Source organism: Arachis ipaensis, chromosome B5 (genome assembly GCF_059453495.1).
Source record: "Arachis ipaensis isolate K30076 ecotype BB chromosome B5, ASM5945349v1, whole genome shotgun sequence".
NCBI lineage: Eukaryota > Viridiplantae > Streptophyta > Magnoliopsida > Fabales > Fabaceae > Arachis > Arachis ipaensis.
In genome coordinates, this window is record NC_142440.1 from 15,080,157 (window position 1) to 15,224,335 (window position 144,179).

Sequence of the window (144,179 nt, forward strand, 5' to 3'; positions counted from 1 at the left end):
CTATGAGTTTGTGTGTTTTTCTGTGATTTCAGGTATTTTCTGGCTGAAATTGAGGGACTTGAGCAGAAATCAGATTCAGAGGTTGAAAAAGGACTGCTGATGCTGTTGGATTCTGACCTCCCTGCACTCAAAGTGGATTTTCTGGAGCTACAGAACTCGAAATGGCGCGCTTCCAATTGCGTTGGAAAGTAGACATCCAGGGATTTCCAGCAATATATAATAGTCCATACTTTGGCCAAGAATTGACGACGTAAACTGACGTTCAACGCCAGCTTTCTACCCAAATCTGGCGTCCAGCGCCAGAAAAGGATCCAAAACCAGAGTTGAACGCCCAAACTGGCACAAAAACTGGCGTTCAACTCCACAAATGGCCTCTGCACGTGCAACACTTAAGCTCAGCCCAAACACACACCAAGTGGGCCCCGGAAGTGGATTTATACATCAAATACTTACTCATGTAAACCCTAGTAGCTAGTTTATTATAAATAGGACCTCTTACTATTGTATTTGACATCCTGGATTGTATTTTGATCCTGTGATCACGTTTTGGGGGCTGGCCATCTCGGCCATGCCTGGACCTTTCACTTATGTATTCTCAACGGTAGAGTTTCTACACTCCATAGATTAAGGTGTGGAGCTCTGCTGTTCCTCAAAGATTAATGCCAAGTACTACTGTTTTCTATTCAATTCTTCTTATTTCGCTTCTAAGATATCCATTCGCACCCAAGAACGTGATGAAGGTGATGATTATGTGTGACGCTCATCATCCTTCACCCTTATGAACGCGTGCCTGACAAACACTTCTGTTCTACATGAATTAAGCTAGAATGAATATCTCTTAGATCTCTTAACCGGAATCTTCGTGGCGTAAGCTAGAATGATGGCGGCATTCAAGAGAATCCGAAAAGTCTAAACCTTGTCTGTGGTATTCCGAGTAGGATTCAATGATTGAATGACTGTGACGAGCTTCAAACTCGCGAATGTTGGGCGTTAGTGACAGACGTAAAAGGAGGGTGAATCCTATTCCAGCATGATCGGGAACCGACAGATGAATAGCCGTGCCGTGACAGGGTGCGTGAGCATATTATTCACTGAGAGGAGGGGATGTAGCCACTGACAACGGTGATGCCCTTGCATAAAGCCAGCCATGGAAAGGAGTAAGACTGATTGGATGAAGATAGCAGGAAAGCAGAGGTTCAAAGGAACGAAAGCATCTCCATTCGCTTATCTGAAATTCCTACCAATGAATTACATAAGTATTTCTATCCCTATTTTATTATATTAAATTCAAAAACACCATTATCACTTTATATCTGCCTGACTGAGATTTACAAGGTGACCATAGCTTGCTTCATACCAACAATCTCCGTGGGATTCGACCCTTACTCACGTAAGGTATTACTTGGACGACCCAGTGCACTTGCTGGTTAGTTGTATCGAAGTTGTGACAAATTATGAATGTGTAATCACGATTACGCGTACCAAGTTGCTCACGTACCAGGAATAGTTTGAGCCTGGACATCACAATTTCGTGCACCAAGTTTTTGGCGCCGTTGCCGGGGATTGTTTGAGTTTGGACAAACTAACGGTTCATCTTGTTGCTCAGATTAGGTAATTTTCTTTTTATTTTATTTTCAAAAATATTTCTAAAATTTTCTCATCTGTTTTCGAAAAAAATAAAAAATGTTTTCAAAAAAAATTTTTTTTTTATTCAGAATTTTTAAGAATGAATTCCAGTGTTTCATGAAGCATTTGAAGCATGGCTGGCTGTAAAGCCATGTCTAATTCTTTTGGATAGAGCATGTTAGGCTTGTCATGTCTGAATTACACTCATATTTTGATTAAAGCTTGGCTGGCTATTAAGCCATGCCTGACCCTTTGATTGGAGCTTTAAGACTAACATGGCAAGATTCTTGGAATTCATATTAAAAATTTTGGAATCTTTATTTTCTTTTTCAAAAGAATTTTTCGAAAAATATAAAATAAAAATCCAAAAAAATTAGAAAATCATAAAAATAAAAAATATTTTTGTGTTTCTTGTTTGAGTCTTGAGTCATATCATAAGTTTGGTGTCACTTGCATATGCATCTTGCATTTTTCGAAAATTCTCATGCATTCATGGTGTTCTTCATGATCTTCAAGTTGTTCTTGGTAAGTCTTCTTGTTTGATCTTGATGATTTTTTGTTTTGTGTCTTTTCATGTTTTTCATATGCATTCTTGAATTCTTAGTGTCTAAGCATTAAAGAATTCTAAGTTTGGTGTCTTGCATGTTTTCTTTGCATTAAAAATTTTTCAAAATTATGTTCTTGATGTTCATCTTGACATTCAAAGTGTTCTTGGTGTTCATCTTGACACTCATATCATTCATGCATGCATTCATTGTTTTGATCTAAAAATTTCATGCATTGCATCATTTTTAGTGTTTTTCTCTCTCATCATAAAAATTCAAAAATCAAAAAAATATCTTTCCATTTTTCTCTCATCAAATTCGAAAATTTGAGTTGACCTTTTCAAAAATTTTTAAAATCAAGTTGTTTCTTATGAGTCAAATCAAATTTTCAATTTGAAAATCTTATCTTTTTCAAAATCTTTTTCAAAAATCAAATCTTTTTCAAAATTCTTAGTTATTTTCGAAAATTCCAAAAATATTTTTCAAAAATCTTTTTCTTATTTTTATACCAAATTTTCGAAAATAACATAATCAATTAATGTTTTGATTCAAAAATTTGAAGTTTGTTACTTGCTTGTTAAGAAAGATTCAAACTTTGAGTTCTAGAATCATATCTTGTGATTTCTTGTGAATCAAGTCATTAATTGAGATTTTAAAAATCAAATCTTTTTCAAAATTAGTTTCTAAAATATCTTCTTATCTTATCTTTTTCAAAAATATCTTTTCAAAATATCTTTTCTAACTTCCTAACTTCTTATCTTTTCAAAAATTTGTTTCAACTAACTAACTAACTTTTTGTTTGTTTCTTAACTTTTTCAAAACTACCTAACTAACTCTCTCTCTCTAATTTTCGAAAATATCTCCCCTCTTTTTCAAAAATTTCTTTTTAATTAACTAATTATTTTTATTTTTTATTTTTGATTTCAAAAATTTTCGAAAATTACTAACATTTTTCAAAAACCATTTTCAAAAATCACTAACTCCTTTTCAAAAATAAATTTCGAAAATTCCCTCCTTCTCTCTCATCTTATTCTATTTATTTATTCATCTACTAACATCTCTCCCTCACATCATCACCAAATTCGAACCCCCTCTTCTATCTGTGTTCGAATTTCTTCCTCTTTTCTTCTACTCACATAAGGGAACCTCTATACTGTGGTAAAGAGAATCTCTATTATTATTATTATTATTTTTCTGTGCCCTCTTCTTTGTCATATGAGCAGGAGCAAGGATAAGAACATTCTTGTGGAAGCAGATCCAGAACCTGAAAGGACTTTGAAGAGAAAATTAAGAGAAGCTAAAATACAACAATCCAGAGATAACCTTTCAGAAATTTTCGAACAGGCAGAGGAGATGGCAGCCGAAAATAATAATAATGTAAGGAAGATGCTTGGTGACTTTACTGCACCTAATTCCAATTTACATGGAAGAAGCATCTCCATTCCTGCCATTGGAGCAAACAATTTTGAGCTGAAACCTCAATTAGTTTCTCTAATGCAGCAGAACTGCAAGTTTCATGGACTTCCATCTGAAGATCCTTTTCAGTTCTTAACTGAATTCTTGCAGATATGTGATACTATTAAGACTAATGGAGTAGATCCTGAAGTCTACAAGCTCATGCTTTTCCCTTTTGCTGTAAGAGACAGAGCTAGATTATGGTTGGATTCTCAACCCAAAGACAGCCTGAACTCTTGGGATAAGCTGGTCACGGCTTGCTTAGCCAAGTACTTTCCTCCTCAAAAGCTGAGCAAGCTTAGAGCTGATGTTCAAACCTTCAGACAGAAAGAAGGTGAATCCCTCTATGAAGCTTGGGAAAGATACAAACAGTTGACCAAAAAGTGTCCTTCTGACATGCTTTCAGAATGGACCATCCTGGATATATTCTATGATGGTTTATCTGAGCTATCAAAGATGTCATTGGATACTTCTGCAGGTGGATCCATTCACCTAAAGAAAACGCCTGCAGAAGCTCAAGAACTCATTGACATGGTTGCTAATAACCAGTTCATGTACACTTCTGAAAGGAATCCTGTGAGTAATGGGACGCCTATGAAGAAGGGAATTATTGAAGTTGATACTCTGAATGCCATATTGGCTCAGAATAAAATATTGACTCAGCAAGTCAATATGATCTCTCAGAGTCTGCATGGAATGCAAGCTGTATCCAACAGTACTCAAGAGGCATCTTCTGAAGAAGAAGCTTATGATCCTGAGAACCCTGCAATAACAGAGGTAAATTATTTAGGTGAACCTTATGGAAACACCTATAACTCATCATGGAGAAATCATCCGAATTTCTCATGGAAGGATCAAAAGCCTCAACAAGGCTTTAATAATGGTGGAAGAAACAGGTTTAGCAATAGCAAACCTTGTCCATCATCCACTCAGCAACAGACAGAGAACTCTGAACAAAATGCTTCTAATTTAGCAAATCTAGTCTCTGATCTATCTAAGGCCACTGTAAGTTTCATGAATGAAACAAGGTCTTCCATTAGAAATTTGGAAGCACAAGTGGGCCAGCTGAGTAAAAGGATCACTGAAATCCCTCCTAGTACTCTCCCAAGCAATACAGAAGAGAATCCAAAAGGAGAGTGCAAGGCCATTGACATAAGCGCCATGGCCGAACCTGTGAGGAGAGGAGAGGACGTGAATCCCAAGGAGGAAGACCTCCTGGGACGTCCAGTGATCAATAAGGAGCTTCCCTCTGAGGAACCAAAGGAATCTGAGACTCATCTAGAGACCATAGAGATTCCATTGAACCTCCTTATGCCCTTCATGAGCTCTGATGAGTATTCCTCTTCTGAAGAGAATGAGGATGTTACTGAAGAGCAAACTGCCAAGTTTCTTGGTGCAATCATGAAGCTGAATGCCAAATTATTTGGCATTGATACTTGGGAAGTTGAACCTCCCTTGTTCATCAATGAACTAAGTAATCTGGATCAACTGACATTGCCTCAGAAGAGACAGGATCCTGGAAAGTTCATAATACCCTGTACCATAGGCACCATGATCTTTAAGGCTCTGTGTGACCTTGGTTCAGGAATAAACCTCATGCCCCTCTCTGTAATAGAGAAACTGGGAATCTATGGGGTGCAAGCTGCTAAAATCTCACTAGAGATGGCAGACAGCTCAAGAAAACAGGCTTATGGACAAGTAGAAGATGTATTAGTAAAGGTTGAGGGCCTTTACATACCTACTGATTTCATAGTCCTGGATACTGGAAAGGAAGAGGATGAATCCATCATCCTGGGAAGACCTTTCCTGGCCACAGCAAGAGCTGTGATTGATGTTGACAGAGGTGAAATATTCCTTCAATGGAATGAGAACTCCCTTGTGTTTAAAACTCAAGGATCTCCCTCTGCAACCATGGAGAGGAAGCAGAAAAAGCTTCTCTCCAAGCAGAGTCAACCTGAGCCCCCACAGTCAAACTCTAAGTTTGGTGTTGGGAGGCCACAACCAAACTCTAAGTTTGGTGTTGAACTCCCATATCCAAACTCTAAGTTTGGTGTTGGAGAGTCTCAACAAAGCTCTGCACATCTGTGAGGCTCCATGAGAGCCCACTGTCAAGCTATTGACATTAAAGAAGCGCTTGTTGGGAGGCAACCCAATGTTTATTTATCTAACTATATTTTTCTTAGTTATGTGTCTTTATAGGTTCATGATCATGAGGAGTCACAAAATAAATATAAAAATTGAAAACGGAATCAAAAACAGCAGAAGAAAAATCACACCCTGGAGGAGCATCTGTCTGGCGTTCAAACGCCAGAACAGAGCATAGTTCTGGCGCTGAACGCCCAGAATGGGAGCAACCTGGCGCTGAACGCCCAGAACAAGCATGGTTCTGGCGTTCAACGCCAGAAATGGCAGCAAAGGGGCGTTGAACGCCCAAAATGGGCACCAACCTGGCGCTGAACGCCCAGAGTTGTGTGCAAGGGCATTTTACATGCCTAAATTGGTGCAGGGATGTAAATGCCTTGACACCTCAGGATCTGTGGACCCCACAGGATCATCTCAGGATCTGTGGACCCCACAGGATCCCCACCTACCTCATCATCTCTCTTTCCATTCATGATCATCCCTTCTTTTTTTTCTATTTACCACTCACATCCATACACCCACTACCTTCAAAAATTCAACATCTCTCTCCCACCCAATCCCACCCATATGGCCGAATACACACTCCCACCCATCTCCTCCATATCTTCTTCTTATTCTTCTATTCTTTCTTCTTTTGCTCGAGGGCGAGCAACATTCTAAGTTTGGTGTGGTAAAAGCATAGCTTTTTTGTTTTTTCCATAACCATTGATGGCACCTAAGGCCAGAGAAACCTCTAGAAAGAGGAAAGGGAAGACAAAAGCTTCCATCAAGGGTCTATAGCTCAGTGGTAGAACATTTGACTGCAAATCAAGAGATCCCTGAGATACCTCAAGGGATACATTTTCTTCCACACAATTATTGGAAGCAACTAAGGGTGGAACATCAAGAGCACTCCATCATCCTTCATGAAATCAGAGAAAATCTAAAAGCACTGAAGGAGGAGCAACAAAGGCAAGGAAGAGACATAGAAGAGCTCAAGGACATCATTGATTCCTCAAGAAGAAAATGCCACCATCACTAAGGTGGATTCATTCCTTGTTCTTAATTCTTCTGCTTTTCGTTTTCTATGTTATGTGCTTATCTATGTTTGTGTCTTCATTACATGATCATTAGTAGTTAGTAACTATGTCTTAAAGATATGAATGTCCTATGAATCCATCACCTCTCTTAAATGAAAAATGTTTTAATTCAAAAGAACAAGAAGTACATGAGTTTCGAATTTATCCTTGAACTTAGCTTAATTATATTGATGTGGTGACAATGCTTCTTGTTTTCTGAATGAATGCTTGAACAGTGCATATGTCTTTTGAAGTTGTTGTTTAAGAATGTTAAATATGTTGGCTCTTGAAAGAATGATGACTAGGAGACATGTTATTTGATAATCTGAAAAATCATAAAAATGATTCTTGAAGCAAGAAAAAGCAGCAAAGAACAAAGCTTGCAGAAAAAAAAATATAATAGGCGAAAAAAAAATAGAAAGAAAAAGAAAAAGCAAGCAGAAAAAGCCAAAGCTCTTAAAACCAAGAGGCAAGAGCAAAAAGCCAATAACCCTTAAAACCAAAAGGCAAGGGTAAATAAAAAGGATCCCAAGGGTTCGAGCATCAGTGGATAGGAGGGCCTAAAGGAATAAAATCCTGGTCTAAGCGGCTAAACCAAGCTGTCCCTAACCATGTGCTTGTGGCGTGTAGGTGTCAAGTGAAAAATTGAGACTGAGCGGTTAAAGTCAAGGTCCAAAGCAAAAAAAAAGAGTGTGCTTAAGAACCCTGGACACCTCTAATTGGGGACTTTAGCAAAGCTGAGTCACAATCTGAAAAGGTTCACCCAATTATGCGTCTGTGGCATTTATGTATCCGGTGGTAATACTGGAAAACAAAATGCTTAGGGCCACGGCCAAGACTCATAAAGAAGCTGTGTTCAAGAATCATCATATTGAACTAAGAGAGTCAATAACACTATTCGAAATCTGAAGTTCCTATAGATGCCAATCATTCTGAACCTCAATGGATAAAGTGAGATGCCAAAACTATTCAAGAGGCAAAAAGCTATAAGTCCCGCTCATATGATTGAAGCTCTGTTTCATTGATAGTTTGGAATTTATAGTATATTCTATTCTTTTTATCCTATTTTGATTTTCAGTTGCTTGGGGACAAGCAACAATTTAAGTTTGGTGTTGTGATGAGCGGATAATTTATACGCTTTTTGACATTATTTTTAGTATGTTTTTAGTAGGATCTAGTTACTTTTAAGGGATGTTTTTAATATATTTTGTGTTAAATTCACATTTCTGGACTTTACTATGAGTTTGTGTGTTTTTCTGTGATTTCAGGTATTTTCTGGCTGAAATTGAGGGACTTGAGCAGAAATCAGATTCAGAGGTTGAAAAAGGACTGCTGATGCTGTTGGATTCTGACCTCCCTGCACTCAAAGTGGATTTTCTAGAGCTACAGAACTCGAAATGGCGCGCTTCCAATTGTGTTGGAAAGTAGACATCCAGGGATTTCCAGCAATATATAATAGTCCATACTTTGGCCAAGAATTGATGACGTAAACTGACGTTCAACGCCAGCTTTCTACCCAAATCTGGCGTCCAGCGCCAGAAAAGGATCCAAAACCAAAGTTGAACGCCCAAACTGGCACAAAAACTGGCGTTCAACTCCACAAATGGCCTCTTCACGTGCAACACTTAAGCTCAGCCCAAACACACACCAAGTGGGCCCCGGAAGTGGATTTATACATCAAATACTTACTCATGTAAACCCTAGTAGCTAGTTTATTATAAATAGGACCTCTTACTATTGTATTTGACATCCTGGATTATATTTTGATCCTGTGATCACGTTTTAGGGGCTGACCATCTCGGCCATTCCTGGACCTTTCACTTATGTATTCTCAACGGTAGAGTTTCTACACTCCATAGATTAAGGTGTGGAGCTCTGCTGTTCCTCAAAGATTAATGCCAAGTACTACTGTTTTCTATTCAATTCTTCTTATTTCGCTTCTAAGATATCCATTCACACCCAAGAACGTGATGAAGGTGATGATTATGTGTGACGCTCATCATCCTTCACCCTTATGAACGCGTGCCTGACAAACACTTCTGTTCTACATGAATTAAGCTAGAATGAATATCTCTTAGATCTCTTAACCGGAATCTTCGTGGCGTAAGCTAGAATGATGGCGGCATTCAAGAGAATCCGAAAAGTCTAAACCAGGAATAGTTTGAGCCTGGACATCCCCATTTGATTTTTGAAAAAGATTTGAAAAGATCAATTTTTGAAATTAGAATATTGACTTGACTAAAAAAATATGATTTTGAAAATCTTTGACTAAATTAATGCAAAATTTCGAAATTTATGAGTAAAATAAGGAAAGGATATTTTTTTTATTTTTGAATTTTAATGCGGGAAGAGAAAAACAACAAAATGATACTAAACTTAGAAATTTTAGATCAAAACACAGAGAACAAACAAGAAAACTTTGAATGTCAAGATGAACACCAAGAACACTTTGAAGATCAAGATGAACACCAAGAACAAATTTTTGAAAAATTTTTTAAGTAAATAAAAGCACAAAAACACCAAACTTAAAATTTTTAGAAAATAAAGCACAAATTTTCGAAAAATTAAAAGAAAACACAAAAAAGACACCAAACTTAGAAATTTTAAAAATCAAGAAAGAACTAAAGAAATGCAATTTCGAAAAATTAAAAGAAAATAAAAGCATGCAATTTGACACCAGACTTAAAATATAAAACTAAACGCAAATAAAAGACTCTAAACCAACAAAAATAAAATATTCCTAATCTAAGTAACAAGGTAAACCGTCAGTTATCCAAACTCGAACAATCCCCGGCAACGGCGCTAAAAACTTGGTGCACGAAATTCCAATCACACTTTTGTAATTCCGCACCACTAACCAGCAAGTGCACTGGGTCGTCCAAGTAATACCTTACGTGAGTAAGGGTCGATCCCACGGAGATTGTCGGCTTGAAGCAAGCTATGGTTATCTCATAACTCTTAGTCAGGATATCAATAACTCTGAGATTTAATTGTAAAAAGTAAAAGAACATGAAATAAATACTTGTTTTGCAGTAATGGAGAACAGGTTGAGGTTTTGGAGATGCTCCATCTTCTGAATCTCTGCTTTCCTACTGTCTTCTTCTTCTAGCACGCAAGGCTCCTTCCATGGCAAGCTGTATGTTGGGTTTCACCGTTGTCAATGGCTACCTCCCGTCCTCTCAGTGAAAATGTTCAACACGCTCTGTCACAGCACGGCTAATCATCTGTCGGTTCTCGATCATGTCGGAATAGAATCCAGTGATTCTTTTGCGTCTGTCACTAACGCCCAACACTTACGAGTTTGAAGCTCGTCACAGTCATTCAATCCTTGAATCCTACTCAGAATACCACAGACAAGGTTTAGACCTTCCGGATTCTCAAGAATGGCCGCCAATGGATTCTAGCTTATACCACGAGGATTCTGATTAAGGAATCCAAGAGATACACACTCAATCGAAGGTAGAACGGAGGTGGTTGTTAGGAACACGTTCATAGGTGAGAATGGTGATGAGTGTCACGGATCATCACATTCATCAGGTTGAAGAACAAGTGGTATCTTGGAATAGAACAAACATGATTGAATGGGAAAAACAGTAGTAATTGCATTAATTCATCAAGACACAGCAGAGCTCCTCACCCCCAACCATGGGGTTTAGAGACTCATGCCGTAGAAGATACAAAATGAAACGTGTAGTGTGTCATGAGGTCCAATATGAATCACTGAAAGTAGTATTTATAGTAAACTAGTGACCTAGGGTTACAGAAAATGAGTAAGCTAGGGTGTTTATTGTAAAATTCCACTTCCGGGGCCCACTTGGTGTGTGATTGGGCTGAGCATTGAAGCTTTCATGTGTAGAGACATTTCTTGGAGTTAAACGCCAGCTTTTATGCCAGTTTGGGCGTTTAACTCCAGCTTTTGTGCCAGTTCTGGAGTTAAACGCCAGAATTCTTGAGCTGACTTGGAACGCCTATTTGGGCCATCAAATCTCAGGTAAAGTATAGACTATTATATATTGCTAGAAAGCCCAGGATGTCTACTTTCCAACGCAATTGAAAGCGCCTCAATTGGGCTTCTGTAGCTCCAGAAAATCCACTTCGAGTGCAGGAAGGTCAGAATCCAACAGCATCTGCAGTCCTTTTTCAGCCTCTGAATCAGATTTTTGCTCAGGTCCCTCAATTTCAGCCAGAAAATACCTGAAGTCATAGAAAAATACACAAACTCATAGTAAAGCCCAGAAAAGTGATTTTTATTTAAAAACTAATAAAAACATAATAAAAACTAACTAAAATGTACTAAAAACATACTAAAAACAATGCCAAAAAGCGTATAAATTATCCGCTCATCAGTAGTCACCACCAATAAACATGATAGGGCAAACTACTTAGAAAGATTATGTAAAATTATTAGGTGACCGACTATGTTGATTAACATAGATCTGCCTCTGATGACATATGCTTAAGGTTTCCTTCGAATATAGCTGGTTTCCTCCTTCTGATGACATTTGGCTTCCTTCGAAGTTTTCTGGTGTGTGGATCCTTCTAGAGTCACCCTTTTTTTCGTCTTCACATTTACTGGACTAAGAAAACCATAAAAAAGATAAAACCCACACCACATCGGACATTCAACCCTGAGCAGATCAAAGCCCAACTACAATAAATTACCAAATATTGAATCATTAATAAAAAAGATACATTAACAAGAAAAACATGAGGTAATGGTTTTCTTTCTCATTTATTAGGCCGGATTTCTTTTTTTTACAGTATGTTTAAATACGAAAAACAATTCTCATTTTTCCAAATTTCAAAATTTAATAAAAAAAATTAGTTCTCCAATGAATAGTGTTTTATAAATCGTAGTTTAAAAAAAAATTTGTTTACCGAATATTAAAGCCCAACAAAAAAAATGTTTGTTCCCCAGATGAATAAACCCATTCTGGCAATTTTCAAAAAAAAAAAAAATAGAGGCTATTCTGCCATTTGATCTTAACAAAAATAAAAAGCTTTCCAGCTAGTTACGATTCACAATGCTAATTATAAACGTACGACAACTCACATCATTGGCTAATGCGAATCTGATTCAGTTATGATCCAAATTTGTCTTCAAAATATACATACCAAAAAAGTAAATATAATTGTTCAACAAACAACTAACACATAATTCAGTTTCATACATCCTAAAACAAAGGGAAAAGTTCTATCATGATAGATGGACAAACATGTCAAACACAGGCGCATTACGCCTTCAGTTCCTCATCGTAAGGCAACCTATCTGCATCGAACCTGGATGATCGTCACTGGCTCAGTGGATATCACCTCGAAGATCTCCACACTACCTGGTTTAAAGTTGCACAATGAAGCAAAGTTCTCCCATCCTCCAGAAATAACGCCGAAGCTTCCATCCCTTTTTCCACTGTACCTTATATATGTAGCTTCAACCTCTATGTAGCCGTGTGTAAGGATGATAGGGTGCCTCTGACCAGTGAAGTGACTAAGATGAGGGACATTCGGCTGATTTTAACACAAGATATTTCAGTTATTATCAGATAATTTAATGCTTCTTCAGTTAAAATTATTTTAAAGAACAGGTTGCAACAGTAACGCTTACCAACAATCGCGACGACATCATGCGAGCAGTAAGGTCCATCACAAAAAAGGGCCACTTGGTTTTTACCTTAGCGGCAACGGCTCTAGCACTGGCTGAAGGAGGGATGTTGATACATTTTGCAATTTGATAGTCACCAGTCCTTACATATGGTGGTTCTTCAGGATCACGGAGTTGGTATGAATTCTCAATGCCACCAAAATAAAAAATCCGGACTTGAAAATTGGAGTTTCCTTTGTGTGTGAAATAGAGCATGGAGTCCAGATTGATTTTGTACATCTGGTAGAACTCCTGCCAGCCACGAGTCAATGCAATTTTGCCACTTTGGAGTTGCGACCAAAAGCATCGAAAGGGGTTATTCCTTCCCCAGGCACAACCAGGTCCAGGTACGGGGTACGGTTTGGGAGCTCATCCAGAGTTATATGTAATGACTGTCACATATAGGTCAAGTTCCATCAAAACATGGATGGCATCGCACAAACTAAAAATTCAAAGGTCCGTAGTCAAGGATTGTGATTTACCAGTTTGAACATTGATGGCCTTATTACTGGCTTTAGAAACCTCAACTTGTAGTTCTGTGTGGTACCCTGATCCATCGGTAGCTTTCTCTTACCCTTGTCCTTCGAAGACGTCATCTATGGCGACTGTAACACAGAGTTCATGTTGAAAAACGAACTAAATCACAGTTCATGTAAACAAACTCATACAAATGACACTTACGATTCAAAATTTATAGACATGCATATTTTTGGTATTGAAAAGAAAGCGGTTCAATTTTTTCATAAACAGTGCAACTTCATTTTGTTGAAACAGTTGAATGGCGTGAACTATAGAATCTTTAACAGAATAATCTTAAGCAAACCTAATAGCATAAAATCCTTTTCAGGTGAACAAATGAGTAACCCAAATCAGTCACCATTCATTTAAAAAAAATTAAACTGGCTGATATTGATTTTACTACGATTAAAGTTTTATTACATGGACATTGCATGGAAATGATGATAATAACCGATCGCTATCAGGAGAAGAGGTAGCATAGAGTTTTACCTTGGTCGAGATTTTCGCGGAAAAGAAGTTCTTGGAGTCGAAACCTTCTTCAGCAAAGTGTGTTAGCTTGGGGTTACAAGGAGGAGTTTTTTACGAAGGAAGATGGAAAGTGAAAAGTGAAGGATACTTAAGTTGCACGCTTTTGAAGGAAAAAAAATTAAATTTAAAACGATGTATTAAAACGCGGCGTTTTAAAACAAAAAAAACTGAAATTTTAAATGAGCTATTAAAACGTGGCGTTTTTGATAATCTTCAACAAATATTCCGTTCTATCCCAATAACTCCCCGTAAGTCTCCCTCCATCAATGCCCGTGATTTACAAAAAACTCAAAAAAAATTTAATTTTCCTTCCAAAAAAAATAAATTCCTAGAAAAATGAAATTATTCAGTGTTTGCTATTAACCCAACTAATGTTAGTAAAGTTGTTAAAGCACAATATATAACTTAAATAAAAATTTTGAATTAATTTGATTAATGGGTTTCTACGTAACTACTAGTATTTCATTTGAAAATTAAATTCTTCAACATTTGTTTCTAGCGCAATTAATGCTAAATTAAATTATACCCGGTTGAATGTTGAAACAAACTTTTTTTATTTATTAATATTTAAATTAAAATTTTGACGTCATTTGATTACTTGGTATGTTTTATTATTTTTTTAATGACTATAACTACGAATTTTGATAACTTTTTTGTGTTTAAATTTAAATTCTTCAATTTTAGTTATTAACGTAATTAAAACTAAAAAAATTTTTCCTGGTATAAGCAAACTTTACTGGGTAAATTAAAATTTTGAAATCATTTGATTACTTGTTTTCTAGATATCAAATAGTATATAACAAATAAACTACTTTGCAATTCAAATCAGATTTAAAAATAAATTAGTTATAAGTTATAACATTTTCTTTATCAACAACGTGTATGAGCAAGGGATAATAATTTTGAAAACATTAGTGATTCAATTAAAGGAAATCTCTGCACATTTATAAACGAGACATTTCTAAAACATTTTGATAATCAATTAAAGGGGACTTTACGTTTTTGAAACATTAGGATAACACAAAGAATTGGCTAACAATAACTACCTACTACCACTGATTAGACGTTTGGATTAATTTCACATTAAAAAGTTTAATAAATTCTCAACTAACATAGTAACATAGCAAAAAAGAAAAAAGTTAAACTCATTAATCAACTATTCTTCGTCTGTAACACTTCCTTGGCATCTCCCTCCCTTCAACCACATCCATCTTCGCAGTAATTAAACAAGAATGGAACATGTTTTTCGGTAAGCATCTTCTTCAATCTTCTACTACCTCTTTCGATAACAGCTGTATCTGTAAAGAATTAAACCGATCATATTTACATAACTGCATGCAGAGAACCAGTAAATAAAGAGTCACGTAATGTTTGGCTATATATCATCCCTTCTTTTAGGTTTCACTCCCCTGTTTTTCATTTCTCATTGTTTCTTCATGTTGGTTAGGTATGTTAATGCATTAAGGAACATACAACAATCGTACAACCAGTTTTATGTCTTCGGGCTCTTCGCAACGATGTACGTTAATCCACAACTTCTCCTTGTTTTGTTGTTATGCTTCTGTTAAAAAACCTTTGGAACACTAACTTGCCATGTTTTTGTCTTGTTTCGCCACAGGATGATATTGAATTCCCACCTAATATCGTGAATCTATTCAAGTGGTACAGTACCATGGATCTTTATCTAATAGACACTCAAGACAATTGCCTCCACATAACGCCCAAGAGAGACGGCGACATGTTCTGGATTAAGGGAGCTGATTTAGGGAGGATACGACGCATGTATAGACGATCTTCTTTGCTGAGTGTGGAGCTTAGGTACGTTGGCTGGGGAGTATTCTACATGATCGTCAGGGACATCAATCAGAAAGAGGAACCTCCCTGTGTCGTTGACGAAATGTATGCGTCGAAGGTTTTGCCTGAACAAATTATACATCGCTTGTCGTCGGTGTGCGGTGCTTACTTCAACAAAGAAGCCCAACTAAGAGTCTACCACACCGAGATGTTCCTTAGGAATCACCGCCGGAGCCAACAACAGCATCATGCGGATACTCAGCAGTCAGGGTTAGCAACATCTTACCACTGCTATCTGCTCTAATTTCTCACGTTTTCTATTTTTATGCCTAAATTTTTTGAACTATACTACAGTGTTAACAAGAGGCAATAAGGTGGGGGGCTGACGCAAGTCCTAGTAAGCGGCAGCGACCTACAACCTTTCCTGACTCATCCGTCAACCAGGGGTCAACCTAGCAGATTTATGCAGAGCTTTAAAAGTTCCAGTGTATTGTAATTAATCAAAATGTTATTCTGAATGTGTTATTTTGTCTGTGATGTGCTGTGTTTGATATATGGTGAACATTTGTGATCTTTTTTGGTTTGTATATATGGCGCATATATCCTTCTTTCTATTGTATTACGTCTACATTTGGTTATAGGTAGTGTATCGACCTAATAGTGCTTGCTACTGAATGCACATATCACACGTGAATAATAATCTATGGGAAACATATTCGATTAGGTTAAGTATTTAACAAAAAAAAAGGCATGTTAACTGTTAAACAATAAGCTTGGCCATGACAAGAATTTTAGAGTTTTAGTTATTCTTCGTGTGCAAGAATTGTTTGTGGCCGTAACATCATTCTCACAATGTTGTAACCGTCATGAATGTTGGATTTATTTGATTTCTTCACTTTGTTATTTGTTAATTTGGGCACTCAACCGGTTTTGGGTTTTAAAAAAAAGAGGAAAATGAAACGTAATGGAATTCCAAACAAGTACATTGTGAATGGCCCATTTAAATTTCGATTGGATTTTTTGGTCATAGTGTATAATCCTTTATGGTTCAGAAAGATTCTATTTTTTACTAACAACATCTTTAGGGCCCGTTAAAAAAATTACAAATTTATACACAACCAGGCAGTGACATACACCAGGCTGATTTCAAACTGTCACACTAAAAAAGGTGATATTCAACGTGTATAGTTCCAAAAAACATTCCTGGTTGCCCCCTATGTTAGTCCCAAGAAGTTCAACTACATCATAAAATCTTATCTTTAGGAGTTGAATGGTGAAGGACTCCAAACGACATGAACTTAATTACTGGTCATAGGATTTCTGATTTCCAATTTAAACTTCATGACAACAGCCGAATAAGGAACCAGAATGAGTAAGATTTTAGGAACAAAATCCGGTAACATATAATGGAACGATAGTTTAAATTGGAATTAATAAAACGAACATTTGTGCTTTCGTGCTATATCGCATGGTGTTTTAATTCCATCTAACGTATAAATCAGCTCCCTTAACATTCTGGTGTAACTAAATTAATTTGAAAAAACGACACTAACCTTGATCGTGTTTTGTAGACTAGTCCACACAGCGATAATGTGTTCCTGTCCACCATTTGATCCAACTTTTCATGTCTTGTATGTTATGATGAACAACATTTTTGTCTCCCATGATAATACGCAGGATTGAGGCGTCGTTGAAAAGAACGAAAGCAAAATCACCGGAGTCTTTGTCCCTCCGAGGCATGACTGTCACCCTTTGAACCACATGACCAAACAAGTTGCAGAAAAACTCAGCAATTCCATCCGAAGTGGGCATAGACTCTCGACCGAAGCATACGGTCAGTGTCTTTGGACGTTCCGCGTCGTCCAGCTCCTTGCAGATGTACTTATGCTTTCCCTTTTCTTGCTCAGTTTGCCTTCCTCCTTGTTGCATATGCATTTGTCGGCCATTGTTAAGTCTACTCAATTCCTCTGGTGCAACTGATATGCCTTCGTCCTGTGTGTTGAAACCCAATAATCTTGCAGGATTCCTCTGATACTCCAACCACACGGCATCCATTGTTACGTCGCCTAGAATTCTAGAGCAAATATTTGAGAGGGTATCAGGAATTATGGTTAGGAGGACGGATCTCATCCTATGAACCTGGTATAAGGTGAGCTCAGTTTTCAACGCGTGTCCGAAGGTTTCTAGTTTTATGGATTTGTCCAGAAACCCTGAGAACTCGGGAGATAGTAGGCATTGCAAACAGATGACACAATCCTCGGCAAGACTGTTCATAACTAGCCTTCCTTTTTTATGGCAATTTGCATAATACCGCTCATACCCATGGTCTCCATTGAAAGTAGAAATGAGATGACCATCAAGGACTGTGTAACTTCACGGTTAAGGACTTGTGTCAGCATCCTGAATGCAGTTCGATCGATTTCATGGAACATTTCCAAACATTCGAATGCCATGCTTGAGGGCTTCCTTCTAGTATCCATGTTGTATGGGGAAGAATTTGTAAGCATATAGTTTGTAATTTTTGTGCTTAGTCCACCCACTCGTAGCCTCCTTCTTGTAAGCATGCAACATGGTATCCACTTTATTGCACCATGTTGTTGCTCGTAGTCCTAGACTAACCATCACCTACCTTGGAATATTAATTAATGGCCTTAATTACGTGGTATATGGTATTATGGATACCACTAGGTGCGGTTTAGAGTTTCTTCTTGATAATAGAACATGCAATACCTTTATCTAATACGGAGAAATTGAAGTTAAATTGGGTAAACCTCCCCGTATTTTATGAATCATGCCAAATTATTTAGCTTAAGCAACTTTATACCAACACTGAGTTTTAGTGTTATCGATGTGTTCGGCTATGGTTTTCGGTTCAATGCGTACGGTTCAATGTATACGGTTTAGTGACTAGGTTTACTACGTTTTAGTTTGAATGATTTCGTGCTTATGGTTTACGGTTTGGTAGTTTCCGGTTCAATACATACGGTTCAATGTGTACGGTTTAGTGACTAGGTTCACTACATTTTAGTTTGAATAATTTCGTGCCTATGGTTTACAGTTTGGTAGTTTCTGGTTCAATGCGTATGGTTCAATGTGAACGGTTTAGTGACTAAGTTCACTACGTTTTATGGTGAATATGTTTTCGTGCATATGGTTTATGGTTTGACGGTTTCCAGATCAATACGTACGGCTCAATGTGTACGGTTTAGTGACTAGGTTCCCTACGTTTTAGTTTGAATGATTTTGTGCCTATGGTTTACGGTTTGGTAGTTTCTGGTTCAATACGTACGGTTCAATATGTACGGTTTAGTGATTAGGTTCACTACGTTTTAGTTTGAATGATTTTGTGCCTATGGTTTACAGTTTGGCAGTTTTTGGTTCAATGCGTACGGTTCAATGTGTACGGTTTAGTGACTAGGTTCACAACGTTTTAGTTTGAATGATTTCGTGCCTATGGTTTACGGTTTGGTAGTTTTCGGTTTAATGCGTACGGTTCAATGTGTACGGTTTAGTGACTAGGTTTACTACGTTTTAGTTTGAATGATTTCGTGCCTATGGTTTACCATTTGGCAGTTTCTGGTTCAATGCGTACGGTTCAATGTGTACGGTTTAGTGAATAGGTTCACTACGTTTTAGTTTGAATGATTTCGTGCGTATGATTTACGGTTTGGCAGTTTCCGGTTCAATGCGTACAGTTCTATGTGTACAGTTTAGTGACTAGGTTCACAACGTTTTAGTTTGAATGATTTTGTGCCTATGGTTTACGGTTTGGTAGTTTCTGGTTCAATGCGTACGGTTCAATGTGTATGGTTTAGTGACTAAGTTCACTACATTTTAGTTTGAACGATTTCGTGCCTATGGTTTACGGTTTGGTAGTTTCCGGTTCAATGTGTAGGTTCAATGTGTATGATTTAGTGACTAGGTTCACTACGTTTTAATTTGAATGATTTCGTGCCTATGGTTTACGATTTGGCAGTTTTCGGTTCAATACGTACGGTTCCATGTGTACGGTTTAGTGACTAGGTTCACAACATTTTAGTTTGAATGATTTCGTGCCTATGGTTTACGGTTTGGTAGTTTTCGGTTTAATGCGTACGGTTCAATGTGTACGGTTTAGTGACTAGGTTTACTACGTCTTAGTTTGAATGATTTCGTGCCTATGGTTTACCATTTGGCAGTTTCTGGTTCAATGCGTACGGTTCAATGCGTACGGTTTAGTGAATAGGTTCACTACGTTTTAGTTTGAATGATTTCGTGCGTATGATTTATGGTTTGGCAGTTTCCGGTTCAATGCGTACAGTTCTATGTGTACAGTTTAGTGACTAGGTTCACAACGTTTTAGTTTGAATGATTTTGTGCCTATGGTTTACGGTTTGGTAGTTTCTGGTTCAATGCATACGGTTCAATGTGTATGGTTTAGTGACTAAGTTCACTACATTTTAGTTTGAACGATTTCGTGCCTATGGTTTACGGTTTGGTAGTTTCCGGTTCAATGTGTAGGTTCAATGTGTAGGTTCAATGTGTATGATTTAGTGACTAGGTTCACTACGTTTTAATTTGAATGATTTCGTGCCTATGGTTTACGATTTGGCAGTTTTCGGTTCAATACGTACGGTTCCATGTGTACGGTTTAGTGACTAGGTTCACAACGTTTTAGTTTGAATGATTTCGTGCCTATGGTTTACGGTTTGGTAGTTTTCGGTTCAATACGTACGGTTTAGTGTGTACGGTTTAATGACTAGGTTCATTACATTTTAAATTGAATGTTTTCGTGCATATGGTTTATGGTTTGGCAGTTTTCGGTTCAATGCGTAGGTTCAATGTGTACGGTTTAGTGACTAGATTCACTACGTTTTAGATTTAATGATTTCGTTCCTATGGTTAACGATTTGGTAGTTTTCGGTTCAATGTGTACGGTTTAGTGACTAGGTTCACTACAGTTTAGTTTGAATGATTTCGTGCCTATGGTTTACGGTTTGGTAGTTTCCGGTTTAATACGTACGGTTCAATGTGTACGGTTTAGTGACTAGGTTCACTACGTTTTAGTTTGAATGATTTCGTGCCTATAGTTTACTGTTTGGTAGTTTCTAGTTCAATGCGTACGGTTCAATGTGTACGGTTTAGTGACTAGGTTTACTACGTTTTAGTTTGAATGATTTCGTGCCTTTGGTTTACGGTTTGGTAGTTTCCAGTTCTATGCGTACGGTTCAATGTGTACAATTTCGTGACTAGGTTCACTACGTTTTAGTTTGAATGATTTCGTGCCTATGGTTTACGGTTTGGTAGTTTTCGGTTCAATGCGTGCGGTTCAATTTGTACGGTTTAGTGACTAGGTTCACTACGTTTTAGATTGAATGTTTTCTTGCATATGGTTTATGGTTTGGCAGTTTCTGGTTCAATGCGTATGGTTCAATGTGTACGGTTTAGTGACTAGGTTTACTACGTTTTAGGTTGAATGTTTTCTTGCATATGGTTTATGGTTTGGCAGTTTCCGGTTCAATGCATACGGTTCAATGTGTACGGTTTAGTGACTAGGTTCACTACGTTTTAGTTTGAATAATTTCGTGCCTATGGTTTATAGTTTGGCAGTTTTCGGTTCAATACGTACGGTTCAATGTGTACGGTTTAGTGACTAGGTTCACAACGTTTTAGTTTGAAATGATTTCGTGGGTATGGTTTAGTGAGTTGGCAGTTTCCGGTTCAATTTCTACGGTTTAGGATTCACGGACTAGTGACTAGGTTTTAGATTGAATGGTTTTGTGCCTATGGTTTACGGTTTGGTGGTTTCCGGTTCAATGCGTACGGTTCAATGTGTACGATTTAGTGACTAGGTTCACTACGTTTTAGATTGAATGATTTCGTGCCTATGGTTTACGGTTTGGTAGTTTTCGGTTCAATGCGTATGGTTCAATATGTACGGTTTAGTGACTAGGTTCACTACGTTTTAGTTTGAATGATTTCGTGCCTATGGTTTACGGTTTGGTGGTTTTCGGTTCAATGTGTATGTTTCAATGTGTACGGTTTAGTGACTAGGTTCACTACGTTTTAGTTTGAATGATTTCGTGCCTATGATTTACGATTTGGTAGTTTCCGGTTCAATGCCTACGGTTCAATGTGTACGGTTTAGTGACTAGATTTTCTATGTTTTAGTTTGAATGATTTCGTGCCTATGGTTTACGGTTTGGTAGTTTTCAGTTCAATGCGTACGGTTTAATATGTACGGTTTAGTGACTAGGTTCACTACGTTTTAGTTTGAATGATTTCATGCCTATGGTTTACGGTTTGGTAGTTTCCAGTTCAATGCGTACGGTTCAATATGTACGGTTTAGTGACTAGGTTCACTACGTTTTAGTTTGAATGATTTCGTGCCTATGGTTTACGGTTTGGTAGTTTTCGGTTTAATGCGTACGGTTCAATGTGTACGGTTTAGTTACTAGGTTCACTACGTTTTAGTTTGAATGATTTCGTGCCTATGGTTTATGATTTGGCAGTTTCTGGTTCAATGCGTACGGTTCAATGTGTACGGTTTAGTGAATAGGTTCACTACGTTTTAGTTTGAATGATTTCGTGCGTATGATTTACGGTTTGGCAGTTTTCGGTTCAATGTGTACAGTTCTATGTGTACGGTTTAGTGACTAGGTTCACAACGTTTTAGTTTGAATGATTTCGTGCCTATGGTTTACGGTTTGGTAGTTTCTGGTTCAATGCGTACGGTTCAATGTGTATGGTTTAGTGACTAGGTTCACTACGTTTTAGTTTGAACGATTTTGTGCCTATGGTTTACGGTTTGGTAGTTTCCGGTTCAATGTGTAGGTTCAATGTGTACGATTTAGTGACTAGGTTCACTACGTTTTAATTTGAATGATTTCGTGCCTATGGTTTACGGTTTGGCAGTTTTCGGTTCAATACGTACGGTTCCATGTGTACGGTTTAGTGACTAGGTTCACAACGTTTTAGTTTGAATGATTTCGTGCCTATGGTTTACGGTTTGGTTGTTTCCGGTTCAATACGTACGGTTCAGTGTGTACGGTTTAATGACTAGGTTCATTACATTTTAAATTGAATTTCGTGCATATGGTTTATGGTTTGGCAGTTTTCGGTTCAATGCGTAGGTTCAATGTGTACGGTTTAGTGACTAGATTCACTACGTTTTAGATTTAATGATTTTGTGCCTATGGTTAACGATTTGGTAGTTTTCGGTTCAATGTGTACGGTTTAGTGAGTAGGTTCACAACATTTTAGTTTGAATGATTTCGTGCCTATGGTTTACGGTTTGGTAGTTTCCGGTTTAATACGTACGTTTCAATGTGTACGGTTTAGTGACTAGGTTCACTACGTTTTAGTTTGAATGATTTCGTGCCTATGGTTTACTGTTTGGTAGTTTCTAGTTCAATGCGTACGGTTCAATGTGTACGGTTTAGTGACTAGGTTCACTACGTTTTAGTTTGAATGATTTCGTGCCTTTGGTTTACGGTTTGGTAGTTTCCAGTTCTATGCGTACGGTTCAATGTGTACGATTTAGTGACTAGGTTCACTACGTTTTAGTTTGAATGATTTCGTGTCTATGGTTTACGGTTTGGTAGTTTCCGGTTCAATGCGTGCAGTTCAATTTGTACGGTTTAGTGACTAGGTTCACTACGTTTTAGATTGAATGTTTTCTTGCATATGGTTTATGGTTTGGCAGTTTCTGGTTCAATGCGTACGGTTCAATGTGTACGGTTTAGTGACTAGGTTTACTACATTTTAGGTTGAATGTTTTCTTGCATATGGTTTATGGTTTGGCAGTTTCCGGTTCAATGCATACGGTTCAATGTGTACGGTTTGGTGACTAGGTTCACTACGTTTTAGTTTGAATAATTTCGTGCCTATGGTTTACAGTTTGGCAGTTTCTGGTTCAATGCGTACGGTTCAATGTGTACGGTTTAGTGACTAGGTTCACAACGCTTTAGTTTGAAATGATTTCGTGGGTATGGTTTAGTGAGTTGGCGGTTTCCGGTTCAATTTCTACGGTTTAGGATTCACGGACTAGTGACTAGGTTTTAGATTGAATGGTTTTGTGCCTATGGTTTACGGTTTGGTGGTTTCCGGTTCAATGCGTACGGTTCAATGTGTACGGTTTAGTGACTAGGTTCACTACATTTTAGATTGAATGATTTCGTGCCTATGGTTTACGGTTTGGTAGTTTTCGGTTCAATGCGTATGGTTCAATGTGTACGGTTTAGTGACTAGGTTCACTACGTTTTAGTTTGAATGATTTCGTGGCTATGGTTTACGGTTTGGTGGTTTCCGGTTCAATGCGTATGGTTCAATGTGTACGGTTTAGTGACTAGGTTCACTACGTTTTAGTTTGAATGATTTCGTGCCTATGATTTACGATTTGGTAGTTTCTGGTTCAATGCCTACGGTTCAATGTGTACGGTTTAGTGACTAGGTTTTCTATGTTTTAGTTTGAATGATTTCGTGCCTATGGTTTACGGTTTGGTAGTTTTCAGTTCAATGCGTACGGTTTAATATGTACGGTTTAGTGAATAGGTTCACTACGTTTTAGTTTGAATGATTTCGTGCCTATGGTTTACGATTTGGTAGTTTCCGGTTCAATGCGTACGGTTCAATATGTACGGTTTAGTGACTAGGTTCACTACATTTTAGTTTGAATGATTTTGTGCCTATGGTTTACGGTTTGGTAGTTTTCGGTTCAATGCGTACAGTTCAATGTGTACGGTTTAGTGACTAGGTTCACTATGTTTTAGTTTGAATGATTTCGTGCCTATGGTTTACGGTTTGGTAGTTTCCAGTTCAATGCGTACGGTTCAATGTGTACGGTTTAGTGACTAGGTTCACTACGTTTTAGTTTGAATGATTTCGTGCCTATGGTTTATGGTTTGGTAATTTCCGGTTCAATGTGTAGGTTCAATGTGTACGATTTAGTGACTAGGTTCACTACGTTTTAGTTTGAATAATTTCGTGCCTATGGTTTACGGTTTGGTAGTTTCCGGTTCAATACATACGGTTCAATGTGTATGGTTTAGTGACTTGGTTCACTACGTTTTAGATTGAATGATTTCGTGCCTATGGTTTACGGTTTGGTAGTTTCCGGTTCAATGCGTATGGTTTAGTGACTAGGTTCACTACGTTTTAGTTTGAATGATTTCGTGGCTATGGTTTACGGTTTGGCAGTTTTCGGTTCAATGCGTACTGTTCAACGTGTACGGTTTAGTGACTAGGTTCACAACATTTTAGTTTGAAATGATTTCGTGGGTATGGTTTAGTGAGTTGGCGGTTTCTGGTTCAATTTGTACGGTTTAGGGTTCACGGACTAGTGACTAGGTTTTAGATTGAATGGTTTCGTGCCTATGGTTTACGGTTTGGTGGTTTTCGGCTCAATCTGTACGGTTTAGTGACTAGGTTTTAGAGTGAATGGTTTCGTTCGTATGGTTTTTGGTGTGGCGGTTTCCGGTTCAATGTGTACGGTTTATTGACTAGGTTTTAGAGTGAATGGTTTCGTTCGTAAGGTTTTCGGTTTGGCAGTTTCCGGTTCAATGTGTACTAATAGTTTTTTTTTTAATTTCGTATTTTTTTCCTTCATGGAAGGAAGTGATTTGCGATGAGGGATGGGAAGGTGAGTCTCCTATGAATTAACTATGTAGGTGACGACCAAAAAGTGGAATGCACAAAAGTCATTACGCAATAAATTAGCTGCTGAGTGTCCATGACAAAAGGAAAATTAAAGAAAGAAGAGTGTGGGAGACAGGTAATGTAATACACATAGTTAATGAAAAGGAATATAACTCATAGGAATTGAGAAAAAAATATACCCTTTTCTCGAGTTATTGACCTAGTACGTGTATAAGTTTTTCAAACTAACCTTTTCGAGTGTTTAGCCGTCTCATTAAAGTCTGTTGTGGACTAAATCTTTGACCGGTTGTGTGATAATGAGAGATAGCAACAAAGACAATTATGTTATGAGTATAGTATTATGAGAATTAAGTCAATTAATTGATTCATGGAGACAAGCATTAATTACGAAAATTAAAAGAAATCCTTTAGTAACTAACTGGCTTTACGAAAATATAGTCAGTTACTAGAAAAATTTAGATTTGACTACAAGAATGTAAATCAAGTAATGTATTGAGCTGGACAACTTCAATTAGTTCCAATAGATAGAGACTTCGAGTCATAAAAAAAAGATGCAGCCTTATCTGTTACCAATAAGAAAATAGAGTTTTAAATAAATTAATCTGTTGCAAAACGTATGTAACCTCCCTCATATATTAGAGGTCTAATACCAAATATCAATCAGCTGTCAGAACTCATCTGAATAGTAGGGACAACCTTCCATGTTTGTTATTCTTTTAAGAAATTGTGCTTGGTAGTGGAGTGCAACTCATTAACTGTACATGTTGCAATATTTTTCTTTTTTTTAAAAAAATTTCAAACAGCTAAAACACCCAATGACTGCTAGAGGAAAGCGACGCTCAATACAAAAAATAGAAATGGGAGACGACGAAGCCAAAAAGGAACAAAATTGAAAAATCTCAAGAAAAGTCGTCGATAAGTCATAGAACTGTCATCCAGGTTAGAATTAAGTTATATTTCAACAATTTGTGAGTGTACTTTTAAATCAATTCCGAATATATTTTATTCATATTTTATGTTTTGTTTTTCATAGTCTCCGCGGAAGCACCATGAATGACCAGCGACTACATATAAATTTTAATGGTGGAGCCGGTAAAGAAATTGGCGAGGACTTGGGTAAAGCAACAGTACTAGAAGGGTCCCTAAAAGATGTGGTAACGCAAATGTCGACGATGATGAATACACTTTCAAACCTGATTGCTTCCCAGACCAAAACGTGTTATCCCGTGTTTGGAACAATGCCACAGACTATTAATCTTCGGAATGGTCCGTCCGATAACTTCAACCATACAGTAATGCCTGTGATCATGAGCGGATTCAGCATGCCATCGGGTACTCTTGAGAGAAATCTAGATTCAACCAAGAAGATTAGATCCAACATGTCCAGTATTCATCAAGCCGCGGATTCAATTTCGCATAAAAATACAAACTGTTGTTCAATGTCTCCGAAGTGTGAACAAAAAACGCCAGTTGATTATGTTATTCGCCGCAATTTGTTCAGTGATGATGGTACTGGAAAGAAGACAGATACAGAACCAGTTATACCAAGTAGCTTAAACAAGGCGGTATATGTTAGCTATTTCAACCCGGCTGACAGAAAGTTGCCACTAACGAAGGAATCCGCAAAGATACCTGCGGTGGGTTATCTACTGTTAAGGAATTGTTAATTATTTGTTGTTCTAATTATTAATAACTAACGCGTAACTTTTCATTTTATCAGTGGATGCTTGTTCTGTTCCGTCCCCCAGCTGATATGGCATTGTGCAAGGACGAAGTTTCAGTCGTGACCTACGTATTTGGTTCAAATCTAGAGGACGAAGAATTTAATTCGGAGGTAATCTCATAGACAAACTTGTGGCACGCTAATAGGAGAGTCATGTATACTCTACTGCCAAACAAACCATTAGTAAACGAGGTATGGATTGTTAAGTCATGAGCATTTGTTACTTTCATAAATGAAATTTCAAACATCTAAAATAGTTCTATTAATGGAATATCTGTATATATTTTTTTTTTGTTCATCAAACAACGAACGATAAAGCAGATCATAAACCTGACATCAAGCATGCTCATGTGTGATGCACGCAAGGACACCACGTTTCCCTGCTTGTGGTTTTTACCCACTACATTTTCGGTGAGTCAAAAAACATTTAACAGATTGTCCATCGCATGGTTTCCATTGATGTTATACATGTTCCCCTAAACTGAAATTTCAGCAATTTGCCCTTAATTGGACTCACTCGCCAAAGACTTTGAAATGCTATTACGCTGAGGAATACATGGGAGAGTTTGAATCGTTATGCAAGGTAAGTTTCTACTTTACGTATCACAGTATATGTTAATGTCAGTAAAGAATACTTATTCCAATATAACTTTTTTGTGTATTTTTTGTTAGATTTTTGTTCCAATGAATGAGGATAACATGCACTGGTACCTGCTTGTAATTGACATTGAAAAAAGACACCTGATATTACTAGATTCTAAACCATGCGTCTCGAGGATAAACAGGCGCCGTCGTTGTGCCAAGCTAATGGTAGTGTTTTAAAATTTATAAGACTCAGAAATAGCACCTTCTAAATTACTTGAACACGCAGTGGAATTGACACATGAAATAAATTTTACTATGATTATAGGCACTGTTTATTAAGGAGATACTTGATGACTCAACCTTCTATGCTAACCACACAACACACAGACCAGTAATTTCGGAATATCCTATAATACACCCTGCAGAGATTGGCGAGCAAAATGATGACTCGTAAGAAACTGTAAAAATTGTCGTTGTAAGTTGAATTCTAAATTACACTCAGACATCAATGATGTTGCTAACATGTGAAGAAAATTTTTGCTTTTGCACAACTTCAAGAGACCGCTAAGATATTTATTGATGTTGTTATTGTGCTATACACTGATTTTCCTTCCACCATTACTTAAGGATGATAAATTTTTTTACAGTACCATTCCATCTGCTATGATCATGTACCCTAAGAAATTAAGTTGGGTATATACTATAACAAACTTTTTTTTAATATGGAAGGAATGATTGTGGAGTTTGAGTGACAACCTGGATGAGAGAGTGCCAATGGAGGAATAACTATAATATTAAGGTAATTATACAATAAGTTTCCTTTCATGGTTTCTTATATTCTCTTAAAATGTTAATCTAATGTATGCTGACATTCTGACTTTTTTTTTTTTTTTGCGCTTAGGTAAATGAAAGCAAAGATTGCGGCTGGCTATTGATCTGGTCATGAATCCGTTCAATTTGAAATACCAGAAAGTCCTTCAGGCAGCAAAAACATACTACAATGAAATATATAAAAAGGAAGAGCGATTGATTCAGGGGATAGGAAATATGCTCTGAGTTATTTATACCCAAGTCATTGAAATAACTGTGTTAATTGCTTAGACTTTTAATTCTTTAATGCTTGCAACAACTTATTATGATTATGTTATTCGCCATACTTTACGCTAATTATGAATTTAGGTTTTATATTGCGCATATTGATTGAGAAAAAACTACTGAGTCATAATAAAATCGAACTAGTTTGCCCAAACCCTTTTTAAAAAAACCAAAAAAATTTTTACCTGATATTATGATATTTATATATTAATTAATGGGATATTTTAGTCCATTTTATAATGGAATACCGCATCTTGCTATGTTAATGAGAAAATCGTTTGAATTACTTCTGATATTTTGTAAATCAATTAACTAAAAATGATTTCAATAACTTAACTAACTATAAACACAAGATTATACTTATTATAATGTTTTTTTATTCTCCTTTGTGTAACTTTGGTTATCTTTAATATGTGTATTCATTTAGTGATACGAAGACCAACGAAGGGTTATTAAACTTCATTTACATTTTCCAAAAAAGAGGAATACCGTTCAAAGAGAGTTTAGTGTATGTATTTATTATTCAGTTTTCATTTTCGAAAAGGTTTGATAACTAATGGCGTTTGAATCCAAATGGATGGCTTCAAGATATTTATTTAACCCTCCTATACAACCGGTACGACGTTTGGTTTAACTCCCTTTAAAAGTTAATCTTGAGTTCCTCTAAAACTCATTTGATAACAATATTTTAAACTCTCTTCTAAATCACTCACCGCGCCTATTACCTGCAGCAACTACTAACAACTTGTAGCAAACAAAGATGGAGCCACAATTCCGGTAAGCATCTAACTGTTATCTGCTTTTTCATCATGTTTTCTTTCCACACACATGACCGTCTGTCTTTGCATGGATTGTGTTTTACAACTTTTATGATTTTACAATTTTTTGGTTGTGTGATTGCATGGTTTGTTCTTATTAACGTTGCTGCCTATTCAATTTTTGGTTCGGGTTGGCTAGTTACGTGAATGCATTTACGAACGTAAGAAGATGCCCTGACCAGACTTTCGTGTTAAACCTATTTGCAGCAGATGTAAGTTTATGGCCAATGCCACAGACGTTTCTTCTTTTTCTTTTCTGTATCTAAACTTTTTGCAACATCAGTGTGACATGTAATTTTGTTTCTGTGACTATAGGAAGATATACAATTTCCACCACACATTGTATGGAACTTCTCTTTCTTCACAACCACTGATCTCTACTTCATAGACAGACAAGACACTGTCTCCATATCAACCCAAAGAGACAGGGTGATAAGTACTCGATCAAAGCATCGGACATAGGGAGGATAAGATCGCTCTATCGACCAACTCTGTTGCTTATTGTGGAACTGAGTTACGTAAGTTGGGGGATCATCTACATGCTTGCATGGGACCATACTCATGCGGAGGAAAAGCCCAGAGCGGTTGACAACATATACGCGGCCACCATGTTGCCTGACCAAATCATTCATTGGCTGGCAGACCGATGCAAGGTACACTTCAACAAGGAAGAACAGCTGGCTGCGTTCGAGACCGAAAGGTTATTACGCCTGCAGCGTCGGAGGCAACAAGGTTCACCACTGCGTTCCCAGGAGTCAAGATAACAATAATTCGTTTAGTTAGGAAATTATATTCACAGTCTTTTATATTAATTTCTGTATAATAAATTTTCCAAAAATATTACAGGATCAACCGCCATCAACAGGGGGGAGGGGCAGTGGCAAGACCTAGTAGGAGGTATCGAAGAACCGCGTCGTCTGACTCTTCCGACTCGTCTGTGAACCAAAGAACACCATACTCGTAGGACAGAACATGGCAACGTTATTAGTTTTTGCTTTTATGGTGCACTTATCTTTTGTAATATTTTTCGGTGGCCATGTGTATATGTACATATTTACTTTTGTGGACATCTTCGAGTAGTATTCTGTATAATAACTTTGATTTTCTTAATGTAAATTATCCTGTTGGAAATTGTTATTTTGTCAATATATATGTGGGTCATATATACTGCATAATTTATTGGTTTTATTTTTTATTAACTGTCACACAATTCTACCTCTTGTAGAATTTTTTTACTCCAGTAATTATTTTGGTAACAAAAGATTTTTCATGTGGAATACTTAGATTGTTGTTTTTATGTAGCTACATAGATGAGGGTGTGGCAGTGGTAACATCCTAATTAGTGATTGAAAATACTTTATGAAGAATCTGCGGAAATGATTAAATTGGGAGTGAGATGGTGTTCTTAGAAACATAAAACTTAGAAAGATAATGTAAATACACATGTAGAACACATGGATTTGGTTAGCAACTATTTCCATTCTAGAAGGAAAAATTGGAGGCTGCTTCTAATTTCAAACTAAATTAACAAAAAGTCAGAGAAAACTTAAACTAGTATGTTGGAACTCTCACATAATTTATTTGCAAGCATAGCCAAAACTTTGGTAGACGAGACAAGTTTAATGGTACACAATACCTAGTTCAAACTGGTTACAATTAACACTGGTAAACACAATATTCTGTTATATCAATTCTCATTGGATGCAACATCTCACACAATTAATAAGTTAGAGAAAGTATAAGTTCATTACTTGATAAGCAAACAAGAGACTTCAACTAAACAAAGACTACAGCATAAACCTACCCAAAACCAAGACTACCAAACGTTCCTCTAGAAAAATGACTAAATGCAAACTAATTTATCTTCCGTTGCCGGTTATACCTGATGAACTTCTGCAAGAAATCTTTCTGTGAAGTAGTGCCAAAGTTGTAGGGAGATGTATGTGCTTGAATAAATTCTGGAACCGACACCTACGCCAACCGGAGACATGCATAGAACACATACGAAGGCAGAAAGTGTTAGATCAACATGTCTTATTTCATGTTGGATACTCACTACTGTTAATGGGTTCGGATTCACTATATATAGTGAATGCTGCTTCAGGAGAAGAAGTGCATGTTCAACAACCTTTCGGAGTTAGCATTCATGGTTGGTTTTGTATTGTGGGAGTGTCAAACGGGAACATATGTTTCAAGTTCTCCCGTGGACAAGACGACACAAGACTTTTGGTATGGAATCCAACAACACAACGCTCTAGAGAAATTTTCGACCCCCACAGGGACCACGGTAGATCATATTTCCCAGTATATGGTTTCGGTCATGTCCCAAACACATATGCATACACCATCATACATATGTGCAAAAGGGACATAGCTGATGCCTACGTTTTTTTCTCTAGATATTGTTCAAGGCGTTCTACATGGTTTCACTGTGTTGATTATCTCCTTGGTGTGGAAAAAATTGACCCTAATTCTATTTTTCTTAATGATCATGCATATTGGATTACTGGTACAGGAGATAGTTATGCTACACCCAAGTCTGTTTTATGTTACATTGTTGAAGATGAATCTTTTAGTGAGGTTTCTATTCCAGTAGGTGCAATATATACCGTTCACAATTTAGTAACCCACAAGGACAAGGTTGCACTCCTCGCTCAGACACACAATGAATTTGGTTATGTCGCATCAATTTGGCACTTGAATCAGGACACCGATGGAAACAAAATATTAGAGCAACATTGCAGGTTTGCGAGTCGAAGCATCAGAGAAAATCTAATACTATTCATGGACGATAACCTAATTTTGTTGGTTAACAATTTGAAGGAAAGAGAGTTACTCGTCAGTTATAGGTACAGAGAGCTTCTGTTGACGGAATATGACATTGAACATGGCACTAGAAATCTATTGGTGAGGAGAGCATGGCGAGACCCAGGAATGCCACACCCGATCATAGTTAGGTCTACACTCAAGTATTTTGCAGGGTTGTTTCCTGTCTAGAAATAATTGACATTTAGATCTACTCCGACTAAATGTTATGTGGAACTTTGTTGAACATCTATGTTTAGTATTCGGTTGATGTTCTTTATGTTTTTTTTTTTTGTTTTAAAAAACCCCAGTTAATTGTTATGCTGTTGGTTAATGCTAATATTTTTTTATTTCAGATTATCTTACTTGTGTATGTTTTACTTTGGTTTGAAAAGCCCAAAATTAAGAGAAATGGTTGCATAACAACTTCATTCTATCTAATTCGATGTGTCATGTAGTGTTCCTCATATATAGGAGATTTATAATGGTGTTATTCTATTTCTAACCATCTTAGTATAGAGATTATGTGACTAATCAGTTAACCTACTAACAATTTTACGAGAATATTCAATCAAAATATCCTATTCCAAAAAAAGATTGAGCAAGGTAAGGGTAGACAGACACATGAATGGAATAAATAGTTACCTGGAAAAAGTTGTTTTGCCTTAAAATTCCGGAGAAACTTGGGCTTAATCGGTTTCAAGCCACTTGCTGCATTAATCCTCAGCTGAATTATCTACTAATTATTTTTGTGGCTGGCCCAATTTGATTGCTAGTCCACTTTACTTTTAGAGAGACTTGAACTATGAAAAAATAAAAGTTTTTCCAGGTTAGTTGACCGAGCCCAATCCCAAGTATGTCAGAAAGACTAAATATTCAGTTATTTAAACTAACTAACATCGGAAAAAAATATCGATGACATTTGATCATCTACTATGTTAAACCTTAATACCTAACCAGAACTCAACCGGGATGATCGTTAATCGACACATGCATACAAAATTTGACCTATAATTTGACCAAAAATACGACCTATCAGGAGTACAATTGTAAAGGATTCAGCAGTAATGGCAAGCTACGATTTTTTGAAAAATCAGATCTTTCATTTGGAGCATTATACATCATCTGCAAAGGGATAAAGATGATGAGTCTACAACTTCAATACCTGATGAGCTGAAGCCTTTGAAATCCATTACGTTTACAGACATGCTAGCTTAGTTAAAGCATCATAGCTGGTCTCCGTTGCTTTACCCCAGTCTATGACATACACAAGATAATCTACAATGGAAAATAAAAAATCATCAAAGTTACAAAACCTGAGAGTTAATAAAAAAATAGCATTCCACTTTTTGCTGAACAATTGATGTATATTAGAACAAAGTAGTGGCCTTTCATCATGGTCAGATAAACTACAAGTGATAAGATTTACTTAGGTTCAATGGAATAGTGATTTGAAAACCTATGCAGGAAAATTTCTGAAAGGAAAGCAATTAAACTTGACTAACACGTTGCAATTCACTAATTTTTCCAAGCCTAACATAACATTCTACTTGAGTTCAGCTTCTTCATTCTCTCATTTGTTGAAATTTATGCTGCACACTAGTATATAAGAAGAAAAACAGATCTTGTCAATTATCTATTGTGGTAGCTGCATGATTTGTCATGGAAGTCACCAAATCATCAGTCTATATTGTCATGCCCTTCTCCTTCCTACTCTTACAGAATTGCCGAAGATTTAGTTATAACATGACTGCAATCTTAAGCATTCATGTCACTAATAAAAAGGTTGTTATTTTCTGGTATTCGGACTGACTTACTACAACATATTAGCCTTCATATGCTACTGAACTTAGTAGGGAAATTTGATAACTAACTCACAAAAACAAATACCATAAAACATATACGTATGTATAGGTAAAACATAATCAACTTCCAACCATGTTGCCCATATAAAAAAAAGTCATCGACACTTTTTCATTTAAAAGATTCAAGCAATTGTGTGTCTACATTCTAGTATAAAAATTCAGAAAGAATGCAATTATTCTTAAGTTTCTGAACCTAATAGAGGTGCTTCAGGTTCTGGTTTTCATCTAATCGTTTGACTTTGTTGATGAAGCCTCCATCTCTCTTGCAGCTGCTTCTCTAGTCTTCTTCCTCAACTCTGCTTGTATACTTTTCTTGTTCAGCAGCTTCTCTAGGTTTAGTATTCTTTCCTCTATATGTGCTATCAAGTTATCCATTCCCAAATGTTCTTCAACATGATTCTGCTTCCCATCACCCGATCCCCTTGTAGCCTCCCCCGCTCTGACCCTTACAATGTGGTCATCAACCCAGAGAAAGAATTTGCAGTGTGCTTCTGTCACCTATATCAAATAGAACACAATGAATGTATGGTGGTACAAAACACTCCAATTCAATCTAATACACATATGTGAATGTAATTAATTCCTAAAGGCTAAATATTAAAAATTCTTTCAAATTTTAAAGCCATTTTTATATCAGATCAGGTTCCATGTGAATTCATGTCAAAATCAACATTTTTAATCTAGGTACATCTATTTTCAAGAAATCAACTTTTTCCCAGTTCTCAATCATTCTTCATAATTAACCAGCACCGATATCAAATCATATACAATATCAACCCAATTTAACAGCATATCGCTTGCAAAATCAAATCATTTTCATAACCAATAGGCATGCCATTCTAAACAACTAAAAATCACATCTACAACAACTTGAGCTAGGAAAAAATAACCAAATTCTATATTCTAAACCTCCATTCAAAAAATTCAAAATTTAGCCAATTTTAGCATAAACTTAGTGATCATACATGAAGAATTGGGTGCTTACCTTTAACAATGGGCATCCAAAAATTAGCCTATTCGGGTTGCTGTCTGTCTTTGACATGTAACAGATAGCATATTTTCCGCAGAAGCATTTTGGGGCAACACCATCTGTTACATCCGCAGGTTGCAGTGAACTTGAACTTGCATATCCAGCTATCAGTTCCTATTGTCCGCTAGCTTCGCCTCTGCCTCGTCTCGTGTTTGAGGAGCATGCATCACTGGCCATCAATCTAATTAACATTAAACACCACCATGAATAACTATTATCAACTATTGCATTCAAAATTGAAACAATCTGCTTCGATCAATGGTGATTAAATTATTACGATCAAATGGAAGATCTAATTCATTATTGTTTTTGTTTTTTATTATTAATAAACATAATAAATGAATGATAAAATAATAATTTATAAAATAAAAAATAATTTTTATAATTAGATAAAATATATGGGGTTAACTTGTAATTAAAATTAGAAACGGACTATTTAACAGTTATTAAAAAACTTAAAAAACATGTTTTATTATGAGACTATTTAATGGTTCAAATGTTTTGAGACCATCGAATTCAGTGCCGAGTTACTATATTTGGCATCCAAATTAAGTTAATTATAATTTTAAGAGTTACTTTGAGTCCAACTTTAAAGAAGAATGTTAGAGGACTATTAGGATTCATTGTTTTTGGCCATCAGTTAGCTATCATTGTTTAAAAGTATGAGATAAAATATGTTGTTGAATTACTAAACTAAAAAAATTAGACTAAAAGAATTGAATTAATGGCTAAATGATGGCCAAAAAAATAATTCTAATAGTCTTCTAACATTTTTTTACCACAAATTTTAAGGATCAAATTGAATATTAACTCCAAAATACATATTAAAAATAAGTTAAACAATATATATATATATATATATATATATGAAAAATATTATTTATACATTAAAATTATATATATTAAGCCAGGTTATAAAAAAAAAAATAAGAACACTAATGATCTAAAAAGTAAAAATTATTTGATATTCTTAATTAAATTAAATTAGATTGAGTATTCATAAGCAATCATTTTTTAAATATATAAATAACATTTTTTAGAATTTCAAATATAGTTCCTTTTAATTATATTTGATTACTTCTTTTGAAATTTTTTTAACCAAAATAATTTTAATATTTATTTTACCAAAAATTTTATATAATATTTTAAATCAACCAATAAATCAATTTCATCATATATTTGTGTATATTTATAATTAGTTATCATATGTTTATATATATTTAATAATTTTATGTTATATATTTTAATTGTATTCTATATAAACTGTTAGCTGATTGACTTTTTTTTATACATATAATATAGTTGACTTTTTATTTAGATACTCATAAAAATATTTGATAAATGAACAAGCAAATAAATTTACTCTAAATAAAGTCAATTTCACTTTTAATATACATGTTTTAAAAAATCGCGTTTAATATAAAGAGGGCTGCTACACATACAAGTATTTTTGGTATATAATTTCATATAAGTTAGCTCAAATCCAATAAAAATAATTTTTAATTTAGATTGCGTGTAAACACACACGTCCTTAACTCTTAAATAGCGTAAACGGTTCTTTTTCCTCAATCAAAACCGCAACGCTCAAAATTCAAACAAATATCAAAATCTCTTAAAATCGTCGCGAAAAGTGAAGGAAGTTATGAAGCTAAATTCGAAAAGAATTATGAGAAAATGAAATGAGAATATGAAGAAGAAGAAGCAGCAGAAATGAAGAGAAAGAAGAGGAAGAATTTTGAATTATGTAGAACTTATCAGCATACATACACCAAAAATTCTTAAACAATACACTTAAATATCTTTGTATTACACCGAAATTTTCTTCTTCTTCTTCTTCTTCTTCTTCTTCTTTAGTTGAATGAATGTAATTTCATCATCTTTCAAATAATTTTGTAGCATTATGTGTTTCTTCTTCTTTTTTGTTTGAATTTTTTTCTTGTTAAAAGAGTAAAACAAGAAGAAACTTGAGAAGGTAAAACAAAAAGAAAAAGATGAATAAGAAAAAAAAGAAGAAGAAGATGGTGATGATGATGAAAAAAGAAGAAGAAGCAACAGAAGATGAGGAGGAAGAGAAAGAGTTTTGAATTATGCAGAACTTATCAGTACAAAAACACCAAAAATTCTTAAACAACATACTTAAATATCTTCGTGTTACACCAAAATTTGCTGCAAATATAGAAAAATGTTTCTTCTAATACTGCATTTTTTTCCTTCTTCTTCTTTTTTTCTTATTTCTTTCTTTCTTTTAGTTGAATGAATGTAAGTTCATTCTCTTCCAAATAATTTTGTAGCATTATGTGTTTCTTCTTCTTCTTTGTTTGATTTTTTTGTTTTTATTATTGTTAAGAGAGTAAAACAAGAAAAAACTTGAGAAGATAAAACAAGAAAAAAAAGATGAATAAGAAAAAGAAGAAGATGATGATGATGATGAAAAAGAAGAAGAAGCAGCATAAGATGAGGAGAAGGGAGAATAAGAGTTTGAATTATGCAGAACTTATCAGCACACATACATTCAAAATTCTTAAACAATACACTTAAATATTCTCGTGTTACACCAAAATTTACTACAAATACAGAAAAATATTTTCTTTAATGCATAACTCTTACATTACATTCAATTCAAACCATCAACGATGAACAACAATTTCACAAACAAAAACAACATTATTCACCTACAGAATCATAAGCTACTAACGAAAATATTAACTAAAATCGAATCACACCTCAATCACTTGATTGGATTCAAAACAATAATCAACTTTGTTTTGATTCAATATAATTGACAATCTGAACTTGAATTATTCATTATCTTCAACAACGAGATAACTGTTCAAAACTGATTTTAGAGCTTGACTTCAAAAACGTGGAGAACGAACGAAGAGAAACATAGAGAATGCAGAAATAGAAAAGAACGTAAATCGAAAACGTTGAAAAAATTTAAAAACGAAAACGAAATCCTTTTGAAAAAGGCAATTATATATTTGCGTGTTAATTGAAAAATTAGTTAGATAGTGACGCATGAGGTGAATTAGGTTAAAGAGACTTGTATGCACTTATATAGAATAATGACTTATATATATGTGGAGAATATTTATAATATAAATATGTCTAAATACACATTATTGGATTTCTACTCATACAAAGAAAAAAAAAACTGTTTTTATTTTTATATTTTTTTAGCAGTCTCGTTTTTTTTTTTTAACTCCTCCAGCAACTGCATATAATAATATAGTGGAGGATATGTGGATATCGAGTGGTGAATGGTGGCCGATTGGTAGTTGTCGGCCTAATTCGAAGTAAAATTTTAGCCAATTTCATCCCAATAAGCATTTGTCCAATAAAGCTGTATTTGTTTATTGGATAGGACATTTCGATAAGAATACTGAGATATAAAATTGTATTTGACAGATGAGATATAGATAGAAATATTGTGTTCAAAAATATTAAATTAGTGTATTTTATATCCATTCTAACAGAAGACACTAATAAGAGACACAACTTATTTTTTATTTTTTTATTATTTTTATTAATTTTTTATAATTATATTTTTTATTATTATATTTTTTTCCTCAAGTTTTATGAATAAAAAAAATGAAAATAAATTATATTTTCATCATTTGTTATATTTTATCACTAAACAAAATATAAAAATACTAAATTTTGTGTCTCTGTCTTTTATGTCTTGCTCTCCGTGTCTTGTCTTGTATTGACCTGTTCTGTGTCGTTGGAAATTTTTTTTTTGTTGTGTTGACTATTAAACTTTTAAACTTCTTTAATTGTCGTATTTGTGTTATATGATTTCAATGTTATGACTTTGTAAAATAGTATGACAAATTTTTATTTAAATTGATTAAAAAAACTGAACAACCGAACCAAATAAAACTGATTTCAATTGGTTAGATTTGATTCGGATGGTTTCGATAAAAAAAAACAAACCAAACCGAACCAAACCGCACCGCAAACACCCCTATTGACCAGACGATGAATACAACAGATGGGCTGAGCTCGCGGAAGAAGAGAGTAGGGGTTGGAGACTTAGGGGCAGTGGCTACACAGACGGACAGCGGCAATGGCTCGACAGACAGACGGCGACAATGGCTCGACAGACAAACGGCGGTAGTAGCTCGAAGAGAAGCTAGAGTTGAAAAAGGGGGAGTGATTCAGACTTCAAAGCTCTGGACTTCTGGTCGAGTGAGTGAGAGTGAAGTAAAATGAAACAAACTAAAATGACGTCGTTTCTTCAAACTGGCCGGTTCTTAGTTTGGTCTAACCGGTCGGTTCTTAGCCGATCCAGCAGTTTTCTACCAATTTTTTTATCAACAATTTTATATGCCTAATTAGACCGTTAATATCATTGGTTCATAGTTGGACTGATCTGGTTAGCCGATTCAATCCAGTTTTTAAAACCATGAGAATTATACACTGCTAACTATATCTATCTTTCCAGAAGCTTATGCAAAAGTTTTGAATAGGCTTCAGTCTGATCATTGCCCTATTCTGGTGCGTTGTAAAGGTCGTCCTCAGCCTAAAGGGAATCGACCTTTCCATTTTGTTGCTGCTTGGGCTACTCATCCAGGGTATAGGGATATTGTGAATCAGTCATGGTGGTCTGGTAATAAAGAGATTCATGGCAAGCTTTCGGAAGTACAAAAGAATTCACTAGAGTTTAACTCGAAGGTATTTGGTAATATTTTTGTTAAGAAATGTGAATTACAGCAGCAGATTAATTATTTACAAAAACGTTTGGAAGTGGTGGATAGCATTTATTTGCGTCAGAAAGAGCAACAGTTGCTTGATGATTATAATAATACTCTAGTGCAAGAAGAGCTCCTATGGTTCCAAAAGTCCAGAGAGCAATGGGTAAGGTTCGGGGATAGAAATACAAGATTCTTTCATATTCAAACTCTTGTGCGAAGGAAGCATAATAAAATTTATGGCCTTTTTCCCAAGGATGGAGTGTGGAAACTGATCAAGAGGTTCTGAGTCAAGAAGCAGAGTCTTTCTATAAAAGCTTATTCTGTCATTTGGATGATGTTGATTTGGGTTGCCTTGGTGATGTGCCTCTTCCTTCTCTGAATGAGGAAGCTTGCAATAATCTTACAGTACCAGTTACTATGGAGGAAGTCAGAACAGCTGTTTTTCACATGAACTCCTTTTTCATTGGTCTTGATGTTTGGAAGATGGTGAAGCAGGCATTCTCTGGTGTTACTCTTGATCCGAGAATGATGGAGACTTTACTGGTTCTTATTCTAAAGGTTGAATCACCAGTATCTATGAAAGATTTCAGGCTAATTAGTCTTTGTAATATAGTTTACAAGATCATCACGAAGGTCCTTGTTAATAGGCTCCGTCCTCATCTTGCGAAGATTGTTGGCCCGCTTCAAGGAGGATTTATTCCGGGACGAAGAACCCCTGACAACATCATTATTGCTCAAGAAGTCCTCCACTTTATGAAGAAGACTAAATCAAAGAAAGGCACACTGGCGTTTAAGATTGATCTAGAGAAAGCTTATGACAGAGTTGACTGGAGGTTTTTAGCTCATACCCTTAAGAGCTTTGGTTTTCCTATTCCTACAATTAATTTGATTATGAATTGTGTCACTGCTTCCTCCTTATCTATTCTTTGGAATGGGAATCGTCTGAATGGCTTTACTCATAGCCGGGGTCTTAGACAAGGAGACCCTATGTCACCCTATCTTTTTGTGTTGTGTATGGAGCGATTGGCATGCTTTATTAGTCATCAGGTTGATTTGGGCTTGTGGGAGCCGGTTGCTGTTTCTAGAGGGGGACCAAGGATATCCCACTTAATGTTTGCGGATGACTTGCTTCTATTCTGTAAAGCTACAAAGAAACAAGTGCAAAATGTGATGTTGGTTTTAGAGACTTTTTGCAAAGCATCTGGGATGAAGATTAATGTGGAGAAGTCTAAAGCGCTTTGCTCCAAGAATGTCTATGCAACAAGGAAAGAGGTTTTCACTGGGGTATCCTCTATCAGATTTGTCTAGGACTTGGGCAAGTATCTTGGGGTTACCCTTAGCCATTCTAGGGTGACCCGTTCAACTTTCAATGGTGTCTTGGATAAGATTCGAAGTAGACTAGCAAGCTGGAAAGAGAGTTTACTTAATCGGGCTGGTAGACTCTGCTTGGTTAATTCTGTTGCAGCTGCGATTCCCACATACTAGATGCAGGTCTCTATTTTTTCCAAAGGAATCATTAGTAAATTGGAGTCTATGATGAGGAATTTTCTTTGGAAAGGACAAGTTGATAGAAGATGATTGAATCTTGTTAGTTGGAAGGTACTGGTTACTCCAAAAAAAAATTATGGAGAGTTGGAGATTAGAGATCCTTATTGTGTGAATATTGTTCTTCTTGGGAAGCTAATTTGGACTTTTTTTCAGCAGCCAAACAAGTTATGGGTCCAATTGTTGGATGTCAAATACCGATCATCTCTATATAACTGTTTTAGTTGTCCTAAAAACAAGGGCTCTCCCATTTGGAGGAGTCTCTGCAAGGCTTGAGAAGTGTTGAAGGATGGGTTTGCTTGGTGTATTGGGGATTTGAACCAGAATTTTTGGTTTTCTAACTGGAGGAGAGAAGGACGGTTATCTAATGAGATGGATTATGTTCACATTTCTGAGTCGAATCTCCAGATACAGGATATTTGGTCGGTTGGTAGGTGGCATTTGGATACTCTTTATTCTCCTTTATCTCAAAATCTGAAAGGTAATATTCTCTCTTACAATCCAGATGTGTAAGCAGGTCCGGAAGTGGGTTGGTATTGGTTTGGGTCTGCTGCAAAAGTCTATGACTCACGCAATGGTTACTTGTGGTTGTGTAAGAAGCTTTTTGGTTAGAAGGAGCGGGAGAATTGGTTTTGGCTTTAGCGTCAGCTTGTTCCGGAAAAGCATAAGTTTTTGGTTTGGTTGTGTCTTAAGGAGGCTCTTCCTACTGCAAATTTTCGCTTTAGAAGAGGGATGTTGTCATCAGATAGGTGCCCAAGATGTCTTTCTAACCAGGAATCGGTTTTACATTGTATTCGGGATTGCCCAAAAGCTCAGCTTGTATGACACAGGTTGGATATTTCCTGTCATCCATTGGATTTGAAGAACTGGTTCTTGTATCATAGCAGAGAGCATCCGTTCAAGTTCTTTTCGAGACTTTGGTGGATATGGAGAGTAAGGAATAATGACATCTTTAATCCTCATGAAACTTGGCCTTCGGAAAAAAGTGATTTGTCTGGCATTAACTTCAGAAAAGGAGCTTAGGAATATTTTTGAATTACAACGTATATCCCTTCTCTCTACTCTAAATGGTTTTTGGAATCCTCCATCCATTGGTACTTTCAAGATTAATTGTGATGCTAGTTATCTTGGTTCGGGTGATAGTGTTGGTTTTGCTTGTGTTATTAGAGATTGTAATGGGAGTTGGCAAAGGGGGTGTTTAGGAATGATTGAGAGTAATAGTATTCTTCAAGGGGAATTGTTTGCTATTTAGAGAGGATATCTCTTAGTTTGGGATGTGGGTCAAGGAGATGTTATTTGTGAGATGGATTGTGTAGAAGCATTTAATCTTGTTACTTATCACCAAGATAGTTTTGGGTTTATTGATCCATTGGTGCTCAAAATAAGAGATATCATGCATTGGAATTAGTGTGTTGACTTTCGTTTGATTATGAGAGATGCAAATACGGTGGCAGATACTATGGCAAAGATGGCGATGAGTTAAATCTCAATTTGGCCCCTGAAATTTAGCCCGATGCTCAGAATGACCCCCACAATTTCGTTGGCCCTAATTAGAACCCCAAATTTGTAATTGTGGCTCCAACTTGCCCCTGCGATCATATCCGTCACCAGAATGCTGATTTGATGCAATTGCATGACACAGTGGACACTACTTAAACGACGTCGCATTGGTTTCGCGCCCAAACCCTTTGGAAACCACGTCGTTTCAGTTTTTTGTGGGTTAAAACTCTTTCTTTCCACTACAATGATCATAAGTTGCCAAATATCAAGAAAACTCTTACACTACGTGGTTTTCAAAGGGTTTGCGCGTGAAATCAATGCGCCGTCGTTTAAGTAGTGTCCATCATGTCATGCAATTGCGCTAGATCAGCATTTCGGTGACGGAGATGATCGCAGGGGCAAGTTGGAGCCACAATTATAAATTTGAGAGTCTAATTGGGGCCAACGAAATTGTGGGGGTCATTCTGAGAATCAGGCCAAATTTTAAAGGCCAAATTGAAATTTAACTCGATGGCGATGAAATACAACTTTCTCATGCGAAACTTCTTTCATCTTGAGAGGAGTTTAAGAATAATCTTAAAAGGAATTATTTTTCTGTTTAAAAAGATCTTTTATTTAATTTTTTTAGTTTATTTCGGTCACTACAAAATATCAGCTAGCTGTTATAATTGACAACATGACAATGATTGTGCAATATCAGCAATTTGTTTACTAACTCACGTAAAAAATAAACTAAAAAATTTATATCTAGTTCAAAATTTAATATAAGGGGTCAAATTAGTGTAATTAGAATCTCAACGCGAAATCCAATACGGAGGAACACTAAAATTGTAGTCCCTTCTGTTACTTCAAGAAAGACAGTCCATGTGAGGAGGGACTTTACTCGTCTAATAAAATTTCAACATGTGGCAAATTTTAAAAAAATAAAAATATATATTATGTATATATTAATAAGTTAGACGTTCCCATAAAATAAAAAAAATAAGTTATACGTTACATATATATATTAACGTTGATGATATATATTATACTTTACATATATATTAATAAAAATGGAAAGGACCGTTGCATATGTATTATATATAATACATATATTAATAAAAATATATGATTGTTATTATATCATTGTTATTATTAATAAATTAATATTTTTATAATAATAAATTATTTTTTAATTTATAAATTTTAATAATATTATTATAAAAATAATATTTATATTAATTTTAATTATTTTTATTAATTAATTAAATAAGATCATAATAAAAACTAAGTTTAATTTATTTTAATACAAAAATATTTTAAAATTTTATTTATTTATAATTAAAAAATTAATATAAAATTATTTTTTATAATAAGTAGATCATAAATAAAGGATAAAATGAGTTTTTTTTAGAAAATAAAAATAACTATTTTGTTTAAGTACTAATTTTACTGGAAAAAGAAAGAAGAAAAAAAGCGGATTAATTTTTTTATATATTAAAAAAAATTTGGTGTAATACTCAATTATTAGATTTTATGTTATTTTTTAAAATTATAGAAATAGTATAGTACACCTTCTTGTATTGTATGTATTGTATATAATATACAATACAAGAAGACGTATTGTCAATACAAAAAAAACGTATTATACTGTTCTCACAATTTTAAAAAATACCATAAAATCTAATAGTTAATTATTACACCAAAATTATACCAATACCTAAAAAAATAAAAGGAAAAGCGGCAGTGGCAGAGCATTTTTAAAATAAATAGTAGAGAAATAAATAATAAAATAATAATAAGGCGAATGTCGTCTTAAGCTAGCTAACAGCCCATATTTATTGCTTAAATGGTTAATAGAAAAAGAAGGATAGCCCATGCCACCGCCAATCAATTCCATCCTCCGTCAACCACCTCCGCCACTCCCACTCATGTCGTCTCTCACGACGCGCCACGTGGCAGTCATCGGAGCTGGTGCCGCCGGCCTAATTGCCGCTCGCGAGCTCCGACGAGAAGGGCACCACGTGGTGGTGTTCGAGCGAGGCGAGCAAGTTGGCGGGACCTGGGTGTACACTCCGGAGAGCGAATCGGACCCGCTAGGCGTGGACCCGAAGCGCAGGGTGGTGCACTCGAGCCTGTACGATTCGCTCCGAACGAACCTGCCTCGGGAGTGCATGGGGGTTCGGGATTACCCGTTCGAGAGGAGAGAGGGGAAAGACAGGGACCCGAGAAGGTTCCCGGGTCACAGGGAGGTGCTGATGTACCTGCAGGATTTCGCTGCCGATTTCGGGATCGGAGAAGTTGTGAGGCTGCAGACGGAGGTGGTGATCGCTGGGTTGGGAGAGGAAGGGAAGTGGAGGGTGAGATCCAGGCCGTCCAATCACAACAGAATGAGATCTGATGATTGCGATTGTGTGGATGAGATTTACGACGCCGTTGTTGTTTGCAATGGCCACTACGTTCAGCCTCGCATCGCTGACAATATCCCTGGTTTGTTTTCTGTTTTTAGTTACTGTCCCCACCTTCTTTCCTTGTTTTTATATGCGCCTTTCACTTTTCAATAATTATTAAAGTATTTATTTAAAACAATTTTAAATTTTAATAATTTTATTTCTTGATTTATGATTTGTGTCAAGTTTAGAACTTAGGAGGGATTTGTCTATTATTTCTTTTTTCTTTGGTACATTATTATTTATTTCTTTTCTCGAATTCGCGAAATAATAATGCTTTTTCTAGGGCCTACATGATTTGTAATGGCTAATGTCAAATCTGCCCTGGGAAAGTACGGGCTATACTCCAAGAGTTGGCCCAAAACCAAACTGTGACAAAATAGTTATTAGATTGCTCCGGTTCAGGTCATTACCAAAAACAAAATATTCTTAGATTGCCCCTCTTTTGGACTCTTTTTAAAGAAAAAACAAATTTCATACATACACGTTAATTTGTGAAGGAAAATTATATCTCCTTTAGCTATTCAAGCTACCGCGAAAATCTTGAGGGCGGAAACGTCAATCCCAGTAATTGATAATTAACAAGAGAATGAGATGAAATTCATTATTTATGCTCGTGTTTTGTTTCGTTCCATGTTTTAATTTAAAATCTTTGCAGGGATTACTGCATGGCGAGGGAAGCAAATGCACAGCCACAATTATAGGACACCTGAGCCTTTTCAAGATCAAGTATGTGCCTGCAAAAGCATTTTTTGGCCTGTATTATACTGCTAATACTCTCTAGCTCCATTAAAATATCATATGTTGTTGCTCTACGTTTGATATTTTTTAGCGTATCTGGTTTTTCCATTTCAACTCGGGCAGGTGATTGTTCTAATAGGTGGTGCAGCAAGTGCTGTCGATATCTCTCGAGACATCGCTACCGTTGCTAAAGAAGTTCACATTGTAGATAGGTCACTCAACGAAAATGCAATTGGCAAGCTACCCGGCCATGATAACATGTGGCTTCATTCTATGGTAAAACTTATCATCCATGGTGAGAATTGGATGGCTATTATGATTACTAGTATCCATCATTTTATTTGACAACTTTTCTCTTGAATGGTTTATCTTACGCGCTGGTATGCAGATTGACAGTGTTCATCAAGATGGCCGTGTGATTTTCAAAGATGGAGACACAGTCGGTGCGGAAATCATAGTACATTGCACAGGGTATTCTCAGCGTACTCCATTCAGTTTTATTCAAGACCCTACAAATACAATTGAAGAGAACTGAATAATTGTTGATGATTGATGACTATTTTTGTTCGTTTATCAGGTACAAGTATGATTTCCCATTCCTTGAAACAAACGGGGAAGTGAGTGTAGATGAAAACCGTGTAGGACCATTGTACAAGCATGTTTTTCCACCGGCATTGGCCCCATGGCTTTCATTTGTTGGGTTGCCTTGGAAGGTTGTTCCCTTCCCCATGTTCGAACTGCAGACCAAATGGATAGCAGGAGCTTTGTCAAATCGCCTTGCACTTCCTTCCAAAGAAGAAATGACTCAAGATACTGAAGCATTCTACTCTTCACTTGAAGCTTCTGGCACTCCTAAGCGTTACACTCATAATATGGCCAATTACCAGGTGCTTCCTAAAGTTAAAACTTAAAAGTGATGAATCTTTTTTAGCTTGTCTTATGACTGTGGTTATCTAAAATCATATACTCCCTTCCCCAATTCATAGTAACTGTTGTTTGTTTTACTTTCTGCTGCACTCGTATCCAGTTCTATTTTAATGATAATGATTAAATACATCGAAACGAAAATATTCTGAACCAGAAAGAATATATATCAACAATACTTATATTGTGTGTTTGGGATTATATATGGTGATGACAGTGGGACTACGATAACTGGATTGCTGATCAGTGTGGGATTCCTGGTATTGAAGAATGGAGGGTGGAAATGTACAAGTTTGCATCTAAGAACAAGAGGCTGCGACCTGAGTCATACCGTGACGAATGGGATGATGATGAATTGGTTCTGGAAGCTCAACGAGATTTTTCTAAGTATTTGAACTGAATGACAAGTCAACTGAGAAGTCTCAAGCTCAGCTATATTGCCATCTGCTCTGATCTCAATGCCGAGTTATACAATTACAACAAAGTTGAGTAAATTAGCACTTGAAAGTAATAAGTTAGTCATACACGAAAAAATAAATAGTTGTTTCATTCACTAATAAAATTGATTATGTTCAGATTACTTGTTTCTATAAATGTTTTCTTTTCAGTTGATGGTAATTCGCTTTGGCACTTGGCAGTGCTTCAATCACGACTGAATTCGTTGAAACAAGTACAGGGTTTTTGTCAACCCTAAATTTAACACTCCAGTTATATATGGATGTATTAGCTCTAAATAATTTAGTTATTGTACTTTGGAGCCATACCGGTCCAAATTCAAAACCAATCAACTACAAAAAATACTGTTGTGCGAAGACAACAAATAAGACTTCCTTTTCAATTTTTCTCATATGAGTTCCTCCTAGCTTTCTTAATTGATCCTTCTTTTGTGTAGAGACTGCTATATTTCTCCAGTATCCTCTCTTTCTCTTTGATGTAAGTCCAACATCTCGTATACATTTGCTACTTTCTGAATAATGGTTTTATCTCGAGGTTTACGATCAAAAACTTCAAATCCCTTGAAAAACTCTTGATGAAAGAACACAAAATTATAATGCAAATGTTAATGCGTCAATCCGAAATAAAATATCAATGACGGTCCAATGACACTGTGTTTTATCGATTTTTAGCAAATCGAGAGTAGTTCGATATCTAATGGTTTAGAATTGAAACCTACTCCTTTGTGAGTACCAGTTTTTTAAAGTGCATCAAAGGTTCTTTCGATCAAACAAAATAACCTTTGAAAATAAATTGACTGGAATTGAAATGAATTGCATTGAATTTAAATAAAACGGTATAAAATGCCTTCGATTAGATCAAAGGACTTTTAAATTTGAAAGTAAGATACTGAAACTTAAAATTAAACAAGAAAGATAAAAGTTTTCCTGAAAAGTAAATTTGCAGATAAAATAAAGATTACAAGAAACATAAATGGAATTTAAAGATGTGGAAGGAACTCTACAGAAAAGTAACTCGAACGTAAACTTAGAAAGTCGCAGGAATATGAGTGTGCTTGAGTGTTTTCTGAAGCAAAGTTTCAACCCTTTTTTCATCTATCTTTTATCTATTTATAAAAGTCTTTGACCAATCAGATTCAAGAGTAACTTCCATGCGTATTAGTTTTCGAGTAACCGTTCCCGCTCTTTCTGTACAATCGTGTGTAACCGCAAAAAATCAGCTTCAAATAACCTTCATTCCTCAACTGAGTACATCGACTGGCTCCTGTTTTTCGTTCTTCGACTAATCTTTCTCAATACAACCTTCATTCTTTGAAATAGAAATCCATTACATTTCGAATTTGGTATGTTTCGAAACAAAATATTTTCGATCAATAAACTGCCCCTTAGAATTAATGTGTTTTTTCAATATCTTTAAAGAATGAAACACTTAATCCTATCTAATTTAACTTCGCCACTATAATTAATAAATTCGTTTTAAATGAAACCTACTAATTTTCATTTATTTGTGTCCACTACGGCACGTTCCCCACTACACATCGTTTTTCTCTCTCCCACTTCACCTTCTCAAAGAAGTTTCTAATTTCAAATTTTGAAAAACGAAATACGAAACAACAATGCCCCTCCTTTATTTTCACTTAATAAAATTTCACCGTTACTCAACGTCAACCTTTCATCTCCTTAAATGTCACCTTTCTTTTCAAAAACTTTTTACCACCTGTTTCTGAATTATTCTGTGCAAATTCTCCCTTTATAATCAAATCAATCATTAGAAATTTTTTTACACTCCCATCAATGGCTTCTTCTTCTGTTCCAAAAACTTTATCTACTAAAGACAAAGGCAAACACACCGCAACCGAAGCCTTTGAACAACCTGACTTGCAGATATTAAATCGATTCAATGATATTATCATTGAAGATCCCAAGAGTTTGTCTACTGACAAAAGGATTCTCATCTCTTTCACTGCCGAAGATAAGACTTGCTATTTTGTTGGCCCCTTACAGACTCTGGAGCACACCAAAAAGAATGTCCATTTCTTTCCAAATGCCAAAGAAGAAGATTTGCTCATCAAATAGGACCTTTTCATTGCTCTCTTCATCGATCACAAGAAATCCTTCAGAAACAACCTTAAAATCATTTCCCGAAATGCCAACTTTCTTGCCTGGTATCAACACCTTGAATCAGCAAAAGGTAATGTTTAGAGAGCACAGGGCATCCATGACCTTCTTCGTCTCTCTCACATCACACCCACCACACATCGCTGGATGATTGGGACTGCACTGTGTTTCTGGAACAAGACCACCAACAATTTTCACCTCCTTTGTAGAATGGTGGAGCCCACACTGTTTGATGTTGCCGCCATTACTGGTCTCCCGGTAAACTATCCCGAGGCAACATTCTACACAAAACCAACTAAATCCTATAAGATAGTTCAAAAGAACTCTTACAGTGATTTTATTAATTACCACATGGGTTATGGAAATGATCCTGTGACTGATGAGGAAAGTGTAGCTTTTTTATACTACTGGTTAAATGCTATTATTTTTTGTTCGAGGAGTATTCAAATGCAAAAATTATTCCTCCCATTGGCTGCCTTACTCGATGAAGATCACAAATTTAACTTGGCCAAGTTAGTTTTGGAAAATTTGTTTGATGAACTGGGGCACTTGGTTGACTATCTCCGAAATAGATCTTCGATCAGTCTAGGTGATCCCCTCTGGCTTTTACAAATCTGGCTAAATGCCGTTTTTGAAAAATTTATAAAACAAGATGGGGGCAACACTTCGAAAAAATAGCACATCAAAGACTTTTGATTAGTCCCATTTCAGCCAAACTTTAAGGATGCCACTTCGACCAAAGACCTTTTTTTGGGTTGTATTCTCACTACTCCATTCATGCAAAAGCTTTCAGAATGAAGAACTGACATTTAACCCCTTCTTACGTTGAGGTTGTAAACTGGCTTGGTTCGAACGTCTCCTTTTTCCTACTAACGATGAAGACAACGATGTAGCCAATGCGACTTGAGCAAATTTCCTTGCTATTCAGGTATTTCCAATAGGAATATCTCAATACAAGAAAGAGCAATTTAAAGTAACCCTCCATGCTCCTCGTTATGTCGCAAGACAAATGGGTTTCTCCCAAGCTCTTGCATCACCTGTTCCTCGGAAAGACAGTGCTCTTTGTCATTTCGAATTCAAATCGAGGAAAGATATCAAAAAATGTCTCGATGTCAACCATACACATCGAGGCAACTATTCTCATTTGTCTTATGTTTGTAGTGCCTTCGTCACTAAATCTTTCATTGAGTGGTGGAACAATTATTATTCTCGATACAATCGTACCTTGGATAAAATCAAAGAATTTGCGATTAAAACTCTCCAAGTGGCTGAGGCCTCACCCAAAAAAGCTCCGAAAAGGAAAATCAAAGCTTCTGTACAACCCAAACAACCACGACAAAAGATTCAAAAAACTTCGACCAAAACCTCCAAACCTGTAAAGGTAAACACTTAGTTGACTCTTCCTATCAAACTTTTATCATCATATATATCTTAACAAACTTTGTATTCAATTGTTCAATCTTTAATTCAGAAGCAATCATCAAGTGAAAGCACTTCTAATGAGAGTTAACAACCATCCCAATCGAATATTTTTTTCTCATCCTCCGATAGTTCTGATTCAGATGACTTCTCAGAGACTTCTTCATTCCCACATCTCCAACCTAGAAAATCTGCCCAGGTAAAACTATTCACCAATTTAAACTTGTTCTAATCGATTTTGAATTCTTTTACTTACAAATACTTCTATCATGACAAAAGCTGGGAGGGATGCTCAATCCATTCCTTCCTCACCGATTTCACAAATCGATAAAAAAAAGGACATCAACACGGATCAAGATCTCAAGAACCTCACTCCTTGGTTCAAGCAATCATTATTATGGCCAACCCTATCCAAATTATTCCACCATTGATCATTGAAAAACAAAACCTGGTGGATATGAGCCAAGAAAAATCTCCTCAAGTTGTGAACAATTCCACTCCTTCTTCTCCCATTAATGCTAACCTTATTATCAACTTCTCGATTTCACAAACCCTCAACTCACCTATTCGAGAAACTAGAGAAGCCATACCTTCTCCTCAACATCCTTCAAGTCCAAGAGAACCAACCAAACCATCTTCTTCACAAGTCCCTAAACTTTAAAGAAATTCCAGCCACTAAATCTGATCTTCCAGATACTAAATTGGCTAAACTTGTAGTTGTTTTGACCAAAATCACCCAAGAAGAAGAAATTCCTATTTCAAGTCCGATCAAAGAGAATTTGGCAGCTCCAACTCTCCCTGCAAATCTTATCTCTACACTCTCGAACAAATAATCTCTGTTCTTAGGCTACTAACCCATACTGTTAATGAGTGGGTTGCACAATCCGATTTAAATAGCCTTTTATTTAACATTCTAAGTTCTTCCCTTTAATTCCAGGTTCCACCTCAATTCTCCTCGATAGTGAGAATATTCATGAGGGTTTCCAAAAATCTCTCCATCTCTCAAGACAGATTAAACAAAGCAAAAGAAAGAGTGATCAAAATCGAAATGGAGCCTAAAAAAGTTGGTGTTGTCCACCAGTCAATACAAAAATCATACAAAGAATTCGATCTGAGGGTTGCCCAAGCTGCCAGCACCCAAACTTATTTTGACAATCGAGAAGAACTCAAAAAAGAACTTGCAAGAATTCAACAAAGGAAAGCTGAGTTAGCAGAGCCTTATGCTATGGCACAGCAAAAGAAACACAAACTTTTCATAGACCTTTGCAAGGTGGAAAACAAACAAGAAGAAATCAGAAGAAGATATGACAGAGCGCAAAACAAAGAACACGGCGAAGTTGAAATTTATTATGCCCACTATAACATCCTTGCTTCTAACACCTCATGATCGTACTAAAAGTTCAGGCGTTACTTACCTCTAATTCTTTAATTTGATACTATATTTATTTAATATTGAGCCTTCGCGAATATGAACCAAATCTTTAATTATGAAAGCAAAAATTCTTTACTTTAAAATCACATAGTCACATAGATACATATTCACATAATAATAAATACATAGACTTATCCAAAACTTCTTAATATACAGGTCCTGCCCCTCTAAAATTTAAAATGACAAATGACGAGGGGTAAAATAAAATCTAAAACTAAATCAAATATAGAGAATGAAAACATATATATACATAAAGCTCCGTAGTTCAATCATGGCTTCGTGCCAAAACTTCCTGATGAACCTGTCACTGAAAAGAAATTCTGAAGGGGAGTGAGAACTTCGTCCTCAAAAGAGTTCTCAGTAGAGGGTTTAAGAATTTTTATAAGAAGATACGTTTAAAGAGAAGAATTAATTCCAAGGCAGTGATTATTGTTTGTCCTATGAATCTTTTAAAAACCAACGACTAACCATCCAAAACCTTTTTAAAGAAATAATATTTAATTTTTTTTAGAAATCTAAAACCTTTCTTTTCTTATAAGAAAAATCTTAATTAGTTTCCTAAACTGTATGAATGACCAACCTGCTCCAAGCATAGGTTCATTAAGTCTATGCTAAACTAGCTTGATTTTTCATATTTTACTAAACCAATCACAGCCCCCACCTCAAGCAACTCAACCAAATCAGCAATCAAATCATCACATCAGGAAAATAACCCTCAGCTTCACCACCACCAGCATGAGGGATCTCTCAGTTGCACACACATACAATACAAACAAGAAAAACATAGATAGGATGCTAATACAGGAAGTAGGTCAAATAGCAGATAAGCATAGTTAAACAGATAGGCAAACCAAAACAATGCACACCTAAACAAAACATACAAATGCATATGATGTATGCCTGTCTTATGGCTAATGAGCTCATTTGTCGGTTATACAGCCAACCCAACATGTCCTAGTAGCTAACCATTGGACAATCCCTCTGTGCGCGCATCCCCAAACTCAAAAATAATATCCATGGAGTCAAACTCCAAGCTCAATAATATAATATTCCATGGAATCAAACTCCAAACTCAAATATAATATTCCATGAGAAAAATCCCAAGCTTAATATATATATACATTCCCATGGGGGAACCCAGGGAGTTAAAGTGTCCGATTACATCTTGCGACAGAGAGTCAACAATTAGTCTCAATTTTGCAAGTCTCATTTACTTTTAGTCTATTTTCATCATCAATTCATATCTCATTGAAATATCAAATTCATCATTCCTCATTATCACACCTACCATTTGGTTCATCAATAATTTAAACGTAAAATATAATTCATTCTTTTCTAAATAAATCAAACTTAAAACATATAATCTTTAAAACCAAATCTTTCTAAATAATCAATTAAAACGAATCTTTCAGATTTTCATAAAATTTTTTGCAGCATCTCCTCTAAAACTCGGATTCTGCCACCCTTCTCGGGTTCCATCCAAACATTATTCAAACCCTTCTCAACCATTTCCAAACAGTAAATCATTTCTAGTAATCAAACTGTTTCCAATATTAAATTCTTTTCAAATTTGATTTAAACCAAATTTCAATATAAATTTTTTTCTAATACCAAATTATTTTCAGAATTAAACTAAATTTTAATATTAAATCTTTTCAAAAGTCAATTCATTTTCAATAACAAAACCTTTCCAAATCTCAAGAAAACCAATTCGGCAACTGCCAATTTAACAAAATCAATAACTCAGAATATTCAACTTTATCAAACAGTCAATAACCCAACTAGTCAAACAATCACAATTATCCAGAGCAACTCAGTTCAATCCATAAGACTCTTATAATCACCAAAATATATTTTTGCATCAAGATCGATTTATAACAATTCTCGAAAATAAAATGAGTCTAAGGAAAGCACCCCTACCTCGATTAACCGAACTCAGAAATCAAACACGACAAACCCACTTATTCCAAATTAACAGCAACAGCGGCAATGGCATGAGAACCAGCCAGAAAAAGCAGAAACACAACGGCAATACTAAAATAGAGATATATTTACTGATGAAATTAGAACTTGGTAGAGATAAACAAAATTGGAATAAAACAAAGGTAAAAGCATGGTAGATTCAGGAATTACAGAATTGAGACCAAGACAAGAAAGATGGTGATGCTAGTGGCTCTGATAGCGGTAGAGGCTCCGACAGCTACGAGAACCAGGAACAGAGGTATAACTGAGTAAGCCTCCCCTCCAAAAGCAGCACCAACTCCAACAAAGCTTGACGGTGGTAGCGGCTAACTTCAGTGCTAGCGACGCCGAGCAGAACGGCGACAGTGACTAAGGGTACGAACAGTGGCACTGGAACAACGGCGATGGAACCCTCACATCGGTGGTCGTGGATCAGTGGCAACGGTGGCGTGGAACACAGCTCCTCCTCTTCTCGATGGCGACCCTGACTCTTGCGTTCGTTCTCTCTCTCTCTGCTGGCCCCTCGACGGCGACGACTCTAGGGGAGATAACGAGTATGGACGGCAGCGATGAGGCGTGGGTCGATAGCAGCGATGGCGGACAACCCCCCTTTCTCTCTTCTCTTATCCTAGCGCGGCTCTCCCTCTCTTTTTCCCTCTTCCCCCGTCGTGGCCCTCACTCTTTTCTTTCCCTCTCTGTTCTGCGTTTCTTTCCCTCTTTTGTTGGTGTGGGTGGCTAGGATAAGGAATTAGGGTTAGGGTTTCTCAATTTAGGAATTAGGGTTTGTGAGTTTGATTTGGGAATTTAGGGTTAGGGTTAGGTTTTTATAAAAGAATATGGATAAAATAGATATTTTGATAAAATTGGTGAGTAAAATAATAATTTTAAAATCAAATGTACTCCATTTAAAAATATTTAAGAAGAGGTAAATACCAAATCGGTTTCCGAAAAATTCTGACGCTGATAAAATGGTAACTGATCTTTGTTATTGACAAAATAATCCCCGAAGGATTTTAAAATTTGACAAAAGTGATTAACCTTCAATTGAGTTACCTAAAGTTAAAGTTTAAGGATGACGTGTCAGTTGACCATTTTCATAATTACAAAATTTATCACTTTTAACTTTTATAATTTTAAAAACACCCCAATTTCAATTTTTTAAAACCCTAATCCCCTTTCTTATGGAACACTCGTCTCTTCCTCTTCCTCAGCATCCTCCTCCAATTTTCTTCTTCTTCCCCAATAAAATCATTTTCATTTTCGTTCATCGCCGCCTCTACCTTCCTTCTCCTTCTTCCTCTGACCAACCTCCGGCTCTGGCTTATTACAACAGCGCCGCCCTCCTCCTTCCCCCTTCTCCTCTCTCTTCTAACCCAAGATGCTTATTTGAGACTCAACCCCTTTTTCATTTCTCTTTTTTTCTTGACCCAGTGGTTGTGATGCTACTATGGCTGTTGAGCTCATGATGGGTGGTTATAGAAACAACAACAGCAGCAGCAGCTTCGCCACTTCCAAGGCTGAAGAGAACGCCGTCCAAAAAGTGGCATCTCTCTCAGACTCAGCCCCAACACTTTAACGCTTCTTCTTCTTCTTTTTCTTCTTCTTCTTCTTCTTCTTCTTTTTCAATCAAGACAGTTTCACATATGTCCAGTAAGAGATTTTTAGCAAAAATAATAGCAGAAAAACTAACAAAACCCTAACAATTTTTCACTCAGAATGTTCGCATTTTCATTACCATTATCATACAAGGAAACTGACGCCTTGATAGCGTGGTTCAACTCACGTTCAATCTCTTGATCCGCCCCAAAAGAAATAAGATTTTTACTGTCAACTTGCCCCCACTCTCAATTTTCATAGGCATCTTGCCTAAAATATTTGATGTATCCTTCTTAGCTGCCTTACTTGAGGTCTCTCCAATAAAAAGGAGAAGAAAAAAAGATATTAGGATTTTTTGAAAATGATGATGATTTAGAACAAGAGATGAGAGTTTCAGAGAAAAGGGATTAGGGTTTTTTAAAATTAAAATTGGGGTATTTTTAAAATTATAAAAGTTAAAAGTGGTAAATTTTGTAATTATAAAAATTGTTAATTGATACGTCACCTTTCAGCTTTAACTCCAAGTCACTCAATTGAAAGTTAGTCACTTTTGTCAAATTTTAAAATCTTTTAGAGATCATTTTGTCAATAACAAAGATCAGATACCATTTTGTCAGCGTCAAAATCTTTCAGGTACCGATTTAGTATTTACCTCTATTTAAGAATACTATTCATCAACATATTACTGAGTAAAAACAATTATTTTTAATTTAAATTATAAAATGAACAGGTTAATTATACTTTATAAAATATAATTTAAACCCAAAATGTGAATTATCTAAATTAAATCATTTAACTCTTCATTATTTTTTTATTACCAAAACTTAATTTCAAATTATATAAAATAACCAATTTCAATAAAATTTTACAAGAATATTAATTAACTTAAATTCTAAATATTTATAAAATCAACTTAATCATTCTTAATAGATTATTTTCTAAAAATAAAAAATTCAAATTAAATAATAATTTATTCATAATAGAAGTTACTTAAATTAAATTATATAATTCTTCTATTACTAAATTTTAATCTGTGTTATGCAAAATATTCAATTATAATAAAATTACATAAGAATCTTAATTAATTTAAAATTAACTTATCTCTTATTCTATTTAATTATTTTTAGTAAAATAATTTTCTTAAAATAAAATCTTCAACAAATATAATAAATCATAAATAATTCATTATTTAATTTTACAAAAATTCAGATTGTTACACCCACAACAGCGATAGAGCTCAACTTCGTATGGAACTCGAGGAACTTTTAGCCCCTCACTTGCCCAAAATCTTATGTATTGTTTGCTCTGAAATCCCTTTTTTATTTCATTTTCACTCTTTTTATTCAAACACTACTTTCTATATATCGATATTGCTTCAAGTACTTTCCATTTATCGACTTGACTATATTGCCAGAATCAATATCTTTAATGAGATATGCGTTCCCAGAATACAAATCGATTACCTGAAAAGGTCCTTGCCAATTATGGGATAATTTACCAAAAATTTTCGATTTCTTTTCCGTTGGTAAAATAACTTTTAAATCCAACTCTCCCACGCTAAAGCACTTCCCTTTCATTTGACGGTTATAACTCCGAGCAATACTATTCTTTTGATGAATTAAATTTTCGAGTGCTAAAATGAATTCCTTATCTAAATCATTCAATTCATCATCCATTGCGTTCTAATAATCTTCAATCGGTAAATCATCTTGCTTCATCACTCTTAAAGTATTAAGATTAATTTCTAATGGCAGCACCGTATCATGGCCATACACCAATTTATAAGAAGATGTATTTGTTGATCCTCTAGGTGAATTTCGATAAGTCTACAACACTTGGCTTAAAGTCTCATGCCAAGTTTGAGGTTTACGACTGATTTGTTTCTTAATCAAATTGATCAAAATTTTATTTGTTGCCTCAACTTGACCATTTGCTTGTGCATAATATGGAGTCGAAGGTACCATAGTAATGTTCCTCGAGGCTGCAAAATTTTTAATGCGTTAACCAGTAAACATAGTCCCCTGATCAGTACTCAAAGTTTGAGGAATCCCAAATCAATGAATTATATATTCCTCTATGAAGTCAATAATTTCATTTTGACCGGCCTCTATTAAAGGAACGGCATCAACCCACTTTGTAAAATAATCGATTGCCACTAGGATAAATTTATGATTCTTCGATGAAGGTGAGTGTATTATTCCAATCAAATCCAAAGCCCATCCTCGAAATGACCATGGTTTAATAATTGAATGTAATTCGGAGGCTGGAATCTATTGTATCACTCCGTGTCGTCGACACTCCTGACATGCTTTTGCATAATCGATGCAGTCTTTAATCATAGAAGGCCAATACACTCGATCTCTTCGAAGTACCCATTTCATTTTCATTCCGGCTTGATGAGCACTACATATACCTTTATGAACTTTTCCAAGGGCAATATCTTTATACGATTGACCCAAACACCTGAAAAGGCTACCATCGACGCCTTTTTTGTACAATTCATCAGCCATCAATATAAAATTCATTGCTTTTAACTTAACTTTTCGATCCACCTGAATATTCTGATTTTTTAAATATTCTGCAATTATTTTTCTCCAATCATCATCATCCCATTCATCCAGAATCAAAGCCTCTCTTTCTTCAATAGGTACCAATTTCTCCAAAGTTTCAGGGAGTATTCTATATCTCGATGCAATTTGGGCCAACTCATTAGTAATCTCATTATGAATCCTTGGAATATGAACCAAAGATACTATTCGAAAAGACACTAACAACACCCATGCTAACGATAAATACTTTTGTAACTACTCGTTATTACACTTAAACACTTTCGATAACTGTTTCAATACCAATTGAGAATCCCCAAGGATTTGAACATCTAATGCCCCTTTACCAATCAAAATTTCCAATCCTAATATCAAGGCTTCATACCCAGCGACATTATTCAAACAACGGTATTTTAACTCAAAAAAAAATTTTCTAATGGAGCGCCTTCCGGAGAAATGATCAAAATCCCAACTCCAGCACCATATTTGTGTTTCGAACCGTCAAAATACATTTTTCAATAATCGAAAACTATATCAACTATATTTGCCCCTTGGTCATTGAGATTGTTCCGTTAAGGCAAGCATCCAATTCCCTAACCGACCTCTTAACATATGATAAGATAACATGTATTTTTATCAAATCTGTCTGTGCAATTACTTTCACAGTTTTTGCAACCATATAACATTTCAAATTTGTACAAGCATAGTACAAAGACAAACACAACTTTTCGATAGGAGAATATCTTGTCTCGATATCGGTTAGCACTCTACTTAGATAATAAATGGCTCTCTCATGTCCTTCTTCATCATCCTAAGCTAACATGCATCCAATAGTATTCATAGATGTTGCAATATACAATTTCAAAGGCTCATAGGAATGGACCGTCGCCATCACTGGTGCTTTAGACAAGTAAGCTTTGACTTATTCAAACGCTTTTTGATGTTCTTCTGTCCATTCATATTGTGATTCATCATTAAGCTTAACTAAAGATGCAAAGATTTGAGTTTGGCCAGAAAGGTTCGATATGAATTGTCGAAGGTAATTAACGTTCCGAAGGTAAGATTGTACTTCCTTTTTTGACTTAGGAGGAGGCAAATCTAGAATTGCTTTAGCTTTATTTTGATCAATAGCAATTCCTTTCTTATGAACAATAAATCCCAAGAAATTTCTTTCAAACACACCAAATGCACACTTCAAAGGATTAATCTTTAACCCTTTTTTACGCATTGTATTAAATGCCTGCCTTAAATGATTGAGATGTTGGTTTATCGAATTCGATTTGACTATAACATCATCAATATAAACTTCCATGAACAACCCGATAAATTCATGAAATATGGTATTCATGGCGCGTTGGTATGTTCCACCAGCATTTTTTAAACCAAAAGGAGTTACTATCCATTCATATGTCCCTAGTGCCCACGACATCGAAAGGCAGTTTTTGATACATCGTCTTCAATGATAAAGATTTGGTTATATCCCGAATAACCGTCCATAAAACTTAAGATTTCATTGCCTGCTGTAGAATCGATCAACATATCTGCTATGGGCATAAAGCATTCATCTTTTTTAGTAGCATTGTTTAAATCTCGAGAATTAATACATACTCACAGCTTTCCATTCTTTTTTATTACTAGCGGTTCGAATAAATTTTGCTTTAATCAATCGTTCAATCTCTTCTTTAATTTTCTGATTGATCTCAGGAACAAAACGTCATGGTGTTTACTTTACTAGCCTAGCAAATGGTTTCAATGCTAATCGATGTTTCACAAGGGAGCGATTGAGACCCGGCATCTTAGGATAATCCTAAGCAAAATAGTCTTTGTATTCAAGTAAAAGACTCAACAACTTTGTTTGAAACGGCTCATCAAGATTCTTACAAACATAAGTAATTAGAACATCATCATTAGTTTCCAAATTAACTTCTTTGAGAGGATCTTGTGACTCGAAATCTCTCATCACGTCATCATCATTTACTAAATATTTCTTGAAACCCAAAGGCTCCAAATCATAAATGCAATCAAAAGATAAATCAATAGGCTCATTTAAAATGAAACAAACTTTATTATCAACCAGATCATCAATTGAATCATTTTCAGTACAATGAGCTTTAGCTATATCAATAGAAGCCTGACTGATAACATTACGAGAAACAGAAAAATAATAAGAACCCAAACCATGCCTAAATTCGATTAAAGGAATCGAATCTGTCCTACTTACTGAAATATCTAAATTGAAATTCCTACATGATTCGACTTCATATGTGGAATCATCTTTATTTTCAACAGAATGGAAATTACCTATATAATTATTTAAAGTTACTAGGTAATTCGAGACATCTTGTTCAGTAGCCATGGAGAGATGTCTTCGAACCACCACCTATGCAAACTATCACTCCCAACCAGTTGGAGGGGCCTCAAGCTCTGGATTACAGAGTTTCACGTTTAAACCTTTTGAAGTCAAGAAACAATCTTCGCAGTTGAAGGAGTTGAGCACCCTGTCGACATTTAAAGGCTTCAGCTTACCATTATACACTCTGAAATCGGCATGCAGCTGTTCAACATATAAATTCAAATCTGCCTTGATCATTTCATGTTTTCCTTCATCTCTCCACAAAAGGACACTTCGATACACAGTCAAAGGTACAGCCCCAACACCATGAATCCAATCGCATCCCAATAACACATTGTAACTGGCCTTCGAAGATATGACCACGAAGACATTATTTCGATCAGAAGATCCAACTTGCATACCAAGAGTTACCAATCCTTTTGCAGGAGTAGATACTCCACTGTGATCAGTTACAGAAATATTAGTGGGAATCAGACCACTAGGATGCTTCCCCACTTTCATTAGCATTCTCTCTGGCAACAAACTGATTGTTGCACCCCCATCGGTTAGAACTTTGTTCACACTAATCCTACTCATATAGGCTATAATATGCAGTGCGCGAAGATGGGACTTCTGTTTCTTAGTAGGCCTTTGGAAGTAACCCACTTCATCCTCAGTTCAAATGAATGAGAATACTTCCTCGTCTTTTACATCATAATCCTCATGTGGATTTCCTTCATACTCTCCGAGGTACTCAATAGGAATAATCGAAATGGTACTTACCATCTCATCATTACATTCCTTGAAATATTTCTTCCCTTTTTCAAATTTAGTAGGAGATGGAATCTCTTTCCGGACCGTTTCCCGATCAGCTGGGAATACCACTCGAGAATGAATAGAAGGGGTTGTCCATTTGGCTTTATCATTCAAAGATGGCCTTGGTATCTGACGTGCACCTCTTCCTCTTTGGCTTCCCCTGGCTCGACCCCAAAAATAAGGATAACGGCCACGATGGAAACCTTGATGGCCCCATTGTGGGTTACGCCTGTATTGAGCATCTCTATTACGAAATTCTTGGCAATTTTGTATCCATTGTGCACCTAAAGCCTGCGAACATCTCAGTGAGGAAGAAAGATTCCTTTGAGGGACACCAGAACTCTGTCCCTCCATTCTTCGAGTTGGTTGCCTCTGTCGAACTTGTTCTTTTTTATGAGCAAAATCTTTCTTCATTCTTTCTTTCTCAAAAATTGCTGCAGCTTCAGCATCAAAAACTGCATTACATCAAGGACACAGAGATACATCCCGATCTTTCAACTTTTGTTGCATTAAAAAACTCCAAGATCCCATCACCAACTCTGGGATATACCGCTCAAACATTGGTCTCGAAGTCTCCTAGAGCAGTATCGAAGTCATAAGAGAAGCCAACCATATTAACACTGAAACATGGTTCTGCAAAACTAGCTCCAGCATCGAATGGATCGAAATCAACCTTCATTTCTTTCTTACCATCATCAAATTTTAACCTCCCTTCCATGATTGCTTCTTGTATCAAGTCCTTGAAATGGATACAATTATTAGTCGAATGGCTAGTTGCTTGATGAAACTTACAATAGGATTTTCCCTTTAAATCTTTTATGGAAATCAGTGTCTTATCCTCTAGCAAGATTAATTGTTTATCTTTAAGCAACACATCAAATATTTGATCAGATTTCGAAATATCAAAACTATATTTTTTCTCACTCTTATGTTTCGAATCACTTAATTTATCAACATTCGAGATTTTCTTAAGTAAAGAACAAACATAAGATGACCATTTCTTTAATTTAGCCAAATCAACCTCTGTTTCAAAATCAGATTCTTCACTCGAAGAATTCATTGCAACATATGATACTTTCTCCTTTTGAGAAAAAGATTTATTTTTCAGTTTTCTCTCATTTTTATACTTCTCTTTTTCTTTTTGGAGAATTTCAACCTAGCGCAGCCTTTCAGCCAAATGGGCCAAATCAGGTATATGAACATGAAGCAACTTTCGATGCATGTAAAAACCTAGCCCCATAATTGCTATTTTTACCACCTCACTCTTTGGGAGAGATACATAACATCGACTCCGAGCATTTTTGAAATGGATCATATAATCGTCAATTGTTTCTCCATTATCACTTTTTAAAGCCACCAGGTCGGTAACTGTTATGTTCAACTCCCCTCTATAAAATTGTGAGTGGAAAGCACTCTCCAACTGTGCCCAAGTCACCATCGAATTAGGCTTAAGATTTGAAAATCAAGTAAATGCATTCTTCGTCAATGAACAAGGAAAAATTTCATTTTTAAATTCTCATCATTGGCCAAATTGCCTATCTCAACCAAATATCGAGCAATAACAATAGTCAATTCACCAACCTAAACCCTAAACCCTAAACCCTAAACCCTAAATCACTTTTTAAAGCCACCAGGTCGGTAACTGTTATGTTCAACTCCCCTCTATAAAATTGTGAGTGGAAAGCACTCTCCAACTGTGCCCAAGTCACCATCGAATTAGGCTTAAGATTTGAAAATCAAGTAAATGCATTCTTCGTCAATGAACAAGGAAAAATTTCATTTTTAAATTCTCATCATTGGCCAAATTGCCTATCTCAACCAAATATCGAGCAATAACAATAGTCAATTCACCAACCTCTCCAGCAAATTTTATAACTATTTTAGGATTTTTTACTCTCCAAGGCACCTCTGCCATTTGAACAACAGCTGGAAAAGCAGAGATGAAATAAGGTCGACTCATAAAACCCACATTGAATCCAACCCTTTTGAGCACATCCTCAACAATTCTCGTGATTTGATAACGTTCACCACCTTGATTGACTCTCAATTGAGCCAAAATATCATCAGCATTTTGGCCACGACGAACCGTTCGAGAATTTTCTCTGCCTAGGAGTGCATCATCATTTTCATTTTTAACCAAATTTTCAATGCCTCCATAGTTTCCTTCCATAATTTGCCTATCACCCTCATCATAATCAACAATTCGAGCGATTTGCTCTACTTTCTTAGCAAGACGTCTAAACTTGGTCTCATGATCTGTCATCATAGGGTTCAAAATTGTAGTAATTTGTTGGGTTAACAAGTTAACCAAATCATGATGACTTTCATCGACGTTTTGTCGAAAAGCTGCCATCGAATTAGAAGCATTCGATGTAGAACCCACATAATAATCTCGAGAATACTCAGGATGTTGTTGCAATGGCTGAACATTATTTTCCCTGATTGTACTTCCAAATCAAATTAGAGGAAAAAAAACTACCTATTGGCGGTGTGTAACCTGGAGGAAGGCCATAAGGTGGCCAACCGACGGTCACTGGGGGTTGAGTTTATGATGTATTACCACGTGGGAGGATACTACGCCCATTATTCCTTGTTTGAGAAATAGTAACCACCACACTTTTGTTCAACACACTTCCTTTCGGACGTGAAGTCACATCCACCGAGGATTGTGCAACTACAGGCACACTGTCACTTGCAGATGAACCACCATTCACATTCAAAACTTTGTCTGCCATGTGTACAATTCTTCCACTTCTTAATTGCATACACTATGGCAACACACAATCATTTGACACACTTAACCTTTCAAACTGTCCCACCGTGCGTGCCAATTTATTTTATCAATTTTTAGCAAATTGAGGGTGATCCGATATCTAATAGTCTGGGAGCGAAACATACTCCTCTGTGAGTACTAGTTTTCTAAAGTGCATCAAAGGTTCTTTCGATCGAAAAAAATAAAAGAAATAGGAAAGATAAACAAAATAAACTTTGAAAATAAATTGACTGGAATTGAAATGAATTGAATTGAATTTAAATGAAACGGTAAAATGCCTTCGATTAGATTACAGGACTTTTGAAGTTGAAAGTAAGATACTGAAACTTAAAATTAAACAAGAAAGATAAAAGTTTGGTTGAAAAGTAAATTTGCAGAAAAAATAAAGATTACAAGAAACATAAATGGAATTTAAAGATGTGGAAGGAACCCTACGAAAAGTAACTCGAACGCAGACTCAGAAAGTTGTAAGGATATGAGTGTACTTGAGTATTTTCTAAAGCAAAGTTCTAACCTTTTCTTCATCAATCTTTTATCTATTTATAAAAGTCTTTGACTAATCAGATTCAAGAATAACTTCCATGCGTACTAGTCTTCGAGTAATCGTTCCCGCTCTTTCTATACAATCGTGTGTAACCGCAAAAAATAACTTCAAATAACCTTCATTCCTCGATTGAGTACATCGACTGGATCCTATTTCTCGTTCCTCAACAAATCTTTCACGATACAACCTTCATTCTTCGAAATAGAAATCCATTACATTTTGAGCTCGGTATTTCTCAAAATAAAATATTTTTGATCAACACATTGTAATCGAATATTTGTGCAAATTGTCCATAACGATCAAATGAGCATCAGTAGAAGACAATAAAACTATAGTATATGGTTAGTTTGGAAAATATACCTGAACAAGATCATCCAGCATTTTGTTTCGATAATATACAGCTATCATGAGATGACACAACTGCCAGGGAACTGAATGCAAATTAGTGGCAATTTTGGTCTGCCAGAATTTGTGCGCTTCTTCCACTCTATGGTCCATATCTAAAGCTCGAATCAATTGACCATATGTTTCCATTGTGTTCCCCTGCCCCTTGCTCATCATCCATTTAATCACCTAAAGAAACCGAGTAATTTATTAAATAAAAGTGAGGTTAAGCTAAATTCCATTTAATTACGAATATCTTAGTTGCTCAAAACTGGCAACAAATCATGATATCATGTAATTTAATAAGCAAAAGAAGGAACACTACAAGATTGATAAGCTTTTACATATAAATCTAAAGTATGAGGAACTTTAATAAATAAAAAGAATAGCTAGTCATTTTGGAATATTGAAATTCCTAGATTCCCCTATCTATCTAGTTGAAGTTAACAGAGATGAGAAAGAAAGCAACCAGTGATCGCCTAATAGGATACCTGAACAATCCTATGTCATTTCTGTTGCTTCTTGAGAGCGTTCAATATGAGTTTCAAAGAGGCAATAGGGAAGTTCTACTCCCACGCAAGCCATGTATTAAGGGCACCATAAGTCGCTTCCTTCGTGTCGTTCAGATCAAGAAGCTGTGTCGCATCGCATTATTTGGTATTTAAACAAGCAATTCGAGAAACGAAAAAGACGAACTTGACTGGGCATGATGATAGATACTTATAGTAGAGAGAAGATACTTGTTCTTATCCTTCTTAAAAATGTTGTGGCCAATATAATGATTTGGTGCATCTGTATGTGTAGGTTTTTGTTGGGGAGGGGGATTAGAAATAGCCTACGAAAAATGCATTATTTTGTACAAGTATTTAAGAGTTAGGGAACAAATTGTTGATGAGCGAGAAGAGTACCTGTGATTGTGAGGGGTTGAAATGGGATAAGTTGCAGTAACGGTGAGAGGCATGATTAGGATGAAGTTTAGTGAATCTAGCAACCTGTAGATAATAAATATCCAAAGCAAGCTTAGCACACTAGTTTCGTTCAGTTCAGTTGGAAAAACAAGAAACGAAGAGAAGAATGGGACTGAAAAGATGAGAAAAGCAAGGTGACCTCCACATTTATCTCTGTTGTCATCCCTCGAGCTGTGGACGCCGTCGTCGTCCATCTGGTTGCTATCGGCACCATCGTGTCTGCGCGAAGACCAGCCACGTCGCAGTGTGTACCGCCATCCGCATCTCCAACTGCATCCAAGCATGCATCGCAAGCGGAGGAAGACGTCAAGCCATCGCGGACCACCACAGCACCCTCCTCGTCGCGATTCGTAGCCCTGCCACCACTGCATCACCGTTCTCGTCGCGATTCGCAGCACCGTCACCACCGCCGTAACCATTCTCCTCGCAATTCGCATAATACCGCCGAAGCCCCTCCTCCCCTAACAATACACAGATCACTGCCGCAACCCTCCTCCCTTTGCAATTGCATCTTCGTCGATCACCACTGTGTTCAAACGAAACAAGGTGGTTGTTTCTCCCCCCCCCCCTTTTTGAATTTTATGAAATTGGATGTTTGTTTCAATAGTTAAATTGATGTTTTTGTGAATGATTAAGATCTTTACTTCCATCTAGAACTAGTAGAATGGATTTTTTGATCATTTGTTTTAAATAATTATTTTTTTTCTTTTCCCTTTTTAAATAATCAAGATAGTGAAACAAAAGTAGAAAACAACCAATATTATGCAGATTATGTAGATGGAATTGAGGAAGGAAACTCAATGAGTGATGGAGGAACCCACCACTAAGACCTTTTGGCTTTGTGGACAAAGAAATTTCAATTTCTATAGAATTTTGTTGCAAGTTTTAGTAATGATGAGGGTGGTTTTCCTTCTGTTTTTTGTTCTTGTAAATCTTTTGTGTTTTGCTGCTTCACGTTCGAATTCTTCATAAAGATGGATATTTTGTGCAAATCTTTCCTGTTAAAGAATATATTCAAGTCCAGGGAAAGGAAAAGGTTTACTTTTGATTATTGGTGTTGCTTTTTGATAATCTTGGGAATGAGATGAGTTTGAAAAGGTTGGGTTTTTTTTATTTGCCCCATTAGTTTTTCTGTTATTGATTTGCACTGTTTCTCTTTTATGTTTATAATTTGCATGTGACTTATACAATTTTTGAGCTATTGAAAAAAAAAGATTGTTGTAGAATGATATATGATTGACTTTTACAGCATGATGAACTTAGTTGCAGAATTATTTTCTATTCTTGTGAAGTTTAATGTCTACTTATATGTGCCCCTACAAGATTAAATTGTGAATTATACTATGATTATAATAAGATTATGGATATTTTTTTGCTCTTATGTGGATGTTTATTAGATGGATGTTTTTTTATATTGTAGATTATATTTACAAAAATTTAACATGAATACAAAATTTTGTTATTAGTAAAATTTTTTAGCAACCACTTATATGTTCTTTATTTAGGCGGATTTTACAGTAAATATGGATATTATGCAGAATATTTAAAAGGATTCCAACTAATCATAGAATCAGCACCATGCAGAATATTACTTGTTTGCAAATGAGAATTGGGATGATCTTAGATCTGTGGTTAACTTTGCCATTGATCTTAATAATTCCAAAATTTATATATGATTATAATTAAAGAGTTTAATAATATTTTGAGAGGGTATTATTATTAGGATATTCAGCTGCTTAAAACTATACTACTGATTCCAATAATAGTGGCATGTATTATTATTATTATTATTATTATTATTATTATTATTATTATTATTATTATTATTATTATTATTATTATGTATTTCTATCTTACTCCAACTTTCAATTTCTTAAGGACAATTATATACGTTATGAAATATAGGATTTTGGTGATGTGAAATAGAAATCTTGTCTGGAATCTATAGGTGGATATTTTTTTGTTGTACATAGATGTTTCTTAGTTTAAATTTTACAAATGTTTCTTTACGTTTGATGAATGTTTCTTTTTATTAGATAGATATTTCTTTGTATTGTAGATAAATGTGTTGGTACATTTTATTAGATTTTTATGTTACCTAGCGAAATTGTATTAACTTTTAGAAATCAATTAATGAAATGTTGTTTATTCTTCTTTTTCCAAAGAAATTCCAACTAACCAATGATATATGTTGCTGCCTATATTGTTTACTCTTCTTTTTTCAAAGAAAATTTTAACTAACCAATCATATATGTTACTGTTTATATTGTTTACTTTATCTATAAAAGCCACTAACAACAAATAAATTGAAGAAATAAATAGGGCTTTTTTAAATTTAAATTAAATAAATATATAAATTACTAAAATATATAAATGGTGAAGTATTTACAAAAATGCATTATATGACACATTTTGGATGTTGAAAGGTTAACCCAAAATTGAATATATCTCGGTGTTTGAGATCCCGTACTGTGATCGAACGACGCCGAAACATATCCTGGGTGCACCTAGGATATGTGTTAGAGGAGAGATCGGGTACTGAGCACCTGAGATATGCGAAAAATCAGAATGGAGTCTCAGTACCCGAGATATATACAAGAACCGCAATTGGAGTCTCAGCATCCGAGATACACTCGGATGCATATATAAGGTCACAACATTTGAGATTGTTGTGCATAACCATCATTTTTTAAACTTTGTGACCTTCTAAACGGTTAAGGTTGAATTCTTTCACGAAATATGGCCCTCCGAGAATATGTCTGTGATGGAGATATCAACAGACTGAATGCTACTTGGCACGTAGGTGGAGCTTTAGATTTTGAGGTTAGTAGTTTTTTCTTGTTTTATTTTTAGTGAATACTAAATTTAGATGTTTAGTCTTTAGCAACTTAGTTAATGGAGTAGGTATAGTGAGTAGACTAAGTTAAAAGATCTATATTAATTTCCTTAGTATACCCAATATGGTTTCATATTTTTTAGGGTTAACCACCAAAAATGTCCCCGAATTATTCAAACACTGACAAAAATGCACCCAAATTTTACTATCGACAAAAATGCCTTCAAATAATTTAAAAACACAACAACAATACCTAACAGTAAATATATATTTTCAAAAAATATCTTAGAGATTGAATTTTGATGTAATTTTTTGCGAGTATGATTATAAAAATAAGATATTATTATAAATAAAAATTGGTGATTTTCGGTAAGTATATATTTTTTTATAATTTTTTTTGTTAACAACCAATAATACTTTTAAAAAATCACAAAACAATATATACATAACAAAAAATTACTAAATTTTAAGAATAATAATATCTCATTTTTATAATCATGTTTGCAAAAAATTACATCAAAATTCAATCTCTAATGTATTTTTTGAGAAATACATATTTAATGTTAGTTTTTTTGCAAGATTATCTAACATTAAATATGTATTTTTCAAAAAATACATTAGAGATTGAATTTTGATATAATTTTTTGCAAACATAATTAAAAAAATAAGATATTATTATCCTTAAAATTTGGTTATTTTTCGTTGATTATATATTTTTTTGTAATTTTTTGTTAACAACTAATAATACTTTTAAAAAATCATTAAAAAAATATACTTAGAAAAAAATTACTAAATTTTAAGAAGAGGTAATGACCAAATCAGAACCCGAAAGATTGAAACGCTGACATTGCGGTATCTGACTATTGTAATCGACAAAATGGTACCTGGTTAATTTTAAAAACTGACAAACGTATCCATAACCTTGCCGGACCAAAGCTCCGGTGAGGACAATGCTTACCTGGACACCGGATTATGCTGACAAATCATGTTTTAATTGAGTTGTAATTTATAATTAATTAATTTGCTAGCCTAGGTGGAAATTAGATCAATTGGAATTCAATTTGCCCCCAAATCATAACTCTTTGCCCTAATCCCAAATCAACAACGCTCTCTGTTCGTTCATTCGCAGTAGGGATCCAAGATTGGAAGATGCATACTGCAAGGGCTCATGGAAAAGCTACAACGCTGAGAAGGCAGTCCTCGATGCAAGCCTGCGACGTGGATGGTGCTTCGGGCATTGTAAGTAAAAGTTATGATGGCTGTTGCTTTTGTCCCTTTCCAGTGGTTCCGTTGAAGTCGAAGACAAGTAGCAACCCTGATAGATGGTTTCTACGCTACCCTATGTGGAAGGTAAGATTGGAATTGTGATGAATATGTGAGGAAGTAGAATAATATCCCTTCTTGGTTTATCGTCTGTTCTTATTCAGTTTTAGTTTTCGATTGTTCTCTGATCTTTGAACTCTTCGTGTTGTGCCAGAACACACAAATGCGTTGCGGGTATTTCCAATGGTTGGATGAAATACAAGCGGAATGTGTGGAAGGAGAAGTTTCTTCAGAGAACAGTAATATGCTGGGCAAATCAGAACCCAAAAAGAAAGGCAGAATCAATGTCGACTGTGGGGATGGCCAGGAAATTCAAAGGATGATGATGGTACTATCTGTGGTGAATGACATGAAGGAGAATCTGAAGAGGGTTGAGTTGTGCCTAATTTTTATGTGTATTTTGATTGGGTTAAATGTGGCTTTGATTATGTTTAGGGTGGCTAAGTAGGTAGACATTGTACATTATAATAGTATAACAGTGAGAAATTGAAATTTTGTAATCTTGTCCTCAATGTAATTGAGATGAATTAATGTATGCTGTGTTCTTCTTGTGCTTTGATTGAGTTGTTGTTGTTGTTATTTGAGCAAGATATAGGGAGTATATGTAAGCCATGTCAAATAGTTTTGTGAACAGAATCTGAATAAAACACCAAAATAACATCAAGTTATAACCATTAACTATTCAGAATAACAAAGTTCAGGCCCCAAATAAGATTACCAAAATGACACATGTTCATAGTAACTGCTACAGACCCAATATGACAGTAACAAAACACAGAAACACTAGGTTAGCATTTACATGCCATAATGGCAGTTGGGTGCATTTTAAGTAAATCATGTCCAAAATGCAAATAACAACAAACTAAAAAACCCAACAATCTAAGCTCATTTCTTGTCATTTGTTGATGGCTTTGATGGTGGTGGTCCGGATGGCTTTTTCTTCTTCAAGGATGGGGTGGGCATGAAGCCTGTGAACCTACTCTGTGTGGCTGGGCTTGCTACTGCCATGGTCTTCCTAGTCACAGTTGGGGCCTAAATGGTGCTGTAGGTTGGGCCTGAAGAGTGGGCCTAAGTAATGGACCTTGAGGCTTAGGCCCAACATTGGATGGAGATGTAGGAATTTGGGATCTAGACCTAACATCAGGGCTGACAAGACTAGGTTGAGCAGGGGGTGGTGGTGCAGCTGCTGCATTTTGTGCTGGAGTTGGAGGTGTTGTAGTGGCTGCCAGTCCTCTTCGAGTGGTGCTGCCTCTTTCCCTTGGTGGAACTGGGTTGTCCCTTTCAAAAGATGGTCTGCCTCTCCTCTTTGGTGCTGGTGATGGTTCTGAACTAGCTGTTGAAGTATTTGTTGTAGTGTTGCCATCATTGATGTTATTCTGCATCAGTTTGTGCATTCATGAAAATAAATCTTCTATGGAGACAGATCCAACAGTTTAGAACAAGAAGGTAAAATAAATCACATTCTTTACCTGATCAGGCTGACTTTGTGGATGGTTTTGAGTGAGGTCTTCCTCATCTGCAACATGTGCAGCGTGTGCAGCCTCCATAGTCTCCTCCCAGTTAGCTTCTTGCTCCCTAGCTTCATCCTCATCAAGATCTGGTTCTTCAGCTGCTGTTCCAGTTCCTTTGTCAGGACAAGTTCTGCTATTATGTCCAGCCTTACAAAAAGTACATGAGTAAGAAAAATCAGCATTAATAAAGTTGCAGATAGGACATAAAAGGTAAAGTAAATACATATTACTAATGGTTTTAGTTTTGCTCACCCTTTTGCAGGTTTGGCATGTTATCTGTCCGTATCTTCTCTTGGCCTTGTATTGGCTGCCAGAATTTTGCTCAGTGCTATCCTTTCTCCTCTTCTTTGTAGGTCTGCCAATAGGCCTCTTGTATGGAGGGAGCAGACATGGCAGCCCTTCGTGATGCTCCCAGTACTCCTGACTCGGTATGCTGTTAATGTGAAACATATAAGTCCTATTATAAGCCTCAATGGTGAGCTTGTGATGGACATAGTCTTCAGGCTTCTCATTCTTTCTTTGGATTGCTACAATCCCATGACAGCATGGTAGTCCAGTGAGCTGCCATTTTCTATATGAGCATGTCCTCTCTCGTGTATTGACTCTCATTCTATGTTGCCACTTTGTTACTTCAAACTGGTTGTGCTCATCATCACCACACCATTGTGCTTCCCAGTAATTGGCTTGTCTTTTTTCTTTCTCTAACCTGCTAACTTGTACAGGGGCTATTTGTCCAGTATAAGCTATCAGTGAGTCTTTGTGAGTTGCCATTGTCTTTATGATGTAGAACCTAAGCTCCTCAAGCATTGTCAATATGCTCTTCCCCCGAAGACCCACGATTGTTGAGTTAAATGACTCACAGTCGTTGCTTGTCAAACTGTCTACCTTTGGCCAGTCTAAAAACCTTGATCTCGACCACTGTTCTTGTTCAAATTTTGACAAATACTCCCAGGCCTGTTTGTTGATCCGTTTCATAGCTCCCATTGCATCATTAAATTCTTGATCAGTAGTTGCTTTTGCACATTGCCAAAATGTTGCCTTAAGTTCCTTATCCTTCCATCTCTTGTTCAGATTTCTCCACATATGCATACAACAGAATCTGTGCTTCACCCCTGGCATCACGTCCTGTAATGCTGGGATTAGTCCCTGCATTGAATGGTAACCACAATTAATTAGGAGACATTTGAAAACTAATTTATATAAACATACAAGAACTCAAAAAACATGAACATAATCCACATCACCTTTTGCTGGTCTGACATAAAAACCCAACCATTCTCATTGAAGTCCCCAATGTCAGTGTGCAACTCCTCCAGAAAGAATCTCCAATTTTCTCTTGTTTTTGCATCAACAACCCCATAGGCTATTGGAAACAGCTGATTGTTCGCGTCCTGACCAACTGCTGTTAGTAATTGCCCTCCAAAGTACCCTTTCAGAAACGTTTCATCCAAAACAATAAATGGCATACACCCTGCTTTAAAGCCATTTTTGCAAGCAGCCAAATAGATGTACAAGTTTCTAAACCTAGGCAACCCCTCTGGCTGTGAAGTAGTCTCCATGTTGGCTCTTGAACCAGGATTAGCCTTCATGATTTCGTTAAGGTAGTCTCTAAGCCTTAGGTATTGATCTTTCTCTGTTCCCTCAATAACTTCTTTGGCTTTGTCCATAGCCCTATACATCATCCTCTCGTTGACTGAGATGTCATACTCCACTTTAAACCACTCATGTGCCTCTCTCTGCAGCATGTTGGGATGGATCCTCAGCTTTGGGACCAGTTCCTCAGCAACCCAAGCACATGGAATTGATTTACTCTTGTTGCTCCTGGGGCACGTATGCTCATCCACAAATGTCTTTATCTGAAAGGATGCTGGGTAGTTGGTCCTGGCACAGTAGCACAACCAAGGGCGGTCTGGATCATAGCAGATCACCCTACACCTCTTCTTCTCATTCCTAAAGTAGAATACCTGTCTCCCAATTTGTATGTTGTACTTCTGTACTGCTGCTTTGAACTGGTCCATGGTCTCGAACTCCATATTCAACTCCAGAGTTATTTTTCCATATGGCGTGTTGGGATTATATTGAGGAAATACAGGTTCGTCTTCGTCATCAGATGCAGGCGGACTACAGAGTTCTTCAGATTCATATTGGTACATCTCAGGTTCACTATCACCATCTTCTCTATTCGGGTTAGGCACCTCTACCCTTGGTGCTTCATCCTCCTTTCCAGGTACAATTCTTTGCCCAGACGGTTGAGGCCTTGGATGATTTCTCCTTGCATTGTTCCTCTCACTTGTTTGTGTTATATTATCTGTTGCAGAGTTATTTGAGATACATGAGAATTGATGCAATTTTTATTCACATATCCTCTAACTAAAAAAAAAAAAAATCTAATTTACCTATTGGGTTTTCTGTAACAGGGTCCTCTGCCCTTTGCTCATCCACGAAAGGTTCTCGAAATTCAGAACCTTCATTCAGATCAGCAACATCATCAGCATTGATCTCCTCTGTGGGTTCATTCCCAGCTTCAGCTTCTCGAGGGTTACTCTCAGGAACCTCATTCTCGGCAGCTCTTCTTTCTCGGGGTAAACCACTAGGGGCTGGTCTTGGATGTCTCTTTCTAACCTTCTTAGCAGATTTCTCCGGAGCTGATGCTCCTTCAGTGTCTTTCTCCTCATTCCTGTCATTCGCAGCTTTTTCCCCTGCACCACTCTCACCTTTGTTCGACTCGTTAACATCAACAGTGGCCTCATTTACAACCTCATTCACATTCTCCTTCACAACCACACTCAACACCATATCCAATTCATTAACCTCACCACTGGTCTCATTCACACCTTCATTCTCCTTTTCATTAGCCTGACCGTCAACCTTATTAGTAACTTCAACCTCGTTGATATTATCACCACCTGGATTGACTTCAACCACACTATCACTACTACCATCAGACACAAATTCTTCATCAATGATTTCAGGGTTTGCATCAATGGGGTGATCAAAATATAGGTGGACAGTGTTGTCATTCTTCATCGCACTCTCACACATTCTCATGACTTCAGCATCTGTCCTAAGCACTCTAAGACCCTTACCTAAGTCTAAACCAGGTTCTAGCCAGTACACCTCATTGTATCTAGGGTAACCCAAGTCTAGAAATAAACCCTCAACAAAGAATAAATTACATGTCTCCATATTCACCCTGTGTATCTCAGTTACTAAACCCCCGTCGTATATCACATTACCGTCAACACCCCTTTTCAAGGCACCCATGTGATGATAAACAAAGGTAACTAGACAATCCATCTAAAAAATTGTAAAGGGAAGATACAATGAATAAAACAATCAAAATGATCATAATGCTGTCGACAGAAGACACGTAAATGAGAGGATGGAGTGAAGGCGAACTTACCTCTTCGTAGCGTTCTTCCTAGCGAAGACTGGGGTTGCGATGATGCCACTACCAACCCCTCGCTGTTGACGCTACGACTTCGACAATGTCTCTCAACTCCTCTTCGTTCTTCTTCGCGCCAAGTAACCAGGGCAACGTCTCTCCCTCTTTACGTGACCTTTCAGTTTTACTCTTAGTGAAACACTAAGTCACAGTAAGTCACCCAGCAGTAACAACACTTGTTGATTTGGGATTAGGGCAAAGAGTTATGATTTGGGGGCAAATTGAATTCCAATTGATCTAATTTCTACCTAGGCTAGCAAATTAATTAATTAGAAATTATAACTCAATTAAAACATGATTTGTCAGCATAATCCGGTGTCCAGGTAAGCATTGTCCTCACCGGAGCTTTGGTCCGACAAGGTTATGGATACGTTTGTCAGTTTTTAAAATTAACCAGGTACCATTTTGTCGATTACAATAGTCAGGTACCGCAATGTCAGCGTTTCAATCTTTCGGGTACTGATTTGGTCATTACCACTTTTAAGAATAATAATATCTCATTTTTTTAATTATTCTTGTAAATAATCACATCAAAATTCAATCTCTAAGGTATTTTTTGAAAATATATATTTACTGTTGGGTATTGTTGTTGTATTTTTAAATTATTTAAAGGTATTTTTGTCGATAGTAAAATTCGGATGCATTTTTGTCAGCGTTTGAATAATTCGAAGACGTTTTTGATAATTAACCCTATTTTTTATAATTGATTGTAAGTAATTGTTACTTAAGTTAAATAAATAAAATAGGTAACTAATTATAAGTTAAGTTAAATAAATAAAATAAGTAACTGTCAATTAAGATGTTAGTCTAATTAATAGGTAACTAATTGAAGTCATGCCCAATGTGATAGTGAGGTTAGAATAGTTCAACATGAATGAATTTATTTTTTTTTTACATATTGCTTGATAATTCTGTATGATATATTTTTTTACGTATTACTTGATAGTCTTGTATGATTTATCTTTATTGCAACATCCCTATTATTTATCTTTAGTCAGTACTATGAATATTAGCAATAGAAATTATGTTTGTATTATATCTGTTGTATTTAATATATACGTTTATCTACTTGGTTTATAATTTTTAGTAATGGTTAAACACAATTAATGGTTTAAATAGAATTAATATGCGAGAGTAAATGTTATGGGAATTGTACAAACCACGATTACTGTTACTATGCCGTGTGATCCTGAGCTCCCCTCGCTGGACATCCTATTGCCTTATATAAGGGAAGCTGGATTTGGGCATGCAGTAGAGTTGAGAGATTTCATATTTGACAATTCTTTGATCTCTGTATTTATCGAGCGGTGGAGGCTCGAAACCCACACGTTCCACCTTCCATGGGGTGAGGTCAGCATATGCTCCAGGATGTTGCCTACCACATTGGTAAGCGCACTGATGGAGAGCCGATCGGGAGTTGTACCTGAGACTTTCAGCAATGGCATGGACCCTCCACGTGGGAGTGGACTGAGAATTTACTTGGCGCCAAGCCACCTCCACAGCCAGAGGGAGGGAAGCAAGTTTTTGGGGTGAGGATGACCTGGCTGAGGGACAGGGTTGCACACATTCCAGCAAGGACAGCTCTGGATACACTCTGTCAGTACACCCGGTGCTACTTGATGATGCTTATTGGGAGGGTTCTGTTCACGAACAAGTCTGCTACCAGTAATTCAAGTTCTAGCGTAGTGCCACACGAAGACTCCATGGACAACCATTGGTAAATTGCTTGCAATGACAGTGGTATTTAAGCCTATCAGACTCCAAAACTTTGTACTTTGCATTCCATCGAATACTGTATTTCTTCACTGTCATTAGAACTGCTTTACGATTTCTGAACCTATAGCCAACTTGGAATTCTACCCCACCATCCGTATTGTAATCATCCCCGTCACTGGCATTCAAGAGATCGTCCGGCTACATTTGGTCCAAATTCAAAGTCTGATAATGACTAGGAACATCCGACAATCGAAGAATGGCCAAAAGGAGAGGCAAAAGAAACCTACCAACATCGGTGGGAGTCTCTGGCACATACTCATCAACAGAAGCTATATCGTTAGAAGACCCGGACCCAGCAACATAAGTTGAATCTCCCTCACTGTCGTTCTCGTTAGTACTATCATGAGGCTAGGAGTAGTGGATCAGTGTGGCCTCGAGCGGGACAACTTCAGGACTCGAACGAGATAGTCCACCACCAACAACCAAGTCACAGACCGCAGCATACAACTCCATTACATATTGTGGCATTAGCCGTGCATGTACGTCGAACATTACTCTGACATACTGATCCTTTTCAATCCAAAATAACCGGTTGGTAAATCCACCATTCGGAAGCGCATGCAAAAATCTATATGCAACCTGCCCAACTTCCTTGGTACCTATTCCCCCATATTGCTCAGCATAACCGTCTTTAGTGCATGTAAGGTATCAATCTGATTAGTGCACAACATGACAGTCTTATCAGACTTAAAAATTACTCTTTCATCACCATGTTTGACTATCTCATTGGGATAAACCACAACAACAAAAAATTGATTATTCTCCATTAGACCAAAACAGAAAGAAGAGAAAAAAAGATTGGTTTGTGAATTGTGAGGGGTGGTTGTGGGATGGGCTCTATAGATAGAGTTATTCTCCAACATATCTTGGGTGTAGAGACACCTAAACTAGAATACACATATCTCATGTGTTGAGACCTAAATTACAGCCTTGACTATATCTTGGATGCTGAAATTGTGTTTATTTCGGGTATTGAGACCCCATTCTGATTTTTCGCATATCTCAGGTACTCAGTACCCGATCTCTCCCCTAACACATATCTCGGGTGCACTTAGGTTATGTCTCAGTGTCGCCCAATAACAGCACGAGGTCTCAGATCTCGAGATATAATCAATTTTGGGTTAACTCCTCAGCATCCAAGATGTGTCCCATAATACATTTTTATAAATATCTCATCATTTATACATTTTGGTAATTTATATATTTATTTAATTTAAATAAAAAATCCAACAAATAGTCACGGGAAGTAATGGAATTTTTGGAAAGTGTCAACTTATTTTTAGTGTATGCAGAGACTTCAAATGCTGCATCTTGAAAGTATATTATTTATGTATATAGTAGGTTTTCAAAATTCTAATTCTTGTTTATAGGTTTGTAATTTGTTAAAAGGTATCTCTTATTCTCTTGTAGAATTATCTAATCAATAATTAGTATTTTTTTTTTCGTATAACACTTTGAAAAAGTGTGTAAATAAACAAAAAATAAAATAGCTCCTACTTTGTGTTTAAAAAAAATATGTAAATAATTCATTACGCTGCATATTTCAAAGGATATTTAACATACCCAATATGCACATGAAATCATGAATTCCAATAAAAAAAACATTTAGTTTCATAGAAAAGACTAAAATAAATGGTATGTAAGATTCGAATAGTTGTGAAATCAGATATTTAATTTATTAGGAAAAAAAAGCTATTAACTCTATTACACAATTAGGAGGAGATTCTTATTAAAATTTTCCACAGATCAAGCAAGTTACAAATTAAGAGTTAAGTTTTCTCATTCAAGCATGAGCTATTACTGTAGATTGTGAGAAGAGCTACTTCTGCAGTTGTACATTGTTTCTTCAGTTTACTTATTGCTAGTGGTCTCCATAGATAGAGTAATCAACACCTAACATTTATTCTAAAAGAAACATCCAAAAAAATCAATAAAAAATTATTCAAAAACATTCAAAAAATCAGTTAAAGCTTCTAGTTGTAAAAGCATTTAACATGAAAATCTAATATAAACAACCAAAACTTTCTTTCTAGTTTTTTTTTTTTATTCATTCATTGATTTCACTAAATTAGTTATTATTAATTCACTCACATAAGTCAAACAATTTTTTTTAACAAAATATAAATCCGAAAAACTATCAAAAACATCCAGTAAAAAGAATCCTTGAACCAAAAAGAAAAGCACATCAAATAAAATCAGAAAACCAAACTAGATGTTAGGATATAATCATGAATTTTTCAATGCTTTTGTAACAAATGCAAGAAGAGCATCTTAAACTATATAATCATATGTATCCTTAGAAAAATTCATGGTTTTTCATTAGTCCCTGATTTCACATGATATATAGAAAAATTTCACTTGTGCATCATGTTTAAATAATTTAACTCAATACCAATTTCAATTCAAATAAAATTAAACTATATTTAATCTAATTTTTTCTTAACTCTCAAACCACGTAAAAAAGAAACTAATGTAGCATGTGCAAGTAGAATTCAGCAAATCAAACAAAAGACCAATAATATAAACTTTTTGAATGGGAGAGATTTATCATATAACTGAAAAAATCATTCAATCTATAATAAAAAAATATCCAATCTCTAATGAAAGAACCATACAATTGTCCAACTAGATAATCATCTCATAGTTACCAATAGATTGAGTCAAAACTCCAATAAATCTGTCTAAAAAATCACTTTTTGATGCTACAATTTTAAATGACCACATTCAAACCCAAGTTCAATTTTTTTTTTGGTGACTAAATAGAAAAGAAAAAAAAAAGAGACAAAACCAAATTAATTGGCTAGGGTCATATCTAAATCTATTAGATGTTGAAGCTCACTCCATGGTTGGCTCCAATTCGAGTGAATGTCCACGACAGAAGCAACTGCTTTAGCCATACAGTCTGCAACACTATTTGCAGTCCTCTGAATTAAAAGAATAGAGACTCTCCAATTCCAATTCATAACCTCCTGTATATGCTTTGCCAAATCCCATTCCGGAATATCCTTACCAAGCATTCTTTGGTTTACCAAGAAAAGAGCTTCTAAATAGTCTGTTTCACAAATAACCTCATGAAATCCACTCTCCCAAGAAAGAAATAAACCTCTCCAAATTACATACAATTCAGCAAAAAGAACACTGCACACTTCGACTTTCCCAATGCAACCTTTCAACCAACATCCATCAGGATTGCGAATGATACAACCAAAACCAGCATAGCCAAAAGGAGCAAACCAACTAGCATCACAATTCAATTTAACAGAATGAACTGGAGGTGGAACCCAATGCAAACAAAGTGAAGGAGGAGACAGAGATTGATGCATAGCAAAAATAGTGTGAAACTCCCTTACTGAATTACGAATCAAACTCACCACTTTACTAGCACTCCATGAATCATCTATATTAAATAAGTCATGATTCCTGCTTCTCCAAATCCACCAGATGCTCGAAAAGAAAAGAAAAATATCTCCATTCCTTGCACCTCTGTAGAGCCAATCATGTAAATTCGAGTTATCTGAATACAAGCCTAAAAGGTTCCAGACCTCCTTGGCACTAGGGCACTCCCGAAGACAATGAAAAATGGATTCAGAACCATTCTGATACCGATGACAGGTACTAGATAAAGCTAAACCACGACTCAAACAAAACTCTGTCGTAGGAATAGCATTATGAAGACTGAGCCAAATCAAGAACTTGTACTTCTCAGGAATATGCAGTCGCCATACCCACAACCAATTATCATGCTCATTCCAGTCAAACTTTCTTTTGGCTAGCCAACTGTACCCACTCCTAGCTGAGTATAGTCTAGAAGATGTCACACCCCACGACCAACTCGAACTCTCTCCGGCATTCAAATCCGGATTATAAGCATTCAAACGCTGTTTGACATCTTCTGGAATGATAGAGAAAATATCATGGAGATTCCATTGACCATCTTTCCAAACGAGTCAGATATATGTACAAAAGTAACATCTTGAGTAATTGGACCCTCAATACTCCAATTGTCAAACCAAAAAGATTGATCAAGTGACCCAACGCACCAAGAGAAGGCATCCTTAAGAGCACCAAAAGCCTTTGAGATACTCTTCCAAACATGAGAAGCATTGCAAGGGACAGGGCCATCTAAAACTCCCCCATTCCTCAGATACTTCGCCCTCAATAGAGCAACCCAAGGCTTGTCTTGAAAATGAAAAAGTTGCCACACCAATTTACCAAGTAAAGATATATTAACACACGCAGGATCTCTAACACCTAGGCCACCAAATTTCTTTGGAGTGATCACGGTCCTCCAATTAACAAGAGAAAGACCTCTACCATCAACTTGACCCTTCTAAAGGAACTGTCTCATCATAGAAGACAATTTATCTCAAACCCAATTTGGAAAAAAAGATACCTGCATATGATAGACAGGAATGGATGCTGCAACAGAATTGATCAGGCAAAGTCTCCCTGCTTTATTTAGAAGCCTTCCTTTCCAATTAGCCAATATTTCCCTCACTTTTTCAATCACCGAATAAAAAGAAGCCCTACTGGTACGGGAATGATTAAGGTTAACTCCAAGATATCTTCCTAAGTCCAAAGCAAAATGTATTGAAGAAACATTAGTAAAAATATCTCTTCTACGAGCAGTCACATTTTTAGAATAAAAAGCTTTAGACTTTTCAAGATTCACTTTCATGTCAGATGCCTTGCAAAAAATGTTAAGAGAATGCATGACCATTTGGACCTGACTCTTTGTAGCCTGACAGAAGAGTAAGAGATCATCTGCAAACATCAAATGAGAAAATTTTGGGTCACCCCTAGTGACAGAAAATGGTTTCCACACACCCTCGACCACCTTATGAGATATATAGCAAGCAAGTCTTTCCGTACAAAGTACAAATAAGTAAGGAGACATTGGATCGCCTTGTCTAAGCCCCCTTCTAGGAGCAAAACTATCCAATCTATTCCCATTCCACATAATAGAAAGAGATGATGCATGGACACAATTCATAATCAAATTAACAGTGATGATAGGAAAACCAAAAGCAATGAGAGTACTCTCCAAAAATCTCCAATCCACCCTATCATAAGCTTTTTCAAGATCAATTTTAAAAGCAAGAGTACCTTTCTTGGATTTTGTGTGCTTCATGAAATTCAGAATTTTTTGGGCTACAATAATATTATCAGGAGCACCACGACCCGGAATAAAACCTCCTTGTAAAGGACTAACAATATCTGGAAGAAAAGGCCGAAGTCGGTTAGTCAATACTTTGGTGATAATTTTATAAACAACATTACACAAGCTAATAGGCCTGAAATCCTTCATAAAGGTAGGGTTATCAATTTTAGGAATAAGCACAATCAGAGTTTCCATGATGCTAGGATTTTAGAACTCTCCCAAAAAAGTGCTCCGGACAATATTCCAAATCTCAGTGCCTACTATCTCCCAATATTCTTTAAAAAAATAAGCTTGAAAGCCATCTGGACCAGGAGCCTTAGAAGGGCTCATACTGAATACTGCTGACTTGACTTCCGCAAAAGAGACAGGGTCAATTAACCTAGCACAAGCCTCAGTGCTTAGAGTGGGCATCGGAACATCCCCTAAACAATCAACCTCAACCTCTTCCGTTATACCAAAGAGATTCTTGTAAAAAGAGAGGGCTTCTTCCTGGAGAATATCTGGATCAGTAGACCAAGACCCATCTCTAACATATAATCCATGTACTATATTATGGTTTCTACGCACCAAAGTCTGAAGATGAAAGAATTTAGTGTTTCTATCCCCATACTTGACCCACTGCTCTCTAGATTTCTGGTACTAAAAAAGTTCCTCTTGCAATAAAAGCCTATTGTAATCTTCCCTCAATTCAGCTTCTTTAATTCTTAGAGATAACACATCAGTAACCTCCAAACGTCGTTGAATCTGATCAATCTGATATTCCAACTTATTTTTTCGCATAAAAATATTTCCAAAAATCTTTGAGTTGAAGTCCAAAGAAGCCTGTTGAACCATCTTAAGCCTTTCAGTAACGCCTCCAAACTCTTGATTCTAAGCCTTACTAATAACATGTTTATAAGAAGGATGTGTTGTCCATGCAGCTTGGAACCTAGAAGGACAAGAACCTTTCACTCTGGGGCTACCATGACAACGAACTAAAATAGGACAATGATCAGAATGAAGCCTGCTAAGAATTTCAGAATAACCCTCAGGAAACATTGTCATCCACGCCTCATTAACTAGAGCTCTTTCCAACCCTTTAGCCAAGTTCCTGCCAGCCTGAACTGCTCTATACCAAGTATATCTCCTACCAGTCACTTTGAGATCAAAGAGCTCACAGTCATCTAGAGTAGTAGCTAATAGACTAGCTCTGTGAGAAGAAAAATAAGCACATGTACTCTCATCTGGTGCCACAATCTCATTAAAATCACCAACGGCCATCCACGGTCTATTATGGCCTGAATTAATAGAACGCAAATGATCCCAAAGCATACATCTTTTTTCGAATTGAGGATTCCCATATACTGCACTACAAAGCCAAACTAAGTTACCCACACTCACTTTCACTGTGATACATTGGTCAATTTGATCAATAACCACACAAGAAGCATTAGCAATAGAAGATAGAAACCAAATGCCACCCCTGTGTCCTACTGCTTCCTCAATACCAACACAATGAAAATCCAACTTATCCCAAAAATTCTTCAAATTATTAAACATGGTATGTGTCTTAAAGAGAAAGAAGAAAGATGGTTTATATATTCTCACCAAATTTTTGCAATGCACACGGGCCATCTTGTTAGACGCACCCCTCACATTCCAGGCTATGATATTGAAACTATCCATAAAAACAGTAAAAAGGGAGCTCCAATAACAAACCTGAGACTCAACATGATGTCCCTGTCTTCGACTATCCTACCTTTAATGGACTCTCAAGTTGCAGCCCAATTTTCTCCGTCGAAACTTGCACCATACCTGCCGTCGATGCTCCATCCTTATCTACTGGTGAATTCTGCAAAGAGTTTGGGTGAGGACGCTTTCGCACAGTGCCATTTGTTGTCTCACCTTGCTGCTGATAATGAACATTGTGCTGGGTCCCCGAAGAAGCCACACTAACCGGTTTTCCAATATTGATGCCCCTGCTTAATTTTACTTTGGATCCAGTATCATGTGTTGTACGTTGGTGATTAGGCCTTGTCCAAGTATTGGTAGCCTTGTTAGGAGTCTTCTTTACTTTTGGTTGGACCTGATGGGTGCTAGGAAAAGGTTTTTGACCCATTTTATACTTTCCTTTCCTAATCACTTGAGTCCAGCCTTCCAAATTCTCATGTTGTGCATGGTCTACATGAACAGCATGCAAATCACTCTCCACCAAATCCGGGACAGTAACATTTACAGTCTCATCTCCAAGATTCTTGCCAAAATGAAAACTTGCCTTTTCCACATGTACTGGATTTTTTGAATTTGAGCTTTCTGGCTGCTTTGCTACATCACTGACCACCTTGGCATTAGTTCCTCCTCCCGCATTGCTGTCAGTCTTGCACACCTTCATATCATGACCAAACTTGAGACAGGAGCCACAAATAAGGTGAAGACTTTCATATTCAACCTCATATTTAACACCTTCAACAAGAATCTTCTTAGTCACTGGCAATCCTAAATCTATCTGAACACAGGCTCGAGCATATCGTCCTCTTTCAGCTAATTTTGTTGCCAAATCAACCTTAACAGGAATGCCAACTGCAGCCGCAACACGGAGCATTGCATCTTCTTGGTAGCACCAAATTGGTAATCCGGAAATTCTAATCCACACTAAAGTTGCTCCAAAACAGTTTTCACTTGATCTAAACTCTTGATCCTAAGGTTTCACAACCACATAATTTCCCTCGATCATCCATGGACCTCCTAACAAAACCTTTTCTCACTCCTCAGCTATATCAAACTTCACAAGAAAGTAGTCAAATCCCATGTCATATAAATCAAAACCTCTCTTAATCCTCCACACCATTCGGAGTTTATGAGACAATGCAGTGTAGCTATAATGTTTACCTAGCACCTTAATCACTATAGCATCCTTATAAGGTTCTGCCAAGTAATTCTTAGCTTCTTGGGTAAACGTGACACTCGGTGGCAAGAGATCTCCTTGCTTCCTAGAAACTACCGCAATGTTATCTCCCGATAAAATTTCAACAAGTGAAAAAGCTTTAGCAATCTTGGAACCCACAACTTTGTCCCTGAAAGAAACCTTCAAAGGCTTTGAAACCCCTCCCGAAATATGATCCTCATTTTCCCCTGATGCAATCCCTCCCCCGCTCTCCCCCTTATCTCTTCCGTCGACATTATCGGCTGCCTCACCGTGTTTCACCGTCAAAGTCTCTTCCCTGCTCACTCCACCGCTCATCTTCAATTTTCGAACCCAAGTTCAATTTGAAAAGAAATAAACTTATTTATAACTAACTTTTTTTTTTGAAACTCCCAATCCACAAAGAAGAACATTTGGTAGCGTATACAAGACAAATCCAGCAAAGCACACAGAACCAATAACATAAAAAATTAAGTTCAAATCATACACTCAAACGTCTAAAATTACTTAACAAAAACATCCAATAATTCAGAAAAATCAAAGAACATTTCATATGAACACCAATCCTAGTATCTGAACCCTAGAAAAGATCAGATACATCCTCTCTTTAATAAAACTCTAACCATATACTAACCTGTTGGAGACCAATGGGGTGAATGACGAGTAGCAGTGTGCAACGGTGGAGGAGTAGATGTGGCAGCGTTGCGTGGAGGCAGTGGCGGATGCAGCCAGTCGAAGCTTGGAGGTGGGTGTTCACAACGTTGCAAGCTTAGAAAGATGATGAGTCTGCGCCGGCAAGGTTGACCCAAGTCCAAACCAATGGCGGAAGGGATGAGAAGCATTGTTGACCACGATGGCGTCCTCAAATGAGGTGGTGCCATTGTCTAGTTGGGAGACGAAGATGACAACGCGCCGCTGTTTGCTGCAGTTTGAGCGACGGGATAGAGATGGAGAAGCGAAGAATGGTGGTGGTAATGTAATTAAGGTAAATTGGGATATGTAAAATGTAATTAGGGTAAATGAGGGTAATTGGGGGATCTCGTCCAATGGGAGTTGGCAGGAGTTGGCTAGACCCCTTGTTGGTTACTTAGCGGAATTGTATATATATAAAATAATTAGTAAAATGATTAATAATATTGTATCATATTTAATTTTTTACTTTAATTTATGTTAAATATGTGATTATGGTGATATAAATTTTAAGATTTAATTTTATTTATTGGATTTTAATAATTATAGAGGCGGGACAGGTACCCGCAGGGGTAGGTTAGGGTTTAACTTTTTACTACTCGCGGTAAGAGCAGGGCGGGTTTTATACGGATTATTGTAGGCCGGGGTCAAGTAGGGCAAAAACCCACCCCATTGCCACTCCTAGAAAATAGGACTATCGAGCGCGTAACAGGGGGATCAACGAGAGTCGTTCAACAAGCGGCAGCGAGACATGCTACGGCAGCGAATGGCATGGCGCAATTCTTCATTCTCCATTACGATGAGCAGAAAGCAGCAGTGGGAGGCGGCGGAGTCTTCAAGTTGAGGAAGTAGATTAGAAGCATATAGCGAGCAAATTTTTATAATGGTCCTTGAGATTCACGCAATTACCTGAAATGCTCTCCGAGATCCAAATCTCCCTATAATGATCCTCCAGATAGAGCTTCGGACACCATAATAGTCCCTTTGTCATTTTCAGCGCTGAATCAACTACCGTAATGCTGATGTAGCCATCTTTTTGCCACGCTGGACAATAAGACCCAAAGTGCGACCTAAGATCCGAAATCCTAACCCTAAGCAACTCTTTCTTCATTTCCACACTCATCGCACTCCAGTAAGATTCCACCCATTTCCTCCTCTCAGTAGTAGACCCGTTCTTTGAATTCCTATGTCTCCTCTTAATCTGTGACCAGACCATAAAGATGAATCCACCCTCTCTCATCCTTATCTACTTCGTTCGGAGATTGGGGCGACTCAAACTTTTGCTGCAACAACTTTGCAGTAGTAACTCTCATTTCAATTGTGGACAATAGAACTCATTCACCAGCAATAGAAGAGATAGAATAATACACTACATAATTCACTGATGTACATATACAGAAACAGTTATGTTGTAACTGCTATTTAAGTACTGAATAACTTAACTAGAGTTAGATATTAATCTGAATTTATTAGCTATAGTTAAAAGTTAGTTACATTTTTAGTTATGTATATAAACTCCATTGTCCAATTGAATTGGACATGATTCACATTAATTTTATTTTCTCATTTTTTATTCTGTATGTTCTAAATACTCTCTCTCAATTCTTTTCACTCACCTTCACAAATTCTACACTCAGAGCATGAGTTTTCACATCAATCTCCTACCTCCTCTCTTCCGGCGTGAATATCTTGGAATATGCTTTTGATGTTTTATCCATTATTAGTTATTTTCTGGTTATACACATGTAGCAACATTATTTTATATGATAATAAATTAATAGTTATAGATTAAATATGATCAAATATATTTTACTATTTTAATCCCTGCATACAAGAGAATGACACCACGTTTATAAATTCAGTTATAACATATATGTTTACTTGTTGGGTGGTTTTGTACGCCATCATCGTATATCTAGGTATCTTTATGGCCCTTTCCATTTATAGTTATTAACCTCTCTCCATGAAATGATATATTGGATTCTAGATTATTTTACACCCCGAAGATATGGCAGGCGTACGTTGGCGTTTGTTTCCTGTTTACTTTGTGTTAGTAAAAAAAATTATTATATTCCTTAATTGAAAGAGAAATCCCAACGTGTGTTCAGATCAGGTACAAGTGAGCACGATCCTCAAGAGATTATACATGTAGCACAAAGGCTAGCACGTGAAAATGATGAGTATGTCAACAAATTAAAGGCCATAAACTTGATTCTTCAGGAACCAAAAATAACCTGAAAACTTGATGAATTTCTCCAAGTCTCGGATTGGCCAATTGTATATTAAACAATAAACTTGACTAAAAATTTTTTAAGGTAGAATGCGTTTGATTTGTATTTTTATTTTTTATTTTTATTTTTAGTATTTTTTATTTTTTAAATTAAAAAAATAGTTAGGAGATGAAAATAAAAAAAATAGAATTAATTTATTGTTTTTATTATTTTTACTTTTTATAAAATTTAAAAAATAAAAAAATATTAAAAATAAAGAAAGAAAATAGAAATGCAAATTAAATTAAATATACTATAAATTGCAATACTACCGACCTAGTAAACATAAAAGACAAAATTGATCGGCTATAAGAATAATACTTTTAAAAGCAGCTTTCAAAATCCCAACTCGTTGCAAGCTTTTGCATGCTACACGTCTACTGAAAATTTATAGTGTTCCTGTGCGAAAGTGAGCTCCGAGGTATAATTCGGTCTGCTAGCGCTCGAACTGGCTTTTCTTGGAGCGGGGGAAGCGGAACGTTGTCTTCTTTTGGAGAGGCGACGTTGGGTACCTGAAAAGGGACTCCAACGCTCAAGTGAGTATGAGTGTGAGAGAGTTCAGAATAAGATTGGAGTGAATAGCGTACCTTTTTACTAGTTACGTGCTAGTATATATATTTGATTGTTTGTTGCTTATTCTGTTATTCGTATCAAGTTTGTTATTGGTTTGACGAAGTCCATGCTGACTGCTATCCGAGTTTATTGGGATAGTGGTAGCTTAAGTGGAGCGGTTAACTCAGAGGTGTTATCTTTGTTAGCTATATTGGGTTCCGAGATTGTTATTTGTGGGTCAGGGTTTGGGTAACGGATCATAGCCCCCAATCTTGACCTGTTTTTTGAGGCTGAGCTATAACAGGTCGAGCTTACTTATAGCTCGGAACCGAGTATAGTGGTAGCCTCCAAGGTCGACTTGTTTGCTCGCATGAGGTTTTTTGAAAAACTTGGTAAGATTGAAATTTTGGGCGGTAAATTGATTAATTTTTACAGGAGAGGGATTGTTGGGGGACGTGCGTTATAATTGTGTGTTGGGAATGGGAAAGGTTACGTATCATGGCCGTTGGTATTGGAGTTGGTAATCGTGATCAATGGTTGGAATTTGTTTGGGGTTTGGATTTTTTATCTGGAGGTGTGGCTTAGTAGGCTGGTAAAATTTTTGGACTTTTGGCTTGCTAGTTTTCATCTATGTCTTCTCTGCGTGGTTTTCGGAATGAGCAAAAAAGGTTAGTTACTGTTTGCTTTTCGTTTACGTTTCTCTTCTTCGAATTCTGTCCTGAACTTACTGATGGATAAGGGAAATGGTGTAATGGTTGATAAGAGGGTTAAGGGTAAGAGAAAAAAGGAGCTTGTCGAAACTGTTGATAAAATTGTGGAAGAGGTTTTTGTTTGCGATCCTGCGAATCCATACGGGTGGGTTGCGGACTCAGTGAAGGGTTGGGCTTCGAGTTTTGATAATGAGTTTAGCGTGTCTCAGTTAGGTTCTCCGTCGTCCTGGGTAAGGGAGGGTAGTGAAATAAACCTTAGGTTTATGCCATGCAGTGCCGGTGATCGGGTTTTTCATCGGGGGAGGGTTTTGAATACTTTTATATGTATAGTGCTGTGTTTGTGGAGTTAGGGGTTAGGTTTCCATTTTCTGAGTTTGAGTGTGGAGTTTTAATGCAGTTGAAGTGTGCTCCATCACAATTGCACCCAAACTCCTGGGCGTTTGTTAGGGCTTTTGAGATTTTGATGGGCATTTTGGAGATGGAACCATCCTTGGAAGTGTTTTTTGCTCTGTTTCAATGCAAAGGTGTAAAGAGGGGGTGTTGGTTAAATCTTGCTAGTGCTCCCGGACGGGCAATTTTTAGCCTCTATCGTTCCTCATATAAGGGTTTCAAATCCTTGTTTTTGAAAATTGGTGTGGTTGAAAATGACTTTCCCTGGTATATTGATCACTGCTTGTTAGACAAATTTCCCTTGTTCTGGGTTCCGAGGCCTAGGCAGATTCTAGGTATGGAGGTGATGGAGTATGAAAATGAGATGTTCGTTGAGTTTTTAGTGAATCATGTATCGTCCTCTTCTCTGCTCTCTGTTGTGGATATGCTTGATCTTGAGTTTGATAGGGATGCTTTGTCTGAGTATATACGTAAATAATTGTTTGTTTTCTTGTCTGTGTTGTTATTTTGTTGTTTCCTGGTTTCTTGATTTTTTGTATTGTTGCAGTGGAAAAGGCACCTAAGGTTACCTCTACGAGTTTGCGTGCACTCTTTCGGTCGAAGAATGTTGAGAGGCAGGGCTCAAGTAGTCAGGTTGCTGTTGAAGTGGGGGCCGAGGTGAACCAGGGTTCCCCGGTGAAGAAGGTTAACTGCAAGAGGAAAAAGGTGGAGAAGAAAGAGAAAGAAACTGATGGGACCGAGGATGTCCTTGGTGAGAAAGTCGTCGATTTAGAACAGGTGAAGCGTTTTGCTGATAGTCAGAGGGCTCTGCATGGTTTCAGGGGAAGTATGGCCTTTAGCTCGGTGAAAGCTGTTTCGCATTCCTCGGTCCAGTGAAACTCCTCTTGTTTCCGTAGATTTTTGAAAAAATGGTGTGATCTGTGGGCTACTCGAGGCAGAAACCTGGCTAAGGCTGCGAGTCGGCCGGTTAGTTGTTGGACCTCCTTGACTGTCTTTGGACTTCGCATGTTTAAGATTGCCTGGCACTTTTCTGGATTTGCTTCAATACCTTGGCAAGTGAGCATGAAGCCGAGGAATTTGCCGCTTTGTACTCCGAAAGCACATTTTTCAAGATTAAGCTTCATATTGTACCTTCGGAGTTGTTGGAATATCTTTGTTAGGTCTTTAACATGGTTTGCCGTTTGTGTTGATTTTGCCACCATATCATCGACAAAGACTTCTATGTTTCGTCCGATTTGGCTTGTGAAAATTTTTTCCATGAGTCGTTGGTAGGTAGCACCTGCATTTTTTAGCCCAAATGGCATAACCTTATAACAGAAATTTTCATTGTCAGTAATAAAGGCAGTTTTATCCTGGTCAGCTTTATGCATAAGGATTTGATTATAGCCATAATAGGCATCCATGAAACTTAAGCATTGGAAACCAGAAGAATTATCAACAAGTTTATCAATGCACGAGAGGGGGTATGCGTCCTTTGGACAGGCCTTGTTAAGGTCTGTATAGTCCACACACATCCTCCACTTACCGTTGTTCTTTTTTACCATTACCACATTGGCTAACCAAGTGGAATATCTGAGTTCTTTGATGAAGCCGGCGTTGAGTAGTTTTTGAGTCTCTTCCAAGGAGGCTGCTCTCTTGTTAGTGCCGAGGTGTCGTTTCTTTTGGGCTATAGGTCAGACTGTTGGATTGATGGCCAACTTATGACAAATGACGTTAGGATCTATTCCTGGCATGTCTGTCGGGGTCCATGCAAATAGGTCAACATTGCGTCTCAATAGCTCGGTTAGCTGGTCCCGTTCTTCTTCCTTAAGTGCGTTGCCGAGGTATGTATACTTGGAGTCATCGTTCTTGGTTAATTGGATCTTGGTTAGATCGTCTGTTGGCATTGGCCGCTCTTGATGGTTGGTTCTGGGGTCCAGGTCGGCCAGGGCAGGCAGTTGATCCGAGTTATATACTGCTTGAACGTATTGCTGTTCGGATTGTTTTGGCAGTTCGTCTTTCAAACTGGCGTTATAGCACTGTCTGACCTCTTTCTGGTCTCCATGGATAGTGATGACTTTGTTGTCCTGTGAAAGAAACTTAACATACAAATGCATAGTAGAAACAATAGCATTGAATGCGTTCAAGGATGGTCTGCCTAAAAAGATGTTATATGGACTTCTGCAGTCTACAACAAGATACTGTATATCTATTGTCTTACTGTTGGGATATTCCCCAAAGGTGGTTTGTAACCAAATATAACCTCCGATGGAGACACGCTCACATGAGAAACCTACCAGTTCTCCGGAAGATGGTTGGAGATTCTTGTCGCTGAGTTTCATCTTTTGGAAAGTTGAGTAGAAAAGTACATCGGCGCTGCTTCCTGGGTCCATCAGGATCTTCTTTACTAATGGTTCCCCGACTTGTGCTGTGATTAGGGGTGCACATGGGCCGGGTGAAGCCAGGTTTAATGTGACCCAGACCCAGCCCGAAATATACACCGGGTCTATTTATTAGACCCGAACCCGGCCCTAGACCCGATGAAATCAATACACTTTCGGACCACAATTATACTGGGTGAAAACCGGGCCGTTAACATTACATTACGTTGATACCTTCTTGTAAACTAGCATGTAAAAATATCCAAATTTCCAAGACTCCAACCATTATTTAACATGGTAAAATTCACTTAGAAAAATATAACAAGAACCAACCCTTTTTCAAAATTAAAGCATAACCACAATCAATACTAAAGCATAACCACAATCAATACTAATATTGTATAATAATACCAAATATTTAAATCAATACAAATAACACAATATTATGTATTAGTCTAAAGTCTTATGCATTCTAAACATAAAACATTAACTTATAGTCTTATAATGACTAATAACACAAAATATTAAGGTTTACAATACTTAAATTCCACATAAGAATAGTCATGATCCATCACTAATAACACAAAATATTAATTGTGTATGATGACCGAACCACCGGGTTGACTTCGGGTGACCCGAGCTATGGCCCGGACCCGACCCGAAATAATGATCGGGTCTATTTTTGAGACCCTTACCCGACCCTAAACCCGATGAAATCACACCAAATTTGCCCCTAAAGTGTTCGGGACCGGACCGGACCTTCGGGCCGGACCGGGTCATGTGCACACCTAGTTTCGATCATTTGCTTTATAGTCTTTGGGGATGAATGAGATTTCCAATCTGTCCTTATCGACCGGTTGGGATGTGGTGGATTCTGTCATCGTCATCATAGCTCGGTACGACCTTTTTCGTGTCGAATTTGTACATCCGCCACCTGCAAAACCACCAGAAATGCAGTTTATTATTCTGCGCGGTGGATTGATATCGTTATCTACCTTTTTCCCTTTATCTCGGGAGTTGTCGGTCGGTTTGGATTGTTGGCCGAGATCATCTGTGCTTCGCTTCCTTCCTTGGCTGTCAATATATTTGTCCAGTAGTCCTTGGCGGGCGAGCTTTTCGAGGACGTCCTTGGCTATTACGCAGTGGTCGGTGGTGTGGCCGTACTTCTGGTAGAAGGCACAATACTTTGATCTGTCCACATGGCGATGGTCTTGATATGTACCGGCCCTGTTTGGGGGTTTGATAAGTTTTGAGTGCAATATATCCTTTATGATGTCCTCCCTTTTTGCATTGAAGGGGTGTAGTTGTCGAATTTGGGTGTTAGCCTGAACGTTCTCGTATCCATTCTGTTGTTTGATTGTCTGTTTTGCCTTTCCTCATCTCTGCTTAGGGTAGGTTTATCTGCTCTTCGTAATGCCCGAAATTCTTCCACCTGGATCTGGGTAGTTGCTTTTTTGCGGAACTTGGCCAGGGTTTTCGGTTTTGCAATGACTATGGATTCTTGGAATTTCCCTGGTCGGAGGCCGCTCTTCATGGCATGGAGATGGACTTCGGGGTTTAGATTAGGTATTTCGTTGGTTACTTCGGCAAACCTGGTCATGTAGTCTTTTAGGCTTTCGTTCGGTCCCTGTTTGATGGTACTTAGGTAATCAGAGTTATGGACGTATATTTTGGATGCGGCGAAGTGGTTGACGAACTGGTCTGCTAGTTCGTCGAAGTTAGAAATGGATCCTTCAGAGAGGTTGGAAAACCAAATCAGGGCAACTCCATCTAGGAAAGTTGGGAAAGTGCGGCATAAGATCGGGTCGGAGTCCTTATTCATGAACATCATAGCCTAGAATTTGGTGACGTGGACATTGGGATCTCCTATTCCATTGTAAGGTTTTAAGGTTGATGGTAGGGTGAAATTTTGGGGCATTTCGAAACTCATGACTTCTTTGGCGAAGGGGTTGGTTTTTTTTTTTTGGTATTCGTTTTGGTGGTTTTGGGGATGGTGTGTTTGGTTTCTGAGCTGTGCTCATCATCATTGTCCTTGTTTTCGGCACTTTTGTGTTCTCCTTTACTTCGGTCGTGCCCCATCTGTCGCAGAAGCTCAGCCATTCTTTGATTCTCGGTCCTGAGGGCCTCATTGATTGCCAAAATCTCCGCCTGATTGATGGAGGGAGCGTGACTGTGCTCGTCTGCCATCTCTTATGTCCTACAAAAGGAAATAGAGAGATATACAAAATAAAGAAAAGGTGGGTTAGATTAATTTCGGGCCGCACGGTGGGCGCTAAATATTCCTGTGTGAAAGTGAGCTCCGAGGTATAACTCGGTCTGCTAGTGCTCGAACTGGCTTTCCTTGGAGCGGGGGAAGTGGAACGTCGTCTTCTTCTGGAGAGGCGGCGTTGGGTACCTGAAAAGGGACTCCAACGCTCAAGTGAGTATGAGTGTGAGAGAGTTCAGAATAAGATTAGAGTGAATAGCGTACCTTTTTACTAGTTACGTGCTAGTATATATATTTGATTGTTTGTTGCTTATTCTGTTATTCGTATCAAGTTTGTTATTGGTTTGACGGAGTCCATGCCGACTGCTATCCGAGTTTATTGGGATAGTGGTAGCTTGAGTGGAGCAGTTAACTCAGAGGCGTTATCTTTGTTAGCTATACTGGGTTCCAAAATTGTTATTTGTGGGACAAAATTTGGGTAACGGATCATATAGCATTCACAAAATTTTAAATATTGACTGATTATATTAGCTTATTAGGTACTAATTTTTTCATTTTATTCCATTTAGTCTATTGAGCAATTAATTTGACTTAAAAGTTTATTTCTTATGAAACTATTTAACTCAATTTACTATTAGTGAAAGCCGAAAACAAAAATATTTGGTGAACAAGTGCTTTTATAGTATACCAACACATATAATTTAAGAAAAAAAATATAGACACAAATGCGTAATTATATTTAGGTTTGTCTAAATATATCTAAAAATATTATTTTTATTAAAATATAATTAAACAAAAAAACATACTTATTTGATGAGTATAGTATTTGAAATATACCTAAATGCAATGATTTTTTTATATAAATAAAAAATATTATTTATTAAGATATAATTTTTTTGGGACATTACATATAATAACCCATCAAAAGAATAGACATTCATACTATGATTAAGTGATTCGTTCCTTAATCATATAATTTGCGTAATAATTAAGTGCGTACTCGGCAAACAACATGATTGAGGAACCAAACTAACACGGTTTATCTATTCATTTAACGAATTACCAAAAATATATTTTAATAAATAATGTTTTTTAATTTTTTAAATAATAATTTTTTATTTATATAAGTAAAAAAATCCAAAATACAACTACTCAACTAAAATGTCTGTACGTACAATTTTTTTTATTGAAATGAGGCTAAAAAATTCAGAAGAAATTAAATATAAATTAAACGGAATAAAAAAATTCTTTATTCATTATCAGTTAATATACTAAAAATCTCTATATGAGAAATGTTCCAAAATAAAATCTTAGATCTAATTCTAGATTTTTCTGTACTAGACCATCAAAACATCTATTACTTTTTCAATATTTTTCGTATATAGTCATTAATCTAATTATCTAACTGATATTTCATATTAAATTAAATATAAAATAATCATATTTTTTTTCTATTCCAAACTAGGAATGTCAATGGAGTAGGCGGGGGCGGAAAATACCTCCTTACTCCTCAATCCTCATCTTCACCTCCAGATTTATTTTCCGTCCTCGTTTTTTGTCATGAGAGAATATTGTTCTCCATCTCCATTCTCCACAGGACCCCATTTTTTCGCAGGGACCCTATTCTCCATCTATCTAATAGTTCTAACTAATTGTTAATTTCCATATGAATAGAGGTGTAATCATTCATTCTATACAAAACCAACAAGATTTTATACAAAAAATCTAAACGACAAGATGGTGACTTCTTTCGAAATGACACAGTCAACGGCGAGCCAGAAGACAGAGAAGTGGACAAGGTGGGAGACGCAGCAACAGAGAGGAGAATGGACACGACGACAGAGTTACGGAAAGGAATGCCGCAAATAGAGAGCACGACGCAGTGAGGATCATGGCACGGTGAGATGTGACGATGCGGTGAGAAGGGAGAGTGGCGAGAGGGTGGCTGCAAAGAGGTTGGATGGAGTATGGATAGCGTTAGGGATTTCTAAATTGAAGAAGGGTTATGCAAATGAGGATTAGGAGTTTTGGGTTTCTATATATATATATGTGTGTGTGTGTGAAATGACTAAAAATCATATACGAGAAATAAACTATTAAAGACAATTCAATAAATTTATGAATTTCGGAGATTAGCGGGGATGGGGCGGGGATCTCCACTCGGGTTCCCGCGCTTGTCTCGGGAGAATTTTATCCCACATCTCCATCCTCACGAAAAAAATTCTCCACAATCGAATTTCCATTCGAAACAGTCCTCGTAGAAATTCTCGCGTCTCGAAAAATTTTGCCACCTCTATTCCAAACTCATGCTCGTGAGGCCCATTCCTTTGTCAGCTGGAATGATAGGCCACGTGACACCACGCAGGAGATCCTCGGAGTTCTAGACTTCTATTGTTCATAATTTGTTAAGGGATTCTTGACATACAGAATAAATAAAAATGTTGAGTAACTCAATTGCATTGATTTTTATATAAAATTATTAATTTTATATAAAAATAATTATATATAATTTTACACTTAAATGTTTCTACTTTGTTAAATGTAATTATTTATATAAATTTATCTAGATAAATAATTCTCTGACATGTTGGTAGATTATCACGATTTTGGCTAATACAATTTTCTTTTTCAAAATTATTTTATATATACTAAAATCAGCTAGACGAGCTAATCGAATTCTTTGTTTTCGTTTATTACCATAATTTCTTTCAAGAGACAGCAACATTTGAAAGAAAGAAGTGATGGATAGGCACATAATGAAGGAAAAACAAAGAGATACTAAGGTAAGAATAACTAAGAGAAGAATTTATCTATCATGTACTCCATAGATATAGATTAAGATTATAAATTGAGAAAATTTTTATTAAAAATATAAAAATTTAAATTTTAATATATTTATTTTATATTTATTAAATAAAAATTTTAAATTTTTTATTAATAATAAATTTATCATGTATCTTAAAATTAAAGCACATATATATCAACTAAACTCAAGAGAAAAAGCAAATTAAACGAAGGCAATCACTTATATAAAATTGTGTTTGTATATAAAAAATGATAAATAAAAATAATTAGATAAATAATTTGACATATTTATTTAATAGTTTTTATTTATTTTTTTCCATATAAAGACAAGTTTACATGAGTAAACTCAATAATGATCGGAGATACAAAGAATTTGTGTGTGTATGTATGGTTCGGCCATAGCGTGATGGATCCGTGTCAGTGTGTGCAAAGCGATGAACAAAACAGGGGCAGAGAGGCAGAGAGCAGAGACAATTTGGTTGGGCACCGACGAATGCCAGCTCTTATAGAAAGTGACTCTAGCCCAATATGTGTTGCTCCTTCTGGGCTCATTCTGACACATCACCCTCTTCGTAACTCTCATTACACGTGTTATCATACTACCTCTTCTTTTTCGTCTCATCATCGCCATTTTATTTTATTTTCTTACGTCAAAACTATATATTCCTTTCAAATATACTTGCATTTTTTTTCATCTCCCTCTAACAAATGAATGATTAATTTGTCATATATATTTAAATTTTATTTAAAAATCCGTTATTAATTAATAAATTATTGTATGTATAAAATAAAATTTAAATTTTTAATTCCTATTTAAATAAACAAATTAACTTACTACTCAAGTAGCTCAAATTCATTAAATGTACCTACATATTTAATTTCATATCTTCCATCCCTATCATTCTATGCAACGTGCACCATTTAAAAAAAAAAATAGTTTAAACTTTAAACTTTTTTGTAAAAATATTTTAACCGCTCATAAGTTTATTTATGTAATTTATATTATGTTAATTCTAATCACGTGGTCTAGTTCCTTGTTTTCTAAAATAATGATAAAAATGTGTGTCTGATATTCATTAGTATTTTTTTTTTCAGCTTAAAAATAAAATATAGTTATTACATGATAAAAATTCATTACTGATGTTTTTTATATAAATTAATAATTAATAATTATCTTATTACATATACATAACTAATAATCATGACATTTAGTGGTAAGAAAGAAAAGACATTATAATGTTATCAATAAAAAATAAAAAATAAAAAAAATATTCGGAGACAAAATACTAATAATATTATGTAAATATAAAAAAATAATTATTAAATTAATTATTTGTATAAAATATATATTACAATATAAATATATATTAAAAATAAATTAATTAACGTATATATATATAAATACATACTAATTAATTTAGTCATTTTGTTGTAAATATAATATTTTGGAATATCATAAATCATAATTGTCTCAAAATTCATAATTATATTGGACTTTTGTAAATAATAATAGAAAGAAAAGATACCTAATGAATATAATTTAATAGTAGAATAAATTATTATATGAGAATCATGGTATAAGAGATTATAATGTGAATATTAAACTATCTTAATAGGCATGACTTCTTATGCTGGAACATATAAATACTTAAAGCCTCTCACCAGTGGTCTTCTTTTTTTTCGAAGGTGGTTTTTGTTTTACCTTTTTTATTTTTTTGTCCTAACAAATTTTACAAATTATAATAATAGCTGTATCCTGTATATCAAGTTGTTTATTTTACCTGTCGATTCTCATCACCATCTTCTCTTCTTCTTTCTTTTCTTCTTTAATTTCAGGTTTATTATTAACGTTATTGTTTCTGCCGCACTCTAATACAGAAGAGGTCCTTCCTTATGATTCTCAACGCTTGACAAACAGAGGTGATGAGGTGAGTTTTAATCTTCTCTATAAAAATCACTTATATAACACATACATAACCATGTTTACAAATTAATGTTGTGCGCTAAATTAATTTTTTGATCAAGTCATCATCTTATTGTATTTGATGATCAATAATATATATGTATTTGTTGATGAATGCCTTTTTCTCTTTCAATTTTTCAATTTTTGTATTTGAATTTTTCTATCTCGTGTGCTCTATTGTTACCTGCAAAAATGAGGAGCATTTTATTTATCAACAAATAATATAACGAAGATGCAAAAGAATGTAACATTATTATTTTAGATTGATTCAATCCAATGATTGGTTTTTAATCCTTTTAATGATGTTTTCTTTTTTCTGCCATTGGTTCATTTCGTTCTTTTTCTTTTCTCTTATCTGCTTTTGACAACACATCACAACACATATATACTTATGTATATTTTATTTTGCTTCACATTATTTCATTAGATTTATTAAATGCTACATATATATTAACAATGATTCAAGCACAACTATTTAACAATAATAATGAGATTTGTTGATTTATTATCAAAGCCTTTTGATTTTGGCAATGATTTGACAATCCCATTTGTCTATTTCATTTAAGAAGAGTGTGCACATTTATTATCATGTCTAAAAATCAAAATAAAGTCAGAACAATAATACACAATTGAACAAATATTTTCCTAGAGATCATATGGAACTATTTATTTAACTTTCTTAAAGAAAATAGTGGAGTTTTGGCAAACATGGCTAGGCCTAGGTCTACCTAAATCCGAGGGGCCTGGAGGGGCAAAATTGACCTTAACTTGTTGAGAGAGATGGCTGCCTACAATGTAAAGTGTATCTTTTTTTCCAATAAAAAGTCGATGGTGACCTTAAACAATTGTTTATTTAATTTCCCCCCTCTGCCTAACTGTTCTTTCTTTGTCTTTTGTGGTGGGATTATTATAATAACCTGTGCTTATTATTATAACTTGTATTAATCAATATATATATATATTGGAATGTGAAGGTCGTGATTTAAAGCTACAAGTGACAAGTTGCATAGCTCCGTCCTTTATTTTCTTCCCTACTCCATTGTAAACTCAGGTAGGTCCATCACAAAGGTTTCAATGTTTCAATCTCGCTTCAACTAGGGGAATAAGAGTGCACGAATTCACATACATATTGCATTTCTTTTTAACTCACCACTTGTTAGTATTTTATGTTTTCATCTCTTCCTTGATTGGTAGTTGTAATAACTTAACAGTGATAATAATGTATTGTGTTGCTGCACGTTCACTTGCTTTTTTCAGCAATATAATCATGATTCATGAGTGCATAAAAAAAATGATCATTTCTGTAATTGTAGTAAGTTGTAGATAAGCTCGAATAACCTGCAATATTAAAGTAATAATTAAAGTATGTTCAGCACTGCTGAAACAATGTAAAATCATCTAGCTAGCCCATATATCCGTACGGATCATTAGATCTTATCTTATGTTTAGGCTGTTCTTATCTTAATTCTGCCTAATTGAAAGGAAAAAAACAGTTAAGGAGAGAAAAATTTAAAGCATAATCATGTATAATTGAGTGGTTAGGTTCTGTTATTGTCAAAAGATTCTTTCTATTTATATGTTGAATTTTTTAAGACCAATGAAAATGTTGAGGCTTGACCTACACACATGTTTTTGGTCTCTAAATGCAAGTTCCAGGTTCTATCTACTCCAGTTTTCAGACATTGACATGTTCTGTCTACTTATTGTATTGGATTAACATACATGTGATATCTGAAGTTTGACCCAGGCCAACTATATATATAATATAGTAGAATAAGAAAGAAGATCTATTTGCCAGGCTGGATTGTCTCCATAGAAGTGGAATTTCGTTAGAATCACTCACTGAACCACTCTCTCTAATTCTGTGACCAATGCAAGTTTAACTGATTGCTTGCTTGCTCCTCTTGACATACATCATTAATTTTGATATCAGTCCTTTAATTTATCTTATGCATGGATCTAAACTTTGTTCTCACTTTTATCATCTCTACATGTATGATGCATGCAGAAGCAGCACTATACTCACCATACTCTCTTCTAAGAGTACCTAGCTATTAGTCCATCATTAGAATATATATACACTAAAGATCCCTCTTGGCAAACAAATAATGCAATACATGACAAGGTAATTTTTAACTTTCTTTTAGTCTTGGGCTTCTAATATTATATACTTGTCCATTGCATGCATTCTTATTTGGATTTTCTGTGTCTTTTGCGATCAAAGTTTCAGGAAAATTCTTGCTTGATGGACTTCAAACCAAGTATCTGTGACAAGAAAACACTGAAGCGGTGGTTTTTCATAGACAAGAGGGTTGGCTAAATAAAAAACAAGCAGCCACAGGAAAAAAGAAAAAGAATAATAAAAATATCAGAAGCTAATATCATCACTTGTTGTTTGTGAATATATTTTATTTATAAAAATAATGGGGCCAATGGACTTGAATTCGAGCCATGTTTCTCCTGTTCTTACGGATTCTGTACCTGTGAACAAATCAAGACTAGGAATCCATTCTAGTCTGCTAACATATTCCCAGCAAGATTCATCTTCGCCAGCACCCGCCCCGGCCGGGAAGCTGCCGAGAACGGGTTCAAGAAAGAGTGCTGCAGGGAGCATTGATGATGTTCGGTTCAATGGGTGGTTGGACGCCATGAAGGCATCTTCCCCTCCCAGGAAGAAGCTTCTTAAAGGATCCATGATTAATGCTCTGCTTCCTTCCAATATTGAATATGACAACGAAGACTACCATATATTGACGGTGAGTATACATAGCTACTCAGACTTTAAATTAATTTTCTTATTGCTTTACTTTGTTTGTTTTGCGTGCAGGTTGATTACCCTTCTGCACTAGAATGTTTTGAGAAAATCATAGAGCGTGCCAAGAATAACAAGGTTGCAGTGTTTCTAGATTACGATGGCACTCTTTCTCCAATTGTAGATGACCCTGACTGTGCCTTTATGTCCGAACCTGTATGTATTAAATAACACATAACCTTGTTACATGTATTATTTTTGTGTATTAAAAATGATTAACAAAAAATGATCAGATGCGTGAGACTGTGAGGAGTGTGGCAAGGTGTTTCCCCACAGCAATTATCAGTGGAAGAAGTCGTGACCAGGTAAAGCGTCTTGTTTGTTTAATTGCAAAATTGCAATGAAGCATTTTTATATGTGTATTGCAGGTGTATGATTTGGTTAAACTAACAGAACTGTACTATGCGGGTAGTCATGGAATGGACATAATTGGGCCTTTTCGCCATAATGTGTCCAATAAACTTCCAAATTGTGTCAATTCTACTGACCATCAGGTCACTATGCATCCCTCCTCGCACCTCATTATGCTTCTATTGTCTTGTCCTTTTCTAACCAACCACTTTTTTGTGGCAGGGAAATCAGATAACTCTCTTTCAACCTGCTACACAATTCCTCCCTATCATTGACGAGGTCTATATGCAAGCACTTTTTTCTCTCTAATCAATTATTCCAATCAAAATCTTAACTAATTTGGAGGCGTTTTGTTTTTTCATGCTGCAGGTTTTTAGAACCCTCGTTGAGATTACTAAAGATATAAGCGGTGCAAAAGTTGAAAACCACAAGTTTTGTGTTTCTGTACATTACCGTAACGTACAAGAGAATGTAAGATTTTAGTAATTAATATAGAGAAAACTCAAATGTAGTTGTCTTGGTGTGAAGTTGTTAGATGATTTAATAAATTCGACTAAATTGTTATCTCACGGCTCTTAACTATTAACTTTATACAAAGACAATTGTATGTGAGTTTTTTGTTACCCCACCCATCATTTGTTCATTCATGTAATAATAATTAAATGGCATGACTGCAGAATTGGACAATTATAGGACAACGTGTCCATGATATCTTGAAAAATTTCCCTGGTTTGCGTTCAACTCATGGACGGAAGGTAATATATACATAGATAATTGCTCTTACCAAGTAACTACTTATATGGAGTTGTGAAGATGATAATTTTACTGAATTGTCATTTGACTGTTTTTAATTATTATCTTCACGTAAAGTTGTATTTTGACGGTACGCCTAATGAATTTTACCTGAATTTTCGTACGCTGCAGGTTTTAGAGGTTCGTCCAGTGATTGACTGGAATAAAGGGAAAGCGGTTGAATTTTTAATGGAATCTCTTGGTATTGATTGATAACAACCTCTGCTTTAATTTGTGTGTTGTGAGATAATTGTAGATTATTATTAGAGAGTAAATTATATTGCTTTGTTTGCAGAATTAAATGATAATGATGACGTACTTCCTATCTACATTGGAGATGATAAAACAGATGAAGATGCTTTCAAGGTATTACATTTTCTTTTCTTATATTATATTATATGAAGAGTAGTGTAAATTTTGACGAATGAGAAGTTGGTGTATATCTAGATTCTGCGTGAAAGCAATCGAGGTTGTGGGATTTTGGTGTCTTCAGTGAAGAAAGAAAGTAGTGCCTCATATTCTTTAAGAGACCCCAATGAGGTCATGGAATTTCTTCAACTCCTGGTTAGATGGAAAGAGAGAGAAGAAACCAACCATTTCAACAAGCAAATTAAAGTCAAAGTATAGTATCCATTTGTCTTCTCCTTTCTTTTTTTGGGCGATGAAAATAGATTTTATTATCGATTTTGTTGATATGGTGATATACTGATATATATTCCATTCCCCCTTGTTAATTCTTAAATAAGTTGTGCGGGCTATTCATTTTAAGCTGTAAATTATTTCAATTGTTTGTTATTATAATAAGAGAAATGCAGTTTGAGAGCACTCTATCTCTTATTTTATTTTATGTTTTCGAGATTGATTGAAGTGTAAATAATTGAAGATCTTATTGTGCTTCTAGAAATGAGAAAAATGCAACGGAATGAATTTTGTGTGGAAGCTGTGCCAACTGTTAGTTTAATTCGTATCAGAGAATTTTTTTAGAGTGCTTCCAAAAGGCAAATTTCTTGTAATGTGACACTCAACAAAACAAGTAGTCAAATTGTATATATTTATCTCAGAGCAACAGCAGGAAACTCAAAATAAATTGTGCTACTTTGGGAAAGTAATTAAAAAAAGTTACAGATCAGAGTTAGAAAGATGAGAACACAGCTAAGTGAATACTGAATATCCCATTTGCAACATAATGGCACGGGTCACCAAGAGTAGCAAGAAAAACTTCGTGGCATTCCGTTTAAAATTTGAATTAACAATTGTATTCAGCCCATAGATCAAGGCCCAAAGTTTCTTATATTTTACAAAAAGGAATTTAGCGTATTGTTGTTAGGGGAATTCTATGGTGCCTATCAATTGTTACCTAACTTTTGCCTAATTTATCTTGTGTAGTAAGTTTTAAATTTTTAAAAATAATTTATTTTTATATCTTTTAAATTAAATATTAATTTTTAACTATTTTTAGTAAATAGGCACCACTTTTTAGATATCATAGCATTTACCTTATTGTTATTCGTCAATGGCAAAAACTTAAAAGGGTCAATAATCTGTTAAACATTATTCACTCTTAACCAAGTTGGGTTGGTCTAGTGGTTAGCTCACTAGTCCGTTTAAGCAAGTGTCGGGAGTTCGAATTCCGCCTTGTGCATGTAGCAACTTATTGGCCAGCTGCAAACCCTTAAATGGAGCTCAGTACCGCGACAGATTAGTCCTTGGCTTGTCGGCTGGGGATATCGTGAAAAACCAAAAAAAAAATAAATTATTCACTCTTTAAATTGATCTTAAAAATTAAATTAGTAATGTTAATTTTTAAAAAATAAAACATAAGTTAAATTGATCTTTCCGTCAGTTAGATGATGATATATCATGTTAAGTGACACATGACATAACAATATGATAGAGTAATGTCACATGTTACAAAATAATTAGTTGACATATTAAGGGTCCGTTTGGAAAACACCAAAATGCTACTTTTTTCAACTTTTGACTTATAGAAAGTTACATTAATGTGTTTGGTACCATTTTTTAAATAAATTTTTAACTTTTCAAAAAGTTATTTAAGAGCTTTTGAAAAAGTTAAAAAATGTAACTTCTCCTATTTTCAAAAGCTATTTTATCACTCTTATTTAATGCACAACTTTAAAACAAGGACTTCTATAATAACTATCCAAACTCAAAATAACTTATTTAAAAGTTATTATTAATAAAAGTCCTTATATTTTAAGCTCATTTTTCAAAAGAACTTATTTAAGAAGTTTAGCCAAACTGGCCTAAGTCATTTACACATATTATCTGACATATCATAAATTTATTTAGAAAAATTAGTCATTAAAAATATATACGTAAGTCATTTTTGTCCCTAAAATTTAAAAAATTAATCAAATTAATTCTTATATAAATCTTTCTTATTTTTTCTTCATAATATTAAATTTTTAGTATTTTCTAACATTACTAATTTTAATATTATATTTTAAACCTTAATAAACAAAATTTTTGTTACATAAAATAATTAAATTATTACAAAGTTATTTTATTATTTTATCATTTGTGTTTTAAAGTTTTATATTTTTAAATTTTAGTTTTTTATTTAAATGATTTTATTAAACTATTATTAATTATATATTTAAAATTAATTGTTTGAATCTCATTAAATAAATATAATAGTTATTTTAAAAATCTAAATCTTTTAGACTTTTTAAATTTTAAAATTTTTGTTATTATTTAACTTATGTGGTAAAGCCCAATAATTAAAAAATTAATTTATGAGATCACTTATTGAATCTTAATATCTTAATGTAATTTTTTTTAAATATTATTACTACTTAATTATTGTCATTTTTTTATATCTTTTTTATTGTCAGATTTTTTTATTTTTTTTAAAGGTAACTGGGTAAAATAAATTTGAACTAAAGAAAATATAAAAAGATGAAAATGGGCCACTAGTGATAGGTTGAACTATATAAATTTTGAGTGAGATCCAAAAGATTAAAATTTTTAGTATATAATTAATAATAATTTGATAAAATTTCACTAAAAATAACTAGAATTTGAAAATATAAAACCTAAAAATACAAATAAACAAATAATTTTGTGATAATTTGATTATATTTATTATTTTACCTGAAAAAGTTTTGTTTATTAAGATATAAAAAATGAGATTAAAATGAGTAAGATTAATAAATATTATAAATTTAATATTTTAAAGATTAAATATGAGAAATTTATATAAGAATTAATTTGATTATTTTTTAAAATTTTAGAAATAAAAATTATTTACATGTGTATTTTTGAAGACTGAATTGACTCTAAATAAATTTATAACATATTAGATAACACGTGACATGTCATATGTCACTAACATAACATGTCAACCAATCATCTTATCACATGTGACATTAATAAATAATACATTATCATCTAACTAATAAAATGATTAATTTAACTTATGTTTTATGCTTAGATACAAGGAAATAAATCTATTATTATTATTATTAATTATTATTATTAGAGAAAGTATAGGGAGTCAATGACCTAAGCGTACAATGTGTACAATGAAGGTTTAGAAAGTATTAGAGATATGATTATTAGTGTTACATTATCCTGTCAGATTACATTTTTGGGATGAGTGATTTCAAGACATGGTATTAGAGTTCTAGATTCGGAAGGTCAAGAGTTCAAACCTTAGTGAACCCAAAATTAGCTTTTTATAACATGAGATGTTTATTATTCCTGGTATTCGGATGATTATTCTGCATAGTATAGATGTACACATTGTACACTTAGGCCATTGGCTCTCTAGCACTACTCTTATTATTATTATGTGGGATAGATTTGGAAGCATTATATTACAAATTTACATACACTATCTACTCATATATCCAATATTTTTAAGGGTTCTTATCTACTACTTAATATTGTCAAAATTTAAATTCAAATACAGCGTATTAAGAGGCATACTAATGTGCTCTCCACTAGGTTTCACCTGCAAGTTTAAATGTTATGTTACCCTTTCTTGGGATTAATTTTTTTCAAAATTGATTAGGGATTTGGCATAAGTTTGATGTGATAGACCTAATGAAAAGAAGCCCAATTGAATTAGCAAATTCTTAGTCCAGTAATAGTAATGTTGGGTTCCTTCTGATAAAAGGGAAAAAGAAAATGAAGTTCCTATTAGTCACTGGACTCTTGGAAACACTATATTGTAGGAGTTGAAACACCAGATATCTCATCCTCGTGACGGAAAAAAAAAGGAAACACAAGATATCTCATATAAAGTTTTCTTCTAAAAAAATAAAAGAAGATATCTGATATTCAAATAAGACATGAGTTTAGTATAGTGTGTGTAAGTGTGTTGTATTGTAAAAGGCCAAAAAAAAAAAAGGACATGTGATCTGTCCAAAAAAAACAAAAAAAAGTAAGACATGTGAAGATCAAAAGGAAATGTATTATGTATTGTTTGTACCTTTTATACTCCGGAGTATAGTTGTCAAAATTGAATCGGTGATTGAACTGACCAGACTATTGGGTTACTAAATTATTAGTTTAACTGGTAAATTATTGGTTGAACTGATTGATTCGGTCTTATATAAATAAAAATAAAAAATAGTCAAAAATTTAAAATTAAAATTTAAAATATATATTTTTATTAATATTTTAAGAATATCTAACTATTCTAAAACAATATGAAATAGGAACAATAAATATTTTGTTAATTTTACTCTATCATAGATATTTTTATTTTGTTTTTATATTAAAATAATTATTATTTTTAAATTTTAATAATTTATTAATTAGTTTATATCTATTATACTATTATATACTACAAGTATTTACTAAAAAATAATATTATTAGATATTATATAATTATGAAAAGAAAAAATAAGTGAGTCTATAATTATTGTTAAATAAAAATATAATTAATTTAATGATGAGTGAGTTTATAACTAAAATTAAAATAAATTAAATAGAAGTAAACTATTTAATAAAAGATATCTATATGTATTATAATTTGCATATATATTAATAAGAAGCATGACAATTCGGTGGCAAAAAGGGACATTTTTCTCACAAGACAAGGGTTTGAACCCATCTCACACGTTTTGAGAAATTTTAAATTTCAAGCGGTTCGATAGAACTGGTCTTATCGAATTTGACCGATTCACTCTGTGTTTGACCAGTTCATTCTGGTTTTGTACCTTGTGCGGTCCAAATATCAGACTAGGCCGGTATTGGATCCGATTCACCGGTTTTTCGGTCCGATTTTAATAACTATGCATCGGAGAAACCGGGTTATACCTCGGCAGGTTCACCCACATTCAACATTAACAATGAAGATCTCGGCTCAAGCCAATGACTCATTCAATCTCAACTAAAATATAAATCAGGGTGAAGGCCGACGATAAGGACCAAAAGTATTCAACACCACCTCATTGATTATACACTCATTTTCTTAAATGATTCTTCACTGACTTGAGCATCGGAGTCCTTTTTTGCAGGTACCACGCTTGGGTCCGAGTTCACGAGGATACTCCAAGTCTAGATCGAGCTGTTAGACGCCTGGGATTAGCACAAGACCGACGTATAGCTCGAAAAGAGTATCCTTCCCACAACATTTGGCGCCCACCGTGGGGCCCGGCCTCGCTTTTTAATTTTGATCTAACACTACTATATTTGACTTGCATCTTCTTTTCTTTGCAGAAGCCAAACTATGACAAATCATTTAGTAACCCCCCAAGCCAACCCAACCAATGCGGAACTCTTGGCTGCCAATGCTACTTTACAGGTGGAAAATCAACGAATGGCCGAACTGTTAGCAGCAATGCAAAACAACGGCGAAGAAAAGAACGATAATAAGAAGGTCAATAACAACTTCCATGAGGAACAACAGTTAGAGTCGAACGTGAAGACAGGAGAAGCACCTCCCAAGGCAGAAAGACGACGGTCTGGCCCTTTTTCTGAAGAAATAATGAATTTCAAAATGCCTAAAAAATTTACACTCCCAATGACTTTGATACCGTACAAGGGGATCAGAGATCCTAAAGTTCATGTCACAAAATTCGAATCTATGATGTTTCTCAATATTGACTCCGATCCCATCTTGTGCCGATCTTTTCCAACTTTTTTAGATGGAGCTGCTTTATTATGGTTTTCTAACTTACCTGCAGAATTTGAAAGACTACATGACACGCTTCACAACAGCGGTCATGGAAATCACAGACCTCAATCCAGAGGTACAGCTACATGTAATAAAGAGTGGCCTCCGACTTGAAAAATTCCAGGAAGCAATAGCAGTTGTAAGCCGAAGACATTGGAAGAATTTAGGGATAAAGCAACCGGACGAATTGAAATTGAAGAATTACGTGAAGCCAAAGAAATGAAAGATCATCATCTCGAAAGGAAGAAGAGAAACCTCCCAGGTCTCAGAACAAGGATTTCAAAAAGCCTTTCAAATTGACGCCGAAGTTTTACTCATACACCAAGTTCAACACCAAAAGGGAGGACATTATCAAAGAAAACCTGCACAACAAACTAATAAAACCTCCGAGCAAAGCAGGAACATATCAGGATCAGAATTATGTAGACAGAAGAAAACATTGTGCATTTCACCAGAAGTAAGGCCATACCATTGGTGATTGCGTAGTGGCTAAAGACTTGTTGGAGAGGCTAGCAAGACAAGGCTTACTGGATAAATACGTCACTTCTAGAAGCCAGAAGGAAGCAACCTCGGACACTGACAAACCGAACTATAGTTTGAATCATAAAGAAAAAGGAAATTTGTATAGACCATTTGAAACCCCTGCCTCTAAAGGAATAATAAACTATATTTCAGGTGGCTTCGCAAGATGAGGAGCAACTAACACAGTTAGGAAAATAAGTTACAGAGCCATGATGACAATGGAAGGATCTCATTAAAGGATACAAGCCTCGGCTCCAGCCGCCCAAATCACTTTTGGCACGTCTGACTTCAAGTCTCAATGTCTGAACTTGGACGATCCAGTAGTAATCTCAATCCACGTGGGGGAGCTAACAGTCAAAAAGGTTCTACTCGACCCCAGGAGTAGTGCTGACGTATTGTTCTACTCCACATTCAAGAAGATGCAACTTAGCGACAAAGCACTGCAACCATCACCCGGAGAATTGGTAGGATTCTACGGAGAAAGAGTCCCTGTATTAGGTTATGTATGGTTGAGAATGACACTAGGGGAGTCACCGAACTCGAAAACCCTGGATATTCAATTTTTAGTAGTTGATTGTGCTAGCCCTTATATTGTTATTTTGGGACGTCCGTCCCTTAACTCTTTTGGAGCCATTATCTCCACGGTTCACCTTTGTGTTGAATTCCCTGTGCAGGATAACATGGTGGCAATAGTGCATGCCGACCACAAAGAGGCTAGACAATGCTACAATGCAGGATTGAAAGCCACCCCAAAGGAGATCATCACAAGAGTCCACTCTGTTTACAACTCAGAGAACATTCCAACTTTGCCAAGGAGCAACAACAGTCGCCCCACCCCAACAGATGACCTAGAAAAGGTACAACTAGGGAGTGCCGATCAGTTTACTAACATCGGTCCTGTTTTCTCTGCAAGAACGAAACAAAATCTGATTGAAACATTAAAGTCCAATTCCGACCTATTCGCATGGACACCTTCTGACATGCCAGGAATATATCCGAATTTCATATGTCACAAGTTAGCAGTAAGCCCTAACGCCCGACCTATAAGGCAAAAGAAATGAAACCTGGGCACAAAGAGAAGAAATGCAGCAACAGCAGAGACATAGAAGTTACTCGATGCATGTTTCATCCGAGAACTTCGATTCTCCTCATGGTTAGCCAAGTGGTAATGGTAAAGAAGAGCTTAGAAAAATGGTGTGTGTGTGTGTGTGGACTTCATAGATCAAAACAAAGCCTGCCCGAAGGACTCTTACTCACTCTCAAACATTAATAGATTGGTGGACGACACATCGAGTTTCCAAGTGCTCAGTTTTATGGATGCCTATTCTGACTACAACCAAATACTAATGCATCTAGATAACGAAGACAAAACAGCGTTCATGACTGATCAAGGTAACTTTTGTTATAAAGTCATGCCTTTCGAGTTGAAAAATGCAAGAGCAACTTATTAAAGACTAATGGACAAAATCTTCAAAGATTAAATTGGCCGAAACATTGAAATATATGTCAATGACATGGTGGTCAAATCAAGCTCAGAACAACAACATGAGGCTGATCTTAATGAAATTTTCCAACAACTCCAAAAGTACAATATGAGACTAAACCCAGAGAAGTGTGCATTTGGAGTACATGGAGTAAATTCCTGGGATTCCTACTAACAAACAGGAGGATAGAAGCCAATCCTGACAAGTGTCAGGCTGTGATAAACATGCAATCAGCTCGGTCCATCAAGGAAGTGCAGCAACTCACAGGTCACCCAGCAGCCTTGTCCCGATTCTTGCCTGCAGCAGTGGCCAAGTCATATCACTTCTTCAACACCTTGAGAAAGGCCGAGAAGTTCGTCCGGACAGACGAATGTGAAAAAGCCTTTATCAATTTCAAAAACCTCCTAGATTCACCAACCATACTCCAGAAGCCCCAACAAGGTACACCCATTTACTTATTCCTTTCAATTTCAACTAACATGGTTAGCTTCGTGCTTGTAACAGAAATAGGAAAAGAACAACAGCTAGTGTATTTTGTGAGAAAAGTAATACAAAATGCCGAAACAAGATGCCCAACGATAGAAAAATTAGCATTTGGATTGGTCATTATAGCTTGGCGCTTGCGGCATTATTTTCAGACGCATCAGATAATAGTTCGGACCGGTCAGCCTCTACGTCAAATATTATCAAAACCAGATCTAGCAGGACTACTTACAAAATGGGCAATAGAGCTCTCAGAATTCGACATCTTTTATCAATCATGAGGATCTCTTAAAGTCCAAGCACTAGCCGACTTTATTTCGGAATTCACCAACATAGAAGAAATGGTCACGAAATGGGAACTATATGTAGATGGTGCATCAAATGAGAGCGGAAGTAGAGTTGGGATCCTACTAAAAGACAACACAGGAGTGCACACTGAACAGTCAATAGAATTCCTCTTTCAAGCCACCAACAACCAAGCCGAATATGAAGCACTCCTTGCAGGCCTAAGGTTAGCAAGAGAAGTAGAAGTCAAAAACCTAAAGATATATTGCAACTCCCTTCTCGTAGTACAACAGGTAACTGGTGATTTTCAGGTATATTCGGCAAAAAACATGATACAACATTTTCAAAATTTTGAAATATCACATATACTTAGAGAACAAAACTATAGGACCGATATTTTATCCAAATTAGCTACATATAGGGTAACTGATTCATCCGACAAATTATCTCATCTTACACTAACAAAACTAAGTTTAGACATCAAATCTGTTTTAAGTATGTCACAGGAAGAAGATTGGCGAAACCCATTCATTCGCTATTTGAAAACTAGAGAAATACCAGAAAACGAAAACCCAAGGTCATTTAGACATAAAGCAAGCCATTACACCATGATGGGAGCCGACCTATATAAACGGGGTATCTCTAGCCCATTGCTAAAATGCCTCGGCCAAGCTGATGCAGAAAACGCTATCGCCAAAATCCATGATGGAATATGTTGACACCATGCTGGAGGTAGAAGTTTGACCATAAAAATTTTACGAGCAGGATACTACTGGCCGATGTTATGAGAAGACTATAGAAACAATGTACAGAAGTGCGATACATGCCAAAAGTGTGCACCACTCATCCATAGCCCAGCCGAGTTGTTGCACACCTCGGATATTAGTTAGCCTTTTCATAAATGGGGGATGGATATACTCGGCTCATTCCCGGTAGCACCAGGACAGGTAAAATTTCTATTAGTAGCAATTGATTACTTCACAAAATGGATAGAAGCACAGCCACTTGCGAAAATAACATCGGACAAGGTACAAACGTTCATTTGAAAATCTATTATATGTAGATATGGTCTTCCTAGGAAAATCATTTCTGATAATGGTCGAAAATTTACTGTTAAGAAAATTGCTTCGTTTTTAACTGATCTTCAAATTAAACACTATTTTTCCTCTATCGAGCATCCACAAAGTAATGGGCTCGCAGAGGCAGCTAACAAGATAATTTTGCAGGCTCTAAGGAAAAAGTTAACAGATGCAAAGGGATGCCGGGCCGAACTCATACCAGAAATATTGTGGAGCTATAACACAACACCACAATTCACAACGAACAAAACCCCGTTTCGGCTAGTATACGTTACGAATTGCATGATCCCCATTGAGGTCGGTCAAGGCTCGACTCAGGCCGAATATTTTGATGAAGGCACCAATATAGATGCAAGATCGGCCGAACTTGATACAATTAACGTTGAACGATGCCTCACCGAACTTCGACAGAAATCAATGCAGCTAGCCATGCAAAAGCAATACAACAAAAAAGTACGACCGAGGATACTAAGTCAAGGAGACTTGGTGTAACACCCTAATTAGCCTAAGCTTTACCTCGCATCGTAAAGCAAAGATTAATCCAAGATTGCGACAGTTCTAAGCTCATACATATAATATATAAAAAGAATTAAAATATCTAGAAGCCTGATGAAGGATATAGCTCAAAAATAGGATTTCAAAAGTGCAAAACGTACTAACAGAGCTCCTAACTTTAAGCACAAGAATACAGATGTAATACAACAAAAGTTAATAGTATAATATCATAAGGATCTAGCCTCGGCTCGCGGAGTTTAAGCCGGCTAGCTGTATACACAGATAATACAGAAGTCTAACAGTAACAAAAGCTTATACAGTTTTTCTCTCTCAAATACAAGCCTCTAGGCCAAAATCAAAATACAAAAGATGAGAGACATATACAAAATAAACAAAAGACTACAAAAGATATCCGGATCCTCCGCTCCTATCACCATCCAAACAACTCACTGAGGTGGGTTGCGACTTACATCTGAAAAATACAACAGAGATATGGTATGAGAGCTGGAGGTTCTCAGTATGGTAACAGTGTCCAGTGATGTAGGATATAAGACCCTGAGACGCCAAAGGCAATCCTAGGCTCCATATCCATCACAAGAATTCAAACTTAAAGCATTCTAAAATAAATAAGCATAAGTATATAAATCTTAACATAACTAAACATGGTACTTTATCTTAGGGGATTTCTAATCTAATCAAACACCGTTATCCCACAGCCTTCATCAACCTATCCTCCATGCGATCCCATCGCCACCGCCTTCCAAACCTCCTCAATCCTAGTAGAACGCACAATTAATAGCAATGCAAGTAAACCACAAGTAGAAGCATATAAGGCAAGTAACCCAATTAGCAATTAGACATGTTATACGGATAGGCATACAATTATAAGTCAGCAAAGCATACAAACAGATAAAAGATGCACATGATGAATGCCTGCCCTATTGGCTGTGATATCACATTGTTGGTTCAACTGCCAACCCGACACATCTCCATGGAGATGTCGCCCTCCGGAATCATCATATGGGAACCCCCGAGATATAGTGCTCAGACCACTATCCAAGATCTTGCGCCTGCACGCTCTATTGATCCGAAGGAATGCGAGCGGGATACTCTTGCCACGGACCTCACATCTCAACGCAAGCGGGACGAACCACCACCCTTATGCCGCCGCTACTACCTCGACAGGCGGGATCCAACCACCGTCCCTGCCGGGCGCATAGTGTCTCATAATCTCAATATAAAACAGTAGTTCAGTGGTTTTTCAGAAAACATTTTCAATACATCTGTGATTCCTCATCACACATTCGAGTCCTCGACTCCTCTCAACCACTGTCAGTTCACATTTTCATTTCAAGCTCAACAGTTCCTCAATTCTCATCTCATACATCAACCATTCATCACATACCACCAAACCATCCTCAGTACACCAGAAACCTAGGCCTCCATTTTCTAAGTTTTCCAAATAATATCATATAAAGCCATTAAGTTCTTTCCCATATTTTAAATGTCCAAAGCTAGGCCCAATAATCCTAAAATGGTGTTATAGAAACTTACAACCTTGTTAGGAAGGTAGAATAGTTGAGAACAAAGTTAAAATTTGAGAAACAGGACGTGTGCGTACGCACAGGGGTGTGCGCGCGCACGCCCAGGAGAAGTTTCAAAACTTGTGCGTACGCATAGAGGTGTGCGTACTCACAGGTACCAAAATTTACGAAGTCTATTTGCTCGCACAACTTGTGCCAGTGCCCCCAACAGACTGGCCTTCCCAACGTGTGCGTGCGCACAGGGCTGTGCGTACGCACAGGTTGCAATTTCTCATTGGTGTGTGCGCGCACAAGCTGTGCTAGCGCTGCAAGCAGGAAGCCTTCCCCTGCATGTGCGTACGCATAGATCTGTGCGTCCGCACAGGTTTAAATTTTTGCAGGGCTGTGCGTGCGTACATACCAGAAATCATAAAATTCTGCAACTTTGTAGAATTTCAAATTTTTAACACCAACTTTGAATGATCATAACTTCCTCTACAAAATTTCAAATTTTACAAACTTTATATCATTTTGAAGGGTTTTCAATGGAATTTAATTCTAAACAATTTCCAACAAATTTTGAAAACTGAGGCAAAATTTATGATCAGACAAAGTTCACCAGAAACCAACCTTTTCCAAAAGTTCACAATTTACCAAATTCCCGATTTTCACCACTCCAACCAACTAAAACCAAGCAAAGCCATTCCAAACTCCATTTTTCATCAAAACCTACCACTTGGGTCATATTACACCATTCTTACCATATATCTCTTCACATTTCATCATTCTCAATCTCAACATCAATTATATAACACTTATAAACAATCCACATTCCAATTTACCATTCATCAACCTCAACATTACATCTATCATCACCATTCACTTTTCAATTCACATAAATCAATCATCATCATCATATCATCATAATTACTCAACCTTACCAACTCATCATAAATCATCATGCATCATCATTCAACCAATCAACAATCATTTTAATCTACACCTATCCTATGGGTCACTAGCCTAAGTGTCCATGAATATTATATATTACATAGAGGAAACCGAAACTATACCTTGGCTGATTCCCTATATGAACCAAAACTCCAATATGAGCACAAGTAAGCTCTCAAACACTATCCAAGCTTTCAATGTAACTCCAACAAGCACCAACAAGCTCTAAACTCACAATTATCAAGCTATATATGCATAAACCATCACAAATCAACCTAGGGCTCAACATAAACATAATCTCACAAAGGTTAAAGAACTCTTACCTTTCCCAATAGCTTTGGAAGCCAAAACCCAATGCTAAGCAAGGATTAGAGTGAACCTAAACATCCAAAATCACAAAATCTCACTTAGTTACAAACCCTAAAACTCGAAATTTTGGAGAGAAGAACTGAGATGGATTCGAGCTTTTCTTACCAGTTTCTCATATTGGTTTTGTAGAGCTCTCCACAAGGAACACGTAGCCGTAAACGGTGCGGCGATCGGAGCTCTGTAGCTCAAGATATGAGCTTGGGAAGAAGAGGATGAATAGTGTCAATGGTGTTTCTCTTCTTCTTCTTCTCAGCTGGTATGGGTGTGTGTGTTTATGTGTGTTATGGCTGATTGGGTTCATTAATGGACCCTTATATATGTTGAGCTTGGGCCCAACTTGGGCCCGGTCTAACCCGTTAGTATTTTTAGCCCGTTTGGCCCAACTTCGGGCCAAACCTTTAAAAATTAACGCTCGATTTTCGACTTCTAATATTTTCTAGGGTTTTTGACTATTTTCACTTTTTCTCACACAGCACCAGGTAGACTTAAACCGGTTCAACCGGTTCAACTGCCAGTTTGTGATTTTTCATGATTTTTCGCAGAAAACACTTTTCCTGACTCAGAAAAACCTACTGAGTCCAAAAATCACATTTAAATCCTCCAATTCTCACTCTAACTTTTCGGAACGTAATTTGGGCAATTAATTACTTAATTAACCGATTGATTAGTTGCGGTTCTGACACTTGATATTGAGACAAATAGAAGAAGTTCGAAAACCTGCAGGACACAAAAATCTGGCGGCATCTTAGGAAGGACCTTTCCGAATCTCCAAGGTCGTCAGCAGAGGAGCTTATTGCCTTGAAACGTTAGATGGCACAGCCATACCTAACACCTAGAATATTTCATCTTTAAAGCTTTATTACAGTTAAATCCTCTTTGTAAATGGAGTGGCCAGGTACTCTTTTTCCTGATCACGGAATTTTTTCCCTAAAGAGAATTTTACTCGGACAAATTTTAACGAGGCCGACAATTCCACACCTTTCGAAACTGATAGGTCATCTCCATATGAATAAAATTCCACTACTTCTTATTTTCATTATCCGTTATATTGACATATATCATTCAAACCAACAAAAAAGGCAAGTTAATAGCAATATTCACAAACATGCATTCACAAGTCAAATTTTAAGTCAAACTGACGTTATAAGTCAAATTAGCAGTTTGCAAAACAAAACCAATCTAAAATTGGTTACCAAGTTCACAATTCCAAACTACAAATTCAAAAAATTACAAATGTTTCAAATTCTTCAAGAGGGGGGAGGGACATTCTCATCGTGCTTCTCACCTCGTCCTCAACCAGCTTTCCATCAATCACAATTTTGGTCACATCAAGTTAACCAGCATCAAATTCGGGCGAAAATAAGGAGACCTGACTAACAGCACGGTCAAACCCCGTAGCAAACATTTCAAAGTCCTTCTTCTTCTAATTCATGAATACAAGATGTCATCTCGTCTTTTGTCTTATCATTTTCCTTAATCTCAGCTTAAAGAAGACGAATCTGATCTTGAAACTTCACAATCTCCTCCTCCCCATGTTTCATGTTCACAGTCACGTCGATGATAACATCATCCCTCTCCTTCACAGATCGCTCTAAGCCAGTGACCTTATCCACAGCAACCTGTTGCTCTGCTCCCAGCAACTCGGTAGCACGTCCAACACATAACAAACGCGAAGCCACAATCTACAAATAGAGCTAAACAATGATGAATACATATCGAAAATAAATTCATAAAGCAAAAAACTTACTAACCTGGATGAATTTCCCCATCCCCTCCACACTAGTTCGGCGAGTCAGCCACATATCCCCAGGATAATGGGAAACTTTGTCAACAAGCTCCCCAATGGGAATTGGTCACTCCAGAGAGACTGTGGGTTCACCCTTCCAATAAAACCATGAAGTTTCTTCTATCTCTCGAACACCGATCTATCACCGACTATAGCACCTTTATCTTCCTCGGATATGACTTCCAGGGATTTATGCGATTCATTTCTCTTCCTCTTCAAAGACATAGAAGGTTGAGCAGCAGAATGAGTGGCATCCCCATCAGCCTCCTTCACCATCCCATAACTACTACCGCCTTTTTCTTTTTTTCGATGCAAAAAAGACTGGAGCCGAGAAGTATTTAGATGAGGCACTCGTCCACCTACAAATGAAAATAATACATCAAGAACCAGAAATCATCAAAATTAAAAACACAGGTTTATATTACCTATATATGCTTTTAACCCTTCTTTATCATTCTCCTTCTCGAAATGTAAGAGATCAGGAATAGACAAACATTCACCAGTAGCAAAATTCTCTATTAGAAAATCCAAAAATAGATCTTCCTCCTCACTCATCTCCGTAGCCTCAAGGATCTGCATTGGTTCTGAACACCAATACAAATGGTACTTTTCTATCAGCTCACTATCTAAATAAAACGGATGCTCGGTCTCTAAGGATCGAACTTTTACAAACATGGGTTTAAGTTTTTAAAGAGAATTTATACAAGAGAAAAATGGAACGTCCAGAAAAACTACTAAGAAAAACCCAAAGACCCTTCGGCACCCCCTTCGATTGAAATAAAGAGAAGAAAACATTTAGAGAAGCAGGAAAATCCAAAAAGTCCATTAGACATTCAAATGCCCACAAAAACGCCCATGAATTAGGGTGTAACTACGAGGGAGCATAGTTAAGCTAAGTTAAGACCTTACACTCGAAATCCAAAAAAGGGAATTTCACGTTCAACTTAGTAAAACAAGGAGTATATATACATGTAAAAATACTCCCAATTCCGTCTCCTTTCACAAACTCTCTCCTTACTCGTACAAGGGAAAAGTTCAACAAAAACCCCCAACCCCTCCTTCACAAGCTTCAGAGCTTCCAACTCACGAAGCGACTCGGCATCACAGTATGACGACGCATGAGTCTTTACATCCACATGCACCCAATGCTACGAATTTTTCTTATTTATTTCAACTACTTTCACTTTGTCTTTCTCCTTTTCTTTCTCTCTAATAATTTTTTTGAAGAAAAGTAACACAAAGACAGGGACAGGAAGATAAGGAGATTAACCTTTCGAAGTCATGCTGTTTTCCAACTTAAGCAAAACTGACTTGAGTCGTGTGTTGTGTTTTTTTCCAAGGAAGAAACGACAATAAAGTATAATTACAACCCACTAATTTAGTGAGAAGGTCAAATTAAAATTGTTCACATACCTAACACGAATAGTCCAGTTTACACTTGGGCAAACAAAAATTTATTGCGGCCCAATTAGCAAGGTAAAACCATTATTAAACTTCATTTTTAACCATTAAAAAATCCTAGGATGGAAACTGCAGTAACGCGCGTTGAGCTTGGGGACTAAGATATTTGTCTCAAAAAACCGAGGTATAACCACACGAGGTAAGCTCAACTTGATAAACTACATTTTCCAAGTCAAGCTTAGGGGCTATGTATTGTACCTCTTATACGTCGGCCCTAAAGTCGGCCACGAAGATCTCGACTCAACCCAATGACTCATTCAATCTCAACTAAACTATAAATTAGGGTGAAGGCTGACGATAAGAGCCAGAATCATTCAACACCATCTCACTGATTATATACTGATTTTCTTAAATGATTCTTCACTTACTTGAGCATCAGAATCTTTTTTTCAGGTACCACGCTTGGATCCGAGTTCACGATAATACTCCAAGTCTGGATTGAATTGTTAGACACCTTGGATTAGCACAAAACCGACATATAATTCGAAAAGAGTATCTTTTCCAAAACATATTATAATACTTATCTCCCAAAATTTGATACTTATTTGATTTGATATTCAACTCATTTGAAAATGATGGAATATATAAATTTATGTGATTGGTTCAAGTAAAGAGCTTCATCGATGGTGCAAAATGCAGTCCATCTATCCCAAAAATTTCTTTAAGTTGGGGGTATGTATAGGCTTGCTTGATCCTCTGTTAAGATACAAGCAGTTGCCCCTGTCTAAAGATTTATTGAAGAGTGAGTGGTCCGTTTTGTGTGATAGGAAAACATGAGTTGAAATCACATGCAAAAGGAATCATTCAATTATGGTATTATGTCTTCACTTGAATTGAAGTTGGCGTGGCTATTCAGAATTGAATTATTATTCTTCAATCATAATGCACATGCATTAAAATTAGCTATAAAAATCAATCATAAATGTAAAATATATATTAAAATATAATATATATTAAAAATAAATTAAATTATATATATATATATATATATATATATATTTATATATAAATATATTAATAATTAATTTTAGTAAATAAATTTAATGTAAAAATAGTAGTTTTGATTATTTTTAATATCAGGTGGGAGTCCTACCATTTATAGAACGTAACATCATCATCTTCACACTGGGACCCAATAGGGCTCTATAGTCACGCACTTTAGCTCTACTATCAATTGAATGATGATACAAGACAAGGGAGCTTTTGAGACACCATTAAATTTCCGCACCAATCAAAATTGAATTTATTTATCTGTGTATGAAGAAAGTTAATTAGTATATATAGATCAAAGTATGCCCCATCTTGACATTATATGTGAATATTGAATATTCTGTCGACAATAATGTATTTTGTAATGAGTAATGGTGGTAGTTTGGATCTTACGATGATGCTGATGCTGAGGTTGCTGCTGAGCGGTTAGTTTGGCTTGTGGAAGTGCAAGTCCCCACGTATAACCGAGCTTTGTGGTGATGATGCTGCTGGACTTTGGGTACATATGTAATATATTAGGTAGTATTTGAAAGAGATATTGAGACTGAAAAATTATAACGGAAAGACAAGAAACTGAAATAAGTTTTAGTATTGTGGGTTCTGAAATGAGTTGGAGTGGATTTAGAATTTTCAGTAGCGACGAGAGCAGGGACGAACATAACGGGGCGAGTGGAGGCCTCGACCCTCAATTTTTTTTTAAAAAATTAATAGTAATAAGTTATTATGTATAATTTAATTAAAAAAATTATTTAGTATTTAGTGATCTAGTATAAATAAAAGTCTAATTTAATTTAAATATTAATTATTTTTAATATCTAAAAATTAAGTAACAATATTAAAAGAATCTGAAAAAAATATTATTACTAATATTGTTTAATTAGATAAAAAAATTTAATCTCATAAAGTGAATTTTTTTCCTTCTTGTGACCATCTTTTTTTATTCATTTGGTATTAATTCTCTCTGTTTCAACTGCTACAACTAAGAGATTTTTTTAACTATAAATATTATGAAAAATAACTTAGAAACAAAATAAAAGATGAATTTCTTGCTAATTGTCTTTTAATTATATTGAAAAAAATTGTTGAAAAATTTGACACAAATTCTATTATCGATGAATTTTATGATACGAAGAATCGACCACTTCGTTAGTAAAAAGTATACACATATTTTTTGTACTTTAAAATATATTCTCTATTGGTATATTTTTGTAATACATCTTATATTATATAATTTTTTTTACATAATTTTTAATATTATATGTGTTATTGACCCCCATGATATCATTTCTGAATCCGTCTCTGGACGAGAGTTATTTCAATAGGAGTTAGAACTAGTAAACCAGCTTCATGTGATTCTGTAATCAATCAGTGAAACTGACAACTGAGAGAGAGGACAGAGTGGTATGAAAATTTGATAAAAAAATGTGTTTATTCTACTAACTCTTTTGTGCAGGTGTTGTAGGCAGAGGTATTTTCGGCAGATACATCTTGTTGATATTTCCATTCAACTTTCATAGTGTTGTTTGAGCGTACCTGAAATAGTCTATATCCTTCCAAGATCAAACAACCAAGCACACCTCACCTGCCAAATGAGCTCACAACTAATGAACAAGTGAAAAGTAGTTTCAAGACTTATGACATAAAACACACATGTTATCATTCTGGCCAATAACACCTAATCTACATGGTCTTTTTCTTGTATTCATCCTACCAACCGATGCAAACCAAGTAAACAACTCAACCCTTGGTGGGACGAATCATCTCCAAATAGTACTAGTGAAGCTATAGCTTATGAACGAAAATGGTGGTTGGTCGGCTTTTTTGCGGTCATCTGGACAATTTGGTTAAAAAGAAATGATAGAATCTTCAAAACTCAAGGTTCAAGTGTGGTACAGATCCTTTATAAGTTACGATGAGTGGATTGGTAGTGAACTCTGTGGTTGTTGATGGCAATGTCGGAAATGGTTAAGGGTTGTTATTTTTAGCGTTATGAGATTTTGTTTCTTTTCTTTTGCCCCACCTTATTGTGTTGAGCTTTTTTACTTCAAAAAAAAAGTATTGTGTTTGGTGTAAAGTGAGAGACAGAAATTGAAATAAGAATGAAACTCTAATTTAATTTGCACAAAAAAATAAAGTTGGAATTAATTATTGAAATAGGAGTATTTTAAGTATAAAATATTATTAAAATTTCAATTTTCGTCTCCAAAAATTTTTTATGTCTCCACTTTTTTAAGGTACTAAATTACTAAAATTTTGGAAACAAATATAAAAATTTTAATATTAATTTCTAGACCAATAAACATAACACAAAATTTTAATTTTTCAACATGTGTTTCAATACCTTAAAACAAATGGCACTTTAAAAAAAAAAATATTCACTTAAAATCTTTTAGTCCGGTAATTTTAACATTTAATTTGTTACTTCAATATTTAACAGAATAAATAATAATTAAATAGTTAAATCTGATATATACCTCAAATGAAATGGTAACTTTAATGCTACAGTTCGGTAACAGATAATGCAACTCATATTCTTTATTGCGGTTATTAATTCTCACATCTGAAGATTTTAAATAGTAAATTCATCGACTATAAGAAATGTTCTCGAGAGTGCATAAGATATGTTCAAAAAAAATTTTCTATAGAAATTTTTAAAAAAATATTTGTTAAACTTATTTAAATGTTAGAGTGTCTTTTTATATATATTTATTCTTTAAAAAAAAAATGAAACATACCTCATCTTCTGGTAAGAAGAACAAACCTCAAATTTTGTAAGAACCGACATATATATGCACATCGAATAAAGTTATGGCCACCACTCAAATAAAGATCCCAAAAATAATTTTATGATAAAAACGTCTATGTGGCAAAATCTAAATTATAAATTCTAAAGCCACATTTTTCATTTAAAATCATAACTTTTCACAAAGAAAAGCGTCACCTAATGGAAAAAAGTAAATTAGAAGATTTAAGAGAAGAAATAATTAAATTATCAAAATTAATAGATCAAAAACTAATGATTTTAACTAATGTTAACTGTAATGACACCGAATTCTTAAAATTAATACAAAATGATTTTTCTCAAAATCTTTATTTTACTATAAGTTTTATTGAAGGACTTCAAAAACCTGAAAAAATTTATGTTTCACACGGAATTTCTAAAAAATGTTACCATGGAAATGATTCCCCACATCTTTATCATACTTTTAACCCACAATTAAATTCTATAGTAGATATGCTTGAAGAAATATTAGTATCCATAAAATTTCAAAGAAATAAGGAAAAAGATAATCCCAAAGAAGAAAATTTTCAAAATATAATCAACATAACAGAATTAAAAGTAAAACCACCATTGAAATTATGAATATTGAAGAAAAATTAGAAGAAGTTACAATACTTTTTAAACAATTAAAAATGGCTCAAGAAAATAATATTATGGAACAGAGATTTCAAATAGAAGAAGAATTAGTAAATTCTGAAAATATAGAAAATGAAGAACACACCCTAAATTATTCAAGTGACGAAGAACCAGCAATTCCAATACAAGTAAAAAATGAAGCTGGAACATCTAAGGATAATCAATCTCAATTTAAATGGGAAACAGGTTTTGATAATTATGCTTTTAAAAAAGGATTTATAAATAAAGATTCAAAATATACAAAAATACCATCAAAATACGTTCCTAAAATCCAGGAAATGGAAGGAGAAAGAATGTTCGATTTAGACTGTAAAAAGAATGAAAAAGAAATTTTCGAGAACTGGTTGAATTCCTTCTTATTAGAAGCCTTTACTAATCCAAAATTTAGTGAATTGTCTGGAAGAGATATTTGGAATTACATAGGGTTTCATACTAAAGGAACTGTAAGAGATTATATGACATCAATAGAAAACCAAATAATAGAAGAATTAGCAACAAAAACAACAGCTTATGATAAGATATTACATATAATGATGATTCTATATAAAGAATTTTTTGAAAAAAATATTATAGATCATAGACAAGAAGCCTATAATAAAGAATATCAAGAAGCAAAAAACTATTTAGCTAATATTCAGATATATGATTTATGTAATGTGGAGTCTTATATATGTGAATATAGAATACATTATTATAAATTAAAAGAAGAAGATAAAGACCATTATCTTAGTATGTATATAACAAAACTTCCATATCCTGCTAATGAATTTATAATGGGAAGATTTATAAGAGAAATAAATAGAGGGACAATTGAAAATAATTTTGGTGGAGCAACCTCTGCAATAAGAGAGAAAATAAAAGAACGTTGTATGCAAGAAGCAACTCAAAAAAGATTTACAAATATAATTAGAATTTGCTGTCAGGATAATGAAGAGATACCCCAAAAATATAGTCTTAATAAAAATTTTCAAAGAAAAAGAAAATATCAATTTAGAAAAAGAAAATACTATCCAAACTGGAGAAAAAAGAGGTATTTTAGAAAAAGAAATAACAATAAAAACAAAAGACAAAAAAATGACTATTGCCCAAATAAAAAAGAAAATTGTAAGTGTTGGTATTGCCAAGAAGAAGGACACTATGCAAATAAATGTCCAAAAAAGAAGGATAAAAAGGATCTTACCAAACAAATAAAAATTGCTAAGTCTTGCTTCATGGAACCATTAGAAGAATCTGATGATAACTTAGACTATATTTTTGAATATGTCTCAGAAACAGACTCAGAGACTGAGTAATAATGCCACATTTATTACTATAAAAATAACAGAAAAGTTTATAAATGCTTTCATAGATACTGGAGCAACACAATGCTTTGCTAGTACAAATATAAAACTTGATTGAAAAAAATTAAAGAAACCATTAAGAGTTAGAATAGCTGAAATATTTATTCAAAATTATAGGTTCATTGTTCCATCTATATATATGTTAGATTCTGGAATGGATTTTATCATAGGAAATAACTTTTTAAAGCTATATCATCCATTCATTCAAGAATTAACATATATAGTTTTAAAAGCTCCACACGATTCTTCAATAAATCAAAAATCAAAACGTATAAAAATACCAACTACTACTATAGATAAGATCTTAAAATTTAAAATATTTTCTATATTAGAAACATGTTATTTAAATTTATACTTTCAGATAAATATTCCAAAAAATAATCTTGAAATAAAGATAGAAGAACTTTTGGATGAAATTTGTGCTGAAAATCCTTTAGATATTAAAAATACAAATAAAGAATTAGTAAGCATTAAATTAAAAGATCCTACAAAAGAGATAAATGTTCCAAATAAAATTCCTTATTCCGCAAGAGATAGAGAAGAGTTCTCATTAGAATGTAAAGATCTTTTGGAAAAAGGAATTATAAGATTAAGTAAAAGTTCTCATGCGGCTCCAGCCTTTTATGTCGAAAACAATAATGAAATTAAAAGGGGAAAACGAAGGATGGTAATTAATTATAAGAAGATGAATGAAGCAACTATTGGTGATGCTCATAAACTTCCAAGAAAAGATTCTATTTTAGAAAAAATCAAAGGAGCAACTTAGTTTTCATCTCTTGATGCAAAATCAGGATATTGGCAACTTCGTCTAGACGAAGAAACAAAGAAATCAACTGCTTTTACTTGCCCAACAAAAGAATCAACAAGTGTGTTGCTCTATGAATGGAATGTATTACCATTCGGATTAAAACAAGCCCCAGGTATTTATCAAAGATTTATGGAAGAAAATCCAAAAGAGTTAAATGAATTTGTTTTAGTTTATATTTATGATATATTAATTTTTACAAAACAGGATAGAGAAGATCATCTTCAAAAATTATTAATAGTTTTAGAAAGATGTAAAGAAAAAGGATTAGTTCTTAGCAAAAAGAAAGCAAGAATAGCAAAACAGGAAATAGAGTTCCTTGGATTAATTCTATCCACTCAAGGAAAGTTAAAACTTCAACCCAATGTTTTAGAAAAGATAAATTTATTTCCTAATAAAATAGAAGATAGAAAATAATTACAAAGATTTTTAGGGTGTATAAATTATATTTCTGATCAAGGATTTTTAAAGAATATAACAGAATACACTAAAAGCTTATTTCCAAAAATAAGTACTAAAAAAGAATGGAAATGGGAAGAAAAAGATAGTATGCAAATTCAAAGAGTCAAAGAATTATGTGAAAAACTTCCAGAACTTTATATTCCAGAAGAAAACGACTACTTAATAGTAGAAACAGATGCTTCAGATATAACCTAGTCAGGATGTCTAAAAGCTAAGAAAGCTATAAGAAATTTAGAACAAGAAAAAGAATCACTAGATTCTAAATATTCCCCAAAGGAATTACTTTGCAGGTATATTTCAGGGACTTTCACTCCAACAGAACAGAGATATACTACTCATGAAAAAGAAACTCTAGCAGCAATTAAATCTCTTAAAAAATGGAAAATTAATTTACTACCCAGAGAATTTACATTAAGGACAGATTCAAGTTACCTAACAGGTTTCATACGATATAATTTAAAAGTTGATTATAATCATGGACGATTGGTAAGATGGCAATTATTTTTATTACAATATCCAATAAAGATTGAATATATTAAGGGTGACAAAAATGTTATTGCAGATACATTAACAAGAGAATGGAGTTCGTCTACAACGCATTAGATCAAGAAATTCAAAAATATGAGCAAGAGCTCAAAAAATGCAAGCATTGTCAGCAAATAAGAACACAGATCCAATCTCTCAAGAAGGCCATTCAAGCAATGAAATCAACACAACAACCGAAACCATCAGAGTTCAGCCAGCTAAGCATGGTGGACAAATCAGGTGAAGAAAAAATTTCAGAAAATATAATAATTGCTGAAATTATTAAAAAATCCACCCAGGATAAAAAAATATTATGTAATTTATAATGGCCCCATGAAAGGAGTATATGATGCCCGGGAAAAAGCAGCACCATTCACACATCAATCAAGGATAATTCATAAAGGAGGATTTTTAACACTGGAAGAGGCAAAAGAATCCTTCAGGGAATATGAAGCTCTTCATCCAGAGCAAACTCTAAAAAGAGCAGATAAAGCTCCAATTTAAACCCAGAGAACAGGAATAATAAGAAACATTCCTATAAGGGCTGAAATCAAAGAAAAGAAAAGGGTCTGTAGATCAAATCTCAGAGAAACCCTTAATATAGTCCTGAATTGGACTGAAGAAAAAAGGGCAATTTTGGGATATTATACTATTGCCAAAGAACAGCTAACAAAGCTGGTTATCTTTCCAGATGCTTCCCCATTTGACACTTATCAGTTCTTCCAGTATGGATTAATTGATACAATTTTAATTTTTAATGATCTAAAAATTATTAGTGAGTTTCCTGCAGGATTTGTTGATGCAGTAAAGAGATTTAAAAATATGATTGACAATGTAAATCCAAGGAATGTATCCCTAAAATTTACAAACAGTCAACCTATTTTTAATGAAGAAGAAGAATGCTTGGTTCCAGCACACCAAGTAATATTCATGTCCGTCTTCCCAGAAAATTTTCAACCAATTGATCAAATTCAAGATTTAACAATTTATAGTCACGAAGGAAGACTAGCCAGCACATTAGCAAGGGTCTTTGAAAGAACTCAAAAAATAACAAAGGAATCTCACACAAGGATTAATTATAAAAGTAGAAATACTCTGCTCGTATCCAGCAAAAGAAATGAAATTGAAGAAAGAGAGATGAGACTCTTGGTGGAATTTGAATCAGCATTCTACAACTTATCTGGACTTTTAGAAAAACTCCCTGAAGGGATAAAGAGAAATCTCTGCTATTTGATAAAAGATAGAGAAGATCACAAGTGCCAGCTATGTGTCTCAAAAATATCTGAAGAAAGCAATAATGAAATGGAATCAACCCACATGGTAAAAGAAGAGGACAATACATCTGAAGCCCACATGATAAAAGAAGAGGACAGTGCATCTGAAGCATCCCTCAACATTATTGCATAATGATGTAAGTGCTTAGGTCATAAAGCACCAATAATGTAGCTGGTGCAAGATAACAAACAATGACGTAAGCAATGACGTCATAAGAAGGGTAAGGATGGGAATTGTCCATCAGACCCAACTATTATAAATAGGTTGCTTAGACAATTGAAGAAGATATCAGAAAACACAAAGCAGAAGGCTAAGAGTACTCATATGCTAGGAGAGCAAGGAGGAAGCTGCCGAGGCGATTCTGTAGTCTGACAAAGAATTTTCTTAGGGAAAAATAGTTCTAAACTCCCCTCTGGAGTTAGTATCTACAATCTCCCCTCTGGAGATAAAGACACCTTATGTAAAATATACTAAATAAAGGAAGTTTTTCTCCAGAAAGGTACATCTTCATCCTAGTCTTTTAGTTAAGAATTATTTAGAAAGTTTAGAATTAACGAAAGAATCTGATTATTATAGATTAACTGCTTTATTAGATAATAAAAAACAGGCTGTTCTAAAAACAGAATTAAATCTCAAATCAAATGAAAATTTTAATAAACAAAGTCTTTTAAAAGAAGTTTTTAATAGAAAAAATATAATATACTATGGAAAAATTCAACTTGAAGCCCCTATAAAGATAAAATCTGCCAATGGAGAACTTGAAATAGCTTTGATAAATGATGAAGAATTGAGTAAACAGATTAAGAAAATTAAGGATCAACAAAAAAGATCTAAAATTGGATGGATTCATATTAGTACCATACAAATCTTAATCAAATCTACATATATGAAAGGAATTAATTCACCAATAAGTTTAGCAATCTGTGACAAAAGAATTACTGATGACCCAATAGATCAAATAATTGGAATTGTTCATGGAAATTTGGCAAACGTAAATGTAAAATTTAATGCCCATCTTGGATATGCTATACCTTTATCAACTGAAAATCTTGGAAGATCTATAAGTTTGGCTTATAAATTTCACAGAAAGAATTTAATGGAACAAAATGATGAACCATTTTCAATTACATATGCAATAAATTATGCTTTAACAAATAGCCATCATAGTATAATATTTAAAAATAGAGAAAGAATTTATGTCGATGAATTATTTCAGAAAATTGTAAAAACAGAAATACCAAAATATAAAGCTATTGAAAACCCAGTTTTATTACTAAAAGAACCATCAGGAAAATTGGTTTCATCGAATTTTCAAATAAGAGAATCTAAAATTAATAGCCCTTTAAGTTTATCTAAGTTAAAAATTAAAGAAGAAAATTCTGAAATAAAAAAATTAACAAAAAATGTCGAAAAATTAAATGAAACCCTAAATACTAAATTATGACAATAAATAAAGAATAAATATATGTAACATATCAAGACAAGAAACAAGAGCTTTTTGAAAGAGAAAATCGTTTGAATTATTTACAGTTTTCTGAAATAAATCAAAGAGCATTTGAAGCTCTAAAAATAATCTATGACAAGTTAAAAAGAGAAGTTGAAGAGCTAGAAAAATTAATAGAGTCTCTAGAAAATAGTGATGAATCGATGATAGAATTTGCAGAAATTCTAAAATAAATAATGAAGCATAAAAAGATTGAAAAACTAGAAAATAAAATAAAAAGAAAAATGGCAAAAAAATTAAAAAGTAAAATAGAGGAGTATAAAAGGGAATTAAATAATCTTCAGATTGAAATTGATCTTATAATAGAAATGATAGAAATAAGAATAAATATAAACAAGTTGGAATTAAACTTAAAAAATTTATAAATGCCTGGAAAACTATATTATGACTTAAAAGAATTAAAGCTATTGAAAGAAAAAATGGAGAATGAAGTTGAAAAATTAGAAAGATATTTAGAAACAAGAGAAAGTGTAGAAATAAAAGAAGTTTTTAAGGATTTGAGAAATTATATTAAAGAAAAAAACAAACAGATAAAAGATTTTATATACATTAATCCATGCAAAAAAGAATATCATAATTATGATAGAAATTAAAACAGAATTAAAAAACTATAAATATGAAATCAGAATTATAAATATACATCAAGGACTAGTAATAAATGATCATATAACAAATACAAGAGAAATAGTAGAAATGGTCAATACTTTAGATTATGAAGTTGCAAATTATTTTTATCAAAATCCTTTAAATAAAGCACCACCAATTGAATCTATACAAATTATAAACTTATTCGAAGCAAAATATCAAGAGTTAATAGAAATTTCGAAAAGGAAATTAATGGAAAAATCGAAATTGAAAAATTGGTATCAGAGCCAAATTAACGATTAAAGGTAACACTTTCTCTTTAAACAACCCTTTTAGTGATACACTTTTAAATCAATAACAACCACAAAATAAAAAACGTCTTTATAAAAAATTGAAACTGATAACTTTATCAGAGTAGCCACCTAAAATTATTACATAAGAATAATATTATTTTTTAATACATCTTTTATATATATATATTATCTTTATTATATTGAATTGTACAACTCATGAATTCAAGAGTGAGATGGATTATATGAGCAGGCTAGATCTTGGAGTAAGTTGGAAGCTATTATTATTTTTTGAGGTATTTAGTGAATAAAAAATATTATTTATACATTCAAATTAATTATTTAAATTAGTTATCATAATTTATTTTTAATATATATTTTATATTATAACTAATTTTAATAGTTAATTTTAGTATATATCTAAAATAGTTGTTAGTCAATAATTTTTTTTTTGTTTAATATAACTACCTGCATGTATGTAATTGAGTTATGAGCGGGATGATTAATTCTCGTATAAAATGCAGAAGTTATGGTATCATTGACATATAAGTTTTCAACATACGTAATTACGTACGTAGTAATGTCTTGACTTGCTGTTCTGAAAGATGAAGTTATACTAGTCATATTTGATGTTACTACCGTAGATATGAATATATTGTAACAAGTTTCAACTGTAGCTACTTTATATATGATTACTTAAATTGTCAATGCCACATATTCTAAAAAGTAAAAGGTGTTTGTTACGGTACGATAATAAATTCATAGTACAGATACGTTTAAAATATGGACAAATAATAATAATTTACGTAGAATTTATTTTCTACATCAATATTTAATTTTTGTTTTTTAAATATATATTATATCACCACTTTTACTAATACACCTCTTTAATTAAATAAATAAAAAAATATTTTTTATTTAATTTTATAAAAAGTCTTAAACATCATTCTTTTATTTGAATACGACAAAAATATCCTTTTAAATTAACCAAATTTTAGAATTCAATTAATCCTAATTTTATAATTTCAAATAATTTAAACAACAAAACAAAATATATTAAAAAAACAAAAAATCAAAATTTCTTCATCTTCTCCAATTTTTCTAATCATTCGTACCACCTCTAAGCAAAACATATCAAAAAAACAAAAAATCAATCATTCTTCATCTTCTCTAATTACCCCTCTAAAGCAAAGCAGTAAAAATCTCAAACCAAAGCCCTAGGTTCTTCGCCGCTGCCTTTCTCCTCTCTCTTTCTCCTCCTTCTTGTTCTTCTTCTCCTTCACTATCCCTCTTCTTTCCTTCATCTTTTTCCTCAACCGACATCTCGTACCTGCAAACAGGGCAAGTTCCATGTATTCCAAGCCACTTCTCAATACAATTTCGGATGAAACCTGTACTTACATGGCATCTCCTTAACCAAAGCACCAACACCAAAATCCTCCAAACACACAACACACTTTCCTACTTCAACTTCACCTTCTTTGATTACAAAGCTTGGCATGGCGTCAATGGATTCCTTCGTAGCTGGAGATCTTCCGGCTTTGCTGCTGTTGTTAACGGCCATGTCGCGAAACAGAGCTTCGAGGCTTGAAGCGCCGTCGATGACAACTATGCTTTGCGTGAAGGGGTTCACTAGTATGATCCTCTCTCGGTTGGGAGCATCGGTGGTCCTTTCTCCCGTTTCGTTGTTATCTTGGTTTTGCGATGAATCTAGGGTTTTGGTTTGGGATTTTCACTGCTTTGTTTCAGAGGGGTAATTGAAGAAGATGAACTGATGAAGAATGATCGATTTTTTATTTTTTTATATGTTTTGCTTAGAGGGGGCACGAATAATTAGAAAAATTGGAGAAGATGAAGAAATTTTGATTTTTTGTTTTTTTAATATGTTTTTGTTTTATTATTTAAATTATTTGAAACTATAAAATTAGAATTAATTGAATTCTAAAATTTCGTTAATTTAAAAGGATATTTTTGTCTAATCAAATAAAAGAAGGATGTTTAAGACTTTTTATAAAATTAAATAAAAAATATTTTTTTATTTTTATTTAATTAAAGGGGTGTATTAGTAAAAGTGGTGATATAATATATATTTAAAAAAATTAAATGTTGATGTGAAAAATAAATTCTACGTGGCTTGTTATTATTTGTCCATATTTTAAATATATCAGTACGTATGAATTTATCATTGTACCGTAGTAAACACCAATGATTATTGTGGTTAACAATAAATTTGTTATACTAAGAAAAAAGGTCACCATCAAAATGATGGAACTTCCGACACATTTTTATTTTTAATATCGGGTTAACAATAGTGTTTTTTTAAATTATGATCTATTGTGTTATTTTTTTAAAATGTGGGATGATCTAATTTACGGAGTACAAATTGGACCGTTCGATTTTTAAGAGATACAGAAATTAGACCGTCCAATTTCTATACTCGGACCATTCGATTTGTGTACCCAAATTTTTATAATTTTTTAAACACAAATCGGAGGATCCAATTTATGTACCTCCCATAATTTTAAAAAACACAAAAATTATCATCTTAAAGTATAACACTCTCCCTATTTCCATAACCAAATTTTTTAGCCAACTTCCGGTAAGTGATTTAATACACTAATACTGTGATTATTATGTGCCTTCAACAATATTGCCCGGCATACAGCATAGTTTTGCAATGCATTTTTTCGAAAACATAAGCAACATTCCATTATAATGTTGGAGATTCATAGCTTACAAAATACGATCTTGTTAGGTAGACAATGATTTTTATAAATAATGTAAATAATAAATTTTAAAATTAATTTAATAAAATAAAAAAATACACCATTTTTAAATTATTTTATAAATTTTAATATTAAGATAATTATTTACACACCTAATAAATTAAATATCCAGCTATTAAACTGTATATAAATAAATCGAATAAAAAAATAATCATCTAATTAAAAATAATAAATATAATTATCTACATATCTATTAAATTAAATATTTAATATATTTATTATTCACATTATTTAATATTTTTATTATCTATTTATTATTTTCTTAAAAAATAAAAGAATCCAGTTCTAAGATTTAGGATACATGGAAGTGCTAAACCCACCAAAATTCCGTGGGTTGACGTATGCAGGTCGGGAGTTACAAAACACATACAGTTGTTAGTTCCACCCCCTCACATGGATAGCTGTAGACTAATATATATATATATATATTTCCAATTCTCCATTCCAGCTAACATGTAAGAATTTGTGGTTATCAATAAATTATCGTATAAGACAACCGAAATTTGAGTTTATAAATTTACTTAAACAAACTAATAAATTAATTTTTTAATTAATTTAAACTAATTAATAATATTTAATTTTTGTATACTTCAAAATATCTTAAATATAAAATTTTTTTATTTGTTTGTTCAAAATATGTTAGTTTATATATTTTTTCTCATTTACGCACACAAACATATACCAAATTTAAGGATGTTTACTGATTGAATTAAATATGACTAAAATTTTGATTCAATCCATATTAAATTTATTCTCAAATTCAATATTTATATTTTGTATGCTTGAATTGAATATTAGATATATTCACAAAATAAAAAATAAAAAATATATAAAGAATTTTATTTTTATAAAAAATCAATAAAATCTTTTTTTCTAATAAAATCTCTCTTTTATTTTTTCAATATATTTATTTTTAAAATATTATTACATTAACTTTTATAAATAACAAATATAAAATAATACAATATATATAAATAATAATTATTAATTAAAATAAAACATAAATACAATGTGTATATTGTTTATTTATTATGTGGTACAGATCTACAAATCCATAAATATAGATATAATATTTATAATCCGATCTGATTAGAATACGAATTAGATCGAATCCAGGTGAATCAAATTATATCCATAAATTACGAACCAAATACGGATAAATATTAAGAACATGACTAAATTCATTAACACTCCTAACCAAATTGACCCTTGGTATTAGTTATACACAAATATTGAATATTATATTTTTATATTATTAAACGTAATATCTTTAAACTTCTTCTTTTCTATAATTATCAAAATATATGAATTTGAATTAACTGTATTATAACATTTGTTATATTGGAAAGAGTATACAAATTTAAAGATTATAATTTTAATCTCTATTATTTTGTCACAAACTTTTGTTAAAATTAAAATTAGGTCTTCATTAAAGACCAACTACACACAAAAATATGAAGACAGAGAAAACAATGCAACTCAACAAACACCAAAGCAAACTACAAGCTCTCCTCGGATTGATTCGACCTAAGAAAACATATTATTTTCCAAAAATGTTAAAATATGGATTTTGAGAAATAATTTATTTTTAGTCAAATTCAACATATTTCAGTGTTTAGACAGAACATAATTGGGCCTAGTGTGATCTAAACGCCAAAAAGGCATGGAATTTGTATTTTGTCTAACACATGCATGTATAGCTAGCAATTAGGGGAAGGATTAATTTATAAAAATATTGTTTGTTTTTGTTTTTTATTTTTATTTTTTGAAAATGATTTTTAATTTTAACTTTTTACATTTTAAAAATTGTAATTGGTTTGTAAGAATAAAATTTATTTTCAAACATTAAAAATAATAAAACTATATTTGGTAAGTGTATTTTAGTTTTTATTTATTGATATTTTATTAATTGATTATTGATTAACCAAATTATTTTCATAACATATTATTTTTTACTTATTTTGTTAAGTAAAAGATGGTCATGGTGTTTGAAAATAATATAAAAAGAATATTTTAAAATAAAAAATATTTAAAATTAATATTTTTAAATACAAAAATAAATTATATTAATATTAAAAAATAGATATTAAGTACAAGTACAAAATATATAAAACAGGAGTACAGTTGAATCCGTGTTTGAAAATGAGAGTACGGTAAAAAAAGAGATTATATCGAACACACATAAGTCTTTATATTTTTTTTTGAAAGTAAAAGTTCAATACAATATTGTGGAGCAACAGTACTAGATAAACACTACACCTTACGTAAATAAATAAATATAATTCAATTTTTACATTTTTGTTAATTATTGTCGAATACACTTCTTTTTTAGGTATTCTTTTATTTTTGGGTTTTGAATTAAAGAAGAAATACAACAGAATGTACCAACAGAAAAAAAAATAGTTGAAAGACAAAAATTATTATATTTCTGTCAAATTGAAAAATAAACTTTTAAAACAATTAAAAAAATTTGAAAGATGTTGAAGATAGAAAGATAAGAACAGAAAGAAATTTGAAATTAAAAAAAAAAATAGTTTTGGTACGTGAAATAAAAAGAAGAGATGAAGCAGTAAATCACGTAGTTCTTAACTGAAAATACTATGTTTTAGATAGGAAATATTTTTATTATTTTTAATTAAAAAAATTAAAAACAAAAAAATATTATTTTTAATTTTATTATTTTATATTTTTGCTAAAAATAATATTAAAATATTCAATTAAATTTATTTTTATATTTTATTTTTATTTTTAATTTTTTGAAATGAGAATAAAAATAGCCAAATTAATTCACTCGTGAGTTTTTTTATTATTTTTTTTAAAATACATTAAGTTTATTTTTGTATGTATTATATTTTCCCGTGAAATTTCATATGCGCACAAATAGTGTGTATGTATGTATTATTAGCTTGCTCAGTGAATGAGGGCGAGGTACGAGTACCAACCAGGGATTCATTGAGATTCATTGTATCAAATTATCAATTATGAAACATGCATTATTAACTAGCGAATAATATCATAGTATATAATATGTCTTAATTTACTGTCGATAATCATACTATACTCGTCATCCATGTTCCATGATCATCAAAGGCTAAGAAAGGTAGGGAAGCAAAGGCATGTGGAATCTGCAACATTACACCGCGGTGCATGTGGAAAATAAAAATAATTTAGCTAGGTTGAGGTGGACAAATCATGATAATCAAGCTCATTAACCTAATAGTCGGGTCCAAAATCATGCTACACAAGAACTAAATCGGCGATTAATTACGGATCCAGTTTCTGTTTTATTGGTTTTGTTTCATTGTCAATGACGGTAAACATCATTTGGTGGTGGGTCTGGTGGGACCCAAAAAACACCAGCCTCACAAATAAATAAATAAATCAATCAGGCAAGTGAGTTATTCAAACAAACTACGAAGTGTTGCGTCTGGGCCACCGTCTTTTGTGTCATCCAATCAGATTGCGCCATGCTTATCCTTTAACATGTGGTGTAAAAATAAGACCAGAGAAATAATAATACCTAGTAACATACAAAACCCATGTAATCTGACGTTATATTACATTATTGATTTCAATCAACCCTACTCGATTCTGTGACAACAAACACATCATCCACTTTCACATGTCTAAATTAAAAAAAAAAATTCTTTAAACAAAAAAACAACCGTTCAAATAACAGCAATATTTACTAATATTTAGTAATAAGTTCATTTATAACTGACTTCAATTTATTTTATTTAATAATTACCACAATTTTCGTTTAAAAAAATTGAGGACTTTGTAGTGCATAGCATTTTTTTATTTAAATTGTTGGTCAGATAAAAAAAATCGTGTGGAGAAAATTCCAGGCAGAAGTAGGGGATGGATGTTGGAGTTGGATTTTGGACTTGTATTCAATGATTATGATTAATTAAGTATATAATTATTGAGCATGGTTATTAATTTATTATGATTGTTTAGCAAAAACTAATGACAACGAGTGTATTTACTACTGCTAATAAAAGTCTAAAACAGACCTCAAACCAAATTCTGATGTGGCAGTGATTTGGCTTCTAGAGCTTTCGCTTGGCCTGGTTGTGACGTCTTCTTCTTTCCAATGAGCTACTGCCAAAATTACAACGTGATTTTTTAATTCTTACGCTTGTTCGTTGAACCGTTAGTATACTCTTTCTGCTGCCTATTTGCTAAGAATTTTAGGTTTGAAACGTTATTGAGGACTATTTCATTGGCCCTCTTTTGCATACTATTATTGTTCACAGGTTTTCTGAGTTTTATATTATTGGCACACATTGTTACCTTAATTGAGCTCTCACACGTTATTACCTTTTTTATTGTCTTCGTTTCATTGAACCTTTTGAATCCTTTTAAATTATTATTATTGTTTGTGTATGAATATTCTTGACTTTATATAGGAGGGGTAGATTATGTTTGGCTTGATTTTTGTTTAACTTCGATCAAATTTATATTAATAATCTCAATTTAAAAAGTAGATACAACTCCTTTTAAAGAAATGAGTTCAACTCAAGATTTATCGATTTTAATATCGAGATAAATTTTACAAGTAGTAAAAAAATTACTAAAATTTTTGTCGCAGTAATTATGAAGTGTATAATAAGATGTTTAACACCAATAATAATTCGAGTAGAATCAAACGGTCGAGTAGAATCAAACGGACTTAAAAGTGAAATTGAAATTGAAAAAAAGAAATAAACTTTGCTTAAACAAGTAAAAATAATAAGAAAAAAACTAAAACCTGAATTAAAGAACTAAATTGAAAAAGAAATGCTTAACAAAAATAAACAAAATAAATTAACTCTTAATACTCACATGCAAGTATTCTAAGTACTCTCATGCATTTACATTTTATGATATTTTGGTACATCAGTATGATTAAAAATTTGTAAAATTTTTAGTGTAATTTTTGTGTTATTGAATAGAAATTCCTTTTAATTTGTTGATTTTTCTATTTATAGAGCAGAAATCCTTTTTTATTGAGGTTTTTTTACGGTTATCAATTTTACCCACATTTCAATCATTACTTATTTCTCAATGATAACTGCACACACGTTCTTGCCAAAACTTGAAATTCAAGTAATTTCCCATGTTAAGGCTAATCCTATCTGTTAGGGTTAAATTAAATTTCCAAACACATGTTAATTGTGTTTCATGTCTTACTTTTTGATTTGACTATCTATTTCACCATTACAGTTTTTATTCTCTTCGTTTCGACTTTTCTAGACTTCTAATTAATATTTGAATCCGTACATGGACATACGTGCCTTATTGTCCAATTTTACTATTTTGATGTCAAAATTACTCATTAGGGTCGAATTTTTACATCATCAGATTAGTGTGTTTCATAATAATAACAATAAAAAAAGAAAGCAGTTATCAATAGTATCTATAATATTTGATCTCATAATTATAGTTCCATTGGAGCTTAAATAACTTCGGATAAAATGATAACAATAATAATGTTATAATCTTGTTAAAAAAAGAATAAAGTTATAACTCAATAACGAATAAATAGTTTATAGTCTTCATCCAAAGATGAAAATAAGGTATGTTCTAAACTCCTTTAATTTTAGAAAATTAAATCACTTAAATAAAAACGTTTAAAACGATTTTTTTTAGATGTGTTTTAGAAATTAAAATTTAATACATACAATAATTAAACTATGTTATTTTTGTCAAAATTAGATTAGACAAATTGATTTAGCTAAAAAATCGATAAATTATACTTTGAATCAGTCTAAATTAATATTTTTTTATAAAAAATAACTATAATATCCCAATTATAGAAAATACTAAAATACAATTATTATTATTATTATTATTATTATTATTATTATTATTATTATTATTATTATTATTATTATTATATACTTTTGAGAACCTTAAATCTTAACCCTTCTCTTCTCTCTGTGTCGTTATAGGATTAGGATTTAAGATTTTCAAAATTAAAAAAATATATAGATAATATGAGTATTTTAGTTATTTTCAATAATCAGATTATTGTAATAATTTTTTACTAAAAAAAAATATTAATTTAGACCAGTTCAATGTTTAATTTACCGATTTTTCGACCAAATCAATTTATCTATTCTAATTTGACAAAAAAAAAAAACGATTTAATTGATCATGTGTATTGAATTTTAATCACTAAAAAATATATAAAAAAAAAAGACATTTTAAACCTTTTTATTTAAATAACTGTCTTACTTTATCGTAATTTTATAACTTGTTCTTAGAAAGAAAAGAATTATAAGCTTAGCCTTTGCAAAATCAAAATATACTTCAAACAGATCATCATACAAAAATAAAATTTATATGATTAATTAATAAACATACACTTAATTTATTAAATAGGTTGTGCTTATATTAATAATACCCTACAGTGATCAGCTCAATTTTTTTTTTTAAATTTTACCTCCTCTAAATATCTTCATCTAACAACTATTATATATATTTCTGCCTATATATAATATGCTATATTTAGGTGTTAAAAATACCATCGAATAGTATTTACCTATAATTGAGCTAGATTTTAATATATATAAAATAATTATACATATTATTTTGCAGTCCAAACTAAAATGAACCTATTAGAATAAAAAAAAGTATTTCAAATATCAAGTTGCAATAATGTCATAACTCTTCTATATATTATATACATTATAACCCTATTATTACTACTATTATATTACATGGACAGTCAATTGTTACAAGCTTCTTCTATACCATTATATTAAATATTACATTATTTAGAAGGAACAGTAGAGAATTAGACTCGAAATTATTTTAAAAATTATTGAAGCAATTTTAGGAAATCAATCGAAAAAGAGTTACAAAATTATCAATAATAAGAGACAGAAATGATTGGCATTGGAAAATTGTAGGGCCAGCAAGCTCAATTATTATGTATTATTAACAAAAAAGGAGGTTCGGTTTTCCCTCTCAGTTCCAAGTGGTTTGGAAATAATTACATCGAATGGCACATGTGAGGTCTATCCTGCCAGGCAGACTCTATAAATATTCACATGTGGCAAATACCCTCTCATACTTGTCCGATTCAGTTTTCATTGCCCAATTCATTATCATCATCATTTTTCTTTCCTTAGTTACCACCGCACAATTCATATTGACTCATTAGCTTCGTTCATTTGATCATATCCAATGGGAACTTCTACTAATAATAACGACTCTTCTAATGATATTCCATGTTCTTACATACCCGTGCCGGATAGCCTCGATGCGGCTGAGGCTATGGCGGAACCGCGGAGACAGGTGAAGGGGTTGCTTGTGATTTTTTGTGGGCTTTTAGTACTTTTTTCGTTGGTGGCCTTCAATGGGTCTTATAGGGGATCCAATAATGCCCATGAACAAGCGTCATTGGCAACAGCATTAACAAGCATTGTTGATGAAAAATCTACATCATCAGAAACAGTACCTTCTTCTTTAACATGGCAGCAAGCAGTGTCTCGCGGTGTGTCTGCTGGTGTGTCAGAGAAGTCCAACAGGCTATTCAGCAGCAACAATGGTGAAATGTATCCGTGGAACAATAGCATGTTATCGTGGCAGAGAACAGCTTTTCATTTTCAGCCTGAGAAGAATTGGATGAACGGTATCTTCTTTTCCTTTGACTCGCTTATTCTTTTAAAAAATATAAACAAACAAATGAATTAGAAGATTGTAAAAGGTCGTTATCATATAAAGTACAAAGCGGTTAACATGGAAGAATATATAATTATATATATTATATATAAACAAAATTTACATGACTAATAGTTTTATAATAAATTTATAACTAGTATAAGAAACAAAATAACTAAATAAATAAATCAGATAAACTTTTTTTTATTACTGTGAAAGAAGAAGATTATTAATAACATGTTAGTAGAGTACATATATGAATACATATTTGTTAGTAAAAAAAAAGTGATTGAAAAAGTATTAACAATTTGTAATAACTCGGAATAAAGATTAATTCCTAACAAAGAGCCTAGCTCAACTTCTCTATTTTTTAGATCTTCACCCTTTTTTTTTTTTCATCTTTTTTTTTTATTTCTTCAAATTGGTTTTTGAATGGCAAAAAAAACACATTTCACAATACATGTTGAGAAAAAAATTATTAACCACCTTAAATTTCTCATAAATAATCTGTTAACTTAAATTATATTGATTTACTATTTGATACTCTCTCTGTCCAATAAAATATGTTATTTTTATCTAAACTTTTGTGCTGCAAAATAAGTTATTTTGTCAGTTTAAGAATATTTTAATATTTTTTATTAATTTTTTACTTAATTATTCACTAATAAATATTTAATAATTTTTAAATTAAAATAGTTTATACATTTTACCTATTCTAAGAATGAGTCATTCTTACCTAGAGGTCGTGACAACTAGATAGTCATGCTCTGGCGGCAATAAATCCGAAACCAAGATGAATACTTGTTAATGTACATATCTTTGTGATACGTAAAAAGCAAGATATGTTTATTGACCGGATCAGAGTAACCTGATTCTCGCTTATAGTCAAATTGATCTTGTCGGAACTATTCCTTTGAACAGCAGATACATAAATAATTAAAAATAAAATGTACCGAATGTTTGATGTTTGCGACTAATTTTTCTCTTGTTCTTGTCTGGCGACTTTGGCATGCGCTGACGGGGTTCTGCTGCTATCCTCTGCTTCAGATCCTAATGGTAAGAGACCACCCTCTCCTTTTTCCATAGCTCTTTACTTTTCACAATATATAATCGGTTGTTTAACAACAATAACAATGACAATAATTTGCTGCATTTTTTTGAATGTCTACCATTGACTTAACCCAAGTCTATATGTTTTGTGCAAGAATTGGTCTATAAATATATGAGAAGTTACGAGGATGTTTACCTCGTTTGTTGGTCAGTCAAGGATTTGACATTTATGTGACCAAACAGTATTAGTAATATAATAATGGACTGAACAGGGCCTAAAAAAAGTGCATACACACGTGGCAATTGAATTAAAGAAAAATATAAAGTATATTACCTGTCAATTTATTATTAACAATAATTAATTATTATATTTTAGACACATGTATAAAGAGATATATCTAAAAAATATATTTATAAAGACATTTTTATTAAACACAATCATAAAAAAATTATTTTTATTAGACATATTTACAAAGACACTTTTATTAAATATAGCTATAAATAAAAATTAGTAGAAGTTAGCAGAAATGTTATTAATAAGGTAGCGGGAATGTTAAATTAATTGAAAGCAGAAAAAGAAAAAGGATTAAGCAATGAAATGAATTTTCAGGTCCACTATACTACAAGGGATGGTATCACTTCTTCTACCAGTACAATCCAAACGCAGCCGTATGGGGAGACATAGTTTGGGGACACGCCATCTCAAGGGACTTGATTCACTGGCAACACCTTCCACTTGCTATGGTTGCTGACCAATGGTACGACAAGAACGGCGTTTGGACCGGCTCCGCCACCATCTTACCCAACGGCAAAATCATCATGTTGTACACTGGTTCCACCAACGAGTCAGTGCAGGTTCAAAACCTTGCATACCCTGCTGATCCATCTGATCCCCTCCTCATTGATTGGGTCAAGTACCCTTCCAACCCTGTCTTGTTCCCTCCACCTGGCATTGGTGCCACTGACTTTCGTGACCCAACTACCGCTTGGCTTACCTCCCAAGGCAAGTGGCGTATCACCATTGGATCCAAGCTTAACAAAACTGGCATTGCTTTGGTTTATGACACCCTGGACTTCAAGACCTACGAGCAGATAGAGGGCTTCCTTCGTGCTGTTCCTACAACCGGCATGTGGGAGTGTGTTGACTTTTTCCCTGTTTCCAAGGAGGTTGAGAATGGCTTGAACACTTCTGTTAATGGGGCGGGTGTGAAGCATGTCATGAAGGTTAGTTTAGATGATGACAGGCATGATTACTATGCAATTGGCAGCTATGATGAGAAGAATGTCAAGTTCATACCAGATGATGTTGACAACGATGTTGGTGTTGGATTGAGGTATGATTATGGTGTGTTCTATGCGTCCAAAACTTTCTTTGATGATAGCAAGAGAAGGAGAGTGTTGTGGGGTTGGATTGGAGAGTCTGATGCTGAATATGCTGATGTTGCCAAAGGCTGGGCTTCACTTCAGGTATATACTACTACTACTATTAGTATACACCATATATAGCTACCTAGCAATAACATTATACTAATTACATTGTTTTTAATGTTACAGGGTATTCCGAGAACAGTGGCACTTGATACGAAAACAGGTAGCAACTTAATTCAATGGCCTGTTGCGGAGGTGGAGAGCTTGAGACTGAGAAGCGATGAGTTTAAGGATTTGAAGGCAAAGCCAGGATCCGTGGTCCCAATAGATGTTGGGACAGCTACACAGCTTGATATTGTAGCTGAATTTGAGATTGAAAAGGAAGAGTTGGAGAAGGCAACAAGCGAGTCTAATGTGGACTATTACAGTTGCGAGAGCAGCGGTGGAGCAGCAAAGCGTGGTGCCTTGGGACCTTTTGGTCTTTTGGTTCTTGCAGATGATGGGCTTTCTGAGTACACTCCAGTGTACTTCTATGTGGTTAAAGGAAGTGATGGAAATCTCAAGACTTCATTCTGCTCCGATCAGTCAAGGTCGTCTGTGGCAAGCGATGTAGTAAAGAAAACATTTGGAAGCTTGGTTCC

General features: G+C 34.7%; 7 protein-coding genes, 1 non-coding gene and 3 pseudogenes across 9 annotated transcripts in view; 4 read left to right on the forward strand and 7 right to left on the reverse strand.

Annotated features, from left to right (window-relative positions):
- Positions 1–3,920: 3,920 nt before the first annotated feature.
- On the reverse strand, positions 3,921–4,028 carry LOC148563441 (small nucleolar RNA R71). Its single transcript, XR_015884140.1, has one exon. It is a non-coding gene; the product is annotated as a small nucleolar RNA R71 (small nucleolar RNA).
- Positions 4,029–44,375: 40,347 nt separating this feature from the next.
- Positions 44,376–47,281, forward strand: LOC107643032 (flavin-containing monooxygenase FMO GS-OX-like 4). The gene is made up of 6 exons (XM_016346566.3): positions 44,376–45,076; positions 45,695–45,765; positions 45,901–46,053; positions 46,166–46,248; positions 46,355–46,664; positions 46,919–47,281. The coding sequence occupies exons 1-6, from the start codon at positions 44,464–44,466 to the stop codon at positions 47,099–47,101; spliced, it is 1,413 nt and encodes a 470-aa protein (XP_016202052.2). The 5' UTR covers positions 44,376–44,463; the 3' UTR covers positions 47,102–47,281.
- Positions 47,282–47,535: 254 nt separating this feature from the next.
- Positions 47,536–66,483, reverse strand: LOC107640216 (pentatricopeptide repeat-containing protein At4g18975, chloroplastic-like; annotated as a pseudogene).
- Positions 66,484–71,224: 4,741 nt separating this feature from the next.
- Positions 71,225–72,868, reverse strand: LOC148563442 (uncharacterized). Its single transcript, XM_088486810.1, has 3 exons — positions 71,969–72,868; positions 71,675–71,863; positions 71,225–71,581 (listed from the first exon to the last, which is right to left on the reverse strand). Exons 1-3 carry the CDS (start codon positions 72,866–72,868, stop codon positions 71,225–71,227), a joined length of 1,446 nt encoding a protein of 481 aa, XP_088342936.1.
- A 38-nt stretch (positions 72,869–72,906) lies between these two features.
- On the reverse strand, positions 72,907–75,013 carry LOC148563443 (uncharacterized). The gene is made up of 3 exons (XM_088486811.1): positions 74,603–75,013; positions 74,113–74,572; positions 72,907–74,024 (listed from the first exon to the last, which is right to left on the reverse strand). Exons 1-3 carry the CDS (start codon positions 75,011–75,013, stop codon positions 72,907–72,909), a joined length of 1,989 nt encoding a protein of 662 aa, XP_088342937.1.
- Positions 75,014–76,820: 1,807 nt separating this feature from the next.
- Positions 76,821–84,679, reverse strand: LOC148563444 (uncharacterized; annotated as a pseudogene).
- An 8,081-nt stretch (positions 84,680–92,760) lies between these two features.
- On the reverse strand, positions 92,761–93,803 carry LOC107640217 (uncharacterized). Its single transcript, XM_016343762.1, has 2 exons — positions 93,304–93,803; positions 92,761–93,199 (listed from the first exon to the last, which is right to left on the reverse strand). The coding sequence occupies exons 1-2, from the start codon at positions 93,801–93,803 to the stop codon at positions 92,761–92,763; spliced, it is 939 nt and encodes a 312-aa protein (XP_016199248.1).
- A 6,562-nt stretch (positions 93,804–100,365) lies between these two features.
- Positions 100,366–103,726, forward strand: LOC107643035 (putative trehalose-phosphate phosphatase F). Of its 2 annotated transcripts, none has more exons than XM_016346567.3 (11): positions 100,366–101,071; positions 101,171–101,702; positions 101,774–101,914; positions 101,992–102,063; positions 102,127–102,252; positions 102,332–102,388; positions 102,479–102,580; positions 102,787–102,864; positions 103,034–103,103; positions 103,197–103,267; positions 103,349–103,726. In XM_016346567.3, the coding sequence occupies exons 2-11, from the start codon at positions 101,370–101,372 to the stop codon at positions 103,526–103,528; spliced, it is 1,230 nt and encodes a 409-aa protein (XP_016202053.1). In that variant the 5' UTR covers positions 100,366–101,071; positions 101,171–101,369; the 3' UTR covers positions 103,529–103,726. The 2 variants fall into 2 exon arrangements, with proteins under 2 accessions (XP_016202053.1, XP_016202054.1); XM_016346568.3 differs by having other exon boundaries at positions 100,388–101,071; positions 101,177–101,702.
- An 8,153-nt stretch (positions 103,727–111,879) lies between these two features.
- LOC148563445 (uncharacterized) lies at positions 111,880–113,394 on the forward strand. The gene is made up of 2 exons (XM_088486812.1): positions 111,880–112,049; positions 112,887–113,394. Exons 1-2 carry the CDS (start codon positions 111,880–111,882, stop codon positions 113,392–113,394), a joined length of 678 nt encoding a protein of 225 aa, XP_088342938.1.
- Positions 113,395–131,863: 18,469 nt separating this feature from the next.
- Positions 131,864–132,404, reverse strand: LOC107640218 (E3 ubiquitin-protein ligase MPSR1 pseudogene; annotated as a pseudogene).
- Positions 132,405–140,510: 8,106 nt separating this feature from the next.
- Positions 140,511–144,179, forward strand: part of LOC107643036 (acid beta-fructofuranosidase) — a 4,069-nt gene continuing 400 nt past the window's right edge. Inside the window, exons 1-3 of the mRNA XM_088488793.1 lie at positions 140,511–141,091; positions 142,781–143,637; positions 143,725–144,179. The exon at positions 143,725–144,179 is cut by the window's right edge and continues 400 nt beyond it. Coding sequence (XP_088344919.1) covers positions 140,644–141,091; positions 142,781–143,637; positions 143,725–144,179 — 1,760 coding nt within the window. The 5' untranslated portion in view covers positions 140,511–140,643. The remainder of the gene's footprint in view (positions 141,092–142,780; positions 143,638–143,724) is intronic.

Excerpts from the sequence above, each read along its gene's own strand:
- LOC107643032 (XM_016346566.3), top strand. The coding sequence starts at position 44,464 with ATGCCACCGCCAATCAATTCCATCCTCCGTCAACCACCTCCGCCACTC. Across the intron at positions 45,077-45,694 it reads CATCGCTGACAATATCCCTG|GGATTACTGCATGGCGAGGG; the intron begins GTTTGTTTTCTG and ends AAATCTTTGCAG. Across the intron at positions 46,054-46,165 it reads ACATGTGGCTTCATTCTATG|ATTGACAGTGTTCATCAAGA; the intron begins GTAAAACTTATC and ends GCTGGTATGCAG.
- LOC148563442 (XM_088486810.1), bottom strand. The coding sequence starts at position 72,868 with ATGCAGGGACTAATCCCAGCATTACAGGACGTGATGCCAGGGGTGAAG. Across the intron at positions 71,864-71,968 it reads CATGCCAAACCTGCAAAAGG|GCTGGACATAATAGCAGAAC; the intron begins GTGAGCAAAACT and ends ACTTTTTGTAAG. Across the intron at positions 71,582-71,674 it reads CACAAAGTCAGCCTGATCAG|AATAACATCAATGATGGCAA; the intron begins GTAAAGAATGTG and ends AAACTGATGCAG.
- LOC148563443 (XM_088486811.1), bottom strand. The coding sequence starts at position 75,013 with ATGGATTGTCTAGTTACCTTTGTTTATCATCACATGGGTGCCTTGAAA. Across the intron at positions 74,573-74,602 it reads GTGGTGATAATATCAACGAG|GCTAATGAAAAGGAGAATGA; the intron begins GTTGAAGTTACT and ends GTTGACGGTCAG. Across the intron at positions 74,025-74,112 it reads TGTTACAGAAAACCCAATAG|ATAATATAACACAAACAAGT; the intron begins GTAAATTAGATT and ends ACTCTGCAACAG.
- LOC107640217 (XM_016343762.1), bottom strand. The coding sequence starts at position 93,803 with ATGATGTTCATGAATAAGGACTCCGACCCGATCTTATGCCGCACTTTC. Across the intron at positions 93,200-93,303 it reads AACAGAATGGATACGAGAAC|GGCCGGTACATATCAAGACC; the intron begins GTTCAGGCTAAC and ends ACCCCCAAACAG.
- LOC107643035 (XM_016346567.3), top strand. The coding sequence starts at position 101,370 with ATGGGGCCAATGGACTTGAATTCGAGCCATGTTTCTCCTGTTCTTACG. Across the intron at positions 101,915-101,991 it reads GTGCCTTTATGTCCGAACCT|ATGCGTGAGACTGTGAGGAG; the intron begins GTATGTATTAAA and ends AAAAATGATCAG. Across the intron at positions 102,064-102,126 it reads GTGGAAGAAGTCGTGACCAG|GTGTATGATTTGGTTAAACT; the intron begins GTAAAGCGTCTT and ends TGTGTATTGCAG.
- LOC148563445 (XM_088486812.1), top strand. The coding sequence starts at position 111,880 with ATGGTCACGAAATGGGAACTATATGTAGATGGTGCATCAAATGAGAGC. Across the intron at positions 112,050-112,886 it reads GCACTCCTTGCAGGCCTAAG|ATATGGTCTTCCTAGGAAAA; the intron begins GTTAGCAAGAGA and ends TATTATATGTAG.